Source organism: Anoplopoma fimbria, chromosome 1 (genome assembly GCF_027596085.1).
Source record: "Anoplopoma fimbria isolate UVic2021 breed Golden Eagle Sablefish chromosome 1, Afim_UVic_2022, whole genome shotgun sequence".
Taxonomy (NCBI): Eukaryota; Metazoa; Chordata; class Actinopteri; order Perciformes; family Anoplopomatidae; genus Anoplopoma; species Anoplopoma fimbria.
Window position 1 is genome coordinate 27,961,576 of NC_072449.1, and position 135,092 is coordinate 28,096,667.

The 135,092-nt window shown below is 41.8% G+C and overlaps 1 protein-coding gene across 2 annotated transcripts; it reads left to right on the forward strand.

The window, feature by feature from the left end:
- The first annotated feature begins 25,191 nt into the window (after positions 1 to 25,191).
- LOC129094949 (RNA-binding protein Nova-1-like) lies at positions 25,192 to 94,963 on the forward strand. 2 transcript variants are annotated; one of them, XM_054603273.1, is made up of 5 exons: positions 25,192 to 25,403; positions 29,008 to 29,076; positions 41,850 to 41,993; positions 77,318 to 77,484; positions 93,562 to 94,963. In XM_054603273.1, the coding sequence occupies exons 1-5, from the start codon at positions 25,247 to 25,249 to the stop codon at positions 94,579 to 94,581; spliced, it is 1,557 nt and encodes a 518-aa protein (XP_054459248.1). In that variant the 5' UTR covers positions 25,192 to 25,246; the 3' UTR covers positions 94,582 to 94,963. The 2 variants fall into 2 exon arrangements, with proteins under 2 accessions (XP_054459248.1, XP_054459254.1); XM_054603279.1 differs by lacking the exon at positions 29,008 to 29,076.
- Positions 94,964 to 135,092: the final 40,129 nt, after the last annotated feature.

Sequence of the window (135,092 nt, forward strand, 5' to 3'; positions counted from 1 at the left end):
ATAAACTAGACAAATTGTCTATGGCCACCGTAGCAGCCCCTGTGAGATTGAGACGCTTACACACCAGAAAACAATGTTATTGGTTGAACTACTTGGCTATCGTTGCCACTATTTTGGGGGGAGGGGGGGGGGGATGTGGCCTGAGGTTGACACTTGAGGACAGGTCATGTTGTAAATCAGAAGGGAGTATCCTTTGTACGTCGACCTTTTTAGCACATCTGCCAGACAGCTTGTCAGGCCCACTTCTTTGTTTCCGAATTTGGTACAGCGTTCATTACTTCAAGCTGTAGTTTGTTAGCCTCTGCACGGCTGCACGGCATGCTAATGTTAGCATGTTAACATGCTGTATTATCATAAATCCCAGAGTGCAACTGAGGGTGATAAAGATTCAGTCCTTAGAAGTAACTTAGTAAGTGTTGGACTAGAGGAAATGTTGACCTGCCGGTGGCGCTATATGTAGAAGTCAGGGGATCACCAAAGCCCTCATGATTCAGCCTCAGTGGACCTTAAATTTCTGTACCAAATGTCATCCCTATCCGTCCAGTAGATGTTGAGAGATTTTTTTTCAGTCTGCAGCTGACATCCCTACAGTCGTCTGACTGGTGCGGCTAATAAGGATCTTATAAAACACTGGGACAACAACCCACTGTGTCAGGAATGATTCACAATGGCTAGAAAGATGTCCTTGAATACTTAAGTAGAATTATTTGAACACTCCACATTCTGCATGGCTGAGTAGTGTATGTGGTCGGAGACAACATGGACACCGAACTGGACAAAGGGCAGATGTAAGAGATTGGGATTTATCACACAAATGCACCATTTTGGATTTTGGAAGCAGAGCAGAAGGGTAAAAAGAGAGTGTAGATTACCGGTCAATAAAAGTGTTTTTAATGTCTTAACTGTTATATTAGTTTTTTGAAGGAAATAATGAAGCCTTATGAAGTACCTCAGCTTCTAAACTGTGATAGTGAGAAGTCTTAGAGTAGAAGTGTCTCTTGCGTTATGTGAGCAATGTTTTTTTCTCTTTACAAATTATAATGGGCAGCAAAATTTATCAGAACTCCAAGATGACAGAAAAAAAACTGAACAAATGCTTTCATTCAGCTCGGTTTTAGAGTCAAATGTATCAGTAATTGCCACTTCATTATGTTGAGAGCACCGTAGAGCAGAAAAACAGCCTTAACTGAGACTGTGTGGCCTGAAAACCATCTCTCAACCTCCTTGAATCCAAACTACATGCTTTGGCTTTGGTAAAGGCTGCCCACGGCCAACCTGATACTGTTTACATTCCTTTAACTTTTAACTTTAACCGTCCCAAACTTCACAAATTATTTACAGTACACTCTCTTTCTCATTTTTTGTAATTTTTTTCTCATCACACAAGTTGCACAATAAAGTTTTCCGATCTTTGTTCTCCCTAGAGGAAAGATTTGGAAATTCAGTCTTGATTCAAGTGAACTGGGCTGCGAACAGTTTGTCATATTAAGGAAACAGATCAAGAGACATTTCTCTGTAATGTCATAAGAGGAAATTTAAGAAATACTTCACTTGATATCCACATAAAACCATCTACAGTGAACTAAAAACTTATAAAAGTGTATGTGTCATTTTGTACATGAAGCCGATTGTTATTACGTAAAATATGACTTAAAATATGATCCAACAACACGCATTAGCTGCCATATTTTTGCCATATATTGACTTCAAAGTCCTGATGTCAAGTGAGAGATGTCAGAGCCTGGAAAAAATAAATCTTGAGAAATGTTCAAGTGGTGTGCATTTTTCCATGATTTGACATTACACTGTCGTGAGAGATCTTCATTTTCCTATTTGGCAGCTCTTGGATCCCTAAACTTAATGGCTACTTCTACAACTGAGTAAATACTGCGCACAAAGAAGGTGTCATTACCAGACTGGTAACAGCCATCAGGGCGAAGGCATCTTCAACTTATAAAATCAAGTTCACTTGCTCTTCATTTCAAAATCTTTCACGTTTTTGCAAATCTGTGGTAATGACATTTCAACAAATTGTCTGTTTACATACAGAATGTCCTGCTGTATGTTCATATAAATACAACAATGACATACAAACTCCTTGTGTGGAGTATTATGGCTGAAATAACTCCTTGCCAACACAGTGATATCATGTGGAGTGACAGCTAGTGTCTATGTTGCAGTTCCACTGGCCAACAAGTCACTTTTGAAGGGTTAGAAATGTTTTGAATGGCAAATAGGTGATCGTACCAACATCTTTTTCTTTAATGTTGTCTTGGCATGAAAGCACTCCTCTACCCAGCACAACGATGTTAAGGCAGGGTTTTTTTTGTACGCTTTCAGCCCGTTGTCGTTGCCCTAAAAGCTGCTGTGTACCATTGCTTTTGTCGTGCATCCGCATGTCAGTCTGAGAGAGGTACCAGGCTTGTAAATGTGTATTTGTTCATCGACAATGTCAGTGAGAAATAAATTATGCATATGAAAACCTTGCATCTTTCTGTGGTTGTTTGTTTTTTTTAAGTTGAAATTATTTGTGTGTGCCCCCCCCCCGTATACTTTCCTTCAGTTATGATTACGTTGGACGGTTGCTGTTATTGCTGAGACCTGAGAATGCTATGACCTGATCAAAGTTGAGCCAAACTTATTTTAGAAGGGAAAAAAAAGAAACGTGAAATTATTAACCAAACTGTGACCCATGACGTCCCTGTCACAGAGCGATTATTACCAACTTCTATGGATGTGCTTACTTTGAGTTTTACCAAATAAAGAGGATAGATAATCTGTTTTAACTACTGCTAACAAAATCTTTTGAAAGCGGACTGCGTTAAAGTGGAAGAGCATTCAAAGGGCAGTTGGTTCGGCTATGAGATCTTAAACATAATGAAACATGTATCAGTGAGTGCTGCATATAGTAGGCTCTATGTACTCCTGCTACACCGTAGATACCCCCCTTGTAACGGATCACAGCACGTGACCAGCAGTGACAGCGGGTCTGGGATGCTGCCAACGCAAAGTCACCTTCTTCACTCTTCACTTTGTCCTGTTCTAGACTCCCAGAGCTGCACGGCTAATGAATATCGTGACGGACGCACCGTAGGGATCTGTGCATTCGTGTGTGTGTGCATGCGGATCTATTTGCATGTATTAAAATGAGTGCGCCACGTGTGGGCACTTTTTGGTGTGTTTATCTTTGACAATGTGTGTCCCCTTCTCATTGTTACCCCATACATTAGCCCATGCATTAAAACCACCCGTCCTCATGGTCCTCCTTTGTTGTACAGAACACGACAGTGGGTTTATGAAGGTGTGTGTGAGGATAAAGGGAAGACAGTAAGGAGCTAGAAAGAAAAATAAGCATGTGTGTTTTTGTAAATACATGTGTGTGAAAGACAAAGATGGGGAAACTGGAGCGCTCACACACATGCATTTATGTTCTTGGGAGGAGTGGAAAGGACATACCTCGCTCTCTCTGAGAGAACATTGTCTTTTGTCCTCTGTGCTTCACTGGTCACCTCTGCTATATATAGGCCTATATATAGCAGCTCACCAGAGTCCAAGCTGTCATTACCAAGAGCATTACCAGAGTGATTTATTATCGGTGAGAATACAGAAACACCTTGGGGACAAAAAAGATGGTTGTTCTGTTGTGTTAATGAAATATTCAGATTTATTTTGCCGGCCTGATTGCAGTTCAGGCAGAGATGTAAAACTGGAGCATATACAGTTCAGGTCTGAAAATAGAATGACTGAGGGATACGCTTTACTTCCCCATAGTCTTTTCTTACCGTTCAGTCAATTTAAACAAGTACAATTTAAAGGTAGCATAGGTAATCTTTAGAAATCAGCAGGAGTATACGCCAGATTTCCTTAATTGTCCAACTTTAAAGCCCAGCCCGGTGTTGCCAACTTATTTCCAATAAAAGTAGACAGCAGCAGTAGCTCAAAAAGTCGCTAAATGTGGCAAGAAAGTCTCCTCAACACTGACAGCCCGTCCCTTCAGGCCTCCCTCCAAAGCCAGTCCCCCCAAAAGATATCATTGTAAACATAAAAAACTAACATGGCATGTGTTAGTACGCACACACAACGTGTGCACAGGTGGAAAGGTAGTATGAAATGAATGGATGGAATTGCAGTCCTGCAGCTGCCTCAAATACCAGATTTTTTATTTTTTTGTCAGAGCATTTGATTTATGGTTCCTGTCAGGATATAAACAGAATTAAAATATATATATATATAAAATGTGTTTTAATAGGATAACCAACACTATCTTAAAACCTTAAATTCAGGGAGATAGCTATTCATCCAATTGCTGCTAGTGGATTCATCAATGGGGTTCAGTTACTGTAATATCTTTATTCAATTAATTTAATTAAATCAGATAAAAAATATATATTAATTGTAGCCCTAAAAAGGGGTTGTCTGTTTTGTTGTCTGTTGTCTTTAAGCATTACGATGTTGCAAAATAAAAAACAGACTCTTATTATTTAAGAGTCTATAGGTTATAGTTGCACCATTATTGCATTATTTGCAGTAATCTAAGGAATCCTGGTTGTCCGTTGTTCCTCTGCTCTCCTCTACGGTGGCTAGTTGCGTAACAACACTGTGAAGTGTATAATGACTGAGCGCACAATGGCTTTCTTATCTCTCTGCTTGAGCTTCCCTTCCCCTTCTCTGTTAAGAAAAAATCCACATATTTAGATATTAAAGGGTACTGCTATTATAGCAACCTGTTTGGGTTCGCAATAAAAGCTTAAAATATAAAATGCACCAGGAGGACTTGGCTACTATATTAAGTACCTTGCACAAAAATATACTTAGACCTGAATGAATCCCTCATTCAATATGAAAATTAACCCAATTTCAATCTACCGCTATGCAGCACTTGGTGAGCTGTTTATGCCTCCTACAACTGTGACCAATGTGACCCAGAATCCATTTTTAAGATGCATGTTATAATCTAATTAGTAAACTCTTTCAGCTGTATTTCCATCCTTGCAGAGGAAGCAGGTCACCAGTCCCCCTGAACAGCCCAGATAAATCTAACACGGTAAAAATAGACCTTCACGTTGCTTTTGGAAGTGAACCACGTATCGTGACCGGAGCAGGAGTCCAGAACAATAAGCCCTAATTTCTGACCGACAAGAGTGTATGTTTTTGAATGTTATCACATGTTTGGAGAGGCGTTCAGAGTCGGTCCTTGCGGGCTCAGCAAAGTCTTTTCAGCTGGAAGAGACCATGGGAACCATTGGTTTGTTTTAAATCACCACAGCGAGAATAACACTTGGAGGTTTTATTGGACAACAGATATATTAACTAATAAATAGAGGGACTGATGCTAAATAATGTTGAGTTGACCCCAGCTCCCTAATATACTTAATATTTGAAATATATGTAATAATATTTAAAAAAACTGAGTTTTGTCTTTCTCTAACCTGCAACAAATAAAAAATCTTGGGGAACCACTGCTTCAAGTGAAACATGGGCATTGATAAACTAAGATAAATGAGAGTTGGGGGTCAATAAAAGTTTGGTGTGATTATGGTAATCATGTGGGCGGGACTTCCTGCACAGGTAGTGACTATGACAGGAGCCGCAAGATGGCATTCAGTCGGTTTGTCCCATCTGAAGCAGGTGGGGGGAAGCTGCCTGTACACTCAGACTCTACGAAAGCCTCTCAATAAATTACATTGTATTTATTCAAATAATCCACAACCTCATTTCTTCGTATCAGCAGCCCCTGCTTATTTGAAATACAAATTCACAGGGACCGAATCACACAGAGCCTTCAGGTTCTGGGTCGCGGATTCATAGTAAGTTAAAAAAAGAGGTCGGAGGGAGAATTGCAAAGGACCATCCATAAATCATGTGCTCTGACACCTGGTGATCCAGGCATTTGCATGAATGTGGACATTTCCAAGCGCATGAAGCAGCGTATTTATTAACATTTTTGCTAGTATTGCACCTATTAGATTTACTAGTACTCTGTCTGCCTGTTCTGGTCCAACTTTCATTATTTCTTACGTTTCCCAGAGTGACTGAACAAGTCAGCTGTCAAACACAGTTGCTGTGGTTGTTGAGGGGAGACTGGAGTTCACAAAGGAACCATAACAGAGAGCAGGAAACAACCAACAAGTCCAAGACCCCTGAACCATCCAAAGATATAGATAAACTGCTGGCTTCTGCAGCTTGGGGAAGATTAAACATTTTCCGGAAAACAAACATAATTGTTTGCTTGCTGGACTTGCCATTTATCACAGTAAATGCCATAATTTGTTGAGAAAACAAACAAGGTTGCTGTGTTTGTGATAATTTGATCATCAATAACATACCAATGTGGGGCGGCAGTAGCTCAGTCTGTCAGGATGTGGCCAGTTCAAGTGCAGCTAGGATCAGTCTGTAGTGAGTGTGGACTGGTAGCTGGAGAGGGGCCAGTTTACATCCCCGGCACTGCCGAGGTGCCCTTTAACAAGGCACCGAACCCCTTGCTGCTCCAAGCGTCTATTATACGGCAGCTAGTGGTGAAACGGACCGTGGTTTATCTGTGATCGATAGGCATCCCCATACAGATCCCCTCACAGTTTGTCATGCATGTGACCCGAGGTTTAATTACACAGTTTAACCATAAAGTTTTACTGCTGATTGTTATCGACCAATATGCACAAAGATTGTGATGGGAGATCAGCATTAATGCTTTCTGGTTGCCGATCCCTGATGATGCTGCATTGTGAACAACAAATCTGTGTTGAAATCATCAGGAGAGCTAGTAACATCAGCAGCACAAAAACTAACAGCTAACTTACGAAGGTTCCGTTCAGTTGCATTATGATGCATTCAGGCTCTGTTCAGTAAAAATGAGTATTGGGCGAAGGTGATTTATAAAAGGTATCGTGATGTGTTTAAATGTTATCTTGTAAAATGCAGTCGTTGGCAAGAAACTTGAAAAAATCCAGTTGTTTGAAGGAGATGTTTTTACAGCAATATCAAATAGGTATTAGAGATGAATTATGACCTGTAATATATATGACATTATTAAAACTACTGCCAAAATGTTTTTTATCAATAAAAATACAATCTTTTATTCCCTAATCTTTGGAATTTTGTGTTTTTATGCAACAAAAACGTCATAGACGACAATATCAAAATGAAAGCATAACATTTTAACTTTTAATGATTTACACTGACTTCAGGACGGTTGAAATGATTTTTAGGACAATGGTGAAAAGAAATGGCTTTGTATACCAGCTGCTATAACAAAACACAACAACAAAGATTTTAGCAACATCATATGATAAAACCAAATCATCTGAAGGCAAGGCCTGTTACTGTGGGGAGCTAGTCCTGTATAATGATGATGGACCTGAGTGTAAATCAGGAATCTGTAAAATACGGTACATTCACAATAGTTCTTTAAAGCTTGACGCCACACATTATAAAACGCATACTTTCTGACATATACTGTATACATGCATATTTTCAGCATACATGATAGCTGATAATGACCTCCTTCTCATGGCCAATACTGATAAGATAAACGATAATTTCACATTCCTGAATTTTAAAAATAAGTGGGCATAACCTGTAGTTTAAGCACACCTTTGGGTAAAAAAGGCTCAGATCTAGTGAGCTAAAATGGATGATTTAATATTCCAAAGCTCCAACTGAATCAAATCTAACTGACATCATTGTCGATTATTTTCTAGATTAATCAATTACTTGTTTGGTGTTTAAAATGTAAGAAATGGTGAAAATGTCGATGTCTTTCTCTCTTTTCCTCTTCTTGGTGGCTGGTGTGTGTGAGGAGACGGATGGAACCCAGTTAGGGGACAACGGTCATCAGATTTGGCACCTACAATGATAGAAGATAGTTTATGTCCAACAAGTTAAAAAAACGTCAGTTAAATGTTTGATATAATTTCTGCACACTGGTTAAAACCCTCTCTTCCTTAATACGACTGCTGATAACTCTTCACACTGGTAGTTAACCTTTACTATAACCTTTATTAATATTATAAACTCAATTCCAAAAAAGTTGAGTTGCTGTGTATAACGTAAATGAAAGTGTCTATTTTTACCGAAAATATATGTTTATCAGTCTGAGTTTTAGCTAAAGATTGTTTCTGTACTCTATTCAGTTGAAAATAGGAGCTAAAGGATTTGCAAATCACTGCGTTGTTAGTTTATTTACTCCCAATACATCCCAATTCTCTAGCTAACGTTAGCTAACAGTTAGCATAGCTCATCAAGGCCACTGGAGTTGGTTGCCTCGGTTTACAACAGCAAACCATGTCAGAACAATTACGTAAAGACATGACTTATTGCTAGAAATTCAACATACTTAACATACTCTGTTTTTACTTGAGCTTACATTTGATGAAGTGTTCGCTGAAAATACGTGTATACTTTGACGGCTGCCATCGTTCGCCCTTCACCGGGACGGAGGCACGTTTAATGGCACAAATCCACAATGTCCTCCTTTCAGGGTTTTATTTCTTGGACGGGATTCTGTAGAAACACGGCCCAGGCTTGTCTCTTCATCCGTTTTGCATCTGATAGCACAACAACTATCCCGTATTTGGACGAAACAACAGAAATCACTCCCGTCGTACGCTGGTGGGCAGCGGAGAACAGCAATGTTTTGCCCTCCAAGGGGCGTTCCCCTAAGGACGTCGTGAAAACTATGAATACGGATCACTGATGATCGGTAATTGGTGCGGTCGGCAAAAAGAATTAGATTAGATTAATAAAGTAGTTCTTTAAATCTTAAAGGATGCCAGTTACCAACGTTACAAGCAAAATGGAGAATAGAAAACAACTATTAGTCCTGTATCTAAACAAGAGTTTTCTTTTTACCAAAGAGTGGCTGCTTCAACAGAAAAGTCCAAAGCTTCGATATAATCTTGCTGATTGCAGCTATAAACAGACCTGTGTCTGTGTCAAGGTGAAATTGCTTCAGTGATTTACAGTTTTGCCTCCAAGTATTGAGCGGTGAGTCACCAAGCAGCTACAGTCTCAAAGAGTCACAGGAGCTGGTGTCATGTCCTTTATGTAGGTGTTTCTTCATTCTTTGTGAGACTGAAAGTGAGAGAATGTATGTATTGTAATTATGTGGAAACCTTTATTCCCATATGGAGGCTTATGGCTCTGTGCATTTTGTTATTTGATAAGATAAGAGGTGAAGGGAAATGAAACAATGGCTGTTTCTGCTTTAGCTTCATGAAGTCATAATGTTCTGATGTCTGACTCACGTCTGGTGCTGAACCTCCATCATCGTCTCCTCCACCGCCTCGCTGCATCTCTAACAATGAACCTGAGAGAGAGAGAGAAATCAAGACATGCACTTTGTGTACAGCGTGGCCTAGGAAAATAAAGGTCAAATTGTAATATTTTATGATAAATTGGGAAATATATTCTGTCCATTCTAAGCTGAAGTCACTTTAAATTGAACTGAATTGAGAGAAACCAATATGATGAGGGACTGGGGTTGAACTGTTCACTGAAAAGGGTTTAAGGTGAACTGATTAGTCATTTTTACAAACACCTGCAAGATAAAATAATGTTTTGTGGTCATGGATTAAGATTAACATATAACCCTCTTTATCAAACATGTCTAACTATCTTCGGCGCACGGTAAAATAAAGAAATTCCCTTAAAGAGTTTCCATTCCATAGTTATTGTGTTTATAAATGGCTTGAATGACAAAGAGACTATTCAAAGGACCGAACATGTTCAGAACCACATCTAAGAAAGGTTTTGTCAGAGAGTTCTTCATGTTGGAGTGTAGACTCTCAGAGTTTCTCATTGTGCCACAAATATCTGGTGAAAGAGACAAGGAAAAAAATAAATAAAACCTATCTTTATGTAAGTAAGAATGAATTCATTGTTTCCTAATGTTTGCGATTTGGTTTCTCGTGACATTGTTGCGATGTTATCTCATGACCCTGTGACCTGGAAAACATATTTAACATCACATGATTGTGTAATAACCCACCGCTTTCTCTCTGTTAAATGTGAGAATGAGAATCATTGACTTCGTAACGAAGGATGCATTTTAAGAAACAGACGTTGTTAAATGTTGTATAAGTGTATCACTGAACATAAATAACGTGCCACATTTATCACAAGGGAGCATTGCTAACTATACTACAATTCATTCCACTGATTCTATGCCCTGGCAGAAAGCGGTATTAGGTACAATGAGCCACTAGCTGGAGAAAAATCAATAGCTGTGTCCCAATCCAGCGGCTGCAGCCCACGGAGGACCCAGCCTTCGAGGTCAACGTTGGCCGGGTCCTTAGAATACCGCGAAGGCCGAGCGGTCCCCGAAATGAGACGTTCTGGTCCACAAATGATTTCCCGTTTGCCTCATCAGCTTTTCGCGCCCCCACCCTTTTGCCGCTGACCATCCCCTAGCAACTAGCTATGTTGGTTTGTGAAGGATCCATCAGTTGTATCCTCCGAATCTGGGAAAAGTAGGCTGCATTTGTCGGCCGCATTAGAAGGAGTCGACGGAATGGGAAGGCCTCGTCACGGCCGCTGTGACGCAATCGGTCTGGTCTACAAATACACCCTCCGAAGGATGCAGCCGCTGGATTGGGACACATGTTACACTAAATTCTCTGTAATATTTATTTATTGACATTATATACATTAGTGATGGCGAGATTAACCTTTATGAAGCACCGAAGCATTCAAGCTCCGTGCGCACACGACACCACCTGCTGGTCAAAGAGTGTAAAACAGGCAGATACACAGATGATCTCAATGTGATCCGTCACACTGTATTGTGCTGTATTATACAGTATTTTGAGCCAGTGAAAGCTTGGCATTATGAATGTCAACAATGGTAATCTATTTTTTTTCATCAAAAGTGTATAAATCAATCGTTAAGTGGCAGGAAGGGCAATATTAGTGTTCTAAAACTGAAAAGTGGCTGAGGTTTAACCAGGCAGAGGGCAGTGAATTTGCTTGTGTCATAGAGAAATGATGAAGAGTGGAGACTTTATTTGATTTAGTCAGGAACAATCATTTCTTAACTCTGTTAGGGATGAGGCAATTTCATTTTTATTTTTTTTCGTTGGAGATAATTTATCCTGTCTTGGGAAATACCTATCCCATAGCACAGAGAAGGCTGGTCCAGGAAAAAAACGACAGCAAGCTTGAGCAGACTCATTATCAAAGTGTGTCCTTCAGTCGTCCCACAATCTGTTCAGCTCCAAAGTGGCACCGTCAAAGGAAGACAGCAGACATCCACCAACACTGGTGTTATCCATCAGTGTGTAGACTGGCCATTAGCTGTTGCACCTGTGCAAGCGTCTCCTTTAAAATACAGAATAGCTATTTATTTCACTGTCATGGCAGCAGTAAAACAAACAAAATAAAGCATTATTGATTTAAAAAATAAAATAAAGTCAAAGAACACACCTTATCAGTGGTGTTGCTGCACATTTGCCCAAAAGTCAGAGAGCACAGACGTCAGGTTGAGAGCCTTTTTTCACAATCAGGTGCAGTCTATGTGGAAGTATGACAGAGCCACAGGCAATCACATTAACAACACCATCTGTGACCATATTAGTTATTCCACATACCTCCGTGAGGGAGGCTAAATGTTTCAGTTTTTTGTATTTAGTTGAAGCTACCTTCTGATCTTCAGCTTTAGTCTGTACTTTGGTTTGGTACCTTTTGGCCTCCACTGTGAACTTTTAAGCCTAAGAGAAAGGGAAAAAAAGAACAGTGCTTGATTGTCAAATGCAATATGAAAATACTCTTGCTTTATCTTGCATCCGTACACAACTGCCTTGTGGGGAGAATGTAGGTTGGATCCAATTTGGATATAAAGTCCTTAAATCCCACATCCTCAGTCTGTCGTGTGTCCCTCTCTGTCACAGTGACCAAGGCTTCATCCAACTTTTGTTTTCCGGTTGCTGGGGAAAGAAAGAAAAGTTTTGAAAATAAAGTATCTGTTACTTTTCTTATCTTTGTCTTATTCAGTTACTGCTGCTATTTGCTTGTTGCAATAGGGTCAATTATTTTTCACCTCATTTAGCAGAACAATATAATTGGTGAAATCTTGGACTGACTCATCTTCGCATTAAACTGTGTTTGTTTCCCAGATTTACCAAACTCCTCACTTTTCAGACTGAGCACATTATTAGTCACAGTGGCAACATTTAAACAACGGGGCCAAATGTCAATGATAACAACAACGCATTCAGTTTTGTTGATATGTTATGTAAACCAACACAACTTGGTAACTACTTAAGAATTTAGACAGTTTAAAGATCACTCATTTAGAAATGTGACCCAGTAGCTTCACTTATCTTGGGTTTACATTAAATATGTCCGACGCCCTCGCTAACCTCCACAGATGTTTCCTGGCGGCCCAACTGGTGGTCTGTCTCCCCGAGTGTGAATCCCGCTCTGATTGGCTGGCCTGAAGAGGAAATAAGAAAATGGGCACTGAAGCGTAAAGCCGGCCCACTTCCTGTTAACAGATAGTCCCCGTGGTGGTGACAGAGTCCAGTGAGAGTCCAGCTGTGTCAGCTCAGGGTCTGTGAATTTGGGAGGAGTGGGGCGATTAGATTATTACTGGGTCCGAGGTCTAGGATTTGAGACTGGAAATGGAGATTTAAGACCGTGATTGGGAACAGGAGAAAGGTCTAAATAATGACAGAGGGAATATAACTGGGATTAAGAAAGAGGCTGGAAATGGAAGCAGGTACAGGAGTGTAGGACTGAGAGTGGGATTGGTGATTGGACTCAGATTTAATTTTCGATTGAACCCTTAAGACTTGGACTGGGGCTTGGCCTGCATAACATAAATTGAATTAGACCTAGGATTAAGACTGAGATTTTGATAATAAAGCCATAAATTAGTAGAATTTGGATTTTGGATCAGCAAAAATAGGTTAAACTCGGAGAGAGAGTGAGACACTAGGATTACTGAAGATGGGATAAGAAGTTTAACAGAAAACAGAGCAGGGATGCATGACAGAGTCAGGAAGTAGGTTTTTAGACTGGGATTGGAAAAAGGACTGGTTTTGCGCTGGCGGCCTGTGGGTGGGCAAGGCGAAATGTGTCAGAGTGAAATAAGAATATTTACACAGCGGTTTAAATGATTGGTTTTTCCCTGAGTCAAGTAAGATATATAAATACATAATCAGCAACTAATCAAAAAGTTATCTTTCAGAGTCTGTGTTTCCACAGACAGCGTTTCCGTGCAAATCGGCAGCAAAAGGATTGAACCTTTATACTAATAAGACTATTTGGAAGATACCATCTTGATTTGTCTAACTCAGATTTATAAAGGTTGATAATTGAATTGGCGGAATTATGGATTTAATTGCACGGTGGTGTAGTGTTTAGCACTGTCGCCTCACAGCAAGAGGGGCCCGGGTTCAATTCCCGGGCTGGACAACCTTCTGTGTGGAGTTTGCATGTTCTCCCCGTGTCAGTGTGGGTTCTCTCCGGGTTCTCCGGCTTCCTCCCACAGTCCAAAGACATGCAGCTTAGGTGCATTGAAGACTCTAAAAATTGCCCGTAGGTGTGGATGTGAGTGTGAGTGGTTGTCTGTCTCTATATGTCAGCCCTGTGATAGGCTGGCGACCTGTCCAAGGTGAACCCTGCCTTCACCCATTGACAGCTGAGATCGGCTACAGCACCCCTACGACCCTTAACTGGATAAGCAGGTCACGGAAAATGGATGGATGGATGGATTTAATTTTTTCACAAAAGTAGGACTGAGTATTTTGTTCCCAATCCCCAAAAGTTGCTTTAAAAAGGGAGGTCTTTGTAGCCAGCAGCGCTTTTGATGTATACTATATATGGGCATATGAGAATGTTTTACACTTCTATTAACACATAAACAAACACACCAAAGGAGAATGTGGGCGTGTCACTCTCCAAAATGTACCTCGTCAAATGACACTTAGTCAACAGAAACACCCGTGTTGTTGTTCAGAAGCATCGCTGAGTCGCTCTGCTAAAAAGAGAATCTCATACAGAGATTTATTTAAAGATGATTTCATAACATGTTGTTGTCAATAACAGCAGTATTCATATGAAGCATTACATGCTTTTCTGTGAGAAGAGGAAACTCTTTTGGGTTAGTGAAACCAATGCAAAACCTGCATGTTCAGATGTTAGATTAAAAAGGGCACATTTTAGGTTTTTATCTCAAAAGTGTACACAAAAACACTCACTATACATATCTGAAAAATCTCAAGGGGTTGCAAACATTTTAAAAACGGTACGATTTTGCCACAATACTTTTGTGTCTAATCCATTAAGAAAACATTAGAACTGGCTCCCCTTCATGAGTTGCAGTTTTCAGTTGGTTTGTATGGCTGTTTTTTAGGGACATCTACTTTATAGGCTGGTTTTTCGCACTCTGCCCTTCCTTGTGAGACATAAACATGTCTGCTTTGTAGAAAGGCTTATTACAAAGAGTCCCTTAAACAAGTTAACGTATAAACCATAGAGGTAAAAACACATTGACAGATCCAGAAGAGGTTAGGGTTCAGCACCTTGCTAAAGCACAATGCAAATGGGTTGTAGTGGCTACTGGACCTTAAACTTCCACAATAAACTTTCAAGCAAAACTCTAAATACACAATAACTTGAAGGTATTCTGAATATATGGTGGTCATGAATTATATTATTAGCTGTTACTTTTCCCTCATGGTGCAAATTTTCCCAGCCATTTAGAGAAATCGTGCCAAATTTAGGGAAATAGTGTATGACGATTAATTTAGATCTCATAACTTTGTATAAAGTCCAGAGCTGGAGTCAGAATGTGGTTAGCCTAGCTTAGCATTAAAGACTTGGGGCAGAGGGTGGAAAAAACCCTCCAGAGAAATTATTCTGGACCGGAGAGAGTTACATTACATTACATTACAGTCGGTTAAGACGTTAGGTGTAAATGAGTGATTTGGCTTTAAGGTTGCTGCGCCTCCATCTTTTCTAATGGTCACTGAGTCAGATGTCAGGGCCAGCAGGAGCGCTGTCTGAGAAAGCATCTTCAGGGAGATTCAGGCTATCGGCTCAAGTGGGGGACCCCCAGGGCGCGTGCAGAACCAGGGGTAAAACCAGGCGGTAACCTCCAGTTCTGCCAAGTGAAGCCAATGTGTAAGTGTCTTAAAACTTGCATTCTCTCTACTGACCAGCAGGGGGCGACTCCTTTGGTTGCAAAAAGAAGTCTATGAGAAAATGACCCTACTTCTCACTTGATTTATTACCTCAGTAAACATTGTAAACATGAGTTTATGGTCTCTCTAGTTTCAAATCTTATTCAATACAGTATGATGTTCATTTAGTAAATTATGATCCATTTAGAGTCAAACAGACCATAAAGCAGGGTATGCTTTAGGGCGGGCTTTATGAGATTGACAGGTCGCTTACGTTACCAGAGCCGTACATGGCGTCTCCACGTCACTCCTCGGCATTCCACATATGGTATCGTTTATCAGTTGCACAAACAACAATCCAAGATGGCGGGCGGCGCATCACCGAACTCAAAGATTCAGCTATGTTCAGCTAGCTAATGTTTCTGTTGTCGGACTCCCTTCAAGAAGCACTTTGATAACGGATGCGCAAAAGACAATATCCCTCAATAGCTTTCATGGCGGGATGAAATAGCTGCAGCATAAGCTTTAACAGTTGTTGGAGCAAAATGGTTATTTACCAATGTTTGAAGGTAGGTGAACATGAGAGGGAAGGAACATGATGTGGGATCTGAGCCTTTTTTGTTGGTGTTTTAGCCTTTGGTTGTGTATTGTGGCGCCAATTTTTATTCTCTTCCGATGGGCGTTGTGCTCTGTTTCAATTGGTCTGTTTCAGATCAGGTCAAAATTTTCTACGGCCAGGGGGTGAAAGTGAAATAACAATCCCTATACAGTTTAACATTTTATTTTAAAAAATGTAGGCGTTGAGAAAGATGATCAATATCATAAATATGCCCAATAGCTCGGAAAATACAAACTAATTCAAACAACATATCTTTGTTTAAGCTGATTGTTCAAAACCGACCTTCAGATCTAAAATAGAGGACAGACACGTGATTTAGGTCACCTTCCACCCCACACACACACACACCGAAGATGCTTTACCTCTGCAGAGCTGCGACCTCTGTTTAGTGGAGGGGTTTCAGGGAGAATGTCTCCAGACTGGGACAGTGCGAACCAGTAGGCACGGAGGAGAAACGTCCAAAGTAAACGGCATCGGTTCGAGAAAACAAACAGACTCGATCATCTGCAAAGAATCTCATCCCGTTCACTGTTTACAAACAAAATTTCCCTTCAGACAGGCTCCAGCTATCCTCTGATCAGTGATTCTGCTTTGGTTTATTTTTTGTTCAGGATGATCTCATCACTAAGCCAACAACCAGGCTTATTTTCAGCAAGTGATACAATTATATTGTTTGGCCCACTGTACATTTGTTGTAATCTTATTCTTAGCAGTTCAGCTCCGCACTTCCTGTCAGTATTTTGCATTTTCAACCCTCCGAATTTGTAGGGTGGGAAATTAGGCTTTTTCAATTCAATTAGTAAAATAAAAAAAAGGTCCAAACTATCTTACTAATTTGACCTTGTTAAAAATGAAAGAAATTCTAATTAAATATAAGAACTAAAAATAGTTGCAAAATGCCAAGAGGACAGCTCTGTTATTGAAAACAACAAACAAACGCTGTATATCAATATATATGTTATTTACGACATGTAACATGATTGTAATGTCCCCTGTGAGCTGAGCCTCTAAGCTCCATACAGGATAAATACGTTCTTTCTTAATTTGTTTCTAATGAGAACAAACTTTCTCACGGTACCCAGACTGGACCGATGCTGAACAAACAAACGGGTGTGGTAAAATAATATCATCTACGTGACCATCGTGTTTACCTACCCCCCCACCCAAGATGGCCGACAAGCTGTACAAGTGCACTACAAGAACAGCATGTATGCATGTAAGGGCATTTGAGGGTTCGGAGAACAACAGACCGGTGATTGTAATGAGATACTACATTTGGTTTAACAAAATGTTCCCCTTCCCTCAGAACTGTGTATTGAGGGATAGAGGTCAGATCATTTACAAAAATGCAATGTGAACATTGCCTGTTTCATTTTAAATTATTATTTGAAATGAAACTGTTGAGAAACTAATCCTCTAAGTAACAAAATATTACATACCTGAAACGCTGCTGTTCTATGTGCTATGCTGATGAATTCATTTTACGTTTTTAAATACTGGCTGAGGGAGATGGTTTCACTGTATTAACAAAGAAAGCAACCAAAAAAAAGCTGTACAGTTGTAAAGCAGTGGCTTTACAGTTGGGGCACTTTGGATAAAAAACAAACGAAAAACATTGTATTTTACAATTAATTATAATAATAGTTCCACCCTGTGCTTTTACTTCCTCTCTGTTTATTATCCATCTTCGGCACTTTAACACCCACACATATAATCAGAACTAGAAAAAGAAAAGGAATTCATCAGGGACAAGGCAATGTGTTGTATTGTAAGCCATTATTAAAATACCTTCAGTCTACGCTTTAAGGGAATTTCTCTAAGAGGAACATTCATATACTAATGGAATAAACCCAGAGCATCTTTTTTATTCTCTATTTTTTTTTTAAAGGAAAACTTTCTTGCATTTTGAGCACTGCAGCGCTGCACTCAGTTGTTCAGTTTGGATACATGGTGCATTAAAACTTTTACAACAGCACCATCCAGTGTATGCAGCGCTACCATTCAGTGTTGTTAGTGAGCAGTACCAATAGTAAATGTCTGTTGCTGTATATGGTAGAGACCATTGCAACGACGATGATTCATATAAAACTACATTTGATGTGCAGTATTTTATAAAAGCTATTTCCTCTTCCAAATATAGTTCCACCTGGTGGTCGCAATCTAAACCAGATCAAATGTTACACTCACATTTAAAAACACATGAAAATCATTATTATAACCTAATTATTTCACATAAATACAAGGCTCATGTTATTCTAATGGTGCTAAATATTTGCTCTGATTGTTCAGAGTTCAACAGGAGTCTGTCTTTTCTATTAAATGGGACAGACAAGCTAGTTTTTTGTGGGCTTCCTAGATCAGAACACATGTGATTCAGCAAGCCAATCAGAATAGACTCTCCATCCTATGTCACATGCAGACTCATTAGAATATACCGTCGCAAACCACTACTTGAGAACATAAAACTGTATAGAAGAAGTGGACATAGTCGTCGGGACGTCACCCATTGGTTTGTGGACTGCCATCTTAAAACCTTCATTTTGGCGATTTGGTCATCGCCATCTTGGATTTTTGCAACCAGTGAAAGGACTTTACCATATTTGGAATGTGAAGGAGAGACTAAGAGAAGCCGTATAAGGCTAGCGGCAGCGACCTATCAATCACAGTAAACCCGCCCTAAAGCCTACTCTACTTTATGGTCTATTTGACTCTAAATGGTACCATCATTTACAAAATTTACATCATGCTGTCATGAAGAAAACTTTAAACTAGAGATTGAGAACATAAACTTTTGTTAACAGTGTTTACCGAGGTAATAAATCAAGTGAGGAGTACGTTTTTTTTTCATAGACTTCTATACAATCTGACTTCTTTTTGGCTGTATTTACGGGCAGGAGTTACTGTATAAAAGGATTCAGCTGGCTGCCAACACAAAACCAACTCTTGATTCAATTTAGCCGGCTGTTCTCATCTCCGCACTGGGAAAACCTGTGTCTTTTCCAGACACCTCCTTTGGCAGTCTCATTTCTACACAAAAGACATTTGTGTTTCCGTCCACAGCCAATCCCTTAATGGATTTCCAAGATGCTGCACACAGCTGTGGTTGCTGAGAGACCTGCGGTGTGAATGTAAAGCTTCTATCAAAACCTGATTAAGAAAGTTACTCTGATATCAACAACTAATGCAAGAGGACTAATTGTAGTATCACAGACCAGGGGAGGGATATCAAAAAACACAGAAACAGATGTGTGTCAGCTGGCCGGACACATGAACTCCCCCTCTTCATCAACTGCTCTCAGGAGGGGAGATGGAAAAGGCATGTTTTTAATATGGAAATGTATCCTACGCGTTCCAAACTCACTGAGAAATAGCGGCTGTTTTACCTATAACTCTTGGCTTCCTACCATAACGAATCAAGTAAAAAGCCCAAATCAGTGTTTGTTCACATTAAGGGGGGCTCACGAGGAGAGAGAACTTCATATCTGGAGCGACGTAGAAGCAGGGCATGATTTGTCCTTCTTTCCCTGTCATTTTCCACCCAATTATCTCTCTGCCCATTCCCCCACCCCACCCCACCCCCCACAGACCCTTATACACTACAATTACCTTTCAGACAACTAGCTGACGCCAGAGGGGCCAAATTACAGCGAGCCTCAATTCAGTGATCATTAAAAGCATTGCATTAACAGTTTAAGAGATCAGAGGAGTGAAGTGCAGACTTGCAGAATCATGAAAGGCACAGAAGAACTTCTCTCAAACAAAACATGTGCAGACGGGGGGGGGGGAGAGAACGGTGTGAGTTTATACAAAAGCTCATAAAACCTCCTCCAGAGGTGGTGGGATGATGGGGTTTTCACCCAGCCACCCCACCATATGTCCAAAATTACCATAACACACGCACACACACACACACACACACATCATTTGTCCCTCCAGAGTTACCGGGACACTCTTTTTGGAAAGAAATGTTGCCGTTTACATTTTTAAAGAGTAGATTTTTTATTTTCTGCAAGGCTAAATACAACTCACGATGAGTGAGAAATGTTTGTCAAAGTCATTATAATTCATGTGAGCTGAGCATGTGTGATTATGGACCTTGTTCAACACTGGATCATTCAGGAATGCTTTCTTGCTTTGGAACCAATTTGGAATAAGAAACAGTTCTTAAATAACACACAGTTTCCTCTGTTTGCAGTCGGGCATACAGGGTCATAAAGTCATAATTCTAAGCATGATGGCATGAGTAACGTCAGCAACTACAAAAAAATAAAAAGGAGGAACGCATCATATCTGTCTCTTTCCAATCTCACAGAGTGGTCCGGGACTCCTCTTCTGCATCGACTTTTCTATTGATTTCTGGGATGTAACTGAGTGAGTGCTGCGTAGGAGGACAATTATGCGAGGAGGGGACGTGGGAGGGGAGAGGACCGTGGAGAAGTCCTTCACTTACACTGTTGGCAAACTCTGAATAATTAGATTTATTTTTTTTCTTACAGATTTATGCTTCAAATGAGGTGATGGAAGGTGGAGGCTGACATGGACGTTTAAGATTAAGTCAACATGGACTTGTTTGTACACTAATCATTGCAGCCTGCTGGGAAATGAGCTGTTCATATATGTTTCGCAGTACTTATTTTCATTTTCATGAGTTTCCTTTTTTGGCACATAATGATTTATGGTGTCTGTTTCTTGATTCTTCTGCATTTCTTTACAATGAAACAGAGCTACATTGCTGAACCAAACAATTACCACCAAATAAACCTGATGGAATCAAAACTCACATGCACCCTATGTACATTGAAAATAGTTTTTGGTCACTGTACTTGTTCCTCCTCCCTATAAAGCTACATGCAGTGATTCCAAGTAAGACAGAAATGTAATACATTCTAATGAAGAACATCAATGTATTTGAAAAATATATTTAACTTTGATTGTGTACACAAATTGCAGCCCTCAAAACATGAATCTACTACATTTTTGTATGGGCATCTTCAAACACGCTGTATATTGTCACATGATGCAAATAACAACTGTTACTAAGGAAACTATACCAGTCAATATGTAGCGCACTGTAGGTTTAACCTAAATACCAGATCTGAATCCAGTCTGAGATCATTTTTATAAACCAGATTGAGAAATAGCACAAGATAAAAAAGAAAAAATATTTGGTTTCATCAATTAAATGTTGTATTTAATCAAAAATATAAATCAATAAATCAAATCAAATGGTTAATAATCAAACATGCCCATTAAATTAACATCATCGGTGTTAAAAAGTGATGATAAAAGCTGTTTGTATGTACTTTCAAATCAGACTGAATGCAGTTCAGTTGGGTGTGTTAAATGTCTAAGGAGGATAGATGATGAGGGGGTTATCAGTTAACCTGAGGCAGGAGAGTAGGAGAAGCCTGGGGAGCTGCAGGATAGGAGACCTATCTTCATGTTTTTAGGTCCAACAGAGCAAAGTGGTCCACATCTGCATCCTATAGCAGGACATCCACACCTTTTCCTGGGGATCAGCACATTCAGTAGCACGTCGTTACCCAGGAAAGTCCAGGAAACCCAACCAGTTCTCGGAAAAACTGCACTTCCACTCCGTTTGCGTTTAAAAACTCGTCACGTTTTTTTTGTTTTTTTTTTAACAAAGATGTCCAGAAACTGGATCAAACTTTTACTGAGCGCCTGCTTCACTTCCCTGGCAGTTCTCCTCCATGCTTCTTGGTTAGTTTGCTCCTCCTTGTCCCAGCCCACAGCTGTGTCTCATTTATCTCTTCACTTTTCTCCACCTTAGGTTGAAAAGGGCTATTCCGTACTTTTTCTTTCCCCTTTCTGCTACAACTGTCTTGTGTTTGAATGACAAGGACCAACAAAATACAACTGAGAAAAAGAATAAAACTCAAAAGAGAAATCTAACTGGAAAACAGTAACCAGAGTAAATGCTGACTGACTATGTGCTGCTCTTCTAGCAGATTACCAGCATGGGGCAGCAGAGTACCAGCATCTGTGAGCGACGCAGCTTTTACATCCTGAAAATCCATTTAGCTGCAATCGGCCTTGACCCAGTGTGCGAGAACACCCGGGAAACTGTACATACAGTACTGAACCCTGCAAGGAAAACAGGTGTGAGCAGGTCACACCTGCTGAGTATGACCTTGTTCTGAGAGAAAAATCACTTCAACAGACCCTTTTTGTTTTCTTGGATTTGATGCTCCAGCTAGCTCGTGTCTTGGCCTCTTCTTCACGTTTTGATTTTGAGTCACTACCAAACATTTTGTTTGTCAATTAGCAAACTGAAGAATCCATCACGTAAAAGAAAAAATCCCCTCTTTCTTACTGATTCCATGAGAGTAATACCGTTGGCTGAACTGAAACTTTTGGATTCAGCTTATGACATAGTGGGGAAAAGAAAAGTTGAGTTATTGCTGCAACCTTGCTTTCTTTTCCAAATTGCATGAGGTGTTCAGGTTAACTTGTGGCGACTCCCAAAAAATGTTTCGGGGTCACCGTCCAAAGCCTGAGAGGAGCTTGCAGAACACAAAAATCTCTGGAAAACCATCTCTCTAACATGTGCTCATGCAGCCCCAGCCTAATAAAAACTCAAGAATGCTGCTGGTCTGTGTGCTTTACTGCTTGTGGGGCTGCTTCACTTTTTCCATCTGCTGCAGCAGCAGCAGCAGCAGCAGCTTTGACGGCCTGGCAGTGTGGGGACCCTCACATTTTGGCCTCCAACTGATTTTTTGTCTCCGCTCCAAATGCATATATATAAATGTCCAGCTAAAACTGCGCCACACTCAATTAAAGCCCTGCAATTAGGTGCCTGTGTGCGGGGCCTTTTGTCCAACCCCTCCTAGAGCAGCGCCCTGCTATTTGTGGTGCACAATCTGTCTCGGACTGCAGCCCTGGGATCCATCTGCCTCCCATTTGCCACGTATTTCCAGAGCAGGAGACGACTGGCTCACCGGTGCATTTTCTCATGGCGATGTGAAATAGTGTGAGAGGAGCTGCTCTGTGTGCTTGTGTATGTGAGAGTGTGCGTGTGCACATGCAGGCAGCACAATGTCACCTTGACTACGATCCACAGGAGGCGACGAGGGCGCACCGCATCTGTATATGCCACCGGACAGAGGAGAGGAGAGGAGGGGAGAGGAGGAGAGAGAGAGAAGGCGAGAGGGAGTAGAGGGTATTTGCGTGTCTCTCGGAGTGTGCGCGTGTGTGTGCGAGAATATGCCAAATGTGTGAGTGCGCGCTTGTGTGTGTGTGAGAAAAAGAGAGAGAGAGAGAGAAAGACTGAGGCGGGTATAGCTCTCTCTCAGACAGCTCACACAGTGCTGGAGGATCCCTCTTCACATCCAGGCGGAGCTGAACGCAGAGATGTCAGGCGCCGCGCACACAGGTGGGTCACGCAGCAGCCGATGGGGACAGGTGAGACGGGCCCGGGCCGCTCAGACGGGGGTTCATGCTTCCTCATATAGGGCTGTTTTTTTGGGGGGTTTTTTTGTTCAGTGTCAGAACTGCAGTGTGCTAATGCAAACCAAACATGGGGATTGTTTTGGGGGGCAGGTATAGAGGCTGGGCAGGCCTGCAGGCATGGCCTAAGGGTCATCAGTGTTGGTCAGATGCTTTGGAAATAGAAATTGTGAGATTGTGGGGCATCACAATGAGGCAAAAAAAAAACACAGATACATTTAAAAAAAAGAAATGCTGCCAATTTCTGCATTTTCCACTTCATAAAACAAACACCTTCTTTAGCTGTCACCAGTTTTATTCACATGCTGATTTCTAGTGTTTTAAAAAATCAGTAAGAAAAAACACAAATCTAAATGAGCTGATGTCCAGGTGAGCTGGAGGCTGCCTGGTCCAGGTGAGCTACAGACCTTCCACCAGCCGCAGAGGGACCTTAAAGGCTCCCACGTTTGCATTGCCCGCATCCTCTCCTCTCCTCTCCGGCATCATGTGACTCCGCCGGGCGAATGTATCTCTGAGTCCTTTTCCTTCAGCCGGAGAAACGCATCCTCAGCCAATCGCGTCGTTTTCTCGCTTTCTCTCCCATGACGCCTTCACGTAACGTGGGAAATCTGGAAGAGTCTTATTTGTTCTTTCTCATGTGAGCGGGGTTTTGCGTTTACATTGAGCCGACATGTGCATTTATATAATGAGACTCGTTATTGCACATTATTTGCTTTATTGTTCTTTCATTAGACTTCTATATACTTTTCAACTCCTTCGCTTGACGTGGGGAATTTGGAACAAAGGAGTTTTCAATGGACATGTGAGCGGATTTTATTTTTTAAATTGGGCTGAAATGTTTATTTGATGAAAGCTTTGTGAGAAAAATCTTATTTTCTTTATTGTGCTTCCTATTTGACTTCCTATTTTCCATGAAAAACTGCAGTGTGTTAAAAAAAGACCACTGGTGTGCTGTAAAGTTAATGAAATTGACATTTTTTTTAACTACAATACAGCTCAGTCACATTAACATTACAAAAAAAGAAAGAAAGAAAAACCACCAGAACACACATCCAACTCACTTTTACTTAAACATGTGTGTGGACGACGACGAATCCCCATTTTTACGTGATGCCCATGAATGCATCCCGAGGCCCTGTGACGTCAGCCGCTCCCTCTAGCAGCCAGTCAGAGGAGGGATGCTCTGAACGCAAAGACTGCAGCATCTTCACCGAGAGAACAAGCTGGAAACAAAGATATACACACTCTCTCACTCTCTTTCTACTATATACTCTCTCTCTCACTCTCTCACTCTCTCTGTGTGTGTGTGTGTGTGTGTGTGTGTGTGTTCCTCCTCCTCTGGACCTTCTACACGCACCCCTGGGTGTCTTCATGGTGGAAACCAGGACAAGAAAAGAATAATAATAAGAATATTAATAATAACGGATCGGATTTTTCTTTTTTTCTTTTTGTATTTCAGCTGTAAATGCTTCGCAGAGCTGTGTTTCCTCTCCTCGGTTGACTCTCTCCTCTATAGTTGTGTGTTTTTTGTGTGTTTCCTTTATTGTGGTTCCTCCGGTCGTCGCACTGCCTGACATGAGTGCGCTCTTTTCCTCTCGGCTGCAGCGGAATGACACACATATCCGAAGCTTGATGGAAGATTGACGCTCCTGCTTGCACCCTTCTTTCTTTTTACTCTCTCCGGTAGCTTAGATATCTCCATCTGCAGAGGTTGGTGTTTTTTGTGAGGATTTTATTCCTCCACCACCTCCACCACCTCCACCCACCACCACCACCTCTGACTCGATCTTTCTTTCTTTCTGTCCCCTGCGCATCTCTGCAGAGAGAGGAGAGGAAAAAACGCGCAGTTTATCCTCCACCGTCCGCAAGAAAACAGGCGGATTTTTTTTTTTTCTCCCATTTCCTCAAATCGCTTTCTCCAAATCCTCCCATCAGTCTGTACGTCTGTACTCTGCGTGAGAATAAATAACAATAATTAAGAAAAAAGAGAAAAAAAACGGGGATTTAAAGGCAAACGCATCCCCAAAAAAAGAGCGAGAAAATGATGGCCGGCGGAGCAGTACAGCAAAACGGGATCTTCTCAAATCCTCATCATCACAATCAACCTCCGCACATGGAGTCAGATCCTCCGGACTCACGCAAAAGACCTCTGGAGACCCCGACGGAGGCCAGCAGCACCAAACGCACAAACACAGGAGGTAAGAGAGAGCGCCGGGGTTCGAGCCTGTTGTTTTTTGGGGGATGATTTTGGGGTTTTTTCGGTGATTGCATTGCTGAGGAGGAAGGAGGAGGAGGAGGAGGAAGAGGAGCAGGTTGAATCTGATTCTTGGTGGATTCGTTTTGGGTTTGTGTTCCAACTGCGCAGTGATGTGGATATATAGAGAGATAGCCTCGGTTTTTATTCTAATGAGAGATAGCCTCGGTTTTTATTCTAATGAGAGATAGCCTCGGTTTTTATTCTAATGAGAGATAGCCTCGGTTTTTATTCTAATGAGAGATAGCCTCGGTTTTTATTCTAATGAGAGATAGCCTCGGTTTTTATTCTAATGAGAGATAGCCTCGGTTTTTATTCTAATGAGAGATAGCCTCGGTTTTTATTCTAATGAGAGATAGCCTCGGTTTTTATTCTAATGAGAGATAGCCTCGGTTTTTATTCTAATGAGAGATAGCCTCGGTTTTTATTCTAATGAGCGCTCATTTCCATCGGTGGAAACAATGAGACTGAGCTTAGTTTGGGGAGGATTTGACTGTTTTCTCTGTTGTTGTTTTTGTTTTCTCTCTCTCCATTTATTATCATAATTTCTATTGCGTCTTGAGATTCTCGCAGCAGCCACAGCGGCCATGCTGCGAGTCAGAGAGAGGATGTAAACAAGCGAGAGCCAGATCGGGCTGGTGCTCGATGACCTTGTGATAATCTCGCACATCAGCCACCAATTCAATTCAGGTTATTTTGTATAGCCTAGAATCACAGATTACAAATGTGCCTCAGAGGGCTTTACAATCTGTGCACATGTGACATGTCTGTCCTTAGACCCTCACATCCTCTGTCCTTAGACCCTCACATCCTCTGTCCTTAGACCCTCACCTCCTCTGTCCTTAGACCCTCACATTCACAGGAAAAACTCCCCTAAAAACCCCTTTAACAGGGAGAAAAAAGGAAGAAACCTCTGGGATCCTTCTCCCAGGATGGACAGAATGCAATAGATGTCATGTGTACAGAATGAGCAGCATAACAGAGATACAACACATTCAATGTATATGACATATATGATTCATATAATAAGACTACTTATAATAACAGCAGCAAAATGCACCACCGTCCACCGCCTTTGTGTACAATTACATAAAGCGGATAAACAAGTCCGTGTCATTGCAGCATTGTCAGTCGGTTGCCAAGTATATTTTGGCTGATTTTAATAACCCGCAGCTGTAAAGGGGAGATGTATTTTATATTTTTTTTGGTTCGCTTTAAATTGTCCAATCACTGTTTACCTCATGTGTTCTCTGGTTGGATGAGGTATTATTATTATTATATTCCTTTATTGATCCCCATGGGGGAAATTCAAGTGTTACAGCAGCTCAACTACACAGACAATAAATACACATACTATACAACTACACAGACAATAAATACACATACTATACAACTACACAGACAATAAATACACATACTATACAACTACACAGACAATAAATACACATACTATACAACTACACAGACAATAAATACACATACTATACAACTACACAGACAATAAATACACATACTATACAACTACACAGACAATAAATACACATACTATACAACTACACAGACAATAAATACAAATATACAACACACAGACAAGAAATACAATATTATACAACTACACAGACAATAAATACACATACTATACAACTACACAGACACAAACAATAAAACACATATAAATAAAAAATAAAAATAGAATACAAATAAAAAAAATACAGTATATCCACATGGGGGGGGGGGCTGGTCAGCATGTTGACAGACTGTGGTCTCCGCTGTTGTTGTACAGTCTGATGGCAGTGGGCACAGATGAGCGTCTGAAGCTCCGTCCTGCTCTTTATACACGGACATGTCACCATGGTAATCACCATATTGTTTTTCTGTTTTGTTTACATGCTGTCATGCGCCAAGCATTCCCCATCAACACGGCATTACAAACCATCAGTAGCCTCTCCTGGCCATGCACACCCCCATCATGGACATGCGGACACACACTGCACCCTTAAAATGTGTTATTTTACAGGACACCCGGAAGGGGTGACGACTTGGGAGATGTTGTATAAAATATTGGAAGACTCTCCCTTATACACGTTTTAATCGGATTTGTGGTTTTTAGGCCAACCCAAACTTTGAGTGCAGACTGTTAATGTGAACATGGAATAATAATAATTAATATTAGTCCCATTCATTAAATGAAGGTGCATGATTTGCATGTTACTTGAATAAGTTTGAATATTTTATAAAAATAGGGGAACAAAAACAAGTTCTGCCCTACATTATTTTCCTGTCAGGGCAGAAAAGTCTCTTAACAATGTCCAGGCCTTAATGGGACAATCAACTTCTCCACACAGATTGATAAAAAAACAACAACAAAAAACATGATTGCTGAATGATTTTTACATTCAAATGTAAAAATCTGAGATTCATTAATAAAAAATAAAAAAAGATAATATCTGCAAAGAAAATCCGATGTCACTGCAGGTTTTTGCTGCAGGTTTGATCAGAGAAGAGCCTCCCTCTTTATAAAGGTGGTCAACATGACTGGAAGGCATCCTCTATTACTTACCAAGGTGTCTTTAATGACCCGATTTATTGAAATGGCCACTAAATTTCACCCGGCACGCTCTACGTGGTGGGTGTTCCACTAATTAAGTACGGTGACGGTTACTGTGATGTTCAAAGGGACCTAAAGTCTTAACAGCATTGAGTTTGAATGGCCTGTCCTCTTTAAGTTCACAATGACAGGTGGCACAATTTTTTTTTTTAAAGTCTTTAGCATGACCCCTAAGGGAGTTTTGAGGATCAATATGTTTTTATCCTTTTGTAGATTTCTGGGTGAACTGGCCCCTTTTTTTTTTTTAGCAATGATAGAAAAGAACAACAGCCGTCCTAAGGGGACCATAATTAGACGGGGAGAGTGTGTACGGCTGAGGAGAGGCTAGGGGGTTGGTGGGTGGGGGGGGCTCAGGTTAGCCATGCGTTGTTTAACTGCAGGTCGATGCACTCGGAGCACTAAAGGCTCCTCCTCGCCGTGCGGTGGGCACCCAGGGGACCATCCTCCTGCCTGCATAACAGCCGAACAGGCTCATCCATTTAGACAAATGAAAAGGTTGGGACGACGACGATGAAGATGATGATGACGAGCGCAGCCGACCAGGCTTTTACTCAGGCAGAGAGGGGCAGCCTCCCTCGGCCAGCAGCATCAGCCTGATGACACTTGGTTGAGAATCCTTCGCCCCTTTAAGATAATCAGCAAACAGCAATAAGAGCTTGGCTGCAGGTCTTTTGTGAAATTCTTTGCACTGACCATTAATTCAGAAGTACTTTGTGCCAAAATATAAATAACAGAAATTATTATTTTATTCTACTGCTAATAAGATGCAATAGGTTATGTTTTTTGTGTTGATAGTTTTTTCAAGCTGCGCTCAGGCCGCAGTTTTTGAAAAGTTCACAAAGTCAAAGTGCTGATGAGAGATCATAACAATGGTTGTTTCTCTGTACTATTAGCTCACGCCACACAACCCCCCCCACCCCTGTGCTTCCTCTCTCTGTAGTGGCCTTCCTGCAGCCCCTATTTGAAACTGAAGGCATTGTATTCCCTCACCAAGAAACTGAGACTCATGGTAAGAGAGACTTTGCTTTTGATCTTCTACCTGTTTTTTTTTTTAATCTTAACTGTAACCTTCTTCAATGCAGGACTGATTCAGCAGCGACCACACAAACTCTAAATGTCAGGGCATAACAAATAGGATTTTAAAGTGACGCCCTCATGGGCTCTGCTAAGGGTCCAGGATAATGCATGCTGATACTGTTTATATATATTGTGTGTTATCAGTTCCATGACATCCATATTCATGCTTTTTTATACAAACTCAGTGTTTCATTTTTTTGTCATGGTGCTCAACATTACCGCGCTCATAAATGAGCGATGATGATCTTTGACCTCATGCCAGCCATATCATCAAAACATTGGGGTTTGCAGCTGCTTCTGTGCTGTTCTAATGCTGGTTTAGCGCGTGTGCTCACAGTGTGATGGCTTGCTGAGTGGTGCTGTACTGTGGTTTTAACCCTTTTCTTCCTTTTTTCACAGCTATAAAAAATAAACTTATTATGTGCAGAGCTCTGACAGAAACAAAGAAGCTTTTTAAATGAGAAATATTTCCCTTCATCAGAGCAGAAGATTGTGTTTTTTTCCAGATCTGCGTCACTCAGAATTGAGAGTAGACTTTTCATTCACTGAAGACAAAAAAGATGGTCTGGTTTGTTTCCCCGGGTTGATTCCAAACGTGTGTGAGGGGCATTAGAGAGGACGAGCTGGTCAAGAGAGTAAAAGGCATAATGCGATGGAATCTTAAAGCTGAATGTCTTAAAGATGAAAAGATCAATACGTAGATGCACCACCCCCCCGCCCGGCCCCTTTAATCCACCAACCCCAAACACATTCTTATCTCTGCTGCAACTCGCCCCGACCCAGCAGGCTTCTCCCCCACATTAAAGGAATTCTGAATTTCCCTCTAATCATGCACATATATGATCAGAGGAGCTCAATGAGCCCGTTGTTAATATTTGATTTAGTTTCAGGTTTTTTTGACTTGGATCATTTTCAAAGCCAAACTCGATCGCGAGTGGCTGAAATGAGTAAAAAAAAACTCTCTGTTGTTTCATAATTTAAGGATCTGCAGTGGTCGGCCAATCAGTGTTCAGCGTTTTTTTGAAATTTATTTGCAGAACAGACTCACTAAGAATATCTGATAATCAGTTAAATGCTTTTACAGTATCACGTGGGGATTCGGGACTTGAGGACATCCAGTTGTAAATACCACATTAAATCACTTTAATTATGTTACTTTATTTGTACACGCTTTATAGGTATTTTATTGACTTCGGTGCAGTGACGCAATAACCATTTAAAATAGAGTCGCAGCATTTATTTAAAAGTGAGAGCATATATTTTCACCCAACTTTCTGTTGTTGATCTTTTAAAAAATATAAATAGAGAGTATTTATTTTCTTCTTTTGAAGTGAAGGGCACTGGAGTTAGAGAGAGATAGAAAGGAGCTTAGAACTATATTGTGATGATAATATATTTACATTTTAGCATGTCTTAGTCAAAAAATGAGAAGAGAATGAAAGAGAACAAGGCTAAAACTTTCTACTGTCACTCCAAACTGATATTAGTTAACGGTATATTGTATATAGTATAACTAATACTCATACTAAAATAGAACATAACCAATACTCAGGCTTCAGTATAACAGCAGCCTCTCAGTGGAACAGAAATGACTCAGATTCAGCCCATTCAGAACAAATGCAGCCTTTTCCGGGTGAAAAAAAAATGCTTGTATAAGCCATTAAGAAGTCTTATGTAAGCACAAACTAAATAAATTGGATGGCTTTTTTTTTCCTTTCTCGATGTTCATGTAGGTGGTCAGAAAAATAAACATGCTAGCGCTGAGCCGCCTACAGGTTTAACAGTCAGGGGAAAAGTTTGCTGACCTGGACGCGCAGACCTCTCGGTCCTTTCATCACTTTGCGTTACTGTCTCTCCTCTGCTGTCTGTGAGACGGAGTGCATTCATTTAGCAAATGGATGGACTGGCAAGGCGGCGTTGGGGAGGAGGGGGGAGGAGGGGGAGGAGGAGGAGGGGGGGCCTCGTAATGCCCTTGCCAAGTGACATTACGGGACTGGCAGGATGATTTTGTGTGTGTGTGTGTGTGTGTGTGTGTGTGTGTTGTCCTTGTGTTTCATGGTCCGACTGTATTTGCCATAAGCAGAGACGCAGTATAACGATGGAGACGGAGGCGGCGTGTAAATGACGGACACATGCACACGTTCGCTCAACACACGCACATTAAATAAGCATACTGTGCCGCGGGCCTCGGATCCGCCGTGCTAGACAGGGCCTCTGACGCTATTGATCCGAGTGTCTTCTGTTGCTCCTGGAGCTGAGCTGGAGCATCGTTTTTTGTTTTTTTATTCGGGGGGGACGTCAGTTCAAAGGAGAACTGCCTTCCCTAGCATCGATCAGCTGTCGGAGTTGAGTAGGACGAAGCCCCATATTTGGCTTTGGACAGAGTAGAGACTCCGGGCTGTGGGGGTTCAGTCCTAGATACGACTAATAATTAGTTAACAGAAGATGTTTTTACATGTACAGTGTATTCCTCATACATTGAGGGTTTGATGGCAAGCATTATTTTTGCAGAACGCAGAGTGAGCGCTGCGTCTCACACTCAGAACACGGCGTTCTCCTCTGCGGACACGCCTGCTCGTTCACTCGGGAGCTCCGAACTCCTCTCTTCCCCTTCCATTCCCTCCGTCTTCCTCTTCCTCCTCATCCATACTAATCACGCTCTACTTCAGACCATCACGACTGCACCATCCTCCTCCTTCTCCTCCTCCTCCTGCTCCTCCTTCACCCCCCCCCCCCCCACCATCGCTCCGTCTGCCCACCCCCTTCATCAATCGCCTGCTGCCATTGACGACGCTCGCTCGGCAACCGTTCACCGAGGCTGTCGATCGATTTTTCGCCGCCAACGACGGCAGGGACAGGTGGCTGCAAAACTCTCCTTCTCCTCCTTCTCTCCCCTCTCTCATCCTCTTCCTCCTTTTTCCACCTTTTTTTTTTCAAGCCACTGCGTCAAAGTAAAAAAAAAAGAAGCCATTGTACAGGGTGGGGTGAAGGCGCCGAGAGGTGGGAATGTTCCCACAAAGGGAGGTGTGCGATTGGTTGAGCGAGACGCCGGTCGCAGCTAAGCCGCTCGCTGATAGGTGAGGAGAGCGGGGCGGCGATGAATATGGATAAGGGAGCGATGAAAGGGGCCGACGCAGCGAGGACGAATGGAAGGGCCCCCCTCCTCTGAAATAGCCTCGGCCCGTGAACAATACACACACACACACACACACACACGACTGAAGGGGGAGAAAGGAGGCGGCTGCTTCGGCTATCTTTGTTAGCGTAGCCACCATGTCTGCTTCGATTCTACGCAGACGCCCTGATGATAGGGATCGGTTCAGTAAGGAGGCATTTGATTGGCTCTCCCTTAACCTCCGTAGCAGGATGTTGTTCTAATACAAAGATGGAGGTATAACCCCGTCTGCCACCGACCAGGTCCTTTTCTCTATTCAGATTATATATTCACATTTCTGCAATTGTTAGGTGACCCGGTCTGTGAATCAAATTTTTTAAGCCAATTTTTAAAGGGTTGTGTGACATTTTCAAATTGATATGCCCTCCATTTAATAAATGATTGCTGGCATGAAAACAACGTGTTATATGCTGTTGGTTTTATGAGTCATCTTGATACCTTTAAGGGAAAAAAAGGGCACATTTGTTTGTGATTCGGTGACGCAGGCTTCAAAATGTAGATACAGAAAAAACTCAAAAAGTGTAGAGGGGTTAAACCCGTCACTTTTAGCAGGTTATTGGGCCGTACTTGTATCTCTGAAACTCCTTTTCTCGATCCCCTGAAGAATGTTAAGGGCTTTCGTGTAGTGATTAAGAAAGCGGAGGGCCTTCCGCGCGCTGAAAGTCACCGTGTAAATTGTCAAATCTGTTCCAAATAAAGGCTGGGAAATGCAAAACGTCGGCGCTGCAGAGGCAGAGAAGAGAACCATAAAGGATGGAGACATTATGAGTTTCTTATTACTCGTTTCCGAGTGACAACGGCCATCTTTCCAGATCCAAGACAGCTGGTCAAAGCTTCGCTGCTGGAAAGCTTTACATGTTTGTGTGTGTGTGTGTGTGTGTGTGTGTGTGTGTGTGTGTGTGTGTGTGTGTGTGTGTGTGTGTGTGTGTGTGTGTGTGTGTGTGTGTGTGTGTGTGTGTGTGTGTGAATGCTACCCCCCAACAAAAGAGCAGAGGACTAGAGGGGGTGTGTTAGACAAAGCCTCCCCCTTAACTCTCCCTGCTTAGGGGAGATGAATATTTTCCAAGTCCCCAGAGCTCAGAGGCTCCATCATACCAGAGCCCCCCGCTCATCAGCCAGGCTGTGTTCCCACTGATACACTTCAGACTCCACCCACCCGGCAACATCATCGGTTTTATTTTGTTGCCAGTGTAAATTCCAAATGAATGCTTCATAGACAAAAGCAACACTCTATTTACTTATTGTGATAAATAAAAAACTATTCAATTCAACAGATAATAATACCAAACAATTGGGTACCTCAAGTATGTTACTGAAATATAACTAGTACTAAACATTAAAATTGGAAGCTGCCATATATATATATATATAGATCCATCCATCCATCCATTTTCCGTAACCTGCTTATCCAGTTAAGGGTCGCAGGGGTGCTGGAGCCGATCTCAGCTGTCAATGGGCGAAGGCAGGGTTTACCCCAAAAATGTTCCGAAGTTAACATTTAATAATTCTCAAATTACCTCTACTGAAATTTTCACTTTGTGGTGCTATACAAATTAAGTTTATTTAAACATAAATGTGCAAAGCTGTGACACGGAATGTTAAATGTTAAATGTTAAAAGTCCAAAATCTTTTATAGAACAAATTAACACCCGCTTTTAGCATTTAATGTGTCACTGTGAATCCGCTTCCTTCAGCCACACTCTATACCTCTAGGTTCCTTTTGAGATTACGACAAGAATGAATAAACAGTAAAGTGATTCACCAACTGAAACTCTTTAAAAACTCAGCGTACTCAGAGCCTCTATTTTTATGCCATGAGGAGACGACTGTAGGTGTGTTTGTCAGAGTTAAGCGTCTGGGTAAAATAGTACATGAGAAATTATTTGTGATCTTCAGCTGCCCCGCCCCTGCAGGCCCGTGGACACCAGATCCCAGGATTTGAGCCTCCAATCCCCCAGCATTGAGAGCCTATTCTGGGCCTGGCGGGTCCGCCGGGACCTTAGCAACAGATTGGACTGTTTACTCATCCAGATATGTCGTCATGGAGGACCATTTATTATTTATTGTGAACAACCTCTAAAAAAAGAAAGGTTACCAAATCAGTCAATCTTGAGTGATACAGGGAAAAATAATCCTTTTGCCGTGTGAAAGGAGATGTGCGTGTGTTGGTTAGAGTAGTGAAAACATAGCCCACTATCACAGCAACCAGTAGGGAACCAGTACACAGCTGCAGACACACCATTACCTGTTCTACACTGTAGTCGGCGGTTTGAAGATGTAATCCCTCCATTTGTTAGCCCAGACGTTTGATTTCTTTGTGTCTTTTTATGTGTCTTGTTGTGTTTGTGTTGAGGTTCAGATAACACAACTGGGAAACTGCCAGGTTATCAGCTGGGGAACTACGGGAGGAAAAGTACCTGTTATCCCTCTATTAGCATCTTCTTTGTTTATTAGTCCTATGAATGTAAGTGGAGTGCACACACAGGGCACTGTTAGATAGATGAGCCAACATGCTTTGCTTGCAACGTACTGACACCTTAAGTCCTGAACTGATAGATAGATGTGCGATACCTGGCTGCTCACGATACAACATTAAGGTCATTGTTGTTCCCTAAAGTGCCTCGCATCCTTTTAGGAAGCCCTTAAAATACAACCCTCCTTTGTGACGGCTAAAACATTAAGACGTAATCAGTAACAATCACCACATCTGTAATTATCGTAGGAATGAAAGTTTACATGCTCATTATGTTGTCAGCGTGTCACTTGCTGCACACGGGAGGCTGAGACGCTGGATCGGTGATTATGCCTCATATCAACAAGTGCAGAAAATAGTAGCAGAGAACAATGAATTTGACATCATGCTGAGACATCAGGTTTTTCTCAACGCAATGCCACTAACCAGCAGTGTTATTAATTGTGTGTTTTTCAACCCGGGCGTCAGTAGAGATGTTGACATTGTACATTTCTGCAAACCATGAAAACGTTGACTGTCAACGTTTTCTGAACCAGAAAAGTTTCATGATTATGTTGCATCAAGTCTGCAGAAATGCACATGACACATGGTAAGGTGTAGGCAGCATAAATAGTTAATAGTTAAGGTAAGAAAAACAATATAGCTTGTGTTCAAATAATAAAGTGGCAGTATAACATAAAAGCATAACGTAACAGCGCAACACAACAAAGTAAAGTATCAGAGTAACGTAGCAGCTCAGCGTAGCAGCGCAACTTAACAGTGCTACATAACAGCGCAACGTAACAGAGTACTTAACAAAGTAACCAACTTAACTAACGTATTTAACGTAACTTACATATATAAACAACAAAAGCCTTTAGTGCACTATACCGTGTAATTGTGGTATAGTAAACAAAGAAATGTTATGTAAACAGCGTAAGTGATCATTTTAGAATACATTTTTAATCAGTCTGAATTTGTTGCTGGATTCTTGAAAAACAAAACCAAAAAATAAGTTTTTCACCATCACTATTTATTTAATGTTCTGAGCTGCGAAAGGAAAAATGGCACGGGCAAGCTTTCTGGGACCTCTATTGAATTTTGAGGTCAGTGTTGACAGTGCTGGGTCGGACGTGGCGTGCAGAGCCTCCGTCTGCTTATTATTCCTGGTCAGATTGGCATGCATGAGCATCACCTGCCCTCCTGGGATGTGGGATGACACACCGAAGGGAGCATGAGGTCTAATTACACATAATTAGAATTTGCAACTGCGACAGGTAGATAAATGAGGCTTGGCTTTTCCAGAACTGTGGTAGAAAAAAAGTAACCAAACTTTGCTCTTTGTGGGCGGGGGGTTCACACTGTACGACATGAGTGGCAGCAGCCTTTCACACAATGAGGGTTTAAATTTGTTTTCTCCACAGTGAGGTTCATGAAGTTACAATTGGGAACAAGATGTCTCAACTAAGATTGCAGCTTTGTCAGTTTATTGCTTATTTATGAACTATCATTTATCATGTAAGCCTGTTTCCTCACTTTAATAATTTACAGTCAATAATTTACATCACCCTATGGACTCACAACTCTGTTAAACAACTTTTGATTCATGTTTTGCTTTTAAGTTTTTGCCAAACAAGTTTATTTAAACTATTTAGACTGTCAACACTCACATTTGGTGGAACACGTTGAAGCATTTTTACCAGACATGTTTGTTACAAACCCCTATAAAGTGCAAAAAGCATCCCATCCTTAAGAACAAAGCTGACGTAAGGTTCTGCTAATGTGTCCTACATGTTCAAGATGCTCTTTAATGTTGCTCACCAAGAGCTTTTACTCTGATACCAGAAGATCTTTAAAGAACAGCTTGACAGAAAGATGCACGGCTTTTTAAGCTCAGAACGTTATATGTCAGGGACTTTTAAAAAGAGCTGTTAAACCTGATAAAAGTGGAGGAATGTTGATAAAACTTCTCTGTAAACAGAATAAATCAGCACAGCGCAGTGTGGGAGGAAGAGGCAGAAAGTGCAGCATGTTTTTTTTGTTGTTTGTTTTATATATCTAGAAGTTCATATTTTTGAAAATTGAGTCATGGCAGTTATCAAACCTGCTAAAAGCTGATTTCCAAAGTGTAATTCAATCCATGTTACGTAACCCTGTTAACAAAGTCAAAACTGGAGATCTGCAGCGCAGTTTCATGATACAGATGAGTTTATGTTTGCATATGTTAAAGGCATCCTAGCGTGGGAAACTGCCTTTTTAGAGACATATAGCACAGATATGCCCCAGAAATACTTGTATACTTTGAATGAGAAATAATCGGTGATAAGGATGTAACACATTAAAGATGCAGTCAGGTTTTTTTTTCAGGTTATATAATCTTTAAAAAATATTTGTTTGTTTTAGTCAAATTCTAATTTTGGATGTCTTGTTCTATGATTCATATATAAATACATTTTTCAGTGTTTGCCATGGTAACACGTACAAGTGTCACAGACAACAGCTACAAGTGATGATCATGATGAGTCACTCATTACATCCTCTCTTATACTCGATGAGTCATGTTGCCAAGGCGGCGTAGGCTTGTTTATGAGACGTCGGAAACAGTCTGTTTGTGGAGGGGGTGTTTGTCCGTGTGCGCATGTGTGCTCGTATCTGTTTTGTGCGTGCAATTCATACACGTGTGTGTGTGTGTTTTCATATTTACCAATTCCCCTGCCTTATTAATACAGGCTGGTTATAATTAGCTAGCCTCTATCTAAAGCAGGTCAGTCCAAGGCTGCGTACCCAAAGTGGGTCACTGCAGCACACTGAGAGGAGAGGAGAGAGAGAGAGAGAGAGAGAGATGGAGAGTTTTAGGCTTGTGACATTTCTTCAAGCTGACAAAACAAAAGTGCTAATAAGAGAGCAAGAAGTTAATCGGCACAAAGAACGTCTCTTCATTGTTGCAGCTAATAGGCGTTACAGCCAGCTAAACTAAAACGAAAATATAAAAATACGGACAATAGAAAGTTGATTCGGAGCTTGTTCTGAATTACCATCAGGCAACCGTAATAAGGTTGGTGCCGTCCCACAGGCCTGATTCCCAAAATACGCCACATCCATTCAGAACAAAGGTTTGCATGAGAAGCATGTGAGCTGCTGTAAATGACTGAGAGAAAAGAGGTGGATCATGTTCAACAAACGTCCCTGAATGACAATCGTAATATAACTTTCTTCAACTGAAATCCAGCTGCCTCCAGGTAAAGTTATGCTGATCAGCTCGTTAGTTAGTTTGTGTACAGTAGCTGTACTGTTCTAAATTTGACTCACGCACGCTTCAGATCGTTTATACCTCTCAAGGGGCTCCGCTTTGGAGAAATGTTTGTAGAGCTCTAGAGTCAGGAGATGAAGGGGAGAAGGATGAAGGTCCTAAAGAGAAAGAAGAAGAAGAAGTAGAGTGGTCGGTTGAGAAGTTCATTGTCATGTAGGCATTTTTATTTGGAATTTGGAATCATCCAGTTGCAGTGAGAAGTCCGGAAGGGAAGAGCATTTTGATTTGAACTGAAAACACTCAGGGAATTCTCAATTAACACAAGCTTTTATTGAACTTTCTTTTAAGTGAGTGAGGTTGAGTGTTTTCTCTCTACATATACATCCATGTCCCTGCAGTTTGTATTTCATCACTAGCAGGGCAGGGGAGTGTCAGGTTTCCTGTCTGTGAACTCATGCTTTGACTTGGCTGAACACCCAGAGATGAGAACAGAGCCCACCCTGAGTATTTAAAACTCTGAACACTGTACTACTACAATCCATTTAGAACAGATGGAACAATTTTCAGTATTTGAACGAAGACTTGTTGCACAATTTACTGCACAACATAAAGACACATGTTCCAGCGTCAAATACAACTTTTTTAGAAGTTAAGAGTACAAGAAGTTATAGTGTTTTGCGACTTTCCCAGTGTTAACACAGGCCCAACACTGCCCAGATGTACAGTGTGTGATGGAATTGGGTTGCAGCTCTAGCTATTCCTTCATGCTGCATTCTTGTAACATGGAATTACAGTAATTACCAGCGTCTGACATGTAAGTGAAGTTCAAGATACAAATCACAATTTAACCTGCGAAACATGGATTTTTATGAAATCTCTGATATTTCAAATTTTGGAACTTAAGCAGAAGTGCCTGGAAAAGTCAGACATTCAACGTAACTAAACAAATTAAAGTCATATTATGGATTCAGAGTGTTAATCCTTACATGGCCAACTCGTTCGTTAAACTATAAATAGTGAATATTTTCCATTATGATTCAAACTCCAAGTGTCTCTTTTTACCAAATGATTGTAAGCATCAACCCGAGCAGAGGCCTGATCAGCCAGAAAAAGAAACGAGTGGGCGCGCACAGTCTTTTACTAATTAAATGTATTTATAGAGAGGTGTCACAAACACCTCTGTTCCACTGTTGTTTTGCTGCAATGTGAGTGTTAAAGGGATTAAATATGAGTTATGGCTATTAAAAGGCATTAAATGGTAAATGCTGAATGTTGCTTCTCCACCTACCAATGAAGGCAGGATATTAAAAAATGTTGTGTGGATGAGTATTTTTTACAGTCCTGTGTCTAGTGGACAGAGAACGGCAGTAATATGAGGTGCCCGGCCTGGTGAGAGAGAGAGTGTGTCCCTCTAATAATAATCCTATTTTAATCTGCCTCCTGAGGTTCTGTGTCCCGGATTATCAAATATGAAGGACGCTGCTAGGGAGGGAAGCTGGGAAACAGTGAATCACTTTAAAGAGACATAACACTATACATGTGGAGAGCAGTTGTTTTTAGATTCACAATCTAATGAAGAGTTTTTTATACAATTAAATGTAGTCTTTTTTTATTGTTTCAATGTGCGATTTAAAATATTAAGTGGCGTTTCTTCTAAAATAAAAAAGCAACATAGTGATACATTTATGAAACAAATTAATATTTTGTCTAATTTAAGGCTTTAAAGAGCCAATTCAACAAAATAAACATTTTCTGATTTATAGTAGTATCTCTCCATCGGATAGTTTTGTTTTGAGATATTAAAATTACATCAAGATACATAATTGTATATTTGTTGCTTAATGCAGTAAAAATATTGTGTCTCTCTGCAATTTAGGTGAATTGAAACTTCTAAATTGACATATTTGACAATATAAGCCTGTTAATCTTAAAGGCTTTAGCAAGATGAACCACAGCAGAATGGCATTTTCTTTAGAGCGACATACTACATCCAACTCTCTTTATTTACAGATTTAGGGCAATTGGGCAACTGACTTAGTTATTTATGTGAAACAGCCCTTAAAAGAAGAAGGAATGAGAAACCAAGTGCGAGGCGGTGCTACTCTTTAGTTGACCTTCAGCTTGTTGACATCGTGGCCATGGTAACAAAGGCACATCTGTTTCAGAATGGGAGGGAACTCTTCTTATTTACCTAGTCCCACACACACACACACACACACACACACACACACACACACACACAAATCTCTGCTGATGAACCTTTGAAACAATGCCTTCACATCTGTTATATTGACGGGCGGGTTAGTGGTTCTTCCTGAGAGAGACAGAGGGAGGAAGAAAACTGCTGTGGCCTTGGAAGTTCATTATGTGTGGTTTAGTCCGGCAAATACAAAAAATGACAAATGTTACGGTTTGTAGCGTATGAGGGCCAGCTGCTCTCTAGGCTAAATGATGCTCTTGATAAGTTATTTCTTTAAGAGCCTGTACTGATAATCAGAAAATAGAAATAAACTCACAAGGTGCAATATGAGCAGCAAGCTTGCAGTAAACGCATTTTCCCCACATAATATGTCAGTTTTCACGTAACACCAATATGTTTCCAAGCATAGCCAGTGGAAGTCCGAGTGAGGAGGACAAGTCAAACAAACAGAGGAAACCCAAAGTCAATGTTGACTTAATTTGATTTAGTTTGGGTTTCATTTGTCGCAGATTTTAGATATTAAAAATTAAATTGCCTGTGAAATGCAGGTAAATGTAATATAGTTTTAATGCTCAAAGAACTGAAGAAAAAACATACTTTATTATTATCTTAATTTGGGTGGATTTAACTCATAATATATTCACATGTTTTAACAGACAATGTATGCTGGGAGGTGGGAGAGAAATAGAACCATAGAAGCATGTTCTCAATCTTAAAGACTTTAGCAAGATGAACCACAGCATAAAAGCATTTTATTTTCTGACTGAAACTTTCAAACACAAACAAACTTTTTAGAACACGAGTTTGTGCAGGATGACGTCACCAAGAACTGATGTTCATGCCTTCTAGTTTGTTTTTAATAAGTCAGATGGATCAGCTGTTAAAGGGACCTATGAGGAAGAAATGGATACAAATATCTGACTCGGTGCTCGTCTGCTTCGTGTTTTGTTTGTGTGGGCTTTTCAGCACGTGTTAATAAATGCACGTGTGTGTTGTTGTGGTGTGCATGTGGTGTTACGCGTTCTCAAGGCGTTGCATCCGCAAGTGCCGGTTGAATCTGATTAGCTTTGATAAGAAACGCAACGGGCAGCGCTTTTTCAAACCCCCCTTTCTCGCACTGAGGCGGCTGACGAAGACCAGATTCCTCAAGGCCCCGCCGCCGAAATTAGATCAGACCAATCTGGACTGAGCGTTTAGAGGCTCGCACAAATAGACGAGCGGAGAGAAAAGAAAAGGGGAGAGATAACGTGAATCATCAGATTGTGGGAATCATTAGTTGTCATGGATATCAGTCATCGGCCGATGTGATTGGACGGATTTATGCAGCTTGAGTAATCTCCGGATGGTCGCTTGAGAGGGAGAAAATGATTCTGCTGCGGCATCTGTTTCTGTCAGACTGTAGTTGCTGACAGACAATGTGTAAAATTGTGAAATTGCCGAAAATTGTCAAAAACTCAAGAAAACTATAGAAACAAAGGGCAGGCATGAGGGCAAAGGTTCTAACAGACTAATAATGCACACTGTAGCGTTTAGTATTATGTTTCTTTTTCAGCTTTATTTGAAGTTAAAAACAACACAAACTGCAGTAGCTCTCTCTCTGACTTCCTGTTTCCTGTTTTCTGCTGCAGAGGAAGGCGAGTACTTCCTGAAGGTTTTGATTCCCAGCTATGCGGCGGGCTCCATCATCGGTAAAGGAGGTCAGACCATCGTCCAGCTGCAGAAAGAGACCGGAGCCACCATCAAACTGTCCAAATCCAAAGACTTCTATCCGGGTAAGACACCAACACCACCACGGCTGCTGCTTTACACGAATGGATGGACGGATGGATGGATGGAAAGATGGAGGGAAACTTCATCTTTAGATAATTACACTGTTAATTCACTCACTCACTTTATTCTAACACATAGAATATATTTCATACGACCAAAACAGACAAGCAAAAAATTATAATAAAAAAATGATCATAACAAAAATGTACTATCAAGTATCAAAATACCAGTACATGAAATAAAAGATCCTTCATCAGAACAATAGATATATATTTGAACAGTGACAGATGGATGGATGGGGTCATTGGTGGATGAATGAGAAACAGCAAAAAGCTGTCGATGGACAGCAATGAATAGGAAAATGAAGAAGGATGGATAGATGGATCTGTTTTCATAATGTTAAAACACACATGCACTGATAAATAAACACACACACAAACACTTAACAGTAACAAGATTTTCTTCCTGCTGAGTGACATCTCAGTGAGTTTCCCTCACATCAGAACTGTTGACCTCCTGCTTGTTTTTATGCACCGACAACTAGAGCCTCATTTCAACGCCAAGGGATAGATTTATGGATTCATAAGGCTGCGTTATCCCTGTGTGTGTTTGTCTGTGTGTGTGTGTGTACTTGTATATCTATCTTTGTAAGGACATCTTGTAAGGACAAATTCAAAGGCCTTTTTGAGGGTTCAGGTTTGGTTTTAAGGTTCAGGTTAGAGTTAGGTTTAACTTAAGCTTATGGTAAAGGTTTGGGATAGGCATTTAGTTGTGATAGTAAGGTTCAGGGGCCAAACTTTTTTGGGATTGTGGGCCATGTACAGAACAATGTAAGGAGTCAGGGGCAAAACAATAGTCAATTCAGTTTTTTCAACCAGTTACACTGCAAGAAAATCTGTTTCTACACTAGAAAACCACATGTGCCATAGAATATGAAGCTTTTACATTACAGTAGTTTACTGGTGTGCCAACATATAACAAAAAGGGGTTCTGTATCTGCTGCTCAAAACTTTTAAGGGCCCACTTAAAATGTGATGATGTCATGTGTAAATCTGTAAATAGGTAAAGTTGGAACAGGCAGAAATATTCAAATACCAGATTTTGTTTATGGCCTGAATCCAAATGAAAAGGTTACAATGTAAATGTATTTATATGAATATAAAAATAAGACGTAAAGAACCGAACAGGCAGAAATTATAAAATATCGTTTTCTGTGCCAAGAGGTTAAGGCATAGATAACTCCACTAAATTTAGTCAACATCTAGTCTTTAAAGTATGATGTTTAGTGTGCATACAGTGACATTTATTAGAAATATGCTCAAGCCATATTTTTTAATTTTTTTTATCACCATGGGCCATGCATGGTCTGTAGTTTGGCCACCCCAGGACGAGGGAATGCATATTGTCAATAAACGTTCTCACAAAGATAGAAGTACAGGGATGTGTGTGTGAGTGTGGCCCTAAGTTTGCGTTGACAGAGGTTGTGAGTCCTCAGGGACAGAGGGGCCTTGACTGGGCTCACGTTGCACCCCCCCACACACAGACACACACACACACACACACACACAGACACACACACACAGACACACACACACAGACACACACACACAGACGGTTCAACAGATCAGGATTACAGGTTCAGAGGTGAAATTGTATTTGTCTAAACTCTTAATTCTGCCCTGGTTTGACATGTGACTGGTGCAGTGAGGAGGGGGAGGAGAGATCTGTGTGTGTGTGTGTGTGTGTGTGTGTGTGTGTGTGTGTGTGTGTGTGTGTGTGTGTGTGTGTGTGTGTGTGTGTGTGTGTGTGTGTGTGTGTGTGTGTGTGTGTGTGTCATCCTGCTCGTACTGTCCTGCTGGGAGTCAGGAGGTTGGGGTTGTTTGTCTGAGCTGTTGAGGAGATGAAATGCATGTTGTTTCCAACCAAACACGTGAGAGCAAAATACATTTCTATACTATATTAAATATGTTTGAAAGAAAACAGTTTATTTTCCCTGGATATATCTATTTTTTTTTTTTCAATCAAAGGCTTATGTGACACCCTTTTCAGTTATATATCTCACATAAGTAGGAGGGAGGAGGTTGGGATACATCAGTGTTAGGCTAATAAAACCTTTGGGCAGGTTTGCGATTTGGTGAAACACTGAAAACGCGTCACCACAATCTTTTCCTTACCTCCAACTAGCTCTTAGCGTTGCCTAAACGCAACATAAAAAAAAACATTATTCATGCTTTCGTTGCCAGTAAGGGAAGTCGTAAAAATAAATGTTGACAGTGAAGGTTTTTCAAGTTGGACGAACTGCGTTTCCAGAAATGTGAAATATAACATAAACGCATGTGTCTCCCTGCGGTTTGACTCCTTCCCTGCCTCCACTTTGCTCGACCTCGAACCACGTGGAAAAACAATCGTGGTCGAGATTTTTAGTGCCTTCATGTGCGTCCAGTTCAGCTGTGTGTACTCAGTGGCAGGTGGCGGACTGATTCAGTTTGGTGAAACTTATTTATACGACCCTAAATCTATTACTACAATGTATACTTTTCCCTCTGAAGTCATATTTTCAAGACCTCCCACGGTTGCCGTAGCGCCTGCGGAGTCACTGATGTAATCGCCGCCCTCGGGCCGAACACAGAACGAGGTTTCTCTGGCTCTGCTATAGAGACTTTAATACTTCTCAGAGCTGTTGCAGATTCGTGTTGGTTTCTTTGTGAAACCGGAGCCGCTGAATAAATCTTTGACAGAGGCAAGAGTCTTTTACAATCAGTTATTTCCCATGTTTATGACAGTGGCCCAAATGTGTTGGTTTGTGTGACGTAACTGTGCTTCAGTCCTGGCCGGGAGTCTCTAGAGATTAGTTCGGAAAGTAAAAACGAATTTTAAGCTTTGCTTTAGACTTCAAAATAGCCCTTTTTGCTTTTCTTTTCTTTTCTTTTTTTGCTTTAACAGCAAAGAAAATACAGACAAAGATTCACCCCTGGTTGCCTTTTTTTTACTGTGAATCAAATAAAAAAATTTTTTTTAAAGTTTTTTGCAAACAGAAACATTAATTCCAGTACACTGCATTCTGGGAATCTTTTCCCTGTAAAGCTTCATTTCACATCTTCCCGTCTCCTTTGTTCAGCCCGGGCTGCATGCACGCTCTCTATTTCCATCTACTTTAACCTCAACCGTGATCTCAAAGTAAAGTGTTCAATTTGGAATTCAGCTCTCATTCTCGTTGTCTTGGGTGCATCAGTTCAGCGGTGGGGTCTGCAAAAACAAGCCACCGTTGTTTGACACCGGCACACAAGACTCCTGGAAGCTCTGCCAGCTAGAACAGATGCAAGGTGCAAGCTCCAAGATGCACATGCACACACACACACACACATACTTAAGGGACAAAATGATAAATTCACTGACATAAATAAAAACAAAGAAAAGTGTGAATGTGTATGAGCACATATATTGAAAGTTTGCAGAAGGGGAGTACATTTGAATCTACAAAAAAATATTGAAAGGGCAGAGATAGAGGGGGAGGAAGGGAGACAAGTGAAAGAAAGAAAGGAAAAAGAAAGAGAGGGTTGTATGGGCCTCAGTCTAGAGGGGAGGACTGAAGAAGCTGTGTGTGTGTGTGTGTGTGTGTGTGTGTGTGTGTGTGTGTGTGTGTGTGTGTGTGTGTGTGTGTGTGTGTGTGTGTGTGTGTGTGTGTGTGTGTGTGCACCCTTCTTAAGCGCTGAAGGGGGCATCTGTATGCAAATGAGACACGGTTCTTCCTGGGTGACAAATCAAAAGGCCCACCTGCTGCAAGGGCCTGTGTGTGTGTGTGTGTGTGTGTGTGTGTGTGTGTGTGTGTGTGTGTGTGTGTGTGTGTGTGTGTGTGTGTGTGTGTGTGTTGGGAATAACAGGGCCAGTCTAACGAGAGTAGAGAGTTACTGCTGTGTCTGGGCCAAAGCGTCTCATTCCTCTCCTCTCGCTCCTCGGAAGACATTAGTCGCCTTCCTTTTCTCCTCCCCTCCTCGTCCTCCCCCATCTACTCCCCTACACACACACACACACACACACACACACACACACGCACACACACACACACCGCCATCCCAGCTGTCATGGAAAACCTGGCAGAGGTCATTTCAATTTTTGGGGAATTTCAACTTAACGACTCTGGAAATATTAGATAACTTGAGAGAAAGCGTAGATTTTGTCACTGCGAGTGGCCCAAATTTGAACCTGGTGTAAGTTCTTCCAGTCTGTACACTTTAAAGGAATAATAATAATAACCAAGTTAAGGCGATGTTGATAATTTTTGCCAAAGTCCCACGGGGCAAAAGTTGCATCAAGCCAAAAAGTGAGATCACCATTTTAAACTAAAATAAAGCACCTCTGGCTCTCTCTCTTCCACACAGATTCTTTATCACAAATCTCGGACAGGGTTTGGCAGCGTTTCAAGCACAGAAAGTTGGCGAAATCTCAAGCTGGATCTCTCAGATTAGAAATGTCGAAAGTTGAAGTTGAGATAAAAACAAATAAAAAAATACACTCATTTTGATTTTTTACAGTTAAAATCATAAATATATTTCAAAACTTTTCATAACTCCATAATTCAATTTTGGCTTAATAACACAAGAGAGGACACTTTGTGGGGAAATGAAGAGTAAAAAACACAACATGAGGCTAAAAATAGGAAACCCAATGAGCAGTGGACACAATGAAAACCAAGGTAACAGGATGTAAACAGCTGTGAGGCTAAAACAAGCATGTCCATCATCTAGATTATACGTGTGTATTGCTTTAATTTGATTTATTCATATTTATAGAATGAACAGGTGCTACAAACTAGAGAATCCAGATGGAAAAATCTGGAAGAAAACTTGTGAAACTCACATGAACTAGTCTCACCCTGTTCTCCTCTCTCAGCCTACATCTTTCTCAATATCTCACAGTCCCTTCGTTCCTCTTTCCCTCCGTCCTCCGTCTCCTCTGTCCTCTTACGTCCCTTTTAATTCAGGCGTCCTTCGATTCCAGCTCCATCTCACCCATCAGTCATTTCTGCCTCCCTCTCCCCAGCCGCATTATTCCGTCACCCCCTCTCTCCCTCCCTCTGCTTCCTCTTCCCCCCCTCCTTCCCTCCGTCTCTCCCTCCCTCCATCCCATTTATCTGGAGAATAGTGCAGCAGCAGCACTTAAGCCGACGACCAATTACAGTAGCAAGGAGCAGCAGTACTGGGGGGGACGAGACAGGCCATCATTCATCTTCACACACACACACACACACACACACGGACACACACACACATGCAGCGCTGTGCGACCCACCATTCACTATTATGGCACAACAGATTTATTACATACCCATACAGTACAAGGCAGTGCCGCTTCCAAATATAGCTCCTCTCTGTCTCGCTCTCTCTCTCTCTCTCCCTCCCTCTCTGTGCTAACATGGATACAAAAGGACGTAACAGAATCTGCAGAGCTGCAATCAGCAAGAGACTGAAACCAAAAAACAAGCAAACATAAAAAAAGCTTTCCATTTTGGGAAGAGGACATAAAAAAATTAGCTTGTGTATAACGCTGTCGCGAAAAACATTGAATTATTCAACATTATTGAATATTTGACGTTGAAACAGTAAGGTGGATATCAGTGTCGTGTTTGTGCGTTAATTACAGAGCTGGATTACAGGATGCGTTTACCAGGATGTTGAACTATTCCTTTCGCAGGTTTTGGTGTCTCAGGTGACTCATCAGCTAATTAACTGTAACAGCATTAATTACCTCCGCCAGGAGAGTCATTCGATGGGCTGCGAGTGTGCACCTCTGTGTCTGTCCACGTCTAATCTCACATTCTCCTGCAGCAAACTGAATTATATATGGGTGTCCAGTTATGGCTGCATGCTCAATGACCTCTCTTGGCTGCGATAACTTTCTTGAAACACCTTTTATTGCTGGTTTTATACTGCCATTGACTGACTCCTCACTCACCACTAAGTGGCCCCCTAAGGGGCGGCTAGCGATACTCAGCTGAGTGCATCACTTACCCCCAGCCGCTATTCTGTACCCAGAGACAAGATGGGGGGAAAACAGTTTGGTCACTTTTAGTGTTCTGGATGGTGTGTTTGTCTAACTGCTAACTAATACCAGTGCACACTGTTGAGTACATCGCGGGCACTCAGCCGCGGCAGACAGCTTGGTTTTTAATTTAGTTTTTTCTAACATTGTGTGACATGTCTTATAACACGACTTCCAGCCGATTGCCTGCATACATCGCCGCTTGTTTTTGAGATTGAGTGATGAGTGTTTTATGATGCCTTATTGGTGTCTAAACGGGGGGCTTATTCTATTGTTAGTTGTATTCATTCAATCCCATAATGCAGAATAGTTTTTTGCAGACACACCTATTAAAGATCTGCAATCTACTGAGAGCACCTAGTTACTTGTAAAAACACGTGCTTAATGTGTGGTTACGTCATTTTCAGTGGTGCCGTATTAAAATGCAAGTCCTTACTTTATTTTCATGCATTTCTCCTGGACATTATGTTTGTTAGTGTCTGCAAGGGCTTACAGAGTGTTAAATAAAACAATATGACTGTAGAATAATCTTAAACATTCACTGCTTCTTTGAATATATAAAAAACAAAGTTTCTGTTAATTTCACATTTCGCATTTTGCTCAGCAGGTAGCCAGTAAAGATTAAACTTATGTGACGGCTGCATCTGTTGGTTCATCAGTTTGTGAAGAGAGCAAACACAGCCACTGCCGTTCCACATAAAATATTCATTCACGACACCTGTTTTATAATTAGAATCGACCTGCTTTCACTCCTCGCCGCAGAGATATTGACCTCTGGTCGGACACGGAGGCGAAGCCATGAAGACAAACTTAAAGCTGGAAATGAATTAGTATTGATGCTGTCAAAGTTTCCTTCCCCTGTCCATTTGCTGTTTTATAGTTACAGTGTCACACTAAGTGTTACAGCAGACAGGCGCTGAAATAATAATGGTACAGTTTTTTGAAAGTGTTACTGATGTTGAAGAGCAGAGATGGAGGCACATTCTGCAGTTCTTTAGCAAAGTTACATTGGAACGGGAATGGTTTTTTTCTTCTTATAGTATGTGCACTTCTTGCTAAGCTAAAATAAACTGGAACTAATACTCAAACATCGAGTATAAGTGTCAGTGGTGAAATCCTTCTGAAGTCTTAGTAAACTTCGCTTAAATAGACCAAATACAGAAATGCAACAAAAACATCTTATACAAAGAGACACAATTTCTAAACACTTGAGAGGAACGTATCCTTTTCTCTGTGTGTGGACTATAATATCAGTATCTATTTGTGTCAGTGTAGCCCTCCCAGAGCGGTACACATTCCTGTAGCGGTGACTTCAGCAGCACTTATAGCCCGCTACGATGAGCCCGATCTAACCCCAATCTGATTGTTAAAGTCCCAGTGAAACAGAAGTAAGAGCGACTTTAGCTTCCGTACTGTGAAATATTTCACTGTGATACAGAATATTTTAGAAGTTTACAGCTACAAGAGGGTTTTAAATCCTTCGCATTTGATTGGACCGCTAAAGGGGACGTTTAAATGCAAACTACCTGCACTGCCCACTTGGATATACTGGGATATAAGTTATATCCAAACAAGTCTCTTCCGATATTGTTCTGTTATCTACTACGGTACCACAAATGCATTTTTATCATGAACGTTTAAAGGGTTAAAAAAATTAGCTGTGTGGCTAGCTAGTTTCCCAAAGTCTAATTTAATCAGATATTTGTTGGTCAATGCTCCTGAGTGCTGGAAGATTCAAACATTTGAAACCGTTTTACAGAAAGGAAAGAGATTAAAATACGTTTTTTAACATCTATTTGGCAAATAATAAAAGATAAACGAACAATTAACACAGGGACACAGGATTAACCCTGAGAGAATGGGTTTTTTTTCTGAGTCACATAAACTTATATTATAATTGTCCACAAGCTTTTCATCCATCTCAAACTCTACTCAGATCACTCTCTCCCTCAGTCCAACCTCTCTTGCACTATTTGCTCATTTTCCTCTGTCTCCTCTGTCTGTCCTCTGTCACATCGTGACACCATTTCAGAGCTTTGTCTTTAATCCCACACCATGATTGCAGTTTTCAGCATTTAAAATCCCATCTGCACGCACACACACGCACATGCGCACACACACACACAACCAGCACACATCTGTCGCAAAAGGCATCATGACCTAACATACTAACACACACCTGACTCACACAAACACACACACACACACACACACACACACACACACACGATCCCTCCCCCTGCCTTTATCAACGTTACCGATTTCAGTGCTCTAAGCCTCTTAAGCAGCTCTAAGCTCTCAGACTGAAAGATGGAAAGCTGGAATATTACATATCACACACACACTCCAGCACACACATACAAATGCAACTAGAATTCATTTCCTGTTTGTTAGCCATTTCCCCTCTTCATTAAGCCACGTATTCATTGCAAATGTCTGCTGTTTATCAGTTATGACGAGATGATTTCCACTAAATTAGATTTCTGCTTCGGTTCCCATCTAAATTTGTCAAATTATTGCGGCAAATTGACACCAGTTAAAGTGTCAGTGAGGGGTGATATAGTCACTATGTCATTACGTTGTAAATATCGCTGAGCGATTCATCTGATTCATGGCATGTTGTTTAAAGGGGAAATAGCAAGGATAACTCAAACAAACTGTGAAATAAGAAAACCCATTCAGTTTTTCTGGGCTACTTAGATCAGAAAACATGTGATTCAACAAGCCAATCAGAGCAGACTGGGTTTTTTGGGAGAGCGTCTTAAAGAGACAGCCGCTTAAACGGAGCGTTTCAGACAGAGTGTGAATACTGGTAGATTCAAACAGACAGTTATGAGAAAAACAATGTGTTTTTTGAACATTTAAGCATGTAAACATGTTCTAGCAGAAAAATGTAAATTAAAATATGAACCGAAAAATTTGCATCATATGTCTCCTTTAAATGGAGGCCACCCTGCTCTCTCGGATGTCTGTTTATCACAAGTGTTGGTGAATTGTTTTCTTAGTTTTCAACTTACGTAGAGGCCACGGATGAAAACTACCAATTTCTTTTTTCAAATTAACCGATTAATCATTTGTTTTTTGGTGTTTAAAATGATATGAAACGGCAAATCCTTACATTTGAGAAGCTGCAAACAGACAATGTTTGACATGTACTTAATGGTTATTGAAATGTTCAATTGACATATCCATTACTCATGTGGTTGTTTCAGATCTCTAATAATTGCATCAAAAAAATCAGATGGGGGTGACAACTTTTCATTTAAAAAAGCCAAAGGGAGTAATCTTCACTCTAAATGCGTAGAATGTAAAAGAAATTAGCTGAATAAACGGTGATGAAATACAACACGGACCGTCATATTACAGCACTCAGAGAGAGTCAGACTGCAGACTGTTGATCCCAAACTAGAGAAAGGATGCAACTTAATTAAATTGAATTGTTTCCAGTTGGGAAAAGCTTTGCGCAATCAAATCTGAGATGTCTTTGTTTGTTGCAGGTCACCAAGACCTCGGAGCGCTCACTTTTTATATCCCATATTGGATGATGTGCTACGTTTTTAGAAATAGTGAATGACAACCTTCAACCTTTCCCTCCAATAGTCGCACAGTTTGGAGCGGAGGAGCTCTGTAGTTGAAAAGGTCAAATGTGTTGCTTCCCGCTAAAGTGCCTCTCTGAGTGTGTTTCTGTGTTCTCTGGAGGCTCCGGTGGGAGCTGAACCCTGAACCCCGACAGGGCTACTGATGTCCTCCTACATGAACTCATGCAGAATGAGCTCATCAGCCCCAGTTGGGTTAATACCACACTGACACACAGCTCTGTCCACCACAAACAAGCAGCAACAGAATAAACAAGTAGGACTTTTTCAGTGTTACACTGAGAGCTGTTTTTATTGTGTTTTTTTTTTACCAATTTACATAGAATAAGGCAATCCCAGACTAATTGCAGGCTCAATAATGACCACAGTCGAGTCAGAGTGAACCATCTGATACTGTTACTAAAACCTGAACATTGGAATCTTTCAACATATCCTCATACAGTGGCTCGTATGATATCTCACAAAAAGTTACTTCTCATTTTTTCTGCGTTTTCCTAAAAAAATCCAGCAACACGTTTACTCTCATTACAGGCATAGACACTTTTCAAAATGAACTTGCGTCTTCACAGGAGACGACTAAGGCAACAAAACTACTTGGTTAGATTCAGGAAAAGATCAAGATTTGGGTTAAAATACCTGGGGCAGTGGCATTACTTTAGTAAGTAGGTTACGTAACGAATCAATCATTATTGACTTCTCGTTTCACCGTGGGTTTAAACAGCGACTCCTTGGTGGAGCACTTGGTTTTTGTTGGACAGGTCCTCCAGGCCTCCGACCCTGTGTTTTTTTGTTGTCGTCTTAAAACCCCCTGGTTCGTGATGATATGGATTACAAAAAAAATGTTTTGCTTGTTACAAACAGCGCATTACTTTTTCATCAGTATCGCTATGAAAAGCTGTATAGAAACAGCTTGAATCATGACCCTTTACATGTAACTCAGTAACATACAGATGCAGAGCAGCTACTTTGCCCCCCCCCATTCTCAACATAGCGACTCCCCACCTCTCCAGCTCTCGGCCCACACCACTCAGCACCCCCCTGCTGTTCACAGAGTCAGACAGGCATGGCTAATCAATCTGCACCACATCTGCCACACCGAGAGCCCAGACGAGGTGTCAGGATAAATGCCCACCTGCTTTAACAAAGCTGAATTTCCATTTTCCGTGACTTCTTACATTTTTAGCAGTTCTGTCTCTGTCCACGGTAGCTATGCATGATTCGAAACAGCAGCGCCGACGATTTAAAACGAAACAAGTTGGCGATCGATCTTGTTTTTCCTTCACTTCAGTGCACTAACTCTCTCACCATTTGCTGCCTTCATGTTTAGACTTTTAATAAGGGAGTGTTGAGGGTCCCAGCGAGGCCAAGCGTAAATAGAACAGCAGGAATATGGCCGGCCTGACCGCAGATCAATGCTGCACCGAGAGTGTGTGTGTGTGCGTGTGCGTGTGTGTGTGTGTGTGAGTGAGTAAGCTGGAGAAGGTGTGAGCTTGTGTGTGTGTGTGTGTCCTTGGGAAGTGGTAGGATAATGCAGTCTGTCCTTGAAATACGACTGTCATAAAACCTCTAAAACGCTTTCGCTACCAATCATCACTCCTACAATGCATACGCACACACACACACACACACACACACACACACACACACACACACACACACACACACACACACACACACACACACACACACACACACTATTGATCTCCATTGCAGGTCTCAGTGTGTATCTTCCGGAGATGATTCTGGACATGAGACAACCTGAATTTTATTTGTGGTTTATTTCCATCTCACACTAGTCTTCTTAATATCTCTGTAACACTGCATTGATATACAAATACTTTTTTATGTTCTCATGAGGAAACAAATGACAGGCAAGGAGCAAATTATGTGTATTTGATCAGAGATAGCCTCCATGATTGTACAAAGATTCTCTGATCGACAAGACGCTTCCTACAAATAAATGGAGAGAAGATTGTTGGCATACCAACATGTGTTGCAAAATCAGCTTTTCACATCAAATATTTTAAACAAAATCCAAAAGTTTATTTTAGAAACAAAAATTGGAATAAGACAGTGCAGAAGTCTTTGTAAGCCATCAAACAGCAGCCATTTCAATTATTGCAAGACTGTAGTCTTCTTCTTCTTCTTCTTCTTCTTCTTCTTCTTCTTCTTCTTCTTCTTCTTCTTCTTCTTCTTCTCACTCCATCAATCTTGAGCCGGCTCCTCAGGCTGAGAGCTGTTGTGATGAATGGGATTCACTTGGATTCACATCCGTACGCCTTAACCTTTAATATTAGACACACACAGGCGGACTGTCTGCAGGGCTCAGCTCACTGCCAAACAGGAAGTCGTCTGTTTTCATGATGACAGAACACACCTGAGCAAAAGGAATCTCAGTGCCTTTTTATCTTGCCCTTGCGTAACAAAAAAAGCTCATCATTGCTGCCCTACCTTGATTTTTATTTCTATTTAGTGTAGGAATTTCTTTTTCACATTTCTCTCTTTTTCTTCTTATAAAAGTGAGAGGTGGGGTAGTAAAGAAAACCCTCCCCGTGCAGCAAGCGACAGGGAGTCATAGAGATTTCACCTGCCACTCACAGGCATCATGGCGCCCTGCAGCCGCTCAAACTGCAGTGTCATTGTGAAGGGCCGGCCATATTCCCAGTTGCTCTGACTGCAGCAGCGTCCTCCGAGGCCTCCAGACTTGACGGGACTCACAGCTCAAAGGCAGCCGGACTCCTGTTTGAAGCTGTCAGAATGCATTCTGCAGCGATTTCATGTCTGAGACATAGAAAAGTAATTTCCAACGATGATCTAGACAAGATTACAGTTTGACAGATATTAGAGCAAAGGTAATCGTCAAATCTGTTTGATTTCTTTGCATATAATAGGACGGATTAGTGTTATTTTTTCCACACTGTGCAGGTCAAAGGTCACCAGACACAATGACCTGGATGTTACGAACAAAGGAAAAAATGCACATGCACTGATTGACCAGGGTTTTGCTATATGCAAATATGATTCTGATGAGGACTGTATAGTTCTAGTTTCCATCTTTGCACTGAATTTACTCTCATAATATCTTTTCTAATACTGTCAATTTTCACTTTAGTCAATTTACCAATCATAAGTGATATTTCACACCTTTTGTTAAATCAATTTTTACTTCTTCACAGTTGTTATTAAGTCCTGTAACAACCTGGTTTTCCCACAAGGATCATTAATGATTCATGTGCTCTAATCTAATCATCTGACTGAACGACTGCAACATCAATAAGGGCTATAGCTTTGATGCACGCAGTAAAGATGAAAAAAAATAATTATAATTTAAGAAGCAACTCAGATGTTCAGTAAACACACTAAAGTGCTGCTGATAATGCAGTTGAGGCTTTTGTTCCTGCGTGTGTCTGCACCCGTCCAGCTGTGCAAGTGTGACAGATTGAAGAGCCCAGTCAGCACACAGAGAGGAGTGGGAGGAGGAGGAGGAGGAGGAGGAGGAGGAAGGGGGGGAGGAAATTGGGAAAAGCGAGCGGACGAAAGGGAGAGTGGAATAAAAGAGGAGAAAGGAGAGGGTAGCAGCAGGAGGAGGAGGAGGAGGAACAGTTGAATGTGCAGAGGTTTGTATGAGCTCTGAGGGTTTCCAACTGTCACAGACAATAGGTGGAGGCGAGGCGCTCCGTGTGACAATAGGCTCTTTGACCCTGGTCATGCTAGCAGGGGGGAGGCGGGGGAGGGAGAGAGGGTGTCCCCATCTGCCTCAGAAGAGAGAGAGAGAGAGAGTGTGTGTGGGTACATATGTCCTCTGCAATCTGTGTGTTAAAACTGTGTCACAGAACACTGGAGCTGCAGCTGTTGCTTCTCTTCAAGGCACACAAAATGAGTATTTGCCTCAATTTATTTGTGCAAAGATTGCACAAGTCTTGCACCGTAAACAGCCAATGCACCAACCATACAGACAAAGCTGCAGTTAGTTAGCTAGTTATGGCCCTGATCTGACCATGCAAAGTGTTTTCTTTTGACATCTCAGCCTCTTTAATGATCTCCAAACTTTCCAATAAAAGGGCTGCCAGTTTTTTTATTTCCCCTCCAGCTTCTCTCCCTCCCTCCTCTCATATCTGGACGTTTCAATCCCTCGAAAGATGAATAAAAGTAAGCAAGGCAAGTTTGCAAATGCAGATACGTGCAAAAGAATCAATTTGCATAAATAAAAGACGACCTTAAACGATACAAAATATGAACATGTAGGAAAAGTCCCAACCATATCAAATATAGACGAATGCCCATTTTGTAAAAAAGGGCACATTTTTCAAGTAACTTTATCAAACTTTACGCAAGGTACACTGACCCTGGGTACAGCAGTTTAATGGCTTCTGGAATAAAATAAAATCCCTTTGTCTTTTACATACCTGATGGAAGCTTAAAATAGTGATGGAAGGCATGTATCCTTCGGGGGATTATGCCAATAAATCACAATTTGTTTTAATTTCAGATGACTCCTTTTCTGGGCAACTGAAATAATCTACAATAGGAACATGTTCAGATTTTGGAACACACACACAGGCTTCACCATGCTTATCTTAACAATAATTAAATCTGAAACGACTGCTATCACGCTGTTGTGCAGGTGTATTGGGCCTCGAAGATTGACAAAAACACCTTCTTCAATTAAGGAGATTTGATATCGATTTCGTCGTGACCCCTTGACGACCCCTTTCCAAAATCCTTCAGGACCCCACTGCTGGGTTCTCTGTCTCTCTGTCCAGACTTTGAAAAAACAAGGCCTTGAGGGGTGAGTCTCAGTCAGCAGACTCTGATGGATGTCTCTCTCTCTCTCTCTCTCTCTCTCTCTCTCTCTCTCTCTTTCTCTCTCTGTCTCTGTCTCTGCTGTCACCCAGCTACTCGTATCTGTCAGTTCTCATGACAAAGCTCGTCTCTATGAGGAGCTCGGCTCAGCAAACGTCTTCATAAAACATCTTTATCATGCACAGAGACAGCACACAAACACACACATGACATTTTCAGCTAGTTTGGCTGCACAATATCCCCGCTCGCTCTCTCTCTCTCTCTCTATCTCTATCTTTTTACCCATAAATAGCAGACACAGCTAGATTTGTCTCTGTGTCACCATGGCGATTGGTTTTGCTTTTCCCGACCTGCTATGACGGTAGCACCAGGCCTCGGTGTGTGTGTGTGTGTGTGTGTGTGTGTGTGTGTGTGTGTGTGTGTGTGTGTGTGTGTGTGTGTGTGTGTTGTGCAGGTTTGTAGAGGCACAGCACGGCTCACCCCCACCCCCATCGGACAAAGCAGAGGATTGTGGGACTGCACACCCGTTGCCTTGGTGATGAGAATCAAAGTGACAGCTCTCCTAGAGGAGGAACACATCCCCCTCCTCCTCCACCTCCTTCCAGACTCCCCCCCTCCTCCCTCCTATCCTAGCAGGTGTAAGAGAGCGACAGAGACTGAGAGATGTCTTTCTTCCCGTCTTGGTCGGCGTCCAGATCCCCTTCCCCTCTCTGTCCTCGAGGGTTGCTGAAATAAGCAGCGCTCGTAGGAAGTCGAGGCGGTAATTTGCGCGTTAGCTTTTAATAAACCCCCAAACTTGTGCATGCAGAGAAATATTGAGTAAAGCTTATTTGGAAGGGCTGCTCCCCGGGCTTCTCGAGAAATGATTTAAAAATAAACTATTTCAAATTAAAATGACTGCCGGAGGATCCCACAGTGAAAAAGTTTAAATTTTTCATTTTAACAACGTGATGTTAAAATGAATCCGTCAGTGAAATCGAATGCAGCGCTGATCAAACACACTGTCCTTCACACACGCAGACAGCGACATATGTGCTCCGTCCTGATTGGCCCCCTCCACAACAATGACACTTAGCGTCGGTGGTTGTCACGGCAACATCCCTCTAGTTGCACAAAGAGGTCAGATCTAAAAGGTCTAAATCCGCTAATGTCTCTGAGTACCTCTCATACATACACACAAACGCACGCTTGCTGCCACAGATGTGTGTGTGTGTGTGTGTGTGTGTGTGTGTGTGTGTGTGTGTGTGTGTGTGTGTGTGTGTTTGTGCTCTTAAAGGAGCAGGTTCCTTCACTAAAGAGTCCTGCTTTGTGTAGGAGTGGCATTCCCTTTAAGGAGGAGGAAGGTGAGTGCGGCAAACAAAGAGCCTCATTGACGAGAGAGAGAGAAAGAGAGAGAGAAAGAGCGAGAGACATTGAAGAGGGACAGAGAGAGAGAGAGAGAGAACCAGTTGTGAAATTGCATTTCTTTTTTTTTCTTCTCGTCTTTACAGACCCCCAATCTCTGGCAGGGGGACAAAGGTAGCCCTCCGGGACCCCTTAACCCCTCTGTCTCTCTCACACACACACACACATGCACACAAACACACCCCTCCCTCACAAAAGAGCTGGTTCCACAGCTGCCCCCCCCCCCCGAGTCCCCCCATCCCACCCCATTTCCATTATTTTTAATCCCCCCGGTGAAAGCTCCCCCAATTCCCCCTCCTTTCCCCTGCTTCCCCAACACCCACGGCCCCCCTTATAGCCCCCCTCGCTCCCAACCCCTCCAGAATGTATATACACCCACATATGCACCACCGTCATCCCCTTCATCCCCCAAGATTAATCCCCCCTCCCCTCTCCCCGTCCCGAGGTCCCACAAAGCCGTCAGCTGTCATATCGTCTCTCTGACACACCGGCTGGACTCTCACTTTAATTATGAAGCCCTGAGCCTGATTGTGTGTGTGTGTGTGTGTGTGTGTGTGTGTGTGTGTGTGTGTGTGTGTGTGTGTGTGTGTGTGTGTGTGTGTGTGTGTCATTTAGCATGTCAGCATACGTGTGGCCTGGCCGGTGAGCAGAGTGCATATAGTTGCATGTATTGTACAGATGTGATGGCGTGTGTGTTTATGGTCAGGGGTCAGACAGACAGACAGACAGACAGACAGACAGACAGACAGACAGACAGACAGACAGACAGACAGACAGGGTTCAGTGTTAGTGGTTTTACCACACAGAAAGGTGCTGATTGGCTGATAGGGTTCATGACCTCTGACCCAGCAGTGATGACAGGTTGATATGTACCCTGTCTACCATCTGATGGCCTCTTTCTTTCTTTCATTTTTTCTTTCTTCAGTTTTTTTAATTGCATTTTTTTTTTCAGGTTCTATCTTTGTTCTGAAGTTCTTTCAATCTTGCTTGCGTTCTTCTTTTTTCTCTTTCAATCTTTTCTTCAAATCAACTTTTTGTGCAAATGTCCATAAATGTACAGCGCTGTCAATACAGCCCCCATTTCTTAATGATCACAACAAAAGAAAACAGAGAAATAATTAGGCTACAAACTGCGCTTTAGCAAACAACAGCTCATTATTTTCAACACAATAACAACAAGTGACGATCATTTGGCTGCTGAAACATCTTTTTGCACAGTTTTTCGACCACTTCTTTTCGGGTTGCGTTTCACTGCCGGAGCGTTTTACCAACAGCCAACAATTCTTTCATGGTTGCCCCCCCTCCTTCAGTAAACTTGAGCCACGTTCTGTAAAACTCGGCTTTCATCGTCCTCCAGCCGTCTGTTGTTCTTCTACGTCGTGCTGTAAATCATGCAATCATGTTCCATGTGGTTGTCGTTAATAAAGATGAGGTCATACTTCCCGCCAGGACCCCGCCCTCCACGCTTTTGTTCACATGCACGCTCACACACACAGGCGACATCACGGTGCACACACGCGCTCATGAGGAAGTGCACATGTGCACATCAGTGCACTTGGAAAACGTGTGTAAATGCACTGCTCACACACACTCAGCCGCACTACTTTGTAAAGAGCGGGACAGATAGACAGAGAGAGAGAGGGAGAGAGAAGGAGATAATTAGTGTTTTAGCTGATTGTTAATTGCCACTTTCTTCCGCCTACTTACACACAGCACCAAGTGAGAGAGAGAGAGAGAGAGAGAGAGACAGAGAGCATCTCCTACTTCAGACTCCATCAGTTACTTATCGTTTACCTCTAATTACAGACATGCCAATCATGTTTTTATGAAGTCTGCACACACACACACACACACGCACACACACATGCACACTCACACACACACACACATGCACACATGTCATGAGTCTGACCTCCTGTCTTCCCCCACCTCATCCCGATCCAGCACTTTTGACCTTAAACACAGATCTGATGACTGACCTGCAGCAGAATGAATCCCCTCTACTACTCTCACTGAGATTACTGTTACACTTTAATACTTTACAGTCTGTACATTTAAATATATTTTTATGTTGGCGGCAGCTGTCAAGAGGGGGCACACGGTGACCTGGCATGGTTTCTCTGGAGGTTTTGTGTTACAGTTTGGTTTTAACAGAATCTGAGAGGAAGGATCGCAGAGGAAACATTTCACATATTTACAACTATGTTCTGTTTGATCTGCCACTTTAGTTTTAGGAAGAAGGATTGATTAAACTACAGATTTAAGACAGCTGTCTACACTGAACTGATGAATTGTTAGTTGATTTAATTTATTTTAAAGGTGCTTTATACGGAATTTGTAGCGAATATATGATTGAGGGTGCTTGTACTTTGTACTTTGTACAGCTAACGGTGCTATCAGTAGAAACAGTGCAAACAATGGAAACAGTGCTGTAAGAGGTAGACATTACTCCACTTTATCTTTAGCTTTCAATCAAAGCTTTTTCTGAATAATTTATCTAGAACAATTCAACATAAATGTGTAAAATTATATCATGATGAAATCATATTGATTTATGATAAAAAAAATATGCAAAAATATTAATACAGCAAAGCCACAATATGGATTTCAATCACATCTATCAGTAATAGATTAAACCATTAGTGGTTTTAATGAGCCAACATATCTGTAGCTGGGTAATTGAGCTGTGCGCAGTTAACTGATGAGAATCAGAGCAGATTACACTAGTTGTTGATCTCAATTTCAGAGGGAAAATTAAACAGAACATTAACAGACGCTTTTAACCGAATTTTGCTCTTGTCAGTCCAAACTGCCTTTGGTTACGTTAGATCGTATAAAAGTCAAGTAACATATTTTCCCTGGCCAACGGTCTTGCTGATGATCCACACTTTGGCTCAGATTCCTCTCTCCCAACTTCTGCTCTCGTGTTAATCAAGTCTCTCACAGCGTAAAAGTTGGGTTTGCAGTTATAGCACCAGTCCTCCAGCCTCAGCCGGAGAAATTTATTTGCTTTTTTTTCCGATGTGGATTTATGTCATGCTGGAAGAGAAGTGTGCGTTTGAGTGTAAAGTCTCAGGCGGTTTCACCAGCAGAGCACGAAGCAACGAGTTCAAGCATAGTTGAGGATGTTTTGTCGTGTGAGGCTCTGCACAGTTTTCACTTTCTCAGGCTACGTGTCCTCACTGTTAGAGCCAAGTCCCCCACACACACACGGGCATACATGATCTCAGACGTACAAAAACATACCGAGAGACATGAACACACACACACACACACACACACACACACACACACACACACACACACACACATACTCTGCAGTCGTCCCAGCTGTAACAAATGTGGACCAGATTGTGTATGATGATGATGTAAAAGACCAGGCATGCTGGTCTCCATGGTTGACGAGCTTTGTTGAGTAAATGTTGTGTGTGTGTGTGTGTGTGTGTGTGTGTGTGTGTGTGTGTGTGTGTGTGTGTGTGTGTGTGTGTGTGTGTGTGTGTGTGTGTGTGTATGCAGAGGGGTCAAACTCTGAGCCACGTGCCATGAGCTGTTACGCAGCCCTCTTTGGTTCCCTGTCGAATACATCATACGTTGCTGCAGCCAATCACAAACAGGCGTGTGGGGGTGAGAGACTGCGTTCACTTCATTGTGCTTCTTTTCTCTTTCTCCGTCCGTGTGCTCACGTTTGTTTGTTACAGGAAGATGAAAAACATAATGCAACTTTAATAAAAAGTTGTCTTCATTTGATGTGTGTGTTTTGAACATAATATTCCTTGACAGTTTCTAGAGTTTTGGGGGCAAATTCAATCTTTTGAATAAGTTATGAACGTCTTCTGATACTCTTTTTTGAGGTTTGTTTACATCTGTAGTATTTGTAAAGAGTAAAACAGGCAGTCACACAATTCATAATCTCTGCAGTTATGTCAATATACAGCAAATGCATGTGGTCGAAATGTTCACAACGGGCTTTTAACACTGAAGTCATCACACGGAAGTTGAGTTTGGAAATTAGAGGCACTCATCTGTTGCTTCCTTTAGGGGGAAGTTTCTCCTCATTACTATGTGGTCCAGTAAAAGTCATTGAGCAGAGCAGGGCACTAACATTACTAGCGGCAGGGCCTCCATTAGCGCGCCGCGTGGCACATGTGATGTCACGGCACACGGGTGTTGGCCGGGTTGAGGGATGGCATGGAGGGTCAGCTTCAAACGGCTGCAGCTCTGCAAGGTTGTGAAAACGCAGATAAAGACGGACAAGCAATCTCATATAACAGCGCTGTTGCTCAGCTACATAGTGTGGCTTTGAGTGTGTGCCCGTGTGTGTGTGCCCGTGTGTGTGTGTGTGTGTGTGTGTGTGTGTGTGTGTGTGTGTGTGTGTGTGTGTGTGTGTGTGTGTGTGTAATTCCGAGTAGCATGAGTCAGAAGAAAAAGGGTGTGTTCAGCTGGGAGAGATACAGAGAGTGAGAGAGTGGAGGGAAATAAGAGGACGTAAGAGGAATCTGGAATGATGAATCGAGGAAGAAAAAACAAGAGTAAGAGAGAGAGAGAGGAAGATGTGACAGTAATTTATTCTTTATTTACCATTTAAACAAATGTGAAATGTGCATTTACTACAATGCATGAAGACGTGCTGCTGTTTTGTTGTGTTTTGCTCTTGACCTTCAAAGATCACGACTAAATATAACTTTATTTACATTATGCTATATTTTGAACAGTTGTCTTATTTGCCACTGATTAAATTACACAAGTGACATCACTGGGCTGTTTTGACACAGGATTTATGGGGTTTGTAAGATTTGGACGATTACTAGGGATGGTAATAATTAAGTAATATAACTTGCGATACCTGCAATATATTTTTTTTGCATCCAGATCTAGAAAAAATACGATTATTTGCATGGTTTTGCTCAGAGCCAATCAATGCATGTGTTCTTCAATTTAAAGCAATGCGCAATTGGCCCACTAATGTATCAGCCACATATCATAAAGCCTGGTTTTGCCTGCCTGCACACAGCTCTGAGTAAGGCAATGTCTGAGCAGTGTGACAGACCTAACAGAGATTAGCCAGCCAGTTAGACACACAGCTTCCATTCACATAATGGGTATCGAATTAAGTATTTGGTCTCAGGATCACTTGGTATTGGTACTGGCGGAGTTATTTTTGAAACGATACCCAGCCCTAATGGTAACCCAACATGGTCTTAGAAAAAGACACAATACAGATATGCATTATGGGATTTGTAGGATCTCTTGGTTATGGAGCTATGGAAAAAAAGTCTCTGTCCTACTGTTTCATTTCGATGTCTCTGTCCCATGAAGTTCTCCTGTCTTTATGAGAGCACACTGCTCATTCAGAGTCAAACTAATTTTGCTAATTTGTTATTTAAACACAGTTGCGACACACACTTTGGCTCTGCCCGCCAGGGTCTGACTCCAACCAATGAGAGGATCTCCGCCTCAGAAATGTTTACAGGACTAAAGCTTCAATCTGTAAATGATCTTCCAACTGAGAGATGATAAATTGTCTCAGGGGAGCAGAGACATGATGAGGGAAAGAAAGGTGTGGTGTGTGTGTGTGTGTGTGAGAGAGAGAGAGATAAAGAGAGAGGGAGGGAGAGAGAGAGAGAGGCTGACAGCAGTTTCGGGGCAGCTGACGGAGTAAAGGAGCAGTTGTAGTGCACATGGGGAGCAGAGATGGATTTGGGGGGGATTTGAGGCTATAAGAAGGTGGGGACAAGAAGCTTAGTCCAGCTGACACTGTCCACATCACACAGACACACAAGATAAAGATAGACAGAGATACCAATAAGGCAAAAATACAAAAATGAACACACAACTTGGTTTTTAGTCATGAAATAACAAATGTACACACACGGACAGAAAGGAGCTCATGTAGTCACACCTTTTACACACACACACACACACACACACACACACAGGTTGGAGGGGAATGTTTAGATAACTTTGAGGCTTTGGGACGCAGTGCAGCGTGGGTAGAAGAGTAGAAGAAGGGGTGTGTGTGTGTGTGTGTGTGTGTGTGTGTGTGTGTGTGTGTGTGTGTGTGTGTGTGTGTGTGTGTGTGTGTGTGTGTGTGTGTGTGTTGGGCAAAAAGACAGGTGTGGCCCCATCAACGCAGTTGTGTGACACCAGATATACCAACAGGGGAGATAACGGACAAGTATCAGAGCTGGAGTGTGTGTCTCTGTGTGTGTGTGTGTGTGTGTGTGTGTGTGTGTGTGTGTGTGTGTGTGTGTGTGTGTGTGTGTGTGTGTGTGTGTGTATGTGTGTAGAAGCACGTACATGATGCCACACACACACACACACACACACACACACACACACACACACACACTCAGAACGCAGAAGGCCAGTGTGTTATCTGGTGACTTTCCAGGGAATTCCTTAGGAATTCATGAACTTTACCTCCATTTGAACTCGTCCATTCTGCAGAAACATGGCGGTGCAACATGTTGGAAACCACGAAGAGGACCTGCTCTGAAGGAACAAATTAAATGCTGATATTAAGCTAACAAAACACACTTTTTTATTTTCAGGTGATACTTAATTATTAGCTTTACACTCCAATTCATCAATAGCTCCTCCTAAATCCTTCAAACTGGACCTTTGAACCACTTTAACGTCGTCTCAGCAATAAAAACTTTCAGAAATAAAACCCACACAGCACTACATTTCAGAGATCCTCACTGTGACTCTGGTTTGGTGTTTTTCGTGTCCCGATGTTTTAAACGAAATCCATTATCTGCCTTATTTGCGTAATCTTTCTAGTTTGTCCAAAGCGGCAGAAACATGACTCCCTTAAAATAAGTTTTAGTTCTGGTTTTGGTTCGGATTTTTGCAGAAGGAGAAGTAGAAAAAAAGACTGCGATCAGAATACTTTCATCCTCAAGGATTATGAAAATGATTCCACGGTGAAAAAACAGACCAGAAATCTCCCTGCAACATGTTTAGAGAGGGCACAGCTTAGACAGTTACTAGTTAACAAACTGAACAAGTAAGGTAAATGCATGTTCGGCTCATGCTCACTACACGATAATGATGAAAGTGGACTGCAGGAAAAGAAAGAAAGAAAGAAAAGGGAAACACAGAGATGGATAAGAGGAGGAGAGAAAAGAAATGCAGAGAGACAGTGAATGAACCAAAGGGCCTGGGGTCAGAAATAGAAAATCTCCTTCTGTCACTGCATCATTTAAGTGACCGTCACTTGAATGATGTGTGTGTGTGTGTGTGTGTGTGTGTGTGTGTGTGTGTGTGTGTGTGTGTGTGTGTGTGTGTGTGTGTGTGTGTGTGTGTGAGAGAGATAGAGAAAGAGAGAGAAAGGGTGCGAGTAAAATCAGAACAGTGTTGAGCGCGTTTGGGTCGACAAAGAATTCACACGAGGTCCAGTTACCACTCAGGCCCTCCGAGGACACAAACGAGCTGTGGGTGTGTGTGTGTGTTTGTGTGTGTGTGTGTGTGTGTGTGTGTGTGTGTGTGTGTGTGTGTGTGTGTGTGTGTGTGTGTGTGTGTGTGTGTGTGTGTGAGCAGAAGACAGACGAGTATGCGGGTGATTAGGTGTGTATATATATAGTTGTCTGTGGTTACACTGTGAGAGACATATGTGACTTTCTAGAGTATGTCTGTGTTGGTGTTCTTTCCACAAACGAGTTCTGTGTGTGGAGGAGTTCCATTTAATGACATTAAGTGTCCGTTTGTCTTTATATGTGGGTATATGTGTGTGTAAGTGAGTGTGTGTGAGTGTGTCCATGGGGAAGATCCAATGGAGCATGTTATCACAGCTGTCTGTCTCCATCACTACGGTCACTTCCTACTCAAACCGTGTCCTGTTTGTAACATTATGTCATTGCAAAGACCTACTAAGATACAGAATCATAATTATGGAATTTAAACAATGGTTTGTTGTTTATAAAAGACTTTCTTTGAGAGTTTCAGAGGGGTCTGATTTTATTTTCCTGCTGCGAAAGGGTTTTCTCCTTAATTGTCAGAAATGTTCAAACTGTTCCAGATTCCCTGGTGTTTTCCTCTGTACTTAATTTTTCTGCTGTTCTCTACTTGTTGCTGAGGGGAGGCTGGCAGTTTTCATATGAATGTGACAGCAGGTACAACGGAGTGATGGAAAGAGAGAGAGAGAGAGAAAAAAAGGAGGAGGAGGAGGAGGAGGAAGAGGTGGAAGTGGTGGTAGGAGATCACAGGGAAAGTATAGGCTGGAGAGGAGAGGAGAGAGGAGAGGAGAGAGAAGAGGAGAGAGGAGAGGAGAGAGGAGAGAGAGAGGAGAGAGAAGAGAGAGAGAAGAGGAGAGAGGCAGCTATGGCATCTTTTCAGCTGTTTGCTCCGCATGAGCCGGGTCACTTGGGCAACACCGTCGCTGCTGCCAAAGACAGAAAGACAAGCAAAGAGAAGGAGGGAGAGAGGGAGTTGGGGGGGAGGATTATGGGAAACAGGGGAGGAGAGCTGAACAGAGGGAGGATAGTGCAGAGAAATGGTGAGAAAAACTGTTTTCTGTCAGAGGAAAATGATCATCCCTCTCTTTTATTGAGCGAAGTTAAAAGGGAATCACGCACGGCACAATATTGGGAAGTACTGCTAAACTGTTTATACAAACTAAACATATGAACATGTTACATATAAGTTTTGTTCTTGGACAGAAAGTTGCGAGTGAGGAATGTTTCCTGTAAAGGTCATCAAGTCAAATCTCTGCTCCTGTTAGCATAACATTAAAAAGACACCGACACGATTGTTTTTCTCGCCATTACAAAATGTTCCCCATCTATTTACCAGAAATATTAATTGATTTTGGAATTGTTTCCAAAAAATGTTGACCTGAGGCATGCAAGTAAGGGTCTTTGAGAGATGTTGGAGGAGTGAAGGAGGCCTGATGGAGAGCAGCAGGGCTCTCCAAGTGAAAAGCATTACATCACAAGGGAGGAATTCCTGCCTTTTCTTCCACTTTCTTTTGTTATTCTTTAGAGAGTCGCCTTATTCTTCTCACAGAGTGCTCCGTCACTGCCGGACCTCGTCAGGCGGATAAAGGAGGAGGGGGGGGAGTGAGTGAGCAGAAACAGTGAGGGAGAGGGGGGGCGGCGAGGCTGACAGGAAACCATGTTTTTAATGTCCCTGGTGCTGCTTTTAGGAGTGATTTTGAAAAATAACGCAAGTATAAAGAGGAGAGCAAAGGGAACGTAGCAGGAAGAGAGGAAACAGGAAATGACAGATAACCTAACACAACTCTCTGAGAACATATTCTACCCAGACGGACAACCATCTGTTTAATTAGAACAAAAAAAACAAGTAACTCGGAATAATTTAGGTAACGTTAAGGAATAAAACTGAGGACAATGATTCTAAGATATAATGTGGTATTTTGTGGTGTATTGGTCTTATGGTGCAGGTTTATTGTGGTACCTTTTCAGATTACTTCCATTGCTGTTTGCTTAGCTCTACTTGTTTTGGCTAATTGTAAAAATTAGTGGTACTCTTATAGGTATTTTTTTGGCAGTTCTTTGTGGAATTTCTTACAGTACTTTCTGGATCTTTGTTGTACAATAAACACTGCTGATGAGTGTGTTTTCATACATTCTAAAGTACATTTATATTGCTTTGAAGGACCCACACAGAGAAATGTGTTTTACAACATTCTTCACCCAAAGGGAGAAAATTACATTAATTTATTAGTAGAAGCTGTATTATGTGAATATACAAGACCTTTGTGGGTCTTTTAGGGCCTGTTGATACAGTTTGGTCTGAAAAGAGAAGCAATGCTGAAGTGCTTTAAACTTGCACTCTCTCTACTGTCCAGCAGGGGGCAGCCCCTCTGGTTGCAAAAAAGAGGTCTGATTGTATAGAAGTCTATGAGAAAATGACTCTACTTCTCTCTTGATTTATTCCCTCAGTAAACATTGTAAACATGAGTTTATGGTCTCAATCTCTAGTTTCAAGTCTTCTTCAATACAGCATGATGTTCATTTAGTAAATTATGGTCCATTTAGAGTCAAACAGACCATAAAGCAGGGGATGCTTTAGGGCGGGGCCACCTTGTGATTGACAGGTCGCTTGCACGGCTTTGTATGGTCTGGGACTTTAACCCTTTCACGGTGTGTTTTCAGTTCATGAAAACTAAATGATACAATGTCTTATTCTATGTCTAGTTGTACTAAGCTCCACATTGCGTTGTCTCTTCTGGTTGCATAAAACCAAGATGGCGACGGCCAAAAATGTACTTTTTGCTGCAAAAGTCAGTCCACAATCCAGTGAGCTACACCACAGTGACTTCATCCATTCTTATACACAGTCTAGAGACGCATTTTTCCTGTTTCGTTGTTTTACAGTCAGTTAAAGTCAGTAAAGAGCAGTCAAAGCAGCGCCACAGCAACTCCGGGGTTTAATACGTTTTTCCTAATCGACCATGATTCTGTCTGGTGTAAACACAGTGGAAGCCATGGGGAGGGTGTGTGTTGCAGTCCTGTAGCACTCGGGGGGAGATGAGCTTAACTCTCTGCCAGCCCGTTACAAAGCAACCATCACATTTTCATCCACATAAGCTGCACTGTTGGACCGAGCTCTGATTTCTGTCCTTCTTTCTTTTCTTCTCTGCTTGCTTGTTTTCTCTCTTTACAGCTCTCACTCCTTTTCTTGGAACCACTTTTGATCTGTTCTTCCCTCGTTTTGTTTTACAGTTTTCGGCTTTTCTCTTTTCCCAATTTTCCATCTTTCCTTCCTTCACTCCCTCATCCATTTCTTTCTTCCTTCCTCCGTTCCCCTCTACCCATCCTCTCCCCTCCTATCTGTCTGTCTCTGTGATGAAGACTTGGTCGGCTGCAGCAGAGAACAGGTCCAAGTTTCCTTACTGCTCCTGATTACATCAGCACATGCAGTCATGCTCGCTCTCTCTTCCTCTTTCTCTCTCTCTTTCTCTCCCTGTCTTTTGGAATAACAACTCATGACATCACCAACAGCTGCCCAGCTGCATGAAAGAGTGTGTGTTTGGTGTATAATCACTCTTGTGTGTGAGTGTGTATGCTTTTTTTTTTTTTTTTTTTACAGTTGCAGGCCAAACTTTGCAGCAGCAGTTAAGCATCAACTATCTATCTATCTATCTATCTATCTATCTATCTATCTATCTATCTATCTATCTATCTATCTATCTATCTATCTATCTATCTATCTATCTATCTATCTATCTATCTATCTATCTATCTATCTATCTGTCTGTCTGTCCATCTGTCCATCTATCTATCTATCTGTCTATGGTTTCTATTCATCAATAAGAGTGAAAAGAATAAATAAATGAAACTTCCTCTCTCTCCTTTTGTCCCCACAGCTGGGCCTGCTCATTAGGCCATAAAAGCTTTTTAATTGGATACTGAGGTCCTTGCGGCCGTTTCCATTGGCTTATTGGGATGTCAGTCAATGAATCCATCCATCTCTCACTGAAAGAGGTCTATTGGTCTTCGTCAGCACTTCTTTTTCTTCGCTTTACGAGGGTTCTTTGTGCAGAGAAGTGTCACTGTAGAGTAAGAGGAGGTTTAAGAAGGGCTCCTCATCATGTGAGGTGATTACATGAGGCACCAATAAAGCTTTAGAAAATGTACTTTAAGACATTAGTACAAATTCAGTCTTACATTTTTTCAGAATGGCTTCTATGTGGGAATTGTGCTTTGTTCTTTACACATAAAGCACAAAGGCACACAATAAGGAAGTGAACCTCCTTTACAGCTGGAATTAACCAGTGTAGTTTCATGAAATGTTGCATATATAGCCCGGAAAATATCATCATCAATGCTTCTGTCCCTTTGTTGTTTAGGAGAATGAATCCTGGTCTGCTCCTAATAATGGAGAGATATGGGTTTATCTTGGTGGTAATATCCTTTGGCACGCAGAATATTGGTTGGTAATGAATTTGAATATTCTCGTGTTTGAAATGTGAAACTCTCATTTATAATGTCAGTTGAGTTATTATAAAGTAATGATTCTAAAAGGCAAACGCGAGGACAATTACCACCCTTTGTTCAGTTTTGAAAGTTTTCTCATTTGTTTTTAAAACTTAATCTTTAAGTGAACCTTTTCATGAGAGAAACAGACTGAAAGTGCCACATATTCTCCATCGTAGTGGAGAAACTGTGGTCGACAGGCTCCTGATACATCAGGATCTCAAGCTGACCTTCATCTTTTAGTCTGATGGTGTCCCCCCCCCGTATCGTAGTCCTATTAGCCGTTTCACACACTATTTAACCCACCGGAACAACAAGGTGTTGAGCTGCAGCGCTAACAGCCGGCTAATCCAACCAATCTGATCAAAGGTAGCCAGTTAACCTGAGCTTATCCGCAGCCTAAGGAGATCGGTTTAATGAGCTTACATTAAATCACTGTGCTTCCAATCAGCTGGGATTGAACCTTGGCGGTTATTTTACACTACCAGATGGATTTTACTTGTAGTTTTCTCTCTCTCTCTCTCTCTCTCTCTCTCTCTCTCTGTATGCTTGTATCCAACTGCCTGGATTTCATTTTCATCAACTTAAATGTTTGTATATTTCCATCTTCCCCTCTCTCTCTCTTTTTCCCTGGTCTCTACATGACTGCATTCCAACTCTCTTTCTGCATCTGAATCTCTGAGTCTCTCCGCCAGTCTCAATCACAGTTTCGGCTTTTGAATAATTGTGTAAATAGAGTAGAAAAGACAAGGAGAAAAAAAATACAAAAAAGGAAAAGTATGTAATTGTGACTGTAAAAGTTGTTTGTGTGAATTCAAAACTTCCGAGCTGAAAAATTTGAAAGCAAGACAGAATTTTCCCCCTATTTTAAGAAATACCTCTTGGACATAGAGTGCAATATTTTCACCACACATTGTAGATTTAAAAAGACGTCTTGAAAGGTGTCTCTTATGTCCCAAACTACGCTGTCAGGTTTCTCTGTAGAAATCGCCTTGTCTCTTTTTGTCTCTCTTCGTCTCTGTCTTTCTGACGCGTCTTTGTTGTGACAGGTTTCACAAAGCTTTCTCTCTCTCCCAACCCAGTCCGTCTCTCCTCTGTTTGTCTCCCTCCTTCTCCCGGTGTCACTCCATTTTGACATGACCACCGCGACTCTGCGTCCAATCTGCCTCTCCCCCTCCGAGTTTCTGTCCCTCTCCCTCCCCCCCTCCGCTTGACACCTCCTGGATGTGACAGAAGTCGCGTGAACTTCTCTATCTGCTTCCATCGGTCGTCTCTCTCTCTCTCTCTCCTGCTGATGTCGTTTCCATCAGGCGGTGCTGGAAGTGAAAAAGCTGCACATCTCAGAACAGCGTGAACATGAACATCATGTACCTGTGAACACGCGACCTCTGGCGATGCTGTCACATCTCGTCTCTTCTCTCCGTCCGCTGTGTTAGTCTCTGCTGTTATTTCTCAAATATTAAAAAAAAAAGTTTGAGAAACCCACTGCAGACGGAGAACTTCAGGGTTATTTTAAGGACTCTCAGGAGGAAATTTGTGATTTTTTTTCTTTCTTCAAATGGGTCCCTTTGCGAGAATTTATTTCACGACTTGCTTAACTTGATAATCACTTTTCAGCCAACCAGACTGTTTTATGCCGTTAGTGGGTGTCTGAAAAACAACATTAATAAACCAAGAAGGAACAACTTTTTTTTTTCAGGTCATGGAAGCTCTCTGACTTTGTTGAGGAAAGTCACACAATTTTTACGTCTTGGGCTGTAAATAAATACTCCTCAGTGGCCCAGTTTGTAGCTGCAGCTTCATTTATCTTTTGATTCACACTCTGAGAAGTGACTGAGCTCATATGAGGATAGACTCATCTTTTATTTATCAGTTGTTTTACTCTGTCAGGAAACAATAAATATATTACACGTGTTTTTTTATTGTAAAACACTATCAGGAAAATGTTACAATAAATAAGCTAAACCATATTGTACATGTGTAGATAATAATGTGCAATAATCTGACAAATAATTATATAAAGAGATTGTGTTAGCTTCGTTATCTGTCTGTTACAAATTTGAAGTGTCCAAATCAAGCTGAGAAATCTCCCTGCAGATCTAAAGAAGACATTTCATCCCTGTTTTCCCAGTTCTGTGCCTTTATCATCAGCTACAGTAGCATAGAGCGGCCACCAACACCTCAGCCGAGTCGTTTTCTGCAAACCACGGATCATCAGAGCAAATGGCGTAGTATATCGAGCAGCTGTTACTGAAAGTTTCATGTTATAAAGGCCAGTAAAAGTCCAGTAAGAGTGTATGGGTCAAACAATTGTTGGACTCTCACCCAGGAGATCCCTGTTAACGTTGATTTTACACTTGTACAGAACATTGCGTGGGAAAATCTGCTAAGGGCAGTTGTTGTTGTTTTTTTCCCCAGCTATGTTGTTACGGTTGTTACTTAACTATCTGAACACAAACCGTGATCTTTTTTTCTAGCCTTAACCAAGAAGTCTTGTTGCCTAAACCTAACCTATATCGTTTCACAATGCTATCCAGGGGTAATTCATGCAACCGTGACATAAGGCTGATATAAAATGCAGACTTTGGTTTTTACAAAAAGAATACCATGCCAACGTTTTTTTTTTCTGCTGACGGGGCAGCCTGTAGGGTTGGAGCTAATCATGGCTGGCTGGCTGAAGTTTACACAGCGAGCAGCCACTGCACACCGACGCAGCGGTCAGTGTGGGGTAGCACTCTTGCACCACTCATCTCACACCGTTGAGTATTTACTCCACATGACAGTGTGTTACTATGCTGTTGTTTAATCCGTAGCTTGTGATGCAACAAGAAATCTAAGTTCAACTTTCCTTTCCATCCCTTCTGTGAGATTTTGTTTGTAGCAAACCACAAAGCGTATTCCCTCGAAACCAAAAGAAAGGTATTTTCCTTCTGTTTTATCAGCGTAGGGCAAGGTGTGTTCCCTCCTGCTGCAGGACAAAGTGGCTTTGATCGCTGACATGTTTAGGTGTGTTCGTTCTTCTAAGCACCTAGAGACATTCTACTGTCATTGGTATGCATCGTCACACTGTGCACGCATATGTTTCTGTGTGTGGCTGTGAGTCAGAAATCAGAGGAGAAGCAGCTCGCTTAGTGCTCTGTCTGCTGCCTCCGGTGCCTCTCTGGTCATCAGGGAGGAGGAGGAGGCGGAGGAGGAGAGCAGAGGAGGAAGGAGTGAGTCATGCTAGTTAGACTTTAATAAAAACAACCGCCAGGGTCCTTAGCTCGGATCCTGATGATGATGATGTGTTCTGGTGTTGAACAAAGTGCTGTTGGGGTCACTTGGCCACTGTGGAAATTGCGAGACGAAGTTCACCGTCTGGTATGATTTTCACAGACGCTCGCTTTTCGTTTTCAATCCTCATCATCCTCCGGTAGAAATGAGAGCTCCCCTAATTGAACCTCTTGTACCGTCTGTGCTCGACGCTGCAGGTTAGTCCAGAGTGACACTGGCGAGCTGCACCAGTAGCTGGAACCCTTTACAGTACGCTGCATTTACGTTTGCCAGTTATTCACCGAAACGCTCTGGCAGTACCACGACTGAATATATTTTATTTATGTGACTCAGTGCACCTGAAAGGTTGCATTAAAACCTTGTTATCTCTTTGTATTTTCGATTATCTTTTACAAACCGAGATTATTGCTTTAGTTTGTATGTTGTGGTCCTTTATTTCATATCATTATCCTTTATTATGATGTTTTTCCTACAACATATAGACGTTTAGTGCATCACCGATGATCCCAAACACTGCACTAAACTCTTCTTTGTTTCTCAGCTCCATCTTCTTCCCACTAATGCCTCTCAGGACTTTAACATGGTTGTTGAAGTGCAGTATACATTTCAGCGGTATCGGTCAGCCGTTGTCTTTGCAAATACATCGGTGGTTCTTTAATGTTCATCGTGATGATCCTTTTTTACGGTGTAACCACACATTTTCTTGACAGTTGTTGGAATTTTAAATCAGTTTCACAAAACCCCCAAAAAAGTAAATTACAGTGAGAAAAAAACCATGACAACTAAATGTTTTTTTAGGGTCCTGCAGGAGAAATAAGGCATGAGTTGACTGTATACAGTATGTTGTTGTTCTGGGTCCACACGAGCAACATAAAAAAAGTCTCATAACATGTCTTAACAACGCTGAGCAGATATCGCTTCAGCAGCTGCAGCACTTTGAGCACTTCAAACAGCTTCCAAACCATTCAAATGTCAAATGTTGATGATGCAAAAGAGACATACAAAGTGTTGTCCAGCACCAGTGGGACTGAAGTTGCAGCCAACAGAGCTCACTCTGGATCACTGAGGGATGTGTTGGTGCTGGTTTGGCATTCGCATGACCGTTACTCAGTCTGTGTGTGTTCGCTGCATAATAAAGACGACAAATACTGCATGAACCTAATACAATCAATCATATTTTGTATTAAATGAACATCAATTGATCTTTAACTAAATATTTAGTGATGAAATAAAGCGGGTCTCTGCTGCAGCGGCACGGCTGCACAGCGGTGATCTCTACAGACAGAGTGGCCTTTTCTGCTACGATCACACTCGTCACACACACACACACACGCAGACAACTGCATGTGCACACGATCACGAGCTACACATAGAGACAATCGAGCGCTCATGCCAAGACAATGGCCTGCTAATCCGTGCCTGTGATTGGACGGGCACAGATTACCCAGAGGGCGCCAGCTGTCGGGGAGAGGCGAAGCCCAGTTTCCTCAGTATCAGCACACACACACAGACACACACACACACACACACACACACTCACTGTCACTCACTAATGCTGCATTAAACGCTGAATGAGGCTGAAATGTTCTACGGCCTAGCGTAAGCATGTGGTTACACCTGAAATCTCGAGCTCTCATGCATTTGTTAGCTTACGTCGCGGCCGAGCCGAAGCATTCAGCTGCCGTCAACAGAGGATGTTTGTCACTGCTGTCAACAGACTGTAAAAATAGGGATGGGAATTAATATGATGGTATTTGCTAACGGGCGTCCCGCGCTGCCAGGTAGCCAAATGTTGCAAATGCCTGAACGTGCGTGTGTGTTTTTATTTTTAGCCTCTGTTGTTTCAAGCCTTCCCCTCTGCACACACTCTGTTCTTTGTCTAAAGGATGTTAGAGAAACCTCAATCCACATTTTAAGCCATCGAAAGAATTAACGATATCTGAACCACATTCATTTGAAGTATTTTTTTGACATTAAAGACGGCTTCTTTGTGCAGAATTAATGCAAAACGTATTTAACATCCACTGACATTTGATTTTATGTATTCCTGTATCGTTATATTTTCATAAATATAGCATGTCTCAATTGGGCTCTTCAGTCAGTTTTGATCCAGTGTTGTTTCTGATTATTTTATTTTTTTTAATTTATCAAATTTCAGGCCACATTCTTAAATTTGGCTTCTTTAAGTATCTGCCCTTACACTCTAATGCAGGTCCGACCATTAGATTCAAAGCCCCTCACACACACACACACACACACACATACTGCACAGTTTTTCTCCCTCTATCCCGCTGCTCCCATTGCAGCCGCAGAGGGCCGAGCCGGGCCAACCCGAGCCGGTCCAACAATGCAGGCAGAGAGGGAGGAGACAGGAAGAGCTAACTGACACGCTGCTGAGCCGAGATAAGGGCAGATCCCACTAAATACTGGAGTCAAGGGAGAGAGAGAGATGGGAGGAAGGAAGAGGAGGAGATAAATGGGGGGGAGAAAGGGAGATGAAGGGGAGTTGGAGAGGGAAGAAGGAAAGGAGAGAGAGCGAAATGGAAAAGGAGAATAAATGCTGAAAGGGTGAGAGAGAGAAAGAGCCAGAGAGAGATTTACTTTCAGTGTGTTGTTGAGACACAGATGACTGAGAGGCTTTGCATTGGCCTAGATTCTCCTCTGTGTGTCCGTCCGTCTGTCAACACTGGCCCTCCTCTCTGGACACCACACTGACGTATTTATTCTCCTAGAGGCCTGCAACATTTACATAAACAGTGAGGTCATAAAGTATGAGGACGGTGATACATTTGTCATTGTTTTGGCTTGAATCACAAGGTAAAGTGCTCTTTTCCAGCTGTTAAGGAGCACATGTGGTTTCTACAAGTCACATTATGATTAACATCACAGCTAATGGTCCTGCAAACCAACTTTTATCATTCATTCATTTTGCAAAGTTAAAAAATAGATGGACACTCTTTAAGCTTGTCGGAGGTGTTCCAACCATCCCAATAAAGTGCATTCTTTTTGACAGAGAAAACAACAATGCAGTATATACTCAATTTGCAACATCCTCAGACTGACAGTCATTGTGCCACTACAGACCAGAGTGTTCGCTCAGTTTACAATGTTGTAAATATTGGGTGTCTGGCAAACTCTTTCCTGGAAAAATCAGGAAACAGTATAATCCTGCACGCAAAAACATAAACTAGCAGATGCAAGTGAGTTTTATGTTTCCAATATTTCCTGGAGGTGTTTTCTTGGTGAAAATGAATCACAGTTTCTCCTGTTGAGGAAGTTGAGTGTTAATCTTCTTTTTATTTGTTTAAATAGAGTTTATGACCAGGGAATGTTTCCTGATTGGACGAGGTCCTGGAAACATGAACTGAATGTTTTTGATATGTTTAGAGGTGGAAATGTGAATGTACAAATGTTGCTTGTGAGGTCAAGGGCAACTATTTTCTCGCCTTTGTTTACCTTTTAAACATTAAGCTTTCACTCCAGAGCAACTGTTGTGCCATTGGTCTTTCTCTGCTTTATCTCTGTTTTGCACCAAGACTATTTTTGCTATAAATCATTTGTGGATTCCTCAGAATGCTTCAAGCCATCTACTCTAATACATTTCTAATTAGTTTTCTGGTAATTATTATATAATATACAATAAAGACAAAGATAGTTTTGCAACTGTTTGCCAGCTAAGATTTTTTTTCTAATTGATTTGTGAATGTGGTCTTTAGAATTTTTTCAACAATCAGAAGTGGGTCTTGAGTTCCAAAAGGCAGAGAATCCCTGCTGAATGCTCCGTTTTCTGGCTTTTCTCTGCTCAGTTTCTTGATAATTTAGTTTTCTCTTTGCTGTTACTATTTGCTGCTGAAGCTGTGTAATTCCTTGCGGGGATCGTTCCAGTTTTCTCGTGTCTTTTCTCATCTTGCAGTTGTTGTTTGTTGAAAAGCAGAATCAGCCAGGGGTTGTTTTCATTTTCATTCAACTGCACATTAAAAAATTATCAAAAGAGAAGATTCTTAGTTTTCAAATCAGGGAAAATTGGGACAGCGTATCCCGAGCAACATCAAACCTTCATACTGTCCTCTGGGAGTCTCCGCCCGACTTTGGAAACATTTAGAATACACAGGAAACACAATCATTCGTCAAAAGGGACACAAATTTGGAGAAGCAATAAAATAAAATTATGTTACAAAAGATTTTACAAGCACTTGTACAAATATTTGTATATCAGCAGCTGATGAAAAATCAGTTTAAACTCATGCATCGACTTGTTTTTGTCCGCAGGAACGACAGAGCGCGTGTGTCTGATCCAGGGGACGGTGGAGGCGCTGAATGGCGTCCACGACTTCATCGCCGAGAAGGTGAGGGAGATGCCTCAGAGCACCCAGAAGACGGAGCCAGTCAGCATCCTGCAGCCACAGACCACCGTCAACCCCGACCGCGTCAAACAGGTCAGTCCCACAGGAAAACACAGAGCTCCCTACATGTGTGTGTGTGTGTGTGTGTGTGTGTGTGTGTGTGTGTGTGTGTGTGTGTGTGTGTGTGTGTGTGTGTCTTTGTTAGTTGTTTGTGTGTGTTTTGGCTCAAGGGGGTGTGTGAGGAAGAGGAGGGAGCCAAGTGTTTAGCCTTTGGAGCGACAAACCGCATGCTTATCTGTGGTCGGGTTTGTGATTTTCTCTGTGAGTGAAACTGAATGAGGCGGAAAAAAAGAGAGAGAAACGGCATGCAGAAGTGTAAACAGATGAGGGAGGAGTGGGGGGAGAAAGGGAGTGGGAGAAATGAAGGGGAAAGCAGCATCGGGGAGATAAGAATGAAAAGGAGAGGCGTGAGGGAGAAAAGGAGACGGGAGAGAGAAGGAATAGAGAGTGTGGAGAGGGAGATGACATCCACTCAGACAGGCTGCAGTGTGAACATATAAACTCCCCATGCGGCACAGACCGTAGGGTGCCACACACACACACACACACACACACACACACACACACACACACACACACACACACACACACACACACACACACACACACACACACACACATCCACCCGCCAACTGGGAATACCTTCCCACTGAGGGAGGAAGTGTGAGCGAGTGTCCTGTTCACTCTCTCTCTCTCTCTCTCTCTCTCTTTCTACTCGGACCAGTTATTATGAGGCACAGGTTTGGAGGATGAGTCGTTGTTACTGGGTCAGTTTGTCACCTCACAGTATGACCTACATGTTTATGTGACAATCGGGCTTGTGTGTGAAACCATATGAGGACAAACCTCCTCTTCTTTTTGTTCGTTTCCACGATTTGTTTTCATATTGTTTAAACCCATTTATGTTTTCCTTATTTTCACACTTCACTCTCTTATCAAGATAAGAATAAAAACATCTTGTTTCCAAAGTCCACACACTGTCATATGCAAGAAAACATTATATTTTTTAATTTGATGAACATAAAGAAAAAGCATGCATTTCATATAGACAAATTTAGATTGTTATATGTATTAGAATCATTATAATGTTTGGATTATTGAAGACGTACCTTTGGTCTATTGATCTCAGTTAAGGCAATAAAAACTCTTAGATGGTATTGCATTCATCAGCTTCTGAATGGCTTTCATACCGCTCTTCGATGCTTGTTGATTTTCCTGTAACACTAGTACTGCCACTCTGGAAAATCACATTTTACTTTGTTTGAATTTAATCAACAGAACCTCGATTTCACTGCTGCTGAAGGTCTTCTTCTTACCGCATATTTTTGGTGGCATCTCTCAAAAATCATACCCGTGAAGCTTTGCTATCACTTCACGTTTTATTATATGAAACAGAAGTTGATACTCATTAAACTAAAAACATGAGCAGAAAAACCCCACGCGTCATGTTTCAGCTGTTAACAGAGAAACCCGACAGCAGTCAACTTCTCGAAGAACTAATTTACAAAGTTTGGTGTTTGTTTATAGAAAACTTTGTTTAATTGCAGCAGTTCACATGAAGCTCACCCTCTGCTGATCGTACAGCCAAATCTGAGCACCAATACCAGCTGTGTAATGCGGGACAATTAGTGCGGCCATCGATTATGATCCGTTTAAGTGATTATTATCATTCACTCTTCATGATTACCTATTGATTAGTCGGGTCTGGCAATGTTTCCAGCTATTGACTGTTCGGGCCTGGCAGAAAACGCATTTTTGCCAGGCTTTGTTGGCACACAGACACACACAAACACACACACACACACATACATAGGCCTACACATACTCACCCACACTCGACCCTCCAGCCCACACACACTCTCCAGAGTTGAACTCGACCGGGCTTTTTGAGGCTCTTGCAGATAACAGTAATGAAATGTGTTTGTGTGTCTTGTTTATCTGTGTTTGTAAAGTAGACATCTTGTTCTAATTTGAATGCTGGGATGGTAAAGGACTACTTTATCACCACATGAATGTGCACACCTGGAGACACAGCTGTAGGTGATTGTTAAGCATCTCCTTCCATAGTTTATCCATTAAGTGTTGAATGCGATTGCGATGCGGTTAAGGCCGGGGTGCATGTCTGTCAAGTTTTTTTCTCACACCAAACTCAGGTTTGTAGTTGCCAGGCAACCAGTGGGGAGTCCAGGAAGTCACTGCTCAGAGACAGAAAGTACTGCAGCACATACACTCCCATAACATGGTGAATTGATGTTTGGGATGTCACGTTGAGAACATTTAGATTTTTGAGTTTGATTTTTAGATATCCCTCTTACTTTTGTAGCCAAGGGTCAAGAGTTGTGACTATACCTGAAGGTAACATCATAATAACACGGAGGCTATGTGTTCTGAACCAAGACAGCAAACTATTGCTGCCATTCAAGCTTCACTACTTACGTTCTTGCCTTTCACAATAAAACCCCCAGACATAAACACTGCATCGCTGCCTATCAGAAGGGAGCTTAAGAATCACTCGGAGCATTTCAATAAGAGGAAACTGATAAAATAGCTAAGAGTTTGAACAAAACAAATGCTTAGCATTGGGTGCAAATCTGAAATAGGAGCTTTAACTTTTTGGCTTTGACACCAAATTGTCTGCCATCGTCTTGATGGTCAACTCTCGTCAAGTGATGAGGGAAATCTGATGCTGTGAGTCTGCTGCTGCTGTGTGGAGCAGACACTTTCAGATTATAATTGTAGCATCCGACATCCGATTAAGAATTGTTAATAGTATTTTACAAATTCAAGTTTTTTAAATTCATGAACGCGGACGCTGACACGAATAATAATGAATAATGAACTAAATGTTTTTTTGTTTTGTTTAAAGCAAAACGACCGTAGGGACGGTGAGCAAGAAATGTAATTGGTTTATATCAGAAGACAATGTAACAACTCCCCAACCCGAAAACAAATATGTGCAGACTTGCAAAAAAGAACAGAAAAAAAGCGAACAACTCCTTTAACAAAACTGGAAGTACCGGCCCCGACGTGTGTCGTGTTCTCGGTTTTTATCGTCTGAATCGTGAGAGTCGCGCCTGAGGCTGACTGACAGTGGAGGAATACTGTTTTGGACGAGGCGAGCAGCCACAGGGAGACAAGCAGGCTAATAGCTGCTGATATTTAGACACTTATAATACAGGCGAATCCCCCTGTTGCTCTTTAGGCTATTTATACCACGTCGGAGAGGCGACTAAATGGATTTGTGCAGCAATTTAAAGACACACATCTTCACACACACACACACACACACACACACACACACACACACACACACACACACACACACACACACACACACACACACACACAAACACGCAGGAAAAAACCCCCAGACTGAAATAACAGATGCCCCGACCTTTCAAAGATAGTTCACGGAGCCGAGCATCGTTCAAAACCCAAAAGTTTTGTGACAATGTCACATGCATATCAAGGAACAGAAAATATATTTTAAATGATCCAAGACTTTATGAGCATGTTGTATTAGAGGTAAAAAAAGACAGTGTATTGCAGTGTAAAATAGTTTTCCTTCTATATTGTGGGGAAATATAAGGAAAACAATTAATCATGAACATATTAAATTGCACTGCCTTGAAAAGTATTTTGTTCTAGTACTTTTGTTTTCCTAAAGAAAATTGAATAGCATGGAATTATGGGAGAAAATAAAAGAACAAAATTACCAACAACCAAAAGTAAATTTTTTAATAAAAACTGTACTTAATTATCAACTTAAGGAAGCAGAACATACTTTGTCTGTCCCCACAAAGTGTAATTAGAGTACTGTAATGCAAGTAACACATTACACACACACACACACACACACACACACACACACACACACACACACACACACACACACACACGCTCAGTCACATACATTCACTGTGCTGTGAGTTAGCTGAGAAGTATTGGTATTTAAAAGCATGTCTGTCATTGTGGAAACACACAAAAACAAACTCGCTTTTATCTGATGAATCGAGCTCTAAATCACACACACACATACACACACACACTTGTCATACACCCCACCATACACAACACGTGTGCCAATGAAAGATTAACTGTGTCCTGTGCGGTGCAGCCGTTGATTGTCTGTTATTTTGGGGTTGTGGATAAAATATCCTCTTCTTCTTTTTCTTCCTCTTGTCAAGAGTGCGGCTGTTGTAGCATGTGGTGTTGGCCTCACTGGTTAACCCCTGGGAACTGGCCGAGAGAGAGAGAGAGAGAGAGAGGGAAAGAGGGAGTAGAGATGTTCATAGGGCACTTTTGATGTCTGGGGACAAAGACGAAGAGAATTGGGAGGAGGATGGAGAGAGGGTGATGAAGAAGTTGACATAGAGATAGAGACAGAGAGAGGAGGACAAAGCGAGCCACAAAACCAGAGTCTGGCCCGACTGAGTGGGTGACTGAGAGCTGGAAGCAGATCTGAACTCTTGTTAGCCCGACAGCTGCGGAGTGACAGAGGAGCCTCGCTCTGGAAGAGGCAGCTGCTGATAGAAAGAACAACAGAGCAGCGCTGCCGGGCGGCGGCGGCGCAGGACGACACGCAGCGCTTTCAAGGCTGCATAACAGGACAGCGGAGCAGGAGAGAAGAAGATTTATGGGCTGAATAAATTCTTCTTCCGGCTCTAATGAGGTCTGAGGTCATATGGCAGAAGAGAATTTATTGAGGGGTTTTGCTATTTTTATTAGTCTGTGTGCTTTTGTTTCCGCCCCTCCAAGAACACTTGTAAAACATCATCACACCACGCTCTAATGTTACACTTTAATTAGATATTCATAGTTTGAGAAGTGTGATAGGTGCTCTTACAATTTTTATTGATGCACAAAAGGCTAACAAAGGATTTGATGTGCTTATTTTTATTGTGATATAGTGACAAAAACATAAGCATAATATATTGAAACTGAAAAAATGATTCAATATATCATATTGAATAGCAAAAGAAAATTAGGAAATGTTTTCAGATCCTCTAATGGCTGCCAGATGCTGACTTTGTTTTAGAGAGAGAAACAAATCTATAAAATACATAGTTATTTTTCACACAAGAAATTGGGTTTAATAGCTTATTTCTCTGGTTCAAAAGTGTCAAAATAAAAGTTGATGGCAAGCAATGAACCCGAATTTTAACCTATAGGTGATGTCACAGACTGGCACCAAACCCTAAAAAGTGAACCCAATGCAGAAGTGCCTTAAACTTGCATTCTCTCTAATGGCCATCAGAGGGCGACTCCTCTTATTGTATAGAAGTCTATGAGAAAACAAGCCTATTTCTCACCTTTTTTATTCCCTCAGTAAACATTGTAAACATGAGTTTATGGTCTCAATCTCTAGTTTTAAGTCTTCTTCAATACAGCATGATGTTCTTTAAGTCAATTATGTTCCATTTAGAGTCAAATAGACCATGAAGCGGAGTATGATTTAGGGCGGGGCTACCTTGTGATTGACAGGTCACAACCACCATGTTTTCTGGGAAGTTGTCCATTTTTTGTCTCACAATTTGAACCATTTCACAGTGTGTTTTTCAGTTCATTAAAACTAATTCTAACATTTTGGATGTCTTATTCAGCGTTCTGTTGTTTTTCTCCACCCTGGAGGTGGCGGCTAAAAGGCCAAACTAAAGGCTTCAAAATGGTTGACAACAAACCAATGGGTGGCGTCATGGCGACTAAGTCTACTTCTTATTAAGTATACGCACCAGGTCCAGGTTTTTGGTTTTTGGTTTCAGGTAACTAGGTGTTTTACATGCTGTTGTTTTGGTGTCCTGTAAATTCTGTCTTCCAAGAAAATCAGCGCACAAACATCAGTGTATTGTTGCATAAAGCCAAAGCACTCAGACCTCTCTCTCTGTGTTTATGTGTAATGTAGTGAAGCATCACCTACTTACTGCATCAATATTGTATTCATATTGGCAGTCAAACACGCTCTCTCTGCTGTTATTGTTGCATTATGGTGTTTTGGAAGTGAGCTGCAGAGCCGAAGTTGTCTCCCCTGTGAGATCAGCTGTAAATGGCTTGTGGTTTTGTTGTGGTTTTATTATTCTGAGGCTATTTTTGGCCTGTGTTGGCCTTTATTCAGACTGAAAACGTCTAACACATACATCCATGTGAATCAACGCTCATCGCCTCTAGTCTGGTGGTTTTCCTAGCAGCTCCCTCAGGCCACTTCCTGCAGGAGAGAGGGGCCATTTCCTGTGAACTTTCACCTCCAGCGCGAACACCTGTTTCCTACTTCCTGTTATTGCCTTCCCTGCACAGGAAGACGGCCACAAATGTCAGGAAAACGTTGAGTCTGGCTCAGTTTGCGTCAGATGCTGAAGAAGTGTAAGTGTAAGACTCCGAGGTGACAGAGAAACATCTCAGCTTCAGCCAAAAAATTAGTCTGACAGTCAGGAGAAGTTCTGTGTTGTTGTTATGGGTGAATGAATAAAAGAATAAGGTTGGAGTTTTATAACATTTAATTTAATATGAATCCTTTCAAATCCCCTATCAAATCCATTTGGTTTTAGCGCCCAACCTTTGCAACATCTATAGGTAACTAAAGTTTTAAATACCACTCACCACTCTGTCTGCGATCATTTTTCACCTCTCAGCGATGCAATGCGAAGCGCTTTGAAGTGAAAATATAGTGAATAAAACCAACAGGGATTTTGACAATCAATAAAATGTAATAATGTACAAAACATACATTTAATATACACCCCTCAAAGCCACCAAACTCCAGGCAGTAATTTTACTTTGTTGATTATTCGAAAAAAGACCACTGTTCAAACAAACACCAGCTCTGGTTTGAGAGCTTGAAGAGAGACTGAATAAGTAACAGAAAAAAAGAGTAACCATAAGTCAGTCTGTTCTGTTCCCTTGTATTCTGTTGACTTGTGATCAGGGTTCTACACTCCCGAGCAGACTTCTACAGTATGCTGCCTTCTTACCTCCTTATGTAACATTTTTATCTTCCCGTCAGTCCTGTGATTTGTAGTTTCTGCCTCGCCGCTGAGTCAGCAAAATAACACACACACACACACACACACACACACACACACACACACACACACACACACACACACACACACACACACACTCTCTCTCTCTCTCTCTGGGTCTTATTTGCTCCAAACCGTCATGATTGAGTGTCTGCATTACATTATCACTGCTGTTATTCATATTTTACTGCCCTGCTGTACACACGTGAACACCACGCACAGAAAAAATATCAAGCTCAGATGTGAAGTCTTGTTTTATTTCTCACTATTTCCTTTTTCTCTTTTCCTGTTGCTCTGTTTAGCTTTTGTTGTGCCTGTATTTAGGACATATTTATGCCGGTGTACTATGGCCATTATAAGTAAAAAATAAAAATAAAATTGTATGAAATAACTACAGAGCAGGGGAAGGGAGGTTATAATTCAAAGAAAAAAAAATATTCTATGTGATTAAATTGTTAAATTTAGAAGAAATAAAATCACGAATTAATGAGAACAAAAAACATTTGTTCTGACATCGTATGCATTGTATTTATTTTCATATTAGACCTATTGTACGTTTTATTTTGCAAAAAATCAGAACCAATATAATGTATTTTACCCTCGACTTTAACAGTGTTGTGATGAGGTTGATCCAACAATGCAAAGTGTAGCGATGTGCTTTGACAAAAAAACCCTCAATTTTTATCACAACTTTTTTTTCTCGCCAATTTTGTGAGATTTTTTTTTCTTCCGAAAATTAACCACTTCAATCTCAGAGAATATTTTAGTTTTATATTCTAAATTTCAAAGTTGTTTTTTTCTGAATACTTCTCCCCTCTTACGACTTTTTGATATATGTATATATTTTAGTTTTTTTACCTACAATCGCCATAATAAGATGTTGTTCATTTGTTCGGGGAATGCACAAGAAAAGTCCCGAGAAAACATTAGCCATGTATAAGCAAAAGAGATTTTTGCCACATTGAGAGGGGTTTCAGCAGAGGAGAGAGATAAACAGGAGGAGGAAAGGAGGTAAACACAAAGGACACCAAGGGGAAAGGAAGGAAGACAGAAAGGAAACATTGTATTATCTGTCAGTTCATTACAAAGAGATTTTGCAGATTTTAAAAAGAGATTTTAATGTATTTTTACAAGAGTAGCATGGTGTTCACTATGGATGAACCTTTTCATGCTTTTATTTTGACACAAAATGTAAATAGATAATGCCCCACTGTCAGTAACATGCGCTTTTTCCAATAGTCACAATACATGATGTTTAACTTCACATCCATTCAAATGGAAATATTTCTAGATGTATTGTGCATCAATTTTAATTCTGCACTCATCCCCAAACATTGAGCAGGACATGTTTGGTATCCGTGGAAACTTTGGGGCCTGTGGGTTTGAACAAGTCTTGGATGCACACTGCATGTAATGATTGAACCAGCAGAGGGTCCAGCCGGTTAAAGGGAACACACACACACACACACACACACACACACACACACACACACACACACACACACACACACACACACACACACACACACACACACACACGGGCACACACTCAAAGCCACACTATGTAGCTGAGCAACAGCGCTGTTTTAACAGCTTCCCAAAAAAAGTGACTCATGGTGTGAAAAGGCAGTCAGGCACTGATGTATTCATTTTCATTTACAAATCAGGAGCATTTTTAATGACTCAAGCGGTTGTGATTTGAATTATTGAACCACAAAAAAAAAAAAAATAAATAAATAAATATATATGTTTTTGCTGTTGAACTTGACTTACTTCTTTGGCTATTTTTTTATGCATATTAAGGCAAGAAAGTCTCAAACAGTGAAATAATATAACTTCATGTATGTGTGTTCATCAGCAAGTACGTGATGAAACGTTTGATGTTCTCAGGAGATGACAATCTCATCAAGAGATTAATGCAAACCGCAACATTACAGGACAAAAGCCAGCTCCAACCCTCCCCTGTACATTGAATACACATTGCTGTACTCAATGTACTGTTTTCATCCACGTCTGAATACACGTCTGTATGCATACGGAATAATAAAATGCCCCCAAAATCAGAAAGAAAATGTGCACATGTTAGAACAAAAAACTAAAAATCAACTAGGGAGGACCAGCAACTGAGCTCCAAGAGGGTTGTTAAAAGGGTGCACTTGCACACGGGACCCAGGTGTGGCTGATGATCCCAGGTGTTGCCATTTTTACTGGTGAGCCACGCCCACCTCCATTGTGTGGTACTGGTGCTTTTGGCTGTGTGTGTGTGTGTGTGTGTGTGTGTGTGTGTGTGTGTGTGTGTGTGTGTGTGTGTGTGTGTGTGTGTGTGTGTGTGTGTGTGTGTGTGTGTGTGTGTGTCTATACTTGAATTCTCGTGTCCAAAGTTAACACTATGTCGCTGTCAGTCATTGTACCCCGGCTCTTCTGTCCTGCAGTTATTTTTAACCTGGTGGCCAGAGGATGAAAGTAGAAAGACGGCAAGAGAGATGGAAAAAGAGGGATGACAGGGTGATGGGGGGGCAAAGAGAGAGAGGGAGAGCGAGGTAGAGGCAGAGAGAGAGAGGGAGAGAGAGGCGACTAAGCCTGCGGATCAGGAGGAGGCAGATTAAGCTAAAGTCCCCTGCTTAAGACCTCAAAGTTCAAACTCCTGCAGCCTCAACAGTTGTTCGCTGTCCTCCACTCACTGTGTGTGCATTTGTCTGTTTGTGTACATGTAGGTGTGCACGTACATCTCAGTGTGTGTGTGTGTGTGTGTGTTGTTTAGCTTTGCGTGTGTGGGATTGTATGCACCTTTTTGTGAGTGTATTGTGAATTTGTGTGTTTCTTGCGTGTTTGCATCTATGCCTGTATATGTTTGTGCATATGTGTGTCTGTGTGTGTGTGTGTTTGTTGGCCTCCAATGACAACACTGACGGACGACCTTGTGACCCTGAGGGAATGCGACACAACTTTTGGACGGGGAGACGACTCGTTATCACCTCCATGACAACTCTGAGATGTATAGAGACGGAGGAAGGGAGGAAGGAAAGGAAGGAAGGAAAGATGGAGGGCTGACGGTGTGATGAGAGATAAAGAAAAGAAAGAGAAAAGAGAGAGTTAAAGGCAAAGAGAAGTGAGAGAAGAGAGGAGTTTTAACTTTCAGGAAGCAGTCATGGGCTTTAGCGTTCAACACCAGAGTTCGTCCACATTTTTGAACATTATGAATTTATTAGTATGGAACAGGTTACAATTACGGGATTAAACTGAGTTTTTTTTAGACATTTGCAGACACATCACTGTATTAGAATATGTGGAAAAAAAACATTTCTAAAGGTTTCCATACAAGAAATTGCAATTTATCTTATTTATTTTATTTCAAACAAGAACACTTCTAATGCAATCTAAAAAATGTTTTGCTACTCCTTTAGATGAAAAAAACATTACAACCCTGATTCAAACCCATAAAATGGTCGCCATATTTTAAAACTAGTCTGAGTGTAATAAGCTTTCAGAGAAAACTCTTGAGAGTGTTTACCAATAAAACTGAACTATTTATCATGTCAAGCGCCATACATTATTCAGCTAATTCATTTCAGTTGCCGTTTATCACACATCGTTCACCGTTGAAACATTTCCAGCTTCTCTGTCGGCTCTCAGAAGGTTTTATTATTATTTAATATTTTATTAATGTAGAGAAAGGAGAGACGCGAGGAAGACAGCGGCTGGAGCTGTGTGTTAATACGTCTGCACTACAAGGTTAAACCCTGACAAACTACTGCGACATACTCTGTGTGTGTGTGTGTACGTGTGTATGTGTGTATGTCTTTGTGTGTGTGTGTGTGTGTGTGTGTGTGTGTGTGTGTGTGTGTGTGTGTGTGTGTGTGTGTGTGTGTGTGTGTGTGCTGTCATGGTTGTAAACAGTTTACTTGTTTCCTCGTTTGTTAAATGAGCCATTGTTCTCTTAGATTTCCATGCTTCGGTGACCTCAGCACCCCGTTAGCTTATCACTACTACTTATCTATGCAACACACACACCCAAGCAAGTATGCACACAATACATATACACTTTTACAGATACACAAACTAATTCATTTTTGGGGATTGCGGTCGGGACATAAAGAACATTTTAACAAATAAAACGAAAAACCTTTTCTTTGTTTTTGTCAGCATAAACACATATATCCTCCTCTTTGAATATCTTCATTCTGCCAGCTGTATTTGCAACGGTTGCTTCTCAGCTTGAAGACAGTGAAGAAATACATGACAGGGCAGAGTAGGCGAGGTATAGTCAATAACTACCATGACTACATTACCCATGCTACTGAAGTTATGATAAAACAAAGATGAAGTAAGACCGGCAAACACAAGGGTTTCACAAATAAATCTGAGAATTATTGTCTAACTTTTATTTAGCTTGTTGTTTTTTCTGTACAGACAGAGGAGAGGGTGACAATGTCAGAGACGTTTAATGCTTTTGTAGGAAACATCAAGTCAGAACTCGCTGAGCCAGGCGGCGAAGCTTAATGGAGCTGTTAATGTGACGTTGAGGAATTATGAATAGCGTGGTATTAAAGTATGAGGCTTTATTGGACAAAAGAGACGGACCGAGGGTCTGCTTCTCAGTCTGCAGAGAGGAAGGTCAAAGAAGTGGATGAGGAGATGAATTACACCTTACCCTACATGATAACCGACTGGTTAAAGGTTGATTAGGGCTCCTGTTGAGTCGTTTAGATCTACTGCTGCCAAACCCAACAGAACATGACAGGTGAGCCTCGTCGGGTCATAACGAGCACAGCTGAGGAACCTAATAGAAGTATCAGTCTGGGTTTCAGGTTGCCACTTAAACTGTTGTCTCAGAGTCTTTTCCAGTAGAATAACTGAATGTTGTTGCCCTTTTTTGGGGACTGTCAGCTCAACGTATGAACTTCTAGCATTTCACAGTTAAATCGCTAACAGTCAAACCCTTAAACTTGTTCCAAATTGCTCCCGGAATCCAATCGCCCCTCTCTGCCATTGACATTGATTATCTGCTAAGCCACCGTATACCTGCTGAAGTATTGCACTTTAGCGTCCCCCTGCTCCTTCGCAGCGTTTTGCCGTGAGTGTATTCACGAACAGGAGATGGGCTTTGACCCTCGACCTCAACCCCCGGCAGCTGCAGCAACAGGACGTTCTAGTCAGCAGCTGGATGGACGCCAAACCTCTCCTCTCCACTGTGGAAAAAGTTCCTCCCATTAGATAGAAAGCTCTTCAAGTGGAGGAAAAAAATGAAATAAAACAAAAAAGGGAGACACAAGATGAGAAAATGTGGAGGGAAAAAAAACTTTACAAAACAGCGTTAAAGCAGAGTAGCTGAGGGGGAAAAAAGAAACATCAAAGAGCCGTCACTGTAGCAGCGATATCCCAAACGCTGCCAACTGTCACATAATCTTCTTCTGTGCGGCTGCTATGCAGAAAGGTGCTGGGAGCAAAGGATTGTGGGTAGGTAAGAGACTGGCTGGCTGAGTCGGCCATTACAGCGAGCAGAACCGACGGCGTCAGCCGAATAAAACCAGAGCGGAGATGATGATCTTCGGAGTAAAACACCGTTTGTGTGTGTGGGAGTGTGTGTTTTGACCTTGTAAGAAGAGGTTTATAACGCTTTTAAAATCTGCAAAAAAATTGCATGGAACAAGAGAGAAGCGACAATATGGAGGAAAAGAAAGCGGAGCAGGCGGAGGAGGAAGAGGAAGAGGAGTGGAGGCAAACGGAGGAGCTCATTAGCAGAGAATCATTTTGGATTTAAAGACGGCGGATCATTAGGGCCGGGAGGGATCAGACATCACTGTACGCCACTGTTTATCCTCCCACCAACACTCTGTGTGTGTGTGTGTGTGTGTGTGTGTGTGTGTGTGTGTGTGTGTGTGTGTGTGTGTGTGTGTGTGTGTGTGTGTGTGTGTGTGTGTGTGTGTGTGTGAGAATGTTTCAGTGCAGAGGATGAAAGGGTTCATGGGTAAAAAAAAATATTTTCGGCTCCCTCCCTCGCTTCTCTCTCTCTCTCTCTCTCCCTCTCTCTCGCCGCCTGTCACTTATTTCTTTTATCCCTCGTCTCCATTTTTTACCCCCCGCCGCACGCTCGTCTCTTTTGCTGCAGAAGGAAAAACAACCTCCTGAAAATATTCCCACTAATAGATAAAAAAATAAATGTACTAGAACATTCTCAGACCCAAAAAAGAGTAGACCTCAGCCAGGGAGTTCAGAACCTTTGACAACCTTCGAAAAAGCTAAAACTTTTTTTTTTTTTTTTTTAAATCAATACATTTAAACATTAGAGGATTTTTTGAACACTTCTCTCTTCCCTTTTTCAAATTCTTTCCCAATTAACTGCTGCGTTAAAATCAGTGTCACATCCATTTTAAAGGCCTGGGTGATGATTTCAAATCAACTACACATTTCACCAGTGTGGCGTCATGTACTGTGTAACAGAGCACATTTGTCAATTTGATCATTTCACGTATGATTTGGAGTACAGGCTGAGGGATTAGTATTAAAAGGTGACCTGACTATGGAGTCAAGGTTCAGCCCCGGCCGTGTTCACACTTTGTTAGCACTTTGCTCCGCTCATTAATCTACACAGGACAGCAGATTGTAGCCAAGTGTCTGACAGCAGCGGGACGTAAACAGACGCATTGAAGCAGCCTCGACAGCGACAACATGAATCGATAGGACCACAAACTGCCACTCGTTCTTGAAGAGAAAAGATGAATGAACAAAGGGGGAATATCGCACCTGTTAATCCCCACAGAGCGACACGCCGGTGGCCCACAAACAAACACTCACACGGGGCAACATTCATTCTCTAATATTCGACTCAAAGCAGCAGGAAGTGAGCGTTTGACGGTGTCGTCTGGTTTTTGAAGTCCCTCGTATCGTCGGCTCCCTCCTGCACGCCTCTTGCTCGTTTTTCCTATTTCTATGTAAATTCATCTTCCGCCTGGCGGTTGCAGAGAGCATTGCCGTGGAATGCTGAGTGGCAACGAAACCGTCGGCTGCATCGAGGCTGCCGCCGCGCAGATGTAGTTCAGCTTCAAACTGCAGCAAACTGGGAGGGGGGAAGGGAGGACAAAGGAGAGGGTGAGACAGGGTGGTAATTGGAATGGCCTTCGCTTTTTTTCTATAATAAGTTGAATTGATCCCTCTCCCTTTGAATTTTTCCTGGTTTTCTTTGTTTCTCTCTGCGTGGAAAAACAGAAAATAAAAAAACAGTCTTTTCACTCAGTCCATTGAATCGATCACCCTCTCTTTCTCCCCCCTCTCTCCCTCCGTCGCTTTCAGTCTTTCGTCCTCTTTTCTTTATCAAGGCCAAGTCTTTTTTATCCCTTCAGCCCTCCCTCCCTCCTGTTTCTGCAGCCCACACTCTCATCTCATCTGCTCCTGATGTGAATATATGTGTCGTTCAGATGGACAACAGATAGAGCAGCGGCGGTTTGCTCTGAGAGTGGGATCCATTCTAAAGAGCAGCAAGCGTGGCGCTCGTACACGCACCCACGCATTTGTTTGTGATGGGGGAACATCTCCTGCAGGTGTCTTTGTTTTTGGTTTGCACCGAAGAGCAAAGTAACAGAAGTTGTTTTTTTGTCTTTTTTGAGTCCCACACTCTCCTCTTGTGCGATTCCATTCAAAGCGATGCTGCCATTGTGCATGTGGAGCTATTTCATAATTTTAAATGGTGATGGGCTTTTTTTCACAATTTCCTGACCTTTTGTAGAAAAACATCTAATCTAATCTACATATTAATTAATGACTAAAATACATCATTTTCATTCTTGGGTTGGCAATCATTAGAATTTCTTTATGTCAATCGCCTCCTATTTAAAAGCACTGTACTATGTATCAATTTTCCAACAACTGTTAATAAGAGCATGATGTCCATTCATGGAACAAATGTTGGGCTACATATGGTGTTACGTACGATGAACAATAGTATAATAACAATAGTACATCGTTATTACACGCAAGTATGTGAAACATAATGTACTGCGCTGTTTTTAGGGAGTGTGTGTATACACGTACGTGTGTGTGTGTATGTGTGTGTGTCATCGCCTCACTCCCTTTCACTACCCTTTGAATGCTGGAGCTGTGTTTCCATGGCAACGCTGACCCCTGGGAGTCAATGTTATTTTTTTTTCACACAAGTAGCCTCTTTAGAATTCCTCCCTCCCTCTCTCTCTCTCTGTCTCTCTCTCTCTCTCTCTCTCTCTCTCTCATCCATACTTTCCCTCCCACTCTATGTACCTCTCTCTACCTCTTCATCACCTGCTTGCTCACCAACATGCACTTCATCTCTTTCTCTCCATTATGTAGCAAAGATATAAGTTATGTGCTCAGGTGGCTCCATAATGTTGTATATCTACCTCCGATCTGTCTTCTTTAGGACATCGTCACACTGCTGACACAGACACACTCAAACTCTCCCCTCTGCCTCTCTGTATTCAAACAAGGTTCAGTCCCTCTCTCTCTCTCTCTCTCTCCCTCTGCGTCTTTTCTTCCACTCTTTTTGTCTCCCGTCCTTCTCGAGGACACTTCTGAAAAGCAGTTCCTGAACAAAGTCTCTTTCAGCGCCAACCTTGCCTTTAATGTCTGCTCTTTGGCTGAACGACGTGTGCACCATTTTACCGTGTTCTGCTCGACAAGGGAGAGATTCATCATGACCAATTATCCATGGCACAATTCCTGTTAATTTTTGTATTCTCAAATTCCTTTCATTTGGAATTCAAGAGGGCTTAATAATGCTTAGTAATGCATGTTTAATGGGAACATCACAGGTGTGACATTGTTTTGTCTCATCCAGCATTTGTAGCTATACCTACGAATACTAATGCGCCGTAATTTCGTAAATATTCTATGAAATCAATGTAATAATGAACGAGGAAGTATAAAGCCAGCTATTTGGGAGGAGAGGTGGATGGGTCCAACACACAGTGTAGACAACATTAGGACAAGGCTCTCTGTAACACTGACTTTCTGCTCCTTCTTCTACATCTTCCCTTCATTTAGTTGATTTAGTTGTTTTATAAAGCAATAACCCTTATTTTTGTCTTTCTCTTTTTCTCCAACCTTCTCCCGTCCCTCCCACCAGGCCAAGCTAATCGTCCCCAACAGCACGGCAGGGCTGATCATCGGAAAAGGTGGCGCAACAGTCAAGGCGGTGATGGAGCAGTCCGGGGCGTGGGTCCAGCTATCCCAAAAACCTGAGGGCATCAACCTGCAGGAGCGTGTGGTCACCATCAGTGGGGAGCCGGAGCAGAACCGCAAAGCTGTTGAGATCATTGTCCAGAAGATCCAGGAGGACCCACAGAGCTCCTCCTGCCTCAACATCTCCTACTCCAACATCACAGGGCCCGTCGCCAACTCCAACCCCACCGGCTCCCCGTACGCCAACTCGACCGAGGTCATGCCGGCCGCGGCGGCCGCTGCCGCAGCCACGGCTTCCTCTCTGCTTGGCCAGGCCAGCCTGGGTGGGATGGGGGCCTTCCCGACCACCATGTCCAGCCTCTCAGGCAACGACCTGCTGACCATCACCTCCGCCCTCAACACGCTGGCCAGCTACGGCTACAACACCAACTCCCTGGGCCTTGGTCTGAATCCCGCCGCAGCCTCAGGGGTGTTAGCAGCTGTAGCGGCTAATGCTAACCCGGCAGCAGCTGCCGCGGCTAATTTGTTAGCATCCTACGCCAGCGATGCATCCACCAGCGCAGGTCACCCAGCCGGCCTCGGAGGCTTCACCCTGGGATCCCTGGCTGCTGCTACAGGGGCAACCAATGGCTACTTAAGTGCTGCGTCGCCCCTGGTGGCGTCATCTCTACTGGCCACAGAGAAGCTAGCAGAAGGAGCAAAGGAAGTCGTCGAGATTGCCGTGCCAGAGAACCTGGTGGGAGCCATCTTGGGGAAAGGCGGGAAGACGCTAGTGGAGTACCAGGAGCTGACAGGAGCCAGGATCCAGATCTCCAAGAAAGGCGAGTTCATCCCCGGAACTCGGAACAGGAAGGTGACCATCACGGGTTCCCAGGCCGCCACGCAGGCTGCACAGTACCTGATCAGCCAGCGAATCACCTACGAGCAGGGGGTACGTGCCACCAACCCACAGAAGGTGGGCTAAACCTGACAGCAAATGAGAAACGAGGAGGAAAAGAGGAAAAAAAAAGAGTGGGGGCTTGGGGGAGGAGTATAAAAGAAGTAAGAGTGAGAACGGAAAAAAGGAGAGGAGAGCAAGAATGTCAGAAGGAAATCGTCCGCGCTGTTTTCTTCTGCGTGTTTTCAGTATTCTCTATAAAAAAAGTTTTTGGACGCGAAGCAAAAATGTGCTGAGAAGACGAGGAGGGAGAGGAGCGAGTTATCACGCTGAAAAACCAAGAAAAAAAATTGTGTAACATGTAAATAAGGTTTTATTACTTAACGTCTTGACCTTTCGGGATTTTTTTATTGTTTTGTTTCATTGTTTTATTGTTTGGTTTAGTAAATTAAGCTGTCTGTTTGTTCGTTCGTGTATTGTGTGGACAAAGCTGAATGCCATGTAGACAGGCCGACCGCCTGAGAGGCAACAGGAAGCGGGGGGAGGGAGGGAAGGGCAAGGGTGCGGAGGGGGAGGAGGGTTTGCATCTACAGGGTACAACCCTCCACCCCTGCACCCCCAACCCTAAATCCCTTATGGAAACAACCCTTACCCCTCCCTCCCCCTGCAGCCCACACCCGTCCCCCTCCCGTCGGGTTTTTGTTTTTCCTTCTAGTTTTGATTCGCCCCTTGCCCCCGCCCCCTCACAAAGCCTCTCTCACTACTTGCCCCCCCCTCTCCGCTTTACAAGGGTTTTATAATGAGCAAGACTGCAAACTTAAGCCTGGTGTGTAAGGGAAGAAACGTCCTCGAATCCCCCCCCCGGACCCCTCTTGTTCACCTCACCCCGCCTATGATCTCACCTCCCCCCTCCTCCTCTCCTTTCTCTCGGAGATGAAGGAAGGACGAAGTGAAATCGGGGAAGGGTGTGTCAGGGGGTGTAGGGGCGAGTATCAGTTGGGCGTTCCTTCTTTTGCACCCCACCCCACCCCACCCCCCGTGCACCCTGTGATGTATCCCACAAGCAGTGCAGCGCCGCAGGGGCGTTAGACACCCCCCCCCACACACACACACACACACACACACACACACATATACACACACCTTACGCAGCTCCAGTGTTTGAGATAGAATGCCGAGGCGCACGCTGATGACCTCACGTAGTGCGAAACCGACGAGAGTGATACTGTGCAAGCTGCGGCAAACACATGGGATCCATGGCATTTCTTTGCAGTCTGCTGTGATAATTCTGTTAACGAGATTGTCATGATATTATTAGGAATCATCGCCATCGTCATTATTTATTAATGAGTTCACCCTTAAAAAAAAGATCAGTTGGTTTTTTTTCTTTCTTTTTTTTATATCTGTGAATTCAGGTTGACATGAATGTAAATGAGACTATTTTTTGATTTGAATCTTTTGTTTTAATTTAAGTGGATTGAAGATGAATAGTAATGTCACATAGTGTAATATATGTCTTATTTAAGTCCAGTAAGCCGCCCCAGGCATTAATATCATTACAGTGAAGGATTACCTTATATATATATATATAAATATATATATATATATCCAGTCAAAGAGCAGAACAGGGAACGCACACACACACGCGCACTGAAACAAAACACTATGATGCCATATTTGGTGCTAGAAAAGGGAATTCACCATATCTTATGACGCAAACCGCAGTACGACCTCTAGATTAGCAAGAGAATACCTGTAAGCCACTCCCACCACAGGCTGCAGTGCAGCGTCTACATTAACACTAAAACACCCCTGCCATCACGCTTGGCTATCCTCGCCTGTACTCCGTAACACCACTGCCGTTTCTAAATCTGTAGCTAAATGTCCTGTTACATTTTGGCCTACAATGTTACCGAAATGAGACCCAGACGGACGGCTCAGCCTGTGGTCTACCCCAAAACCCTTTAGATGAACCCAGAACCACGGACTAGGACAAGCTAGAGCACTTAAGACTCACAACGTACTACTGAGAAAATGCAAACATTGAGAAAGAGGAAACACTGAAACATGACGTTGTTCGTGCGGCGTCCCCTGCTACATCTGCAAGCCTCACAAGTAGATTTGCTATTTTAGGACAGCGTGCATATCAGTAAAGCAGATAAATGGCCTCACTGATCTTCACCCTTAAGCAACCGTCCGACTGCCGACGAGGCAAAAGGCAGACATGAGAGATTTCCAACACACGTCCAGGGAGTTGAGCTCGTTTTCCGCCTCTGGCAAACCGCAGGTCTCCCACGGCAACAGGTGTACGGCCCACTGTAGACCCAGGAGGCTGCTGAAGATGCTGTTTTTTCTTTGATTGTTTGAAATTTTTTTTCTTTGTTTGTGTCGTGTTATTATTATTTTATTTTTTTAAATCGGAGTACACTGAATTTTTTGTCTTAATGCACTGTGAAGGAGCGGTTCTCTCTGCCCACGAGGTCAGGGACGTGTGCTGTAGACGGCATTGCGATCGGATGGGTTTTTGTGGCAGGGGGGGGGAAAAACAACACATATATGAAATATATGTAGAATGCATATGAAGAACTTCACCAGAAATGTACGTCATATCTGAATACTGGAAGAGACTAGGTCGATGAAGAGAATATCAATCAATTGAGTTGTGGAGTCAAGATCTATTAGATTCCACTTACACCTGTTGTTTCAGAAAAGTGTTTTTGTAATCAGAGGGTGAGATGTTGGGGGGAGTGTTAGGAGTCCAGTAGCAGATTAAAGAGATTGGAACAAATTATATAAAATTCACTTTTCTATCGCAGCTGTGTCTTTTTCATAAACAGTTGGAATTGTTAACGCTCTGTACATCAAAAGGGGCGAATCCCTGGACACGTATTAAAGTCCAACAGGAGTTGAAGTGTGACGGAATGTAAAAATGCCAAGTAAGGTATGAGGAGGGGGTGCGTTTGATTCATTGACCTAAACAGCCCCGGTGAGGGGAGGTGAGCTCTTCTTAAGCTTAAGGGGAAAAAAAAGACTTTCTAAACCAATCCGACCCAAAGTCCTCCACTGTGCTATCGAATGTGTCACTCTCTGTTGGAGCGCCAGTGAGGGTTTATCTCCACAGCTTGGTAAGGAGGCTTCTTTACTCCCATCTAACACCATCCACCCCCCCCCCCCCCCCGCCCACACTCCCCCCAGTCCTCCAGCGCACTCCCATCCCGACACCCCCTCTACCTCCTACCACATCGCTCCATGGGTGACTATGTCTGGTGTGACGATCAAATGCATGTCTGCTGCTTGCCCTGACAAAAATGAAAGGAAAAAATTGGTGCGAATTGAGTTTCTCTTCTCATTGCCTCCTCGGGGGGCAAGAAAAAGAACCACACCTGCAGAGGAAGTCGTAGTGGAGGCCGGCAGGGCGCAGTGCACAAACCTTCCTATCTGTAGTTCTGATCAGGGCGTGAAGGATTACATAAAAACATACACATATCGTGAGGGAATACTTTGTCATTGAAGGGGTTTGACTGGATTTATGTTTCATATTTTTGGGACGAAAAAACCTCAGAAGACCATAGAGAGATAGTAGACGTAGTAGGTGTAGCGTGCTTTTGTTCCACTGTAGAGCTGCACTGTGCTGGAAGCGGTTTGTTTGGTGCATGTAAGTGTCAGGTTTGAGCAGGTAGACTGCTGCTTGATTTATCATATATCAAGCACAAATGGCAACATGTTACAGGATTTGCTGCTTTTATCCATTTAATATCATTGTAGATTGAATATGTTTGGGTTTGGGACTGTTCAGACAAAGCAAGGAATTTGCATACTGTTTTGGGAACGTGTAATTTTCTCACAATTTATGACATTTTATTAGAATGAACAAATTTTCAGTCCAGCTAAATTGACATTTTTAGGATTACGGCTGAATTAAAGATGAATCCACCGTTCAAATGTTATGACCAGAGCTTTTTCAGTTTGTTGTCTAATTGTCCTCATTGCTAAAGTACTTTAGATTCAGCACAGTGCGCTCGCAGTGGAAAAAAACTGCATTGGAGTTCCTGATGTAGGTACTTGAGTTGGTTAGTACTGGATGTGTTTCTTCTTCATCTCATTGATTAAACCTTAGAATGATTGTTTGTCGGTTTGTCTTTTAAACAGCGGCCAATCTCTTTAGTCATCTCGATGTTAGGGGACGATATAAAATGTGATACTGGAAGCAATACACGTAGTGGCATGTTGTCCTGTCCTTTATCCTCTGTCTGCCGTTGGAGCTTTGGATTTAGACGTTGACTAGGTTTACACGAGTAATTTTCATTTTTTTCAATTTGTGGGAAAAAATGCTGCTATTTAATAATACTGATGTACTAAAAATACTAAGTGAAAACATATCGAAATCTGTCCTTTAGCTGGAGAGGCTAGCCTGAAGCGGCAGTGTTATACAAGCTCTGTTATAAGCTGACAATAAGTTAATAATAGTGTAATCCTAACCTGAACAAGTTAAACCTGTGCCAAACTAGGTCTTTACAGAGTGTAAATGTGTCGATTTAAACCACATTAGATAAGAGGAGACATACTTTTATATTAAGAAAATGTGAAAAGTGCCAAATGAACCATATTTATGATTTACACAGGGAGGGAGTGGTCCACGTGGCAGTTTTTAAGAGTCAGTATAGGAGTTTGTTTAAGCCCTCTCAGTTCCTGCCACAAGAGGAGGGACCGCCATGTTAGCAAAAGTGTTAGCCAGTCCTCCGGGAACTACATTTCCCAGGATGCAACAGCACTGCGACTCTGGGGCTAGACAAATCAACATAGCGATAGGTTAGCATAATTATGCTGAGAAAAAAATGTGACTTGATAGCATTCTTAAATACAGCCTTTTATAGTTACGATGAAGATGTATTTTGTGGAAATAGATGTTATCTTTTTTGCACGTCTATATTGCATGATATCAAAGTGAAACGTGGACAAAAAAATGGAGAAAAAAAAATCAAAGAAACAAAAAAAGAAGTGGCAAAAAAAAAATTAGGCAGTGTTTGTCATTCATTTTTCAACAAATCTTTGCATGCCGATAAGGGTAGAGCATTTTGATATTGTTTTACACGCGTTCAAATGTTTGTTGTTTGAGTCCCGGTACACCGGCCGAAGGTGAACAAAATGTCTGATCTTGACGTCACGACGGAATGAGTAGTTTGTCGTTAAGTTGTCCAGCCATCCTTGACGGGATACGAATAAAAACTCTCGAACAAACCTAAGACTATTTTGCTACTTGCCGAGCGAGCTTGTACTGAAAAGTTCTCAGTTGCTGCCTAACATAAGATAGGAAAAAAAAAAAAAATCTTTCTAAGTAAGACTCAGATTGTCCATGAATGTACTCACCATAAGTTTGCATATCACTCCTCTGACCATTGACGTGCAGTAGAGGCTTACGTGTGTTCTCGTGTGTGTATTTTTTGTATTCTAACATTACTAACCCTCGGCGCACTGCGTCGAGCTCTCAGTATGTCATCTGTCCTTCTTTAATCCCCCTCCTCCCCCCCCACACGCTCTGAGCTCTGGCTTGTCTTCGCATTGATATGCACCTTATTGACCTCAATTATGACATGAAGCATCTGCAGCTGCCCCCCCCCCTCCCAGTGTATTTCAACGGGAAGGATTCGTAAAAGTGAGAGTTTGTTAGACAAAGAGAGCTTAAAACTCCCCTCTCTAACCTAACCCCCCCCCCAAAAAAAAAAAAAGTCTGCTGCACTCTGGGTCTCCCTCGGGTGCCTCACTGCAGAATTTGGGACAGATTGTGTTTTCACTCCCTTAATATGCAATCTGAGGCTCTGATCTCAGGGAGAGAAACAACACTGAACATTACCAGAGTGTTTGTTTCTCTCTTTCTTTTTACCAAACTCAGGTCAATTAGATGCTTTATTGGCTTTGATTTCAAAGAAAAAAAATTAAATAAAAAGAGAGAAATTTTGCCAAAGTCCGTCCTCCTCTCTCTCTCAATCCTTATTATGCAACCAGAGTATTTCCAGTGTGGTCATGTTTTGTATCCCTGACAGTTGTCATGGGAGATGGCCCGCTTCCTACAAAACATCCCCCCCCAAAAAAAAGTTCCATTCCTGCTCCTAGAGACGTGTTTGCACTAAACTCTCTGCTGTTACTGTGCATGGCAGGCCGAGCCCAGGTTTGGGGGGGTCATTGTGCGAGGCTACTGTAGATGTGTATCCTTACTGTTAGGTGTTTTTTATCCCGCGGTGTATTTAGACGTGCATGCTCCTCTCTCTCTCTCTCTCTCTCTCTCTCTCTCTCTGTCTGCTCTGTAGGCCAGCTCCGTGGTTGTGGTTGTCTGTGTTGCAACGTGTAGCCGGCTAGTCGTTGTTGTTTTTTTCCGTTTTTATTTTGATGTCTAGAGGAATGCAAACTTAATTTCCACCTGCCTCGCCAGGTGACCTCATCGCTTCTCAGTGGGTGTGGCTCTCCGACATAGTCCTCAGATTTCTTTTTTTTCTTTGCCCCTCCACCTCCACCACCACATCCACAAACTCAGACCCACTCTCACCCACACCCACCACTGACCTCTTCAAACACCCCTCTAAAACATACTATGGGACCCCGGCTCTTCCCCCTTTTTCACCCCCCATCCCCCCCCAACTCGGGCCCCATCGAAGCACCAGCAACTGTAGACTGCATTTGTCATATCACTGTTTTTTCTGTTCACTTCTTCTCGTTCGCTGTTGGTTTTTTTCCTGGTTTTTGATTTGTACTGTATGCTCTGTCTAACCTAGACCAGTTTTTTTTTAACAAAAATGCCATTTTCTGTGTGTAGCCTGTTTACCCCCTCCCACACACACAAACACACTCTTCCATGCCCTCTTTTTTGCACTTTCACTGCCCACTCCTCCTCAGCCCAAACATACATACACTTTCCTCCTCCTGCCTCCCACGAGTCTCTTCTCTCGAGTGCCAAAATAGAACAGAGAGGAAAAAACAAAACAAAACAACAACAACAACAACAACTACCATTCCAAGCGTTTCTTTGAGTTGTTCTTGTGTGTCGGACATCCATCCTCGGAAGCACCCATGAAGCCAGCATGCTCCGCCCTCATAACATGATGTCGCTCATGACGCCTCAACTGAACAGCACCTTTTGCCCCCCACCACAACCACCACCACTCCTCCTCCTCCTCCTCCTCCTCCTCCTCCTCACCACCCCCCACAGAGCTAAACCCGACAAGGATTAACCCCTCTGCAGGTTGGCTACCTACCTACTGCCCCGCCTCTCAACCTACCTAAAAAATACAAACAGCCCTACCGCTCATGCCAGCTGCTTTCCTAATTCTGTCATCTCTTCAGCCTGTGGGACTCCATTGATTGTGTGCCATAGTGTTGGGGGCACCTTTCACTCTCCTCACCTCTCCCTCTTTCAACCCCACAACCCTCACCCTATCTCTCTCTTTCTATCCCCCCCTTCTCTCGCTCTCGCTCCATTCGATTTTTCTCGATGGGAAAGATTCAAAAAACTCCATTTTCTAATGATGATTTTTTTTGTTGTTGTTTAACATCCAAACCACACACGCCGACACACGCACCGCCCTCCCCCCCCTCCTCCGCACGGCGGTCCGCCAGCTGCGCAGCCATCCTCTGTCTTCTTGAACTTTTTTGAACTTTCACCCCCTCATGAACTTTATTGACCTCCTTCTTCCTCCTCCTCCTCCTCCGTTACCCCCCTTCTGTGTTCATCCAACTGTTTGGACGATAACTCTCCATTCCATCCCCAAAACCTCTCTCTGAGACTGTGCAATGCTAGCTGATATGATTGGAATTTTTTTTTTGTTTGTTTGTTTGTTGCTCATCATTGGGGACAATTCTCTGAGATATAAGTAGAAAAAGAACAAAAAAACAACAAAAAATACATACGAAAGGAAGGAAAAAAAAGAAATGCAGACAAACAAAAAGAAAAAAAAACACTAAACAGCTGTTTCTCCACAATTTCTTTCTCTCTCATTGTAAATATTTTTGTCAGATTTTTTTGCCGAGCTGTAAAGAGAGAAGTGTTGATCAGAAAGGGGCCGGCAGCATAAAGAGGTACTAGTGGACGCGCTATACGATCATCACACTTCATCCTCTGTATCCGATAGTTAGGTCTGCCTGTATAATCGGCAATGCTAGTTCTACTGTGTTAACCTGTGCCGTTGTTATTAGTGTTGATTTACCTACTGTATTCGCTGTTTAGCGTCCATGTTGGCTAGCAACCTCTTTAGATACCTGTGCTCAGCGAACAATAATGACTAACCTTGAGAAGTAGTCCCGAGCCATTCTCAACGTAGGCTTGTTTTTTTGTGCATTTGTTGGTGTTTTTCCTAACAGTGAGTTGTAGTGGCGCTCATATCTTTTTATCATCAAACCGTAGATGTTGAAAATGCTAGGTCGTGTTAGAGACATATCATCGTGGAAAAAAAAAAACAGCTCGACTCGGCTCCTCCAGGTTGGAGAAAAAAAAAAAAAAAACCCAGGGAGGTGGACAGATCAAAAAATTAAAAAATGAAGCTCCTCCCGGGCCACAAAACGAGGAAGCTGAGCTGCTAACTTTTGTGCAATACAGTCCTAGTTTACATATCTTAGAATTATAGTTTAGAGAGGATTAACCTCTGCAGGTGCTGCTCAACCAACCCGCTGCCTGCAGGACTAAAACTCGTGGCATATCTCCACATTTCGCCCAATTATTTGAAAGTATTAAAGTGACCTGCCTGAGATTAGACTCCACCATTTCATCGCATCGCTCTGAGCTCCACTCTTGATTTATGCTGCCTGCCCCATTGCCCTGAAAACACCACATGAGCTATTTATTTCTCAGACTATTATTATTATTATACTATTAATAAATAACAACGAGAAAAAAGGGAACGACTGGAAAAAGGTGAATTAATATTAGTATTGTTTTTTTTTGTTTTTTTAGTATTTTAGTGGTTGCTTTTAACAACATTCATTAACTGACTTAAAGAGTATTGAATATTTAATGTAATTGTAGCATTGTGTTTGTAAAGAGAAAAAAAACCCTAGTGAGTTGTGTTTCTTGACTTGTGGATTACCAGTGAAGTGGGCAATCTAGTGCTAATATATATGAGGTCTTTTTTTTAAGGATTCTTATTTTGCGACAGCAACAGCAGTCATTATAAATGTTCATTTTAGCATCACCTGTCTTCCGTTGTCTTATTCTTCACCTTCCACCACACTCTGCATCATCACAGTAACACATCGCAAGTCTGGGGGTGGGCAAGAATGTTTGTGTGTGTGTGTGTGTGTGTGTGTGTGTGTGTGTGTGTGTGTGTGTGTGTGTGTGTGTGTGTGTGTGTGTTTGTCATGAATGTACGTGTGAGCATAAGTTAACAAATATGTGTTTTTATTTATGTGTGTCTATGCAAACCATGGTAAATGTATGTGTGTGCGTGTACGTGTGTCTCCATGTCTGTCCGCTCACTTATGTATTAGTGCATGTCTATGTGTGTGTGTTTGTGTGTGTGTGTGAGTGTGAGTGTGTGTGTGTGTGCTGGATATGTGCGGGCAGGGTTCAGGGTGGGTGTTCTGTCCAGTGTCCACCAACAAAGCTAAAACCGGTCAGGCTTCCATACTTCCTGATGGAACCTCCTGACGTTATAGCTGCAAACCCTCATCATGTGATCTGACTCAACTCGACTGTTCATAACCCCCCTTCAGTCACCTGACCAAACCAAATCAACCAATCACTGTCAACCACTACCGCCTTCCCCTGCGCCATCCTTTTTGCTGCACACCACGTCAGCCCCATGTGATGTTCTCCATCGATAACATACTACTGTCACAATCTACTGTTACATGCCGACAGCTCTGGGGATAAATACTCGTCTAGACTGGACGTTCAAGCGCTCTCAACTTGAGGCGCGCTTGGATTTGTTTTACTCTTTTCCGGTGTTTTCACCGCAGAGATTATGAAGTTTTTGCAAATGAAACAAAACAGTCCTTGAGTTGCTCCAAAAACAGAAAAAGTTATGAAAAAGCAAGTATTACTGAAGTTGTTGATTTATAAAGGGCTATTCTACCCAAAAAATGTATGTGACTTTTTATCAAGTTTTTGAGATATCTGTCTCCAACATCTCGGCCTCCACTCCAAAACAATGGAGGTGAATGGAATTTAGTTTGAGGTACTCACAGCATTTAAAATTTAAAGAATCTATAGCAACCTTTCTTTCCAGAAACAGTGTCCTTGTTGCGCTGGGTAAACCACAAATCTCCCTGAAAACAGTTTTCACTGGGACTATTTTCTCGGCAGAAAGTAGTTCTAATGAAAACATTTTTAAACTTTGTGCACCAAATACTAAATGCAATTTTTTTTGTGGATGGTGACAGATATCTCAGAGACAGATATATCAAAACAAATACTATTTAGTTGAGTATTTTGAGTATTTTAGCTATTTGGATGAATTGGCCCTTTAATCTGCACAAGGTGCACTTCTATTTATGCTCTTCGTTTGAAACCATTTTAAATTCACGTATTTTTTCTCCAGAGCTGCATATTACATTCTACTGTTCATACTACTGTATGTGCCGCATACTACCTTACCAGGTCAGAATTCACCTTAACCTGTCTCCATGCCAACCACCGAGGGGCCAGTTGCACAGCAACAGGCTTCCGCCACAACAAAACCAACCTACCAACCAACCATGTTCCTCAACCACCGAGGCCACGCCCACCTGGCTATGATCGTTCCATAGAAGAAGAAATAGAGAAAGAGAGAGGATAGGAAGGAGGGATGATGGATGAAAGAGACGTAGTTGTGATTCTCAGGGTGTCTTATATTGATCTACTGTTCAGTCTGTTCTGCAGTCTCTCACTGGTGTCCTGTTGCCCCTAACTGAGCCCAAAGACGATCATGTCCTTCCATGATAAATTCCTTGTACAACTGATTGACTACTGACCAATTCCTCTCGATCAGTTGATTGATAGTATTGATTGACCAATTCTCTTGAGAGACGCTACATAGCCAGCCAGGTGAATGAACTAGGCACTGTAACTAATGTTTACAACCCAAATGAGACCAACAACGCTGTTGAAAGAATGTCTAGGACTTAAAGAAAAAAAAAGAAAAAAAAGAGACAAATCTCTGAAGAGTACTTATTTCTAAATGATGGAACTTTTCGCTTACTTTCTATGTGACATGAGGTAATGTAATTTTTTTCAATCATTGCATGTGACTATTTTGATTTGCAATGAAACTGTTAGAATGGATGGTACATTTGTGACGTCAGTGCAACGCTGAGACGCCGATGCTCAGAATCAATGTCGGTGTCTCACAACAGTGTTTTCATGTTCGCCGTGAGGAGTGCTCATGGACCAATGAATGCTAAATGTGTGACCATACAAAGCTGTAAAGGTTTTGTTTATTTGTACATGGTTATGGGTAAAATAAACCATTGAAGCAAATTAACATCTTTAGTCTTAAGGAGTAAGCCCTCACGCATTTGTTTGTAAAGTCAGTACCCAGAACAGTACTTATGAAAGCTTTGGATAATGCAGTAGATACACTGTTAAGAGGTAAGTTTCCGCAGTAAAAGTTGATCCAACATGGCACCTGGTAATGTGCTTCCAATTCAGATATTCTGAGCTTTTCTACGAGGGCTTGACGTAGGCGGGTCAACGTGTTAGGGAAGGTCAAGAATGAAAGACAATCAGGGTTTGATCCGCTCTCACACATCGCAGTCCTCCCTGCGACAGCAACATCGCAATTTAAGAAGGGGTGGGGTTCCACTCTCTGACATATCCATCTACCCACAATCCTCCTGTGCACCAGAGTCATCCGATCAACCAACACCTGCACCCCCCGCATCCACCATGATTCCACAAACAGCTCCTGTGACCTCTGGCTCAAATCGTCTCAGCCCTCTCCATGCCATCGGCTAAGCGGCTAGTGGCTTTTTTGAAGCTGTTGTTGCAAAAGCCCCCTGGGAAACGGAGTCACAATTCACAGCATGGTCCGACCAACTCTCTTGTCACTCCTCCCACACACCTCTCTCCATATGCCACTAAAGAAGTTCCTCCGGCTTCCAGCAAGAAGGTCACGGCGTTCTGTGGGGGTTTTTCTAGTGTGTATGATAAAGTGATGCACACTCCTGATATGCTCACCTACTGCTAACAAGAAACACACGGGTCCTCCAAGCAGCTAAAAGTAGCTTGAATAGAATAAAACTAAATTTTTACAGTCAGCTCATGCATACTGCAAACTACAAATATATGCTAGACTCTAGCTGAACCATAATGTCTGCCTCCAAGAAACATTTACCTGTCAACGTCTTCGTAGAGATGACTACACAGAAAAGAGAAACTGAACCATTGTTACTGAATTGTCCACAGATATGCACTACAGTGTTAATGTGGCTTAGATCAGCTCTCAAATGGTGCTGTGGGGTTGTGTCAGAACCACAAAGGCCTCTGAGGATACAGGAGGTAAGTTGCTCAGACTGGTTTCAGAACCTTCACTGACAGAGGTGAAATGGAAACTTAAAGGGTTCTCTCTGAAAGCAGGTCCGATCATCGAAAAACAATAAATGCTGTAGCGGAATAAAGTCAAGGAAAGCAAGAAAGAATGTAGTACCAGTTCTACAACATTGTCCATTGGGAAAACAGACCGCTTTTATCTACTCAATCATATTCCTTCGTTAAAATATTTGCTACAGTTCAGTACTGAATATACAAGCTTCATTAGAAACACGTTTTCAGCAGATAACACGGATTAAACAGTGTTATGAATAATATTTTTTATTTCATTAACCACAGGCTACATCCTCAATCTTGCAATATATACATGTTTCAACAGTATCCACGGCATAGATGGAAGTATCTATAAATCTATTTCCAAGGTGTTTCAGTGTATTTCAGTCCCTGTTGACCTACTTTAGTGCAGAAGGCTAAAGCCAGCACAGATTCAGCAGCTGTGTGAGTCATAGAGGGGCCTGTGACATCTACCATGATATTTTAGCTGTGCTCCTGTAGGCCTCTCACCCAACATACAGATCACAGACTCTGAATCTAGGGCGCTTCGCCGTCGCTCAAGCTGCGACTTTCATCGCTCAGCCCCTGCAATTATTAAACAGTTCCGGGAACACAAAACATTGAGCTTTTATGCCACCACAGGCAGTCAAAGTGATTCAATTAATAATGAGAAATCAAACATTTTGCCCAGGAATTGTCTCTACTTCTAAAGTAATCCTTTAACTCTTGCTAGCTGTTGCTATCCGTCTTTGTTAGGGGTTAGCGCAGCATTTTTCTTCTCAGAGGCTGCATATTGATCTCCCCCTTCTGTTCTGTTCCCTTTTTTTCTTAACATGTTCCCTCGTTCATGTGAACTCCAAGAATAGATCTCAGTAAACCCCAAAGGAGACTTTCACAAGAATTCCCAGGTTACTCCTGGGAAGTCATGCCGGAAGTAGGAATGAAGATAAATTGGCAAGGCTGGCTTCTTGCAGAGAAACAGAGCTTCCATGCAGACGTAGCCTATATTTCTGAAAACATACCGAGCCTTTATGGGCATTGTGCTGTGGTTCCTAGTTTTCCCATAAGAATACTAAACTGTGGCCTTGTTTTTGAGGATTAATGTGGACATTCATGGTGGAGCCTTTTTTTGGAAGTAGGCCAGTCCCAGATGTTTGATTTGTCCACCTGCAGCTTCAGGCCCCGATCGGACAGAGCACCATTGAGCAGCCCAGGCTGCATTTTTGTTACTGTTTTCAATGAGAGCAAAGCGTACTTTTGCATTGCTGAGGGCCTCGTGTTTTTTTTGTTTTATGTGCCTAGCCGTAATACCAGTGCGCCCCGAACACCTTGATTTTAAAAGAATACAACTCGGAGCGGTTGTGTCTCATTGTGGTGACTTTTGCTGGATACCTGGAGCTATAGGAGTTGACCGACCGTAATTATCATGATGTGAACACAAAACAGCAGGAAGCTAATTAGTGCTAGTTTTACCAAATTCACACTACACGACTTTAGCCTTGATTCGACAAAACTGAGAAATGTTTCCAGTGCAGCATAGACGCATTCCTGATACCTAGCATGCTAAATATCTGGATTTGCGCTACAACCAATGACAGTGATACATTGGTTGTGTGAACAGTGCCGCAATCTGACGACTTTTAAAGTCATGTGCTTTTAGCTTGGCACTAAGCTAACGTTAGCGCTCGTTAGCATTCAGTGATTGCCTTGCTACAATAATAATAAAAAGACGCAGCAAACTGCTAAAAAATGCTCTGTCTGTGGCATTTAGCTCTGTCTGGTGAGGCCCTTAGAGGGCGTCTTAACAAAATCAAAGCCTGCAACGAGAAAATTAAAACATACCGTACTTTAACAGCGCTGATACAAACAAAATGCAGTGCACAGCGTTAAAGACACATCGATGCATCGTAAATCTATGATATAGGCAGGCATGAAGGGGTGTATGTATGCTTAACCTAGAGAGCATTGGAGTTAATTATTTATGTTGTGGGACCATGAATACTGGATGTCTCTCTGCCCTGCTGCCTTGCGTCCCTGGGAAAACCCGGTTTACAACCAGCATGTAAGGTTTTCAGAGGGCACGAGGACATTAACAAGCAAAATGTCAGCATCCCCTCTAAACCCTTAACGGTTATCACTAATCGTTGTAAATTAGTCATGTAATCAATCCCTATGAGTATTCATGGTTACCGTTGGAAGAGCGAGAATGCAACATTTGTGTTTTTAATTGTATAGTTGAGGTTCATGATGTACGGCTTCTTTAACTCCCACTGGGGGGGGATGACGGCGTACGGATCTTCTAGTGCAACCACTTCTTCTTTCCATATCGAGTTCTAGCTGTTTGATTATAGTGGTTTTATCAAGGGGGGAGTACTTTTCTCACCCACTGCAGCTCTCCAGCAAATGAGCCCAAGCCATGCGATAGGCAATCAATTGAGTAAAACGGCACTGGAAGGGTCAATGTCACCAATAGCAATATGAAAATATTGTAAAGCTAATTCATTATGGGGAAAATGACATTGTAAAGTAAAGCTCCAGCGTGCTCTATATTAGGGAGTAGTAATTCTGATAAATTATGTATCTAGACGGCTCTCAAGAGTATTTATTTTTCATTATTTCGCAAGTCCAGGAAACAGAGATTTGATAAAGGGACAAATCAGTTAAAATCAGTCAATTGATTGATTGATTACTTGAATTAATAAAATTATTGTTTTGTTTAACAAGTTTCTCATAATCGGAGGTTTGAACATGCAAATGATACATTATCATATTAAATATGTGCTAATTTGCATACATTTCCAGAACAGAATTATGAACATTGGATAAAGCTGGGTTTAAATTCTTGTTTCATTTTGTTGGCATATAAGTCAAAGGCTTTTTACAGAGGGGATTTTGGATCACTCTTTGTATCACTTCATAAATCAGAAAATACTGTCAACTGCCATAAAAAAAAAATCTCCGTCGTGTTTTTAGGAAAAAAATGTTGTTTAAATCAGTCTATGAATAATATATGAACAAACCTCCTTCAGAATATAGACAGGAATGACATGGGAAAGTTTGGCGTATGTAAGTGTTACTGAAGTTGAGATTTCTGGCTCAGAGTGGGAAATAAGACACGACAGGTGAATAGAGGAAAAAATATTAAGAAATAGATATCAACATGAAATATCCCTAATCGATAACTTACATTAATATGATACTTTTTTTTGTATTAAACGTTTTCTAATTATGTTTAAATATGCAAATGAGGCATGGTCTAATGATACATTTTGGTGAATTTAGGAGAAATCTACAGACACAAGTAAACAAAGTAATAAAATAAACACCTACATTTGGATATTTACTTTCCACTAGTCTGAAAGAAAACTACACAAAATAACCCCAAATCTCAAAATTGAGTGCATGAAAAATGTTTTTGCCTGTAGTGTATCACCTTAAAGGAAACACACATCTCAAAATATACTTACATCCTCACCGAGAGGATTCTTTATCATCAATGTTCACAGCAATCAGCCCAACAATGGCCACCACTCACCACTCTCTCTGCATCTCTGTCTGGATTTGTCCTCCCTCTTCCTCTCCGACAGCCGGCCTTACATCCCAATGTGAGGGTGGTGGAGCTTGTGCCAGCACAAACAGCAGATGTTTTGAATCCAAAAAGATACACAATCCCTTAGTTCTTGGCAATTTGCATGCTGAGCAACGCCGTTTAATTGAATCCACAGTAGGAAGGGAGGTTTCGCTTGAAGGGGTTCTTTTCAATAAGGGCTTTTTATTTAAACGCTTAAATTTGAAACGTGTAAACTCGGTGAGTAGAAAATGCACATGACATTATCTGCTCTGCTATAATATCGCCCTAATGCCCTGCCGAGAGAATATTAGAATAATGATTCACCAGTTGTCGTTGCTCTTAAAATGCCTCTTATCAGTAGACACATTAAATGTTTTTGGTTTTTTTCAAAGGTATCGTGGTTTTTGGAAAGACATTTCATTGACTTAATAACAGCAAAGATTAACGGATGATACATTTCAGAAGCAGTTGCAAAAATAAAAGTTCAGAAAAAATAAACTTAAGTTCCATAAAGATGTTTGATCTTCTAGAAACACAGAGCAGCTGTATGCCAAACTCCTTTTGCTAGAAAAGCAAGTTTGTAGTAAATGTAATATATTTTATATGGAATTCTAACAATGATTCTCTATGAGTTTGATAAGATATTAGCTTTTTAAAATTATATCATTTGTATGATAATTACAAATTTTGAATTAAAAAGAATATTTTTGGCGACTTAAAAACAATTTGTAACAAGAGAGAGTGAATTTAAAATAACTGTATCTCATAAGGTGGGGGGACAGGGGGGTGTATGTATGTCTATACAATCTGCAGATTTTAAACAAAAAAAAGTGTTATTCAGCCAAAAGTGATCTTAAGATGGTTTGTTAAAAGGGATTCAAATTCCCTCCTGTCTTGAATCCAAATTCTGTGTTAGCGCAGTTTCAGTCTCCAAACGTTGAAACATTATCCTGCAATGAAACCTCCAAATATTGACCTTGTTGACGTTTGGCATATGTGAGAGAAATAACTGGTTGCACTGATAACATTAGAGCGACTGTATTCCATTAGTGCCGTCACAGATCTCTAGTCCAACAGAATCGTTGGATCCTAATAATCATTTATTTTAAATGACTCATTTTCGTCTTTCATCCATAACTCCTCTATGATTTACAGAACGCCAGTCAGCTGAGCTAAATAACGAACAATGATTGTACTTTTTCTACGCTGCCTGTTCTGCTGTGATAACCTTTCTAACTCAAATTTACAGATATTTGACATTAATCTAGATGTTCGCAAAAGAAGACATATTTGAGATTTATTGAATGTTTATTGTATGTAAAAAAAGAGATAATAATACATAGACCATGCGTTCTATTAACTGCATTGCAAAGGCTGTGATTTTAATAAGCACTGTAGCGTGTACAGTGATTTCTTTATCAATTTTATGGTACATAATATGTTCTGCAATCTTGCAGCTGCTGTTCCTTTTCTTTTGTTTTGTTGTTCTGGAGCCTATGCTTTAATAAATACATTTTTCTACGGTACAAAGGGAAGCCTACGCAGTGCTTGATGTGTCTAACTGGGAGGAGGCATTAACCAGAACGCAAACAAGTTCTGCTCCCTTCTTCTTTTTCTGGTGTCTTGTTTTATTCACAAAGAACATAAAAACACTCTACATATTCTCACTTATTTCAGATGATAAAACTCTCTTCTACTTTATTTCTCTACTTGTACTCTCAGATTTCTACCATTGTGCCTTGTGATGTTTTCAGGAAAGAAAATGAAGCTTGTTGCACTGAAGGTAAGACGCGTCAGGGTGAACGCGTAAAGCTGCTCTCATCAGCATTTTAAATGGATTAGATGACCAAATGTAATATTAAAGGGACTACCTCAAATAATGGTCAGTCCCCTCTATCTCTGCAGAGCAATTTAGCAACTTTTAGCTTGTTGTATTAGATTTACATTCTGCTTAGCTTTCAGTTGAGCTGTTTTCAGTAAAAAAGCTCTTAAAACCCACTGAGCGCTACCTTCCTAAAGCAAACGAACAAAATTAGCGTCAAGCTGGTTGAGAAAGTGAAGCATTTAGCTGCTAAATAGACAGATATCTTTCTTAGGAGTTGGTGGAGACCAAAACAGAGCAAAAAGACAGAGTGAGTATTGGATTTACATTCATCAGGTGGACACAAACGCAAGCTAACGTGCTCCATTCACCATAAATTGATAATATGTTAATGTTTTGTTAACACGCTGCCCCCTAGAGGCAACAATACATTTATCAAGATTAAGGAGAGAAGTTAACTACGACTCACAAGCAGCATTTCAGTTCTGTTGTGTGCACTGCTGAGCTGAGGTCTGTAGCAACCTAATAAAAAATTCTGAAGTTTCAGTCACGTCACAGCTGAAGTCTGGGTCCATTTTGGAGGAATTTGGAGGAATTTAGTATTTATAAAATGTCCACTATGCATCATAGTGAAAGGAAAAAAACATAAATAAAATGTGGAATAATTCAAATTGATGCAATTTCATAAACATGTGCATCGTTAATTTAACTATGAGGATCCTCCCACATCACAGCTCTAGAATAAGTACCATAACGGGATCATGTACTTTTTGATGTTTCAACACAGTGACATAAATACTACTTCATGGCTCAGACACATTTCTTAAACCTCCCTTTGAAACATGCAGCTCTTTGTTTACCAGGATGAACTCTGATTTGAATGGGAAGAAGAAATCTTGTTGTGCCTGAGAGCAGCATCCAGAGCTGCTGTGTGGGCTGATGAGGACAGATTAGCATACTGAGGATATACAGGCAGCTTCTATATACAAATATGAACTGTGAGCAGTGTATGAGGCTGTGTGTGAATCAGATAATGTGAAGGAAGATGGGAAAGACCAATTAATAATGCATAATGCAATTTTTGTGCTTATATACAGACTAGTCAATATTTTTATTCACAATATTTCAAGTCATTCTGTGTTAACCCCGAAAACAGTGAACTTGACACACTTTTCCTTTTTACTATCCACCTGTGTGCAGCTGCAGTGTTCCTGCAGTGTTCCAATAATGTCAAATGTATACTGAAGTTCTAACATCAACACCAGGTTATTTTAGATTTATTCATTTGTGGTGGCTAGCACTGTCGCCTCACAGCAAGAGGGACCCGGCTTTCAATCCCAGGGTCCCAATTGGGCAGTCCTTCTGTGTGGATTTGCATGTTCTCCCCGTGTCAGAGAGGGTTCAATGGGTTCTCTGGCTTCCTCCCACAGTCCAAAGACATGCAGCTTAGATTGATTGATGACTCTAAATTGCCCGTAGGTGTGGATGGTTGTCTGTCTGTATATGTCAGCCCTTCGATAGTCTGGAAACCTGACCAGGGTGAACCCTGACTTCGCCCAATGTCAGCTGGGATCGGATCCAGCCCCACCACCTCGAATAGGATAAGCGTTATTTGAGCAAATATGAAAACAAAATAATCCAATTTGCATTTTCATGTTCACGTACATGAACATAAATAGGTTCGACATTTAATTTTCAAAGTTGTATGGCGCTGTACAATGGACATCCATTTTAATTTTAATAGTCATAGGATGACTGCACATATGAGTGTGAAAATGAAATTGCAAATTGGATTATAGCATCTTTTTAGTTTTTACGAAAATAACACAAATATGTGAAAAATTCTAATGCTATTATGTAATTAAATCTTAATTTTCAAGTTTACATTATCATTTTAATAAAGCCCCCTAGGGGGTTCCATAACGATGTCCAGGCCTGTTCCTTATTCATTCACATTATGTTAAAAGCGCTACATTAAAAAAATTAAAAATGTTACCAACAGAGATATACTTTTCAATGATAATCCAGGAATAACGGGACTTCCCTACAATGCCAAGATGAATGTCTGACTCGTCTTCCTCCTCACAAAATCGATATAATCCAACTGTTGAATGTCCCATTATAACAAATTTTCCTTGCAGATAAACAACTGTAAATAGTGGATTTTTCAGGGACTACTTTCAGCAGTGGATCAATGAGTACTGTAGTGAGAAGGCTATTTACAGCAGCAGGCAGTATGTGGGGTTGAGTCAAAATAAACAACACTGTGTTTTCATGGTAGCCGTTGTTAACAGTGAAGCTCCTTTGCAATAAAAGGTATAGGGTGTGCAGTATGTCTTTCATCTGGTTACATCCAAAGCATGGGTGAAATGTGTTCATCGTTGGATCAAAACGTTACATATTTAAATACATTTTGTGGCTTCAGTGTGCCGGTAGGTGTAATTTATTTCACTGATGCCAGCCTTGCACCGAAGTGAAATGCATCTACAGTATTTACACTCCTTCAACACATCCTGAAGAATGGAAATAAACCAAGAAGACGCATGTTGAACATACTCATACTCACACATTTTCCATGGTCAAATGCTTTTCTTGTTAATGCACAACAGCTGAGATGTATCATTGTATAACGCATATAAAAAGTAGAGCAGTCAAGATGGTGCTGTGCTCCTTCCAGATTGCTCCACTATGTAAATACTCTATGTACTGCTACATACTGAGGCTGACTCCAATTTGACAATATAGCTCCTTATAGCCCACATTTTACTTCATATATCTGACATGAAGCACGGTTTAATCTGTCTAGAAACACAGTTTATAATTGTAATTGTTTCTATTTTTATAATAACAACCTTGCTTTCCCTCCTGGCCCTGCAGATCACACAAACCCAACGGGACACATTAGCCTTTTCACGGTTTATGAGGAACCAGCGGCCCTCGATCACTCACTGCACTCTGGAAACATAGTTAGTCAGAGGTCCAAAACGATACTTTGGTTATTACTTATGTTTCAAAAACAAAAAATAAATTGTCTCATGTGCATGGTGATCTGATGGCTCTCGACTCCCACTGTAACTGTAAGCCAGTTACAGTCCATATTCAAATTAATTCAAAGTAAAATAATATCTCTCCATGTTTGTGGTCGTAAAAGCATTAAAAGCCAAACAGGAAAACTACAAAGTACAGCGCAGAACATCATGCAACAAGGATTATATACAGCAGGGTTATGTTTTCCATCCAGTTTAGTTGCTTGTTTGTTTGTTGGAGGAAAAGATTAAAAACATGACATACACTAATTCATTTGGATGATAAATTGGGCCAGAGCTGGGAGGTTTCAAGTGATTAGCTTTAGTTGCAAATCCATAAAAAAATGTAACATTTCTTAATATTGTTTAAACTTTTTTGATGTTTTGGGGGGAATTACTACACTAACCTGAAAAATAAATTTCACCATTTGTATCTTTGCTGCAGGTGCGGAAGTACCTAAACATTTTCAGTTTATTTATTTTCAGATTCTGGTGCTCAGAAACACGAACACTTTTGTCCACAGGGATTGTCAAAATTGACACAAAATGAAAGTTATTCGTAGAAGCTTTAAATTAAAGTCACTGTGTGTAATATTTGAAAAGCCCAACATAGTAGTACTGATTGAAGACATAGGACAAGACTTAATCCTAGGACACTGAGAATAAAAAGCTAGGAAAAAAACTGGGATTGTCTCAATGTTGTACCAATAAAAATGTAGTCATGACAATAATTTCAAAGGTCTTAACACATAAAAATGATCTACAAAGTAATAATATTATGCAGTCTTGGCAGAGGTATGGGCTCTCTGAATTCCCTAGTTCAACCATGTTTGGTAAAAACTAGTTTTGCTGTACATTTGATGATATGTTGCATGGATGTTTTATGTATTAAAGCCCAGTTAAGGGAGAATTAGAAATACAACCCCAAACACTAAGCCTCATTCCCGTGATAGTAAGACTAAGGAATTTATTTTCCTACTTGGGATATTTTTAATGACCAAAGGCTTCCTCTGTGGTATCCAGAGGAACCATTTGCAGGTAGCTTACGGAGTCGTTTTTAATCACAGTGTGGCAGTCTCCTGACATGTCGGGCTCTGCCCAGCGGGGAGGACTATCCACCTGTCTCTGAGACCCCCACAACATCACGCCAACCCTGTCGGGAGACATTAGACTTTCTGTGATGTATGGAAGTCAGCCAGAGAACTGAGAGAACACAGCAGACCGTCCCGACGGCCGCGGGCTGCTGCACATCACGGTCACAGCGGAGCAACAAAACACACACACACACAAGTCAGTTCTTTCTCTCACGGTTACTTTTTGTCCCGCGTGTGTGATCCTTTGTTTGTCCATCTGCCACTGAAGGACCTATAGAATGGGAGTAAAACGGACATGGAACTGTTTTCTGTGGTCATTTGACCAGTACAAAAGAAAATGGCAATTGTTGTTAGTTATTACGGTGACAAAACGTGTCAAGTGGGTCTGTAAAATGTGGTCACAGCTCGCCAAAAGGAGTGTGGACGAAGATCAGGGAAGACGGATGGCTGCCGTGTTCTAAAGGAAGAAGCAGTCTCTGGACCGCAGTCCTAGAACCGCATGTCTAGGACTTTACATTTCCCGCAAAGCCTTCTGTCTTCAGTGTAAATGATTACTGTTTAATGTTTACTACTCAGTGTTTTACCATTTTAAATACTAAGTACTCTTATATTATACTCTTATACTAGTTTAACTGTGCTGACGGCCTGTTAACCCCCACAATAGTAATCAGTCAGTTAAATGTCAATGACATGTTAATTCTATTCCATTTTCTTGCATCTATCTCTCTTTAAGCAGAACAAAGATCTTTTCTGTCCTAAACCAAAATAATTATATATTTTTCTGTTGCCTAAACCTAAATTGTTTCCGTGGTAGCGGCAGGTAATCGAATTACATGCTAGCACCACACAATGTACTGTCAAGAGGCTATTTCTATGAGACTGAAAGTAGTATGTTGGTAGAATAAAACTAGGGTCCACGTAATGTGGTCTGCAGGTACGCAATAGTGAGTTGGCTAGGTAGCTTTCCTTCTCTAGCGCGGCGGAAAGAGAATGGCAGAGACTGTTAGACACAAAGCTGAAAGCTGGACACAAGCTTGCTGTTCAGCACACTTTCTATAACCAGTGCAGCATTAAAGCATGATGGACTTAGCAAGCTAGCTAACCGGTCAGCTTTCACTAGTTTTGTACAAACCTTGAGGAAGCATCCATTTCATTATTGCATTTTAGCATCTTCTACCATTGATTGTTTGTCACATTCGAATCTAAAGCCTTTAAAAAATATATAAAAAAGAAGGGGTCAAAACAAGGTGACAAGTTTGTCGGCTCAGAGGGAGACTGTGTCGATCCTCAAGGGCCGACATGTTTAATCCTATAACTGGTGGGGGAATAGAAGCTGTTAGGTCGTTCAGGGGCAATACAGAAGCTTAAAAAATGTATTTCTTAGTCATTCTGAGGTACATCTGCATAGAGTTCATGCGATTTTCACCTTTAATACACACAGTTTTACCCAAAAGTCTGTCATAAACTCATCTGTTAGTTTTCCACCTAAAATGTAAGAGACATGTCCTGTACAAGGCAAGAAACTGGGGAGTGATGACAGTCAGAGTCACTTAAGTCAAGGAATTGACCTTTTTTATCAAATGGTTATTTTGTAAAATTTGCCAGCAGCACCTCCGTAAAAATCCCCTCTTAACACCTACATGCACATCTTTATTGTAACAATGGACAATGGAAGACGACAGAAGAAAGAGAATAAATGTCAGGACTAAGTGGGATTCAAGAAAATGTTAGTGATTTGGGTGACCTTGAGTAACCTCTATTCTCTTCATTCCTCCGCTCTGATTTTAAGTTATTACGGTCCCGGGTCATTTAATAACGGAATGATAATCTGATCAGGCTAAGTGCTCGGAAATAAAGAGGATGGAATGCAGCTTTCTTTATTCCTCCGGGCCAGACAGACGATTTAAGGGTATCAATCCAAAATGCAATGAAACAAATTTCATCAGGAAAAAAATTCATCGCTCATTAGATTGAAACATAAAGATCTATCCGCAGAAATGCCAGGAATAGAAGGCAAGGTCTCAGAATGGCTTACAATTTAAATACTCTACAGACTCTATACCAAAAAGAGACTTCAATCAGTTTGATAGTGTGTCTTCTTTTCAACAGAGGATGATAAACTGCTCTTTTAATTTGAAAACACATCCTGAATTAAAAAATTATTGAAGACAGAAAAAATCTGATGTATGGGATCATCTGCGTCAGACGATATAGAAAACCACTCACGTCCGTCATGCTGCACTAAATATGAGGCTAAAGCCAGCAGTCAGTTAGCTTAACTAAGACTGGAAACCAGGGGGAAACTGCTAGCCTGAGTCTGTCCAACACAATCCATCCAACAAGACCTCGCATTGCTGCCACGGCTGTAGTGTGTAGGGTAACAGGGATAGCACCCAAATGGAGACAATGCAGGCTGACTAGTGGAGCACAATGATTCATTGCAGCAAAGACTGTATATATAGACTTACAACATTGTGAGGCGTTCAAGGGTCAAAACAGGGAAACAAATCCAGGGGCAAGGCTAAATTTACATTTTCTGTTGCTGAATGACACTAGTCTTTCATTGATAAATGCAATTTTCTGATTGTCATCCCTGCCAGGAGATTCATGCATCCTTTGCACCCGTCGGTGATTGAGTGTTCGTGCACGTCTGTGTCTGTCCACGTCCAGTCTCACATTCTTTCGCAGCGAACTGCATACGATTTTGGGTTGTGAGTCATGGTCACATGCTCAGGGACCTCTCGTGGTTGCGGCAAACTCACACTTTTTCAAAACATCTTTTATCTCCTGTTTGATACTGCCATTGACCACCTGCTGACTCCTCACTCCCTACTTGTAGCCCTGGTTTAGAGTTCAGAGTGCTGAACAACCACAACAACAACGGAGGAGAAATTATTTGATAAGTCATCTTTTTCATTTTAAAAAGTAACATACTAATATAAACTAGACTATTGTTTTTTCTTATTCTTCTGTTGTAATCTTTGATAAATCTCTGGCACAAGAATTTCCTTCAGGATTAATAAGGTTCCATCTTATCTCTTATCTTATATAGCCTACCCAATCACAGCAAAACAATCGCTCTTATTAAGATGGCACGAACATCAGGATAAATTGCATTTGCAAAAAATAAATGAAAATGACAATCCTGCATATCCCGCTGTTGAGCTAATCATTAATAGGGAAAATTAACTCACTGTGACAGCACTGTAAATACGGACTAGTCTCATTAAAAAACAATGATCATCTTCAACTACTGAAGCCAACACATATGCTTTTGGGTTGTAATTCCTTGGTGTGAACTCAGCAGCTTCACCACATTGTTCAGTGTCTGGTTAAAGCCCACTACTTTAATCTCAATGTTTCAACTGTTTCCTTTTGTTCCTTTTTGGGCCCTTGCCTGTTTAAAAGGCCTGTGCAGAGTCCTGGAACATGGACAACTGGCTGGGCAGCACTCTAGAAAAATTAAATCATGTCAGTTTGGTTTGAGCCACTTGTTCTCTGGGTTAGGGGTCGAGTGAATGTACTTTGCACCATGAAAATCGAAGCGTGCAGGAGTGGTGGAGTTTTCTGGATGGACAGTCGGAATACAAAAGGGACCATTTATGCAACACACTCAGCGTCGGCTTATCCCCCTTTACATAAGTCAGCTTATGGAGCGACAGAACCTCTCCAAAACAGGAGAGGTTCAGCCGACAAATGAAACTGCAATAAACCGCCATAACCACAGCGAAAAGGGGAGAAGAAGAACAAAGTGCACCTCCTCTCCTCCGGCGACAGATTCTGCAGGTAAATAACATTCAATCCATTTCATTCCACCACTGCATTACATTTATAAAATTGTTGCATATTATCTGTTACCCAAACAATTATTTAACCACGTTGAAGGTCTGCTGGAATAAAAAGGGAAAATAACACTTACTGTATGAAAGGGATAGCGACACTATTACTGCTGCTGACCCATTTCTGTGAGTTACATAACATATAGAGCACAGTCCTTTTTTGGATTACTGCGAACAGCACAGGATTTTTTTTATAAATGTGCAAAGATAGACGAGGTCAGGGAATGTAGAAAAAAAAAGTAGTGGAATTCTTACATATTGTAATCATTCAATTTCTTCTTCCTTATTTAGATTATTTTAAGTTATTTGATCCAAAAATAAGACTTTGTCTTAACATTTATTATGCAAGTGATTAGCTTTTTATCTCAATTGATTCTAGCTTCAATAGATGGTAGTAAACAAAACCTTTGAAAATTGCACACAATTTTGTAATACTGTTTGGGTGGTCTTATAATTGCTATGGTCTTGATGTTAGATGTACTCATATTAAGAGATAACAGCAGGCTTTCTGACCCGCTGGTCTATCACTGCTCAACAAATCTGGACATCCAAGAAAGGCGGAGGAGTCATCTAAGAGCGGTATCTTTTCAGCCAAGTCTGCAGTTGTGTGATCCGATGGAATTTTTTGTCACCATAACGTAAGACAAGCAGCGGACCAGAAATGATCCAGCGCCTGTCAGAGACTCTGGTGGTTTCAATCAACGTCGTGAAATTTAAAATGTTCTGATTGCTGAGCAGCAATGGCATTTGAACAAACATGTAAAACGACATTAGAGGCAGAGCTGTGACGACAGAAGAGCGCTGGGAGGAAGGAATTTATGTCCAGTGCTTGTGCATCAGGAACGCAGATGGTATGTGACAAACCACGGACAAGACCCTCAATGAGAACTGGCTACAAGAGGGAAAAGAAGGTGATTGGCGGATCCAGGTGGACCGGCAACTGAGCGATTGTCTCTCCAAGTGATGGGGCTGTTCCAGAGCAGCTGCCACAGTGTGATCCAGCGTGATAAACAGATGAGTTTTGCTCAATGCCAATTCTGAAATCCAAAACCTGGATACTGTTCCTGTTTGATGGTCTCAGGGATGGGGGGAGGCCTCCTAGCTCATCTACAATCCCGAGTGGAGCCCTTTGTGCGGAGCGATCACGTTTCCCAGCCAGGGAATTTTTTTGGTAACACTACACGTAAGTTTCTCGTCTCTTCATTAATTTGGTGAATGATTACAAGACTTCCCTTAAGGTCAGCGATCCTCTGAGTAAGGCTGCCTTACTCAGGTGAATGGAGTCGGCGCGATTCAGTGAGTTGAAAACATATTTTCCCAAGTCTGTCTAAGTCAAAAATATTTCCTTTTTTTTGTATTCCTGTAATCTTTGTATTTATTTTCCAAACAGTGGCCATAATCCGTCACTCCCAAAAAAATTGAACAGTGTTAAAACACAAACAGCCGCATGATGTTGTCCGAGCAGTCAAAAACAGTTTAATGTTACTATAAAAGAAGACTACTCGATATTTTTTTTTAATCATAGCATGAAGGAGGAGGCTAAGAAATGCTGAGGGCTCACATCTGGTTTCCACAACAGAAGAGCCATTTACTGACCTTTGTTGCTTTTTCAGTGCATCATCAATACGTCTCTCGATAAATGTTTCTTTTGGACTCTGACCTGCCGCGGATCGACGCAGCAGCTAAAGTGGCTGTGTGACTTCAGATTTCTCTTACCAGAGCTAATTGCTGGAGCACTTCTTAGGGAAGGGGGAAGTGTTATTAATCCACTTTGCCTGCCAGAACTGTTTCCAATGAACAATCCTACTTCGGCCAAACCCCCCCAGTCTTGACGACTCTGGGCAGAAGGGCTCGTCTGTCTCAACCCCGCAGACAGATGGCTGCCCAGCAGGACTTCAGGGCGAGCGACAGCACTCCCTACGACAGCCAATTCATCTCTGATCCAGCAGCCTCAACTCTGACCCAAGACTGAATGAGGGCTCAATACACAAGGCACTCTGGGAAGGCGGCCCTGCGTGTCATCAGGGTAGATGAGAGGAAAGTACGGAAATGGAAACACAGTATTTACTGTCAAGTCGGCTGTTAGGAAAGGAGACTGTAAGGATAAGAACTGACAATGAGAATAATTCTGGTCCAGGTGTGGAAACCATCTCTTCATTTCTAGGTGTAAAGAGTGGGCACTATTTGATAACAAGGTTAAAGAATTTTTGTCACAAAGATATTTGCTGTGCAAATGTCTCTGGAAAAGTGTTGAAACTTTCTCCAGCCTCTAGTTATATACTTGGCTGTTGATATTGTATGATTTTTATGGACAGAACTTCTCAGAGCAGAAGTGGGATGAAAGTGTCCCGTTTGGTAGCCTCAGGATTGCATCTCTGCTTTTTTACAGACGATGTGGTTCTGCTCAAATCAGGATTGTTTGTAGCCGAGTGAGGACCGGAGGGCACAAGAGTAAGCACCTCCAAGTCTGAGGTCATGGTACTCAAGTGGAGAAATGGTGGATGGCTCACTCTGAGCCGGGAGTGAGTTGCTGTTCCAAGTGTAGAAAGTCAAGTATCTTTGAGGTCTTGCTAATGAGTCGCGGTAAAACAAAGTGCCTGAAGGTGAACTTCAATCTACGTTCTAATCCTTATTTGTGGTCATGAGCATTGGGTTTTGACCAAAGGAATGAGATCATGGATACACGCCGCTGAAAAAAGGGCTCACTTTTTAGAAACAGGGCGGAGGAGCAAAGACTAGAACTGCTGCTTGAATTGTGGTAGTGCGATCCTCTGATTGATCCTAGACACTTCCAGCTGTCAGGAGATCCAAGGGTTAGACATAGAAAACCTTAGAGGGTTCTGGACTGGGATATGCCTCTGTATACTCCTGAAGTTGGAGGATTTGGCTGAGGAAGAAGATTAGAGTCTGCTGACATTGTGACCCAGCCCTGGATAAGCAACCAAAAGGTAGATGAATTACTAGAAATGCTTAACAATGAGAATAATTCTGGTCTTGGTGTGGTGAGCGGGGGTCTTAGTTCTTTCTGAACAGTAGTGCCGGCAACGTCACCTAGGGCATTTTTCAGTAGATTAGGATGTTCACAAAAGTTCGAAAAATGTGTCAATTGGGATAATAATATTTATTTTGTTTTTAAATGATAAACATGTAACGCACGTAAACTTAAACTTAAAAAACACCTTATCGCTGCAACAAGTAGGCTTTGTTTCAAATATTGGACAGTCGCCTGTCAGCACAGGAGTGTGTTTTCGAAATAGAGGAGGAAAAAGCAGCGCTTTGGCTTACCACTTGAGAAAGGACTATCTGAGGGGAGGAGGGTCCTGCTGCTGCACCCCACCACCGTCCAAATGACTTCTTTAGTACTCTACAGTGAGGGATGCCGTTACCACCTGCATAGGCCAAACAGCTCCGGCAAGAGAAAAGAGTTATGATCATGCAGTGTGGGGGGACACACACAACGGATAAACTGGTGTCAAATTAATAAAAGAGGCCACTTATCTGTTCCGGCCAAGAATGGCACAACACTGCACTGTACCAGGTCAGATGTCACCACAAAAGGTGAACTGACTAGCAAATAGGCTACTGTACATTAAAGCACAGAACACAGATGGGGAAAATGAAAAAATAAATGATTGGAACGACTAATAACGGTAAACCAAATGGACCAAGACAGATAGCAGTTGATCCGGGGAGGCCGGGAACTTTGGATTGGGCTTGACAGTAGGCAAGAGACTAAAAGTTACATTTAGTTGGAGGCAAAACAGAAGGCACTTGAAGTCAGCAAATTAAAAAAAAAGGTCTAGCCTACCTCCACAAAAGCAAAGCTCGAGAAGCAAAGGTTCAGAGCTTTACACTATTACAGCGGACCGGCAAACAAGGAAACGAGCCAACCACACTGCAGTGCTTTGTCTGGGTTACATTAAAAATTGATTTAAATATTTAACTGGAACACTGTCTCTATAGTTACCTTATAATTGTATACCACAGTACACTTTTCAGGAAATTACAGACCTGCAAAATAAAGAATTACCAGGCAACAGAGGCAGATATAACGCCAATTGCAAACAAACTGCAAGAAAGCATATCTTAAAGCTTCCTGCCAAGATATACTGTCCAGTGAATAGGGCACTATTCAATGTTGAATCAACTATAATGTTGAATCCACATGGTGGCAATTTATGGGGGAAGGATAAAAATAATCTGCTACATAAAGGTTAACACTAAACAATGGAGTGGGCAGATCAGCAATGTGAGCAATGAAATGCATGCTGTGGTGGTGTTGAGGTGCAAAACAAAAAGGTTATACCCTTTCTCCTCGCAAATTTGCATGTATTTACAGGTTTTCTAAACATGAGAAAATACATTAAAAATAGGCGACGGACTCCTTTTCCAAATTGAGAATATGTCGTACTGTTACACAGGCCCAGGTGAACTAGATCAAGGTGGCGATCCTCCCGTGTTCTCCAGTTGACTGCTGAGGTAGACACCTGAAAGCAAAACAAGACAAAAAAAAATTGCAAAACAAGGCAATAAGGCCATATAAAATAAGAAATTCTGTCAATTTACACATAACCTTATAAATGTCCCCCTAACACTATAATGGCTAAGACAACATGCCAACATTACAGTGAGCTAATCCTGAGGTTCAGCCCCCCTGACCCAATGCACTCATCAAGATGAGTCCCAAAAACCATCACAATGTCCAACACAGTAGCATGCAGCAAGACAAAAAACATAGTTCAAGATGCTTTTTTTACAAAGTTCAAGCTGCAGTCAAGTCAAACAGTTTTCAGCTGCCTTCAATGAATACACAGGAAGTCATTGAAGTGTTCACATCCTGTTCGTTACATTTGTAGGCTGCCTGTAGTTTGCAGACTACGTTTGGATATCAATGGCGATTTTCCAGATCATTGAAGAATGTTTTTCTTATGCTTCACTGTAATTGTACAATAAAGAACTAAAACATTTAACAAAACTAATCATCTTAATGTGCATATGAGATATAGTTTGTGATATCTAATATTTAATCTCACCAATGTTACAAATATACTCTCACCGGCCACTTTATTACACACTTTGGGCCCCTTAGTACCAATTGCGCATCGTTTAAACGCCACGGCCTACCTCAGTATTGTTGCTGACCATGTCCATCCCTTTATGACCACAGTGTACCCATCTTCTGATGGCTACTTCCAGCAGGATAATGCACCATGTCACAAAGCTCACATCATCTCAAACTGGTTTCTTGAACATGACAATGAGTTCACTGCCCTCCAATGGCCTCCACAGTCACCAGATCTCAATCCAATAGAGCACCTTTGAGATGTGGTGGAACGGGAGATTCGCATCATGGATGTGCAGCCGACAAATCTGCAGCAACTGCGTGATGCTATCATGTCAATATGGACCAAAATCTCTGAGGAATGTTTCCAACACCTTGTTGAATCTATGCTACTAAGAATTAAGGCAGTTCTGAAGGCAAAAGGGGGTCCAACCCGGTACTAGCAAGGTGTACCTAATAAAGTGGCCGGTGAGTGTATGTTCAATATGTTGAGGTCACACAAAGGACACTTTTTCACGTTGTCACACATTTTCTAAAACAATAAATCTACTTTTCACACTGGTCTAAGTTTGTATATCTTTTTATTTATTAACTATATCATTATTATAATTGAGGATATAAGATTGGGCATATTTTAGTTCTTGGATGTCATATTTATTTTAACATTTATATAAATAAATATACCTGAAGGTAGTGTCATTTCTAAACCATACAACCGTAAATTTTTGAAATTGAAAAACTCATTGCACAATGTGAGACCACTAGCCAACAATCAAATCTTATAATTACACAGAAAATAAAAAAATTCTACAAAACGTGGTGTTTGTTGTCAAAACTCAGGTGCACTCAGCTCTTTCATCAGGAAACAGCAAGGCGTTTCCCATCATGCAGTGGGTCATGCAGTCGGTGGAGAGCAATTGCGGCGGCTGGCTCTAAAAAATGCAGCTGCCTCGCTCTCGTGAGGTTATCGTTGCCCATGTGTTCATGACGTCACACACAAATCCAACCGGCATGCATTGTGCGGTGATCGAACCTATTGACATCATGACATCAGGCCTATAGAAGCAGCAATTTTATCACAGGCATTTGGTGAAAGAAAATGTGTTGTCTGCTAATCAGTACATCACAATATAAAAAAAATGTCAATTGACTTTAGTCATTGATTAAGGGAGATATAATCTGCAGCAAAAATGTGAAACTGTATTTTGATTTAAATTTTTTAATTAACTTTTCTTAAGTTTAATGAAATAGTTATGTATAAAAAAAACACAATTAAAAGTGTGGACAAAATGATAGGGTAACTATAGAGACAGTGTTTGATGGCTACACCAACTAATGTTTCCATCAATTCCCATTGTGACCCAGACATTCCTTTAGTCAGAGAATGTTCCCAAGATTTAGTAACAAATTCTTTCAATTCATTAACAGTAAGGCTCACACTTCACCATGACATTGCGTCATTGTGTGTGTAAAACTGCTGCTCTTTGAACGGGAGCCCTTTTATCCTAACTTTAATGGAATTAATTTTTTAATTAAGCCTTTATTAGTCCCACAATGGGGAAATTATTTCTCTGCATTTAACCATCCCGGAGGAGCAGTGGGCTGCAATGAAGCGCCCGGGGAGCAACTTGGGGTTAGGTGTCTCGCTCAAGGACACCTCGGCATGTTGCCGGTAGAGGGGTTTGAACCACCGACCTTGTGGTTACGGGACAAGCGCTCTACCTCATGTGCCACAGCCGCCCCATTTAAGCTCAGAATCATTGACCAAGGGATTTAATTTATTAACTTCACTCAAATTTAAATGCAGAGCAGCTTATAAGAGTAAAACATTAGCAGTCCAGAAGTGACAAAATAGTGTGTGTTTGAAATAAAAATTTGCCAAATCACGAGGGGAAAGTGGGCTTTTAAGGTACCAGGTGCTCATTTTGAAGAAGATTTAAGGATTACAAGTACTTTGTCTTCTTAAAAAACGATGGATTCACCTAACCTAATAAAAACTGAAAGATTCTTTACACATATATTTATATATATTTATCATCTCAGCTGCGGCGACAGAGAGCAGCACAGACTCATTCCATGTTTTTTCTACTGTGAAGGTCAAGCGAAGGACGTGTTCCTTTGTTGCCACCTCTGAAAAAAACTGAACTGAACACACACACAAAGAAATACATGTGCATTTTTGCACACAAATAAAAGGTTGGATATATGCACAAACAAACTGCGCAAATCCCGGCTCTCGTTGTCGCTCTTCCAGGCTTCTTATTAACCAGGACTCTGAAAAAAGCTTTCAGGATATCAAGCGTCCAAACAATGGGGGGAAATGGCATTGGGATTTCCATGGCAACTGCTGCAAGCTGCTAAGAGGGCTGCTTTGAAAACATATGTCAGACTTGACTGGTCTGTTCACAGTGAGCCTTGCAACAGATTCTCCGTGCAGCCTATCACACTCAGTCTCACACAGCGCTCCCTCTTCTAACATTTGACTTGCTGTCTCTCAGCGGCCTACAACGATTCAGGCAAAGTAATCTCACTCCCATTACCGAAAAAAAGGATGTTTGTGTGGGCAAATCATTTGCTGAAAAGATCATGTTTTCCTTTTTTTATCAACTTGTTCTTTTTTTAAAGATTTTTACCGCAGCAAAAAGGCAAAAAACGGCAATGGAGCCTCAAATCCTGAAATCCATAACGTTTAATCCCTGCCTCAGAAAAAAAGCAGATGTTCAACATTCACTGAGCCCCAAAATATCATCTCCAACTTCCTCATATTGAGTTACAAACATCTCACCTCCCGCTAGGCTCAACAATCCATCCCTCACCTGTCTGCTCCACTCTTTCTGTTGTAGCTACAGAGGATTTAATGGGTGTATGTCAGAGAGCCTTCAGCTGTACAGGCATGGATCACCTATGCAATATATGGAGCAGAAAAGATTAGTAGATTAATCGGTCAGTAGATTGACAGAAAATGAACAACTCAACAAGTCAATTAGCAAGTAAAGCTTCCAGACATATATCTGTTCCAGCCACTCCAATATGAGGATTTTTTGTTCTATATTTTTGTCACTATTTTGGGGATTATATGGAAAAATAATATCATAGTTTGTTTTTTTTCTGTTCAAATAACCCATATTTTTTTTATTTCCGAAACACGAAACTACCTACCCAGTTCTATGACTGAGCGCCTCACTTTGACTCCAAAGCTCAACATTGGTTTCTTTAAACCTGCAGTAAGTGATTTTTTTGCCACTTGGGGGCAACAGAAACAAGCTGTTAACACCTCACTGCACATAGTAAGCTGATACAGCTAATGTGTTAGCAAACAATTGTGTAATTAGAAGACATTATAATTGATTTGGAGTTGCGTTTAATCCCACTAGATGAATGTGAGTCCAACAGTTACTCTCCTTTTCTCTCCATTTTGGTTTCCAACAACACTTGAAGAAAAAAGCTGGCTTGGTAGCAGCGAAATGCACCACTACATTCACCACATCTTGTTTATTTGTCTGCCGTTTGATGCAGGTCAGGTATTGGCCAGATTAATTCACTTTTTTTAAACTGAAAACACCTGCTTGCTGTGACCAGAATCAGAATCAGAATCAGAAGCTGTTTATTGTTTCTGATACTGGTCGCAGCAAGCAAGTGTTTTTAGGTTTAAAAAATTTGCTTCACGTGTGTTCGTGCATACGGGTGATATGTACAGACCAGACATTATCAGAATGAACCGAGACATCATTTGTGGGCCAGCGTGCCAAAACAATGAGCTGAAAGATGCCAAAAAAAGAACTATACCAGACATTAATCAACCTCATTAATTTTTGTAATTGGCATTATCATTTTGAAAAACATTCAAATTGCCAGTTTTGTTAGAGGTTTGAGTGCCTGTTTGCTAATTTTCACCATCTTATCAAAATCAGGTAAATAAATATTGAAAAATATTATATTTGCAGCCCTAGTAAAGCTGCTCTGTTTGCTTAATGTATAACGGCCTCAGTCTCTCCCTTTATGTCCCACGAGGATAAATCTCTGTTTGTCGTTGCAGAGGTGGTGGGTGGGTTGTACCAGCAGCAGCTCGGTGCCATATCACTGCCACACAATGTGAAGAGCAAGGTGGGAGGGAGGGCAAGAAGAAAGAAAGAGAGAGACATGTGAAAATAGATCGGAGGGGGAGGGAGGTGAAATTGAAAAATGGGGAGGGAGGCTGATTGGGGGGAGGGCAGAGAGAGATAGAGAGAGAGAGAGAGAGAGAGATGCGTCACACCAAAACATTAGTATGCAATCAAGTTGCTGGTGCGGTAAGGATTGTCGTTGCCTGTCGACAGCTGCCGCAGCCTCTCAAATCTACACTGCAATGTCACACACACACACACACACACACACACACACATTTACACACACACCAGAACTTTTCCACTCCCTCCATTGTCTGTGAGAAAATAAAGGAGAAGAAGTGAATTACCATTGTCATGTCAGTTTGTGCAGAAGAGATTCATGTATCCAGTTATTGATCCATGTCACACTTTCAGCTTCGGCACAGAGGCTTATTAGAAGGGCTGGAGCTGGAAATGGGCCACACCACACACACACAGACACACACACACACACACACACACACACACACACACACACACACACACACACACACACACACACACACACAGGCACAAGTAAAGTAAGCAGTGAATATAGAAGCATTTAATTAGATAGACAGACAGACAGACAGACAGACAGACAGACAGACAGATGAGGAGCTACACCAGAGTTTCTGTTTCTCTGCAGCACATTTTAGGCTTGAGCCCTTGATGTTTGTTCTTTCAACAGCATGCCTGAAGAAGTGTGTTTGTGTGTGTGTGTGTGTGTGTGTGTGTGTGTGTGTGTGTGTGTGTGTGTGTGTGTGTGTGTGTGTGTGTGTGTGTGTGTGTGTGTGTGTGCGTGTGTGCGTTTGGGTGAGGGAGGGAGGGCTATACGACATTGATGAGCTGCACCCCTCCTTTCTCTCTCTCGCTCTCTCTAGCTCTATCCAGCTCTCTCCATCGCCGTGGTCCTTTCCACGTTGCCATGGCAACGCTCACATTGCCGCAGGCTGGCTGGAGCGAGGCGCGCTGGTTGAAAGAGAAAGCAACAGAGAGAGAGAGAGAGATCATCACAGAGGGAGGGGAGTGCAAGCGAGAATTGGTTCTCCAGTTCATCGCAAACCCCTACAACACCACCACCACCACCACCACCACCCCCTGCAAACCCTCCCCCGCCCTCCCCAAAATCTCATCATGGGCATTGGCTCGGGCCGGGGCCGTGGAAAGGCCTCTGCTCTGCTCAGTAGTCTGAACACGTTGGATCCAAACTTCAGACCGCATTTATTATTCATCCTCCTCCTCCTCCTCGGCAGACAGCACCGCAGCCTCCCAGTTTCACATACACACACACACACACACACACACACACACACACACACACACACACACACACACACACACACACACACACAAGGAGAACCTGCACTGAGGACAGACAACGAGAAGCCAATACGCACACAGTATCTCACAAAGCGCTACTTTGCATCATTCTGTTACCTTTGGACAGTCTAACGCATTACAGCGGAGGAGCAGGCAGGTGTAAGATCACCGAGGTTACGGTGACTAACCAGAACTGAAGACGCCGCACTTGCCTTAGCTTGCGTTTGAACCCTGTGACCTTCACGTTGAGCCTCTGTATACTGGATAACTGAGGGGCTATAGAAGTTTGTCGTCTTCAAAGCAGAGGCAAGTTTCTATATTCTATTTGTGGCAGATTTTCCATTACATTTTTTTTTCAATTTCCCCGCAAATGTAATATATTTTCCCAAACATCCACAAGTTGTTGTGTTCCCTGATGAAAAAACCGACACTGATCACTCCAATTTAAAACAAAGGAGTTCCGCTGCTCCATGACTGCTCTGAATATTTATCAAGTAGTAGCAAAGGAAGAGAAAAAGATGGGAAAAAAACACACAAAGAAAAAGCTGTCCCTCACAGTAATGAAAGCATAAAATACCGATGCCCGCCTCTCCGTTAAACCCTCGGCCGGTCCACATCATACTCACAGCCTCATCCCCTCTCATTTCATTCCGCGCTCCTTAAACATGACCCCCTCCCAGGCCCATCTCTGACCTCCTGACCCTTCAGCGGTGACAGAGGTGCATTCAAGGGGACTGACACGCTCAGCCGGGGGTTGCTAAGATACAGTATGGCTGATCAGGTCTGGAGCTTGAATCCCACTGTGAACCTCACATCCAGAGCCAACCCCACCTGCTACTATACTATTGTTTCTATTCCCCACTGTCTCTATTAACAAAACAATAAAACATTAAAAAAAATACAAAATAAGAGAAAAAAAAAATTCAGATCAGAGATATGGATCAGTTATGAGCCTCCCCTAAGAGAAGCATCTTTCCTGCACCTGTAGTACCATATTATTGTTTTATGTCCTCCACTGCTTCTCCACAAAGCACGCATCTAGAATAATGATTCTGTTACAGCAACGGAGGCAGAACAGAGCATTTCACTATTCTCTTAATGATTGACGGAGGCTTATATTGTATTTTAAAGGGTTAGAGACAGTGCAGCGTTGGTTCTTATGTGAGTGTTTTTTAAGATTACTGCACAAATAAAACTGTCAGTCCCGAATCCACCATGTTCTCTTCTGATCTGATCCAAAATTTAATTATTTCACATATAAAAAAAAGAATAAAGAAACACACATTAATTAAACTGTGTATGAAATGTCAGCCTCACTCCAGCAGTCACTCACAAATATTTCTTCACAAAGTTCAGTCCAATTCCTCATGAGGTGTTCTTATTTTTTATCAAGCTCTTTCATGCTCTTAATTGTATTCTATGCTGCGGTCAGCATTAAAAAAGTAACTAATGCATGCAGGGTCGCAACAGCAATCTGTTGAAGTTAGCTTAGCCGTCCTGCTAACATAGAGTGCTGCAGGAATGAGCCGAGCGTTTTTTGTGCTTCCAGTTCCCTCATCTCAAAGAGATTGTTTATTTGTTTTATGGGTTTTCGGTAAGATGTCTGAAATAAGGTCTGTTGTCAACACAAGCTGAAGAGATTTAAATGAACTTTTATCTTCAATAGATAAAAAGCTTCTGCATTAAACCTCTCACATGAATGTTGAAGCTTTGAAAGTTTCTTTAAATTAAAAAGGCGGTTGCTAACAAGCTGCTTTATCATAAACGTTTCTCTGCCACAAAGCTTATTCTTCTTCAATAACACAAAATATTTCGCTTTCCATAGAGAGAACCGGTGCGATGCTCACTCCTGAAACTGGCCTACAAAAATCCATCACCCCTGCACCATCTATTAGAATTCCACTTTATTGCTTTATTTCCTGCAATTCTGCTGCTTCCTTCCTCCAACTAATGCAGGTGCATCACCAAGAAAAGGCACAAATCAATAAATGCAGAGCTGGAGGTTAATTTTGCCCTTGCTGACCGGCCCTGGGTGAGCCTCACTGTTTTAGAGGTCAATGTTCAGCCTGATTGTACTGAAGACAAACAAGGCCAGCTCGTTGAGAGAAAATATCATTCCTGTCCCAGACGAATACAGAATTCATTTCGTAGCACGTGCACTTTTTTTTGTCAGATGAAACAACTCATAGTATACCAGCTGGGTGGGGAAAGTGTTCTGCTTCCTGTTTACCTGTCTACTTGCTTCACTTAAGACGGCCCGGGTTAGGTGTGACTCCATGTGAAGCGACACTGCAGCGAGGTGCTGGAGGGTAGAGGGACCACTCACCTTACATGATCCGGCTGCTGCACTCACAGGGTCTGGTTTTGACCTTCAAACCTCATTATTGTTGCGTGAAATCGGAGTGTCCAGACTATTCCAATTTCAAACAAACAGATGAAACATTTTTACACCTTCGGCAGACAGAAGAAGCGGTGCTCATTAATTTTCCCCAGCAGGTGTGTGAACATGCCAAAAAACGGCAACCAGTGCAGCAAAGACAGAGGAATGCACCGAGAAGGGCAGTGATGGCTTCGACTTCCTGTTTGTTTTGGATTAAATTTGGTGAAATTCACATGTGACAGAAATGAGATGAAAATCTGACGCATCCTTTGGACCGCACTGCTGCACACAAAAACACACACACACACACACACACACACACACACACAGTGAGATAACTGATGCAACCTCAATGAAAGATTCAGACAAATGGCAGAGGCTGCATAACAAGATGCACAAACGTTAATATACAAAAGCAATGCTGCCCTACATACTGTGTGATGGCCATCATGTAGTCTGCAGGGGGTTGATAGTGAAGCTCTTCAGTGAATACTTAAACAGGTGTGGACTTTCTGGCCTATACTTTTACTATTTCAGGACATAGACGAAAGTGATTTGGGAACGCAAAGTCAGTTTCCGATTTAGTGATCTAAAATTCTGTTTGCATGTGTACGAAAGGCCAAAAACGTAGAGGTGGGTACAGGTTAGGATCATGTCAAATTTTCCAAAACTCCAGATACAACCTCACCGCACTGAAAGTAGGAAATATCTTCCAAAGTATTCCTTAATGATTATAAGGATTAAAGTCATTAAGGAGGTAGTATGTCTTAAAGAGACAGAATTTGGGTGGTATTGGCTTGACAGACAGACTTGAAAACAGGTGTCTTACACTGTACGCATCTCAGCTCTGGCCTTTTTCCTAAATTAAGATTTTCTGGATCCAAGATGAACGCGGCGTTTTTATACAGACCAAACACAGACGTGAATCATTCAAAAATGTAAACCAATGGAAAATCACGTGGACAGAGGGATGCTATAGTCAATAGTTTTTAAAGAAATGTGATAGTTTTTATTTGTTCCTACTGGTTTAAAGTAAAGGGACTAACATAGAATAAGAGAAAATATATATATTTTTTTTATGTTCAAAAAAAATTATGTAAAAAATCATCTTCAAGAACAGGCAGCTGTGCGCACACACACACACACACACACACACACACACACACACACACACACACACACACACACACACACACACACACACACACACACACACACACACACACTCACACACACACCCAGACGGTCAGACGGTCACACACATTCAACATACCTGTGAGGATACACACAATTCTGGCATTAGATGTGACTCGCGGGGAAGAACGCTTGATTCAACATCTGTGTCTCTCTGCTCTAATGTGCTGAACCAAAAAACACTACGACGGTAAGTCCGAATCAGTAAGTAGAAAACCACTTTTAAAAAATCATCTTTGGTGTGTTATGGCTTGATTATCTAACTCTAATATGGTTTGGTTCATTTTGTGTCCAGTTGACCCTGTTAGAATGAAAACCTACACATGAAGCTGGATCAATAAAGCCCTGCAGCGTGTGCAGAGGGTTACTACAGATGGTGAGATAGCACCAGAGGTGCCGGAGCTCATTAAGAAGCAGGGCCATACTCCGGTGCAGAGCAAGGGGGGAGAGGGGAGCAGTGAAGGGAGGGGAGGAGAGGGGAGGAGAGGGGAGGAGGATGCAGGGCCCCGACTGGAGAATTGTTCACCTGAGCCTCACTGAGATCTCACGATTTGCTGCTGTTGGAAAAACTGGGAAATTGTAAATCTTTTCTTTTGTGTCTCGGGACCGTAACAGAAGATCTGCGTGAAAATACATTCCAGCATGTAAATAATAGGCT

What these genes read in the sequence shown, in the direction of transcription:
- LOC129094949 (XM_054603273.1), top strand. Translation starts at nt 25,247, where the DNA reads ATGATGGCCGGCGGAGCAGTACAGCAAAACGGGATCTTCTCAAATCCT. An exon ending in CCAAGAAACTGAGACTCATG is followed by an intron (nt 29,077 to 41,849) that starts GTAAGAGAGACT and finishes TTTCTGCTGCAG; the next exon opens with AGGAAGGCGAGTACTTCCTG. An exon ending in ATCCAAAGACTTCTATCCGG is followed by an intron (nt 41,994 to 77,317) that starts GTAAGACACCAA and finishes TTTTGTCCGCAG; the next exon opens with GAACGACAGAGCGCGTGTGT.